Source organism: Bos javanicus, chromosome 7, assembly GCF_032452875.1.
Source record: "Bos javanicus breed banteng chromosome 7, ARS-OSU_banteng_1.0, whole genome shotgun sequence".
Lineage (NCBI taxonomy): Eukaryota > Metazoa > Chordata > Mammalia > Artiodactyla > Bovidae > Bos > Bos javanicus.
The window spans coordinates 43,939,438-44,077,414 of NC_083874.1; the positions used below are offsets into that span (position 1 = coordinate 43,939,438).

General features: G+C 38.7%; 4 protein-coding genes across 6 annotated transcripts; 2 read left to right on the plus strand and 2 right to left on the minus strand.

The window, feature by feature from the left end:
- Nucleotides 1-13,779: 13,779 nt before the first annotated feature.
- GDF9 (growth differentiation factor 9) lies at nucleotides 13,780-22,983 on the minus strand. Its single transcript, XM_061423480.1, has 2 exons — nucleotides 20,651-22,983; nucleotides 13,780-19,526 (listed from the first exon to the last, which is right to left on the minus strand). Exons 1-2 carry the CDS (start codon nucleotides 21,045-21,047, stop codon nucleotides 18,562-18,564), a joined length of 1,362 nt encoding a protein of 453 aa, XP_061279464.1. The 5' UTR covers nucleotides 21,048-22,983; the 3' UTR covers nucleotides 13,780-18,561.
- Nucleotides 22,984-23,020: 37 nt separating this feature from the next.
- Nucleotides 23,021-24,272, plus strand: LOC133251253 (cytochrome b-c1 complex subunit 8). The gene is made up of 3 exons (XM_061423478.1): nucleotides 23,021-23,120; nucleotides 23,276-23,443; nucleotides 24,076-24,272. The coding sequence occupies exons 2-3, from the start codon at nucleotides 23,290-23,292 to the stop codon at nucleotides 24,168-24,170; spliced, it is 249 nt and encodes an 82-aa protein (XP_061279462.1). The 5' UTR covers nucleotides 23,021-23,120; nucleotides 23,276-23,289; the 3' UTR covers nucleotides 24,171-24,272.
- A 4,761-nt stretch (nucleotides 24,273-29,033) lies between these two features.
- On the plus strand, nucleotides 29,034-30,051 carry LEAP2 (liver enriched antimicrobial peptide 2). The gene is made up of 3 exons (XM_061423479.1): nucleotides 29,034-29,182; nucleotides 29,405-29,544; nucleotides 29,866-30,051. The coding sequence occupies exons 1-3, from the start codon at nucleotides 29,126-29,128 to the stop codon at nucleotides 29,900-29,902; spliced, it is 234 nt and encodes a 77-aa protein (XP_061279463.1). The 5' UTR covers nucleotides 29,034-29,125; the 3' UTR covers nucleotides 29,903-30,051.
- Nucleotides 30,052-31,188: 1,137 nt separating this feature from the next.
- On the minus strand, nucleotides 31,189-116,022 carry AFF4 (ALF transcription elongation factor 4). 3 transcript variants are annotated; one of them, XM_061423476.1, is made up of 22 exons: nucleotides 115,932-116,021; nucleotides 87,356-87,447; nucleotides 86,523-86,649; nucleotides 82,576-83,370; nucleotides 80,974-81,018; nucleotides 76,622-76,708; nucleotides 63,459-63,495; nucleotides 61,693-61,741; nucleotides 59,471-59,525; nucleotides 58,977-59,014; nucleotides 58,405-58,567; nucleotides 57,019-57,936; nucleotides 54,009-54,097; nucleotides 53,160-53,400; nucleotides 47,129-47,223; nucleotides 46,478-46,541; nucleotides 46,239-46,375; nucleotides 45,920-45,991; nucleotides 43,885-43,978; nucleotides 43,077-43,120; nucleotides 41,888-42,108; nucleotides 31,189-36,982 (listed from the first exon to the last, which is right to left on the minus strand). In XM_061423476.1, the coding sequence occupies exons 3-22, from the start codon at nucleotides 86,643-86,645 to the stop codon at nucleotides 36,855-36,857; spliced, it is 3,495 nt and encodes a 1,164-aa protein (XP_061279460.1). In that variant the 5' UTR covers nucleotides 86,646-86,649; nucleotides 87,356-87,447; nucleotides 115,932-116,021; the 3' UTR covers nucleotides 31,189-36,854. The 3 variants fall into 3 exon arrangements, with proteins under 3 accessions (XP_061279460.1, XP_061279459.1, XP_061279461.1); XM_061423475.1 differs by lacking the exon at nucleotides 87,356-87,447 and having other exon boundaries at nucleotides 115,932-116,022; XM_061423477.1 differs by lacking the exons at nucleotides 76,622-76,708; nucleotides 87,356-87,447 and having other exon boundaries at nucleotides 115,932-116,022.
- Nucleotides 116,023-137,977: the final 21,955 nt, after the last annotated feature.

Sequence of the window (137,977 nt, forward strand, 5' to 3'; positions counted from 1 at the left end):
TGTGGCAAATATTTTCCCAAGTTTGTGTCTTCTGACTTTGTTTGTGGTGGGAGTGAATTTATAACCCATGGTTAAGGTAAAAAAAAAAAACATTTCATTCTTGTAGATAGCAACTACAGAGCTATTTTAATAATTCAGAGACCATCATATATTGGTTCAAATTCACTAAGGCCAGAAATCCTTCAATGAATTATGTTGTCTATTTCTGGAAATCCAACAAAGCATGAATCACTGTTTTTACACAAGTGTCTACTTAAATTGTTAAGTGTTCCCTTAGAGCAAGTTTGTTTGCTTTTTAATTATGCACTGAATTCACCACACTTGTCCAAAGATAGGGCTTTATAGGAAGTCAGCCATAAGAAAAATTCAGGGAGAATGGAGTCCCCCCACCCCTCCATATGAGGGTGTCTGGCAGGAAGGCCTTTGGGTGAGGCTGGTTAGGGACTGGTTGTCCCAGCAATTGAATCAAAGTTTCCTTTCAGATCAGCAGTTCCTGGGAAAGAATGCTGGTCTGTCACATTCCTATTGAGTACGCGTATATCACCTTTTCCCTACAGATGCTGTGTGACTCCTTAGCCTCTGTTTGCTTTGGCCATAATAACTTAGCTTTTGTTAATTCCTCAGCCTGGTTTACAAACCCCAGATCTGGGCCCATTCCATCTTCCTCGTCTGCCCTCACTGTTACCCACACACCCCTGGCCAAGAGAGATTAAAGGAGGTAGCTGGATACAGGCCTCTCTCCTTTTCTACCAGCTCCAATGGACCCAAGACAGATAAGTGGTGGTCACATGAGCTTTTCCACTTTGCTTTGCTGGCCTCCCAGGATCTAGATGAAAAAATGTCTTTTACATGTCATTTTGGTCCCCAAGAATAGAAATTAACTCAAGACTCTGAACCAGACCCCCAGTAGCATCCCTAGGGAAGGCAAAAGCAGGCTCAGGTCCAGAGGTGGCTCTGTGTTCAGGTCCTAATAAAGGGGTGAAATGGTCTACAAAGGCCCCTCTCCTAAAAGTACCTTCTAATTGAGCTAAATCCGCCAAGTCTCTGGTGTCATCAGGAGTCATCTGATAAGCATTTTCAATGAGAGGATGTTCCAACCCTAGAGGTTTGGGCCTCGGGCTTTAGACGGAAGCCTGGGTACAGGATTGGGTCACAGCATGCCACGTGCACATAGAATGGATTCTAGTCGTTAGCTCTGGAAGTAGATAATGCATGTCCTTAACATTCATCAGGAAACTCTTGCTGATCTTAACTGATGTGTCTGGTCAGTTACTCCACATGGAGGAGACTTTGTTCTAAAACCTGCGGGTGTGTATATCTGGCATCCATCATGGTGCATGAGTTTTTGGGACCCTTCCAGGAATGAATGTGACAGCACACACACACACACACAGTTTAGTTGGCAGATTTTTGTACTCCAAGGGAAGGATCAAGAGAAGTTTAAAAAAAGAGGACAACAAAATTCTCCAACATAGCTCCAATAAGTGGAACATTCTCTGAAGCCCTGCCTGGTTTGTGTAGAGATGCAAGTGCCTACACTTATATTTAACTACTTCAGGGTGGGTGACAGCCTAGAAATCAGTTCCGCAGACACCCCAGCCACAAGGTCTTCCCACAAGATCATGCTGCCTGCTAGTCTGCTGCTGTGCTACAACAAACAAAAATAAAATACCACAATTAAAAAAAAAAAAATAAGGAGGACAGAGAGCTATCCTCCAATTCACTGTGTCTTGGGTATACAAAAACCAGCAGTGAGAGAGCAAGCGTGAGTCCACAGCCTGGCAGACCTAAGTGAATGCCAGTCTGACCCTGGAGATATCCCAACCTTCCTGAACAATTCATTCCCTCATCTATAAAATGGATACGACTACATGTTTGCCAGGTAAAGATTAAATGAGATTTCATCAAATCTACTCAGCACGGGCTCACAGGAGGCCATCAGCAAGTGGCGTTAGTTATCATTATTATTCCTTACTTCAGTTTCTCCTGTAGGGAAGACAATCCTAACTAAATCCCAGCGTCAATTTGATCTTTGAGGACTGGTTTATACACCAGAGGTCTCCCATGAGTGTTGCTCCCCTCCTAAGCTTTGCTTACTATTCCCTCAAACAGGGCTGTGGTAGACATCTGAACACTTCCTTCCTAGGGGAACACATATTGTGTAGGTCTTGGGGAGAGAGAGCCCTTTCTTCCATTTTGAAAGACAGCTTGCCACAGTGCAAACCTTGAGACCTGGGCTTGACCAGTGTGATGCTCCTGCCAGGGACTGGGACTCTCATGTGGGTGTCATGGAGATGTAGGGACAGGTGAGAAACCACTAGGAGTTGGACGGTGTGATGTGGTGGTGGTCCTAACCTGTCTCCTGCTCTTGCTGTCCAGCCTCCTTTAGCTCCTGTCTACTTTCATTGCCTGGTCTCCTGCCTTTTAGTCAAGTCTGTGAGCCACAAGTCCTCCTTCCGATGCATTCCTTTTTGGAGTTGTAGGAGCTGGCTGCTGCTGCCTGAATTGAGGAAATTTTGGAAATAAAGGTAAGACATCTTTTAATACTGGGATGCCAATGTTAGGCTGGAGGAAAATCTGGCCAGATTTGGGTGTTCAGAGTTATTCTATCCCTGGAAGAAGCAACCACTAGGCGAGAAGTGAGAAAGCTCTCCCACAGCTGCCCTGGGGCTAAGGGGATGTGGTCCATGCCCTTTGATGTGGCTGGAGATCCTCTAACAAGGCTTAAACAAGCTCAAAACTAGCAACTCAGGAAACAGGATAAAGCAGCACAGGAGAAATACAAGGCAGGCAAGTTCCTGGTTCAAAGTGATAAACATTTGCTATGAAATTGAAAACAAGATTTCCCTTGATAAACATAAAATCAAAGACAAGAAAGTTTGGAGATTGGTTCCTTTTTCCTATTCTTGCACTAAAGAGGGTGGCCCAGATTCTACCTGTTCTTTGTTTGTTTTTTTTTAGCATGGACCAAAAGACTAAGCAAATGTCAGGCCAAGGTGGGCCTGCCTGGAGACCTAGAAGCATAGGCTTCCATCCCATAGCTGCCCCGCTCCCCACAGAGAGTTGGGCACATGCTGAAGTTTCTTTTTTTCTTCCCTCTCCTACTAGAAAATGTCCTTAGGAAGGACCCATCGTGATGCGGAGTTGTACAACCCCTGAGCCAAGAACCGCCTCCTCAGGGAAACATCCTTGCTATCTCTAGGGAGAGTTCATTGTTCCCTGCTGCACCTAACATTACATTGTAGAATATACACACCTTCTCATTTACTTGTATGTCTGTCCCATAAGACAGATTGTGAACTCTTGAAGGAAAGGAAGTACCAGGCTGAGCCTGGAAGTACTAGGCTCAGAACTATCATCAGTGATTGTTGAATGAATGCAAGTGAGAGACCCAGGTGAACAGCTGGGTCATTCCTCCATTTTCTGAATTCACAGCTGGGAGAAGGCAATGGCAACCCACTCCAGTACTCTTGCCTGGAAAATCCCATGGACGGAGAAGCCTGGTAGGCTGCAGTCCATGGGGTCGTGAAGAGTCAGATACTACTTCACTTTCACTTTTCACTTTCATGCATTGGAGAAGGAAATGGCAACCCACTCCAGTGTTCTTGCCTGGAGAATCCCAGGGACAGGGGAGCCTGGTGGGTTGCTGTATATGGGGTCGCACAGAGTCAGACATGACTGAAGCGACTTAGCGGCAGCAGCAGCAACATCCTCCGGATGGTGACCTTGGTCCCCAGGACTTAGCGATTAGCCTGTGTGTACACACTTTAAAGTTTACCTACAATTCTTGTTTCACTTTCTCCTGTTGGTGGTTTTAACAAAAAGATGTCATTTAATATACTGTAAGGAGCTATGTTCTTTTCAGAGTACACTGCTTCTGTCACTCACGTGGGAACAGCAGGTAGAGGTCTGGAAGCTGCTGCTATGGATGGAACCAAGGATTTCTGAGTTCATTTGGGTTTTCCAATCCTCTGCAATGGTTCTTAGAAGTAGATTAATATCTTTTTTAGTGATGGCAATAGGTCCTAGTTCACATACAGTCTATGAACAATGGTTCTTTTTGAAAAATGCAGCAAGTGCCTGAAAAGGCACTTTGCTTTAAAAGTAAACCCAAACTGCAACCTGCTGGTCTTCTTGGAACAGTGAGTGCTTTATCTAAATTAGATTTACCTTAGCATGCTTAACAGCTTACAATTCAACAATAAAAAGACAAAGAATCCAATTTTTTAGTGGGCAAAGGATTCAAAAAGACATATCTCCCATGAAGATATACAAATAGCCAATAAGCACATGAACAGATGCTCAACATCAAATGCAAATCAAAACCACAAGGTACCACTTTACATCCATGGGAATGGCTATAATCAAAAAGACAGACATTAAGTATTGGCAAGGATGTAGATAAGTCAGAATCTTCCTGCACTGCTGTTGGGAATGTAAAATGGTACAGCTGCTTTGGAAACAATTTGTTAGTTCATCAAACAATTAAACATAGTTACCATATGAGCCAGAAATTCCACTCAGTATATCAGTTCAGTTCAGTTCAGTCACTAAGTCGTGACTGACTCTGCGACCCCATGAACTGCAGCACGCCAGGCCTCCCTGTCCATCACCAATTTCCGGAGCCCACCCAAACCCACGTCCATTGTGTCGGTGATGCCATCCAACCATTTCATCCTCTGTTGTCCCCTTCTCCTCCGGCCCTCAATCTTTCCCAGCATCAGGGTCTTTTCCAATGAGTCAATTCTTTGCATCAGGTGGCCAAAATATTGCAGTTTCAGCTTCAAAATCAGTCCCTCCAATGAACACCCAGGACTGATCTCCTTTAGGATGGACTGGTTTGATCTCCTTGCAGTCCAAGGGACTCTCAAGAGTCTTCTCCAACACCACAGTTCAAAAGCATCAGTTCTTCAGGGCTCAGCTTTCTTTATAGTCTAACTCTCACATCTATACATGACTACTGGAAAAACCATAGCCTTGACTAGACGGATCTTTGCCAAGAGAATTTAAAACATATGTTGCATGCAAAAACACATATCTGAACATGTAGCTGTTTATAGCAGCATTATTCATAATAGCCAGTAGCTAGAAACAACCCAAATGGTCATCAATAGAGGAATGGATAAACAAAATGCTGTATATCTATAACATGGCATAGTATTTAGCCATAAAAAGAGATTAAGTACTGATGCTTGTTACAAAAATCATAAACCTTGAAAACATTCTGCTAAGAAGAAGAAACCATACAAAAGACCACGTATTGTATGATTCTACTTAAATGAAATGTCTAGAAGAGGCAAATCCATAGAGACAGAAAACAGATTGGTGACTGCTAGAGGCTAGAACGTGTGGGCACAGGGAGTATTATTTGGTATGAACTTCTGTTTTGGAACTATGGAAATGTTCTGAATTAGAGATCAGTGATAGTTGCGCCACCTTGTGAGTATACTAAAAATCACTAAAGTGTATGATGTGAAGTGGTATGTGAATTTTATGGTATGTGAACTTTTCTCTCTGTATGTGTATGTATTACAGATGCACACATATATTCGTAGAGTTAACAATAGTTGCTGACATTGGTCCATTCTTGCCCAAGATCTTCATACATAAGCAACAAATGGTCTCTAAGGGCTATAATTACTCTGATATTTTAAGTGTGTGTCTAAACCCAAAAAGAAAACTCATGTATTCTTGCACTAATTTACCCACTGTCTCAGAGCACCATCTGCCCACAGACCTAAAAGCATGCATACCAGGAGATCTCAGGTTTATCTGTGGGCCACAAATCTCAATATTCACATGCATGGAGGTCACATGACTTTTAAGTTACTATTGAGGGGACTTCCCCGGTGGTCCAGTGGTTAAGAATCTGCCTGGCAATGCTGGGGATGCCAGTTTGATGCCTGGGTAGGAAACTAAGATTCTACATGCCACAGAGCAACTGAGTCTGTGTGCCACAACTTGAGACTCTGTGTGCCACAGTGAAAGATCCCACATACTGCAACTAAGAACTGATGCAGTTAAGTAAATGAGTAAACAATAATAAAATTTTTAAAAATTAAACTATTGAGGATGAATTAAAGTCTACTAATTATTAAAATAAGTCTTTAGCAGTAATACAAAAGGAGTCTGATCAAGAGTATATAGCCTAGTGCTGTGTGTTAGTCACTCAGTCGTGTCTGACTCTTTGTGACCCCACAGACTGTAGCCCGCCAGGCTTCTCTATTCATGGAATTCTCCAGGCAAGAATACTGGAGTGGATTGCCATTCCCTTCTCCAGAGGAACTTCTCAACTCAGGGATTGAACCCTGGTCTCCTGCCTCACAGGCAGATTCTTTACCATTTGAGCTACAGAGAAGTCTAGTGCTACCTGTTAACAAATGTTGTCTGACTTGAATTATAATCAGAATACTTAAATTATTGTCAGGACTTATTAAGTGAAGGCATACTCCAATCCTGACACTGCATGTGTATCTGTATGGTAGTTGTCAGCCTTACACGTGCAGTTTTATCAAAGAAAGAGAACTTTGGCAGAATTAGGTCCAAGGTCTTTATGGTGGACAGAGTTCTATCAGTTCCTCTCATTTGCATGGGGCAGATAATTAGACTGCCCCTGAGAACTATACTCCAAAGGCAGCTACAGAAAATTAATGCAAAGCTTCACATGTGTAAAGAGAGGGGCAATGTGTGCCTCTCTCATCAAACTGTCGTCACTGTTCTCACCAGTGAGAGCTGTGACTTCATTTTTACCAACAGTGATTCTACAAGGCTTGGGCAGTTCCATAGTGGGAAAGAAGCACATTCGAGTGTCATTATTCAGAAGAGCTGGCAGGAGGGGGCTGTATCAGATTAAGTGATAAATATATTATTGTCCTTTAGTATTGAGGGGACTGATTCCAGGACCCCCTGTGGATATAAAAATCCACATTGCTCAAGTCCCTTATATCAAGCAGAGTAGTGTAGTCAGCCCTCCCTACCTGCAGTTTGCACACCCTGAGGTTGGTAGAAGCCAGGTGCAGAACCCAGTCCATACTGAGGGCCAATTGTTTAATATGTGCACTTTATAAGTGTCAGGAACCCTACCTTGGCAGGGGGGCAATATCAAGATGGAGATTGGAGTGAAATCACATGAGGAAGAGATTGTGGTACTAAAGTTATTTTCAGATCACAAAGGGAATTTGCAATAGACTTTCTTACTCATTTTCTCTAAGCAGAGGCTTGTACAAGGACTTCACATGCTGCTTAAAGATCTACCCTTTTGATTTGAAGAGCTGAGGACACAAACTTGTTTCTAGTTCCTCCCACTGACATTCAGTTCAGTTCAGTTGCTCAGTCGTGTCTGACTCTTTGAGACCCCATGAACCACAGCACGCCAGGCCTCCCTGTCCATTACCAACTCCTGGAGTTTACCCAAACTCATGTCCATTGAGTCGGTGATGCCATCCAACCATCTCATCCTCTGTCGTCCCCTTCTCCTCCTGCCTTCAATCTTTCCCAACATTGGTCTTTTCAAATGAGTCAGTTCTTTGCATTAGGTGGCCAAAATATTGGAGTTTCAGCTTCAACATCAGTCCTTCCAATGAAGACATGGGGCTGATTTCCTTTAGGATGGACTGGTTGGATCTCCTTGCAGTCCAAGGGACTCTCAAGAGTCTTCACCAACACCACAGTTCAAAAGCATCAATTCTCCAGTGCTCAGCTTTCTTTATAGTCCAACTCTCACATCCATACATGACTACCAGAAAAATCATAGCCTTGACTAGACGGACCTTTGTTGACAAAATAATGTCTCTGCTTTTGAATAGGCTATCTAGGTTGGTCATAACTTTCCTTTCAAAGAGTAAGCGTCTTTTAATTTCATGGCTGCAATCACCATCTGCAGTAATTTTGGAGCCCCCAAAAATAAAGTCTGACACTGTTTCCACTGTTTCCCCATCTATTTCCCATGAAGTGATGGGACCGGATGCCATGATCTTTGTTTTCTGAATGTTGAGCTTTAAGCCAACTTTTTCACTCTTCTCTTTCATTTTCATCAAGAGGCTCTTTAGTTCTTCTTCACTTTCTGCCATAAGGGTGGTGTCATCTGCATATCTGAGGTTATTGATATTTCTCCCGGCAATCTTGATTCCAGCTTGTGCTTCCTCCAGCCCAGCGTTTCTCATGATATACTCTGCATATAAGTTAAATAAGCAGGGTGACAATATACAGCCTTCACATACTCTTTTTTCTATTTGGAACCAGTCTGTTGTTCCATGTCCAGTTCTAACTGTTGCTTCCTGATCTGCATACAAATTTCTCAAGAGGCAGGTCAGGTGGTCTGGTATTCCAATCTCTTTCAGAATTTTTCCACAGTTTTTTGTGATCCACACAGTCAAAGGCTTTGGCATAGTCAATAAAGCAGAGTTCCAGTTTTTCTGGAACTCTCTTGCTTTTCGATGATCCAGTGAATGGATGGATGGCAATTTGATCTCTGGTTCCTCTGCCTTTTTTTTTTTTTTAAATTATAAGTGATTATTAAATATACCCAAAAGGCAAAGATCAGGTGAGGAGAGCACAGCAAATGTGTGAACAAAGTTTTGGACTGAAAATTGTCTAGAAGAGTGAACAGAGCTAATTAAAAAGGAAATCTAAACCTGTGGGGAGTGGGGATGTCAATGAGAAGCTACGTGAGACACTGAACAGAATCCTGGGAACCTCAGGAAATGATGCCACATGCCATGGAAGGCAGCAGTACCAGCTACAACTAAGTGGATATTGCCCAAATCTGTAGATGGAACAGTTGGACCCATTCCAAGCAGAGAGAGGACTATTCCTTAGCCAACTCAGCAGGATACTAGGAGTTGACTTTATGTAAGCGAAAGTCGCTCAGTTGTGTCTGACTCTTTGCGACCCCATGGACTATGCAGTCCATGGAATTCTCTAGGTCAGAATATTGAAGTGGGTAGCCTTTCCTCTCTCCAGGGGATCTTCCCAACCCAGGGATCAAACCCAGGTCTCCTGCATTGCAGGTGTACTGTTTACCATGTGAGCCACAAAGGAAGCCCAAGAATACTGGAGTGGGTAGCCTATCCCTTCTCCAGGGGATCTTCCTGACCCAGGAATCAAACTGGGGTCTCCTGCATTGCAGGTGGATCCTTTACCAACTGAGTTATGAGGGAAGCCCTGACTTTATGTAAGAGTTGAATCAAAACAGTTCCAGACAGAAGAGTTAAAACAAAGAGGCGTTGTGGAGGTTGGAGGAAGAGATGCAGTCAGTATTGTAATAAAAAGGGATTAGGTAAAAATTTACAGTCCTTTGCATTGCTTGGCTCTAAGACTACCAGCAGCTAAGGATACATTTTTGACCCATCTTCCTCCCACCAGAAGGATGGATAATTTTTTTGCACAAAAACTTAAACAGAGGAGCCTCAAACTAAAGAGCACACAAATTAACACATCTCACCCTCCCATGCAGAGCTTCCAACAGCTTTATAGAGCCTTATATTTACAAATGGAAAAAAGACATTTGAGAAAAGCCTCCAATGTGAAAAGCAAAACCCGAACAAACAGAAACAAAACTCAAGAATAATGCAAGAAGAAAACAAACAGAACAATGAAAAAATTATAATTAAGAGGCAGCTCACATGGATGGGAATATGGAGCCAAGGAATAGGATAAGTTTTACCTCTTCATTTCACCATAAGAACCTAAGTTTCTTCTCTTAGTAGAAGACTGCCATCCTACAAGCTCAGAGAGATAGGCCAAGTAACAAATGGAGGTCACAAAAGTAAATCCCAAGTTTCTTCATGTCTTTGCATGCCCATCTCCACTGCCATATTCCAAGTCAGCATCATTTCTCACCTGGACCATGACAATAGCCCCCTAAAACCCAAAGTTCTCCCTGCTTCAGACTCATCTCTGTCAAACAACTCTACATAGAATACTGATACGATCTTTAAAAAACAATGAATTTAACCCTTTCAGGCCCCCAATTGGAGAAGGCAATGGCACCCCACTCCAGTACTCTTGCCTGGAAAATCCCATGGATGGAGGAGCCTGGTAGGCTGTTGTCCATGGGGTCGCTAAGAGTCGGACACGACTGAGCAACTTCCCTTTCACTTTTCACTTTCATGCATTAGAGAAGGAAATGGCAACCCGCTCCAGTGTTCTTGCCTGGAGAATCCCAGGGACGGGGTAGCCTGGTGGGCTTCCGTCTGTGGGGTTGCACAGAGTCAGACATGATTGAAGCGATTTAGCAGCAGCAGCAGCAGCAGGCCCCCAATTAAACACTCTCAAGGGCTTCCTATTGAACCAGACATGTAAGTCCAATCCCCAAGCACTGGTCAACAAGGTCTTGTATCATCTGGTCTGTCTGCTTCTTCAGTCTCATCTCCCACTCCACTTGCCTTCTACCCATTCTTCCTCCTTTCCCACTTCCCAATCACATCTAGTTCTTTCTGTTCTTGGAACATAAGTTTCTTCTCACATCCATTTGTTCTGCCTAGAAGTTCCTATATATCTCTACTTGTATTGTTTAATTGTTTATTGTCTGTCTCTTTCCCATATAATAGACACTCTATGCAATCAAGTGCCACGATTGTCTTGTTTACCACTCATATCAGCATCTGGAAGAGTCCCTTACATGTAGGGTGTGCCCAGTAAATATTTATTGAGTAAGTAAAATTGTAGTTTAAAAGTCTCCAAGTTTCTCAGACTTGTGGACACAGTGGGGGAAGAAGGTGGGACAAATTGAGAGAGTATCACTGACATACGTACACTACCATGTGTAAAATATAGCTAGTGGGAAGCAGCCATATATCACAGGGAATTCAGCTCAGTACTCTATGATGACCTAGATGGGTGGGATGGGGTGGAAGGGGGGCTCAAGAGGGAGAGAATATATGCTTACTTATAGCTGATTTCCTGGTGGCTCAGATGGTAAAAAATCTGCTTGCAGTGCAGGAGACTTGGGTTCGATCCCTGGTCTGGGAAGACACCCTGGGGAAGGGAACAGCTACCCACTCCAGTATCCTGGCCTGGAGAATTCCATGGACTATATAGCCCGTGGGATCAGCAAAGAGTCATACATGACTGAGTGACTTTCACTTTCAGGGAAGATCTCTCATGCCGCAGAGCAACTAAGCCCGAGTAATTGTGCTATAGTGCCTGGGAGCCAAAACTGCTGGGCCCACAAGCTGCAACTATTGAAGCCCAGTGCCCTAGAGATCGTGCTCCACAACGGGAGAAGCCACCACAATGAGACACATGCACACCACAACAAGGGAGTAGCCCCTGCTCACTGAAAGTAGAGAAAAGCCTGCACAGCAATGAAGATCCAGTATGCTGCTGCTAAGTCGCTTCAGTCGTGTCTGACTCTGCGACCCCATAGACGGCAGCCCATCAGGCTCCCTCGTCCCTGGGATTCTCCAGGCAAGAACACTGGAGTGGTTGCCATTTCCTTCTCCAATGCATGAAAGTGAGAAGTAAAAGTGAAGTCGCTCAGTCGTGTCCGACTCTTCGAGACCCCATGGACTGCAGCCTACCAGCCTCATCCGTCCATGGGATTTTCCAGGCAAGAGTGCTGGAGTGGGGTGCCATTGCCTTCTCTGAAGATCCAGTATAAGCAAAGATAAATAAAATTTTTTAAAAACTCCCTAGATAGTGGGTATAGAAGTATAGAAGAACATACCTCACAGGATAATAAAGGCCACATATGACAAACCCACAGCTATTGATAACATTCTCAACAATGCAAATTAAAACCATATTGAGGTATCATCTCATATCTGTCAGAATGGCTAGCATCCAAAAGAACATAAATGAGAAATGTTGGTGAGGATATAGAGAAAAGAGAACTCTCATACACCGTTGGTGGGAATGTAAACTGGTGCAGCTACTGTTGAAAAGAGTATGAAGTTTTACAAAAACACTAAACATAAAACTACCATGCTAGTCAGTTCAGTCATGTCCGACTGCTTGTGACCCTATGGACAGTAGCCCGCCAGGCTCCTCTGTCCATGGTACTCTCCAGGCTAGAATACTGGAGTGGGTTACTATGCCCTCCTCCAGGAGATCTTCCCAGCCCAGGGATGGAACTGACATCTCCTGTGGCTCCTGCATTGTAGGTAGATTCTTCACTGCTGAACAACTGGGGAAGCCCCAAACTACCACGTGACCCAGTTATTCTGCTCCTGGGTATATATCTATATCTATATATATATATATATCAGATAGATATATATATATCTATCTGATATATATATATATATATATCAGAAACAAAAGTACTAATTTGAAACAATAAATGCGCCCCAATGTTCTTACCAGCATTATTTATAGTTGCCGAAATATGGAAAGAAACTAAGTGTCCATCAACAGATGAGTAAAGAAAGTGTGGGTATGCTGTTTCAAAGGTAGAGGCGAAATGGTCTAAGATGAAAACATACTGAACCATTAATTCCACCCAGAGATAAAAACTATATTGATTTTAGGGTCAACATTTCCCTTGACCCAAATGTATTCCTTCACAGAACATTCTGTAGTGATGAATGCTCACTGATGGAACTTAGGGGAATAAAGGATGTCTCCTTTTCTGGTAGGTGAAGCTGAGGACATCAAACTGTTCTTAAGCACAGCATCCAGCCCATAGTCAGTGTTCAATAAATATTTATTCAATGAGCTAATTATTTCTGAGAATACTGAAACGACATCCAGGCACAGGCTGTGAACTCTTAACACTGCCAGTCATAGCACTTCAATGTGGAAAGACACCAGCACGAAACACAGTTCTACAGATGACTCTGAACTGTTCACAAGGTACTTATTCTTAATGAGATGTCCAAAATGTACAGTTGACTCTTATCCACATTTATCTAATTATTCATTTCTTCCAAACAAGTTGTATTACATAGTAGGGTAAGAGAAAGTAATACTGTCAGGCCATCTACAAAATCCTGTTCTTTAAATGAATATTGAAATAGTCCTAGTCTTACTAACAAATCAAGACCCTTTCTAAAAATTGTATAATATATATAGGGTTTGGGAAGCACAACTCCATCTGGAAGTAATTAACCACATAAAGCGGACATACTTGGCTTGTCATTTCTGGTTAAGGATGAAGTGTCTCAATCTCCTGGTTGTGTTTATTTTTCCTTCTTCAGTTCAGTTCAGTCGCTCAGTCGTGTCCGACTCTTTGCAACTCCATGAATCACAGCACGCCAGGCCTCCCAGTTCATCGCCAACTCCCGGAGTTCACTCAGACTCATGTCCATCGAGTCAGTGATGCCATCCAGCCATCTCATCCTCTGTCGTCCCCTTCTCCTCCTGCCCCCAATCCCTCCCAGCATCAGAGTCTTTTCCAATGAGTCAGCTCTTCGCATGAGGTGGCCAAAGTACTGGAGTTTCAGCTTTAGCATCATTTCTTCCAAAGAACACCCAGAACTGATTTCCTTTAGAATGGACTGGTTGGATCTCTTTGAAGTCCAAGGGACTCTCAAGAGTCTTCTCCAACACCACAGTGCAAAAGCATCAATTCTTCGGTGCTCAGCCTTCTTCACAGTCCAACTCTCACATCTATACATGACCACAGGAAAAACCATAGCCTTGACTAGATGGACCTTTGTTGGCAAAGTAATGTCTCTGCTTTTGAATATGCTATCTAGGTTGGTCATAACTTTCCTTCCAAGGAGTAAGCATCTTTTAATTTCATGGCTGCCATCACCATCTGCAGTGATTTTGGAGCCCCCCAAAATAAAGTCTGACACTGTTTCCACTGTTTCCCCATCGATTTCCCATGAAGTGATGGGACCAGATGCCATGATCTTTGTTTTCTGAATGTTGAGCTTTAAGCCAACTTTTTCACTCTCCTCTTTCACTTTCATCAAGAGGCTTTTTAGTCCCTCTTCACTTTCTGCCATAAGGGTGGTGTCATCTGCATATCTGAGGTTATTGATATTTCTCCCAGCAATCTTGATTCCAGCTTGTGCTTCTTCCAGCCCAGCGTTTCTCATGATGTACTCTGCATATAAGTTAAATAAGCAGGGTGACAATATACAGCCTTGACGAACTCCTTTTCCTATTTGGAACCAGTCTGTTGTTCCATGTCCAGTTCTAACTTTTGCTTCCTGACCTGCAAACAGGTTTCTCAAGAGGCAGGTCAGGTGGTCTGGTATTCCCATCTCTTTGAGAATTTTCCACAGTTTATTGTGATCCACACAGTCAAAGGCTTTGGCATAGTCAATAAAGCAGAAATAGATGTTTTTCTGGAACTCTCTTGCTTTTTCCATGATCCAGCGGATGTTGGATCAAGCAGATTTTTCCTTCTTAGAGAACAATTAATGTATAAAACAGCATACTTTTCTATTCTATCAATCATTCAGCCAATCGTTATACCTAAGAAATATTTGGGGGGATTTACATCCTCTAAATATTTTAAAGAATATTTTAAATGTTTTAATTTCACTTCAATTATCATTTTATAAGTTATAATCCCTCCAAAGTTACAAATTAAAATTGCCTACTTAAATTTTGATATAAACCAGGTTCTTTTGCCTGAGCATTATTCTTTTGTCACTTAAATAACCATGAGTACATCCTTTACCTCACGAAAGAGTAACTAATTTTTCCCACAGATTGGCTAAATTGAGTTCTGAACCAACTTGAGCAGCTGCTACCCTTGAAGCTGATTAGCAAAACAAAGTATTCAACCTAACAGAGGAGTTGATTTAAACTAATAAAGACAGGAAATTCGGAGCTGAAGGTGAACCCAGCTCCTGACATGGCCCATTGTTTCTTGGCACACTAAGGCACTCATCACATTAAGTGACCTCGTATCTCATCTGGACTAAATACCAAAGCTGAATGCATCTATTTAAGGCAGATGTAGCCTCATCCTCGAATTTCCAGATCTAAATCACTGTTGTCCTTTCTCATTTATTTTCTAAATTGGCAGCTTTTATAAGAGTAACTGAAGAAAAACAGGTTTCATATGGAGGAGGCAGCTGGGAGACTAGTATATCCTCCTCAGTTGTGTAGAAGAGAATCTTTGAAGTTTAAATTTAGTAAACATAAACCCTGAATATTAACGATGTCCTATGAAAAAGACTAAATTTACAAATAAAGCCTAAGGGGATGGGAGGAAGCCAAGCTCACAGATCTTCAAGCTACAGTTACTCAGTTATAGCATCAAAACACTACTCGAAAGTGTTTTAAGTCAGACAATTTTAGAACTTACCTATATAGATGAACTATTTATCTACTCCTAATTTTGGCATTGACTCTAATACTTAACTTCCATCAAACTCCCCCACCATTTTCAAAACCTTCCGCTTGCAGACCAAATTCCATACTCAGCCACAGAACTAAACCATGATTTAAAAAAAAAAAAAACCCAAAACAAACAATAAAGCAAAACAATTCCCATCTTTAAGGAAATAAACGCCAGTTTAGGGCGATTGGGGAGCTATAAGGGATCCTTAAAGTGGATAGATCTCATGTGATCCATTTGAAAATAGCCATACTTAGGGAGATTTTTTTTCTTTCTTTCCTCTAAGTTACTTTATCATAAGAATACAGGATTTAGTACATTGTCTTGTTTGTTTTTTAGTAGCTAAGTTGTGTCCAACTCTTTTGCAACCCTGTGGACTGTAGCCCACCAAAGCTGTCCAGGGGATTTCCCAGGCAAGAATACTGGAGTGGGTTGCCATTTCCTTCTCCAGGGGATCTTCCCAATTCAGGGATTAAACCTGGGTCTGCTGCATTGGCAGGTGGGTTCTTTACGGCTGTGCCACCAGAGAAGCCCTATAGTACATACAGCAAACAAAATGTGTGTTAATTGACTGTTCATGATATCGGTAAGGCTTCTGGTCAACAGTTTGTTAGTAGTTAAATTTTGTGGAGAATCATAAGTTACATGTGAATTTATTTTTTTGGCCTCGCCGTATGTGAGATCTTTAGTTCCCTGATCAAGGATGAACCTGCAGTGGGAGTCTTAACCACTAGAATCCCAGGGAAGTTCCTACATTTGGATTTTGACTATGCATGGGGTCAGCGCCTCTAACCCTTGTGTTGTTTAAGGGTAAACTATATTTTGATAAATAATCTTAAAGAGGTTATGATTTTCAGAGATTTGTAAGACAAAGTTTTCAATTTCCCAAAGAATTGAGCTGCTGCCTAAATGATATCAAAGGGCCAATCTGCCCATCAAACTATGTTTAATTTGCTTCTTTATACAGAAAGAAAGTTTCCAACTAAAATGGAAATACGATGATTTCTATGTTCTAGAACTTCAGGGTTCAGTGCATTATGCCTTCAAAAAGTCTGCACAAAAAGTTGAACACAAAAGCATTTAACAGGGACCTCTTTTGGAGCATATAATTCAACTCCAAACCATTCCACCTTAGGGGCAAAAAGCTTCCAATATTACTCTTGTCAACCCTGGAATATCAATCCCCAGCTTCCACTGCACACTGTTTGGGCTCAGGCAATTCTCCCGGCTCCCTTTAGCATATTAAGGAAGATTTAATAAGCTCAGTTGTACCCTGTCACCATCACTTGTGGCCTGACCATTCCAAATATTTTTTAATCCTAAGAATAACAGAATGACAAAACACCATTTCTTTCTTACACCTGCAGCCTCATTTACCCAAGAATAATGACTCCAAGTTATACAACAAGATGGCAAAGTTATTGGAAACTGGGCCACCTGAAACTTTTGTTTTTAGTCCCATTTTTCAGAAAAAAAGAAAAGAAAAAAAGGGATTTTTGAGGGAAAAAAATCATGAGGAGATAAGAGCATTTATGACAGTGTGTGTGCGTTTATAAAGTGTATGCAAGATAACACCAGGAAACAACTCAAGAATAAATATTTCATTCCCAATATCATAAAAAATACTTAGAAATAAATTTAACAATATAAAGTTCAAAACGTATTTGAAAACTACAAAAAATTTTTTTTATTTTTTAAAATTTACTTATTTTAATTGGAGGCTAATTACTTTACAATATTGTAGTGGTTTAAGTGAAAGTTGCTCAGTTGTGTCTGACTCTTTGTGACCCCATGGACAACACAGTCCATGAAATTCTCCAGGCCAGAATACTGGAGTGGGTAGCCTTTCCCTTCTCCAGGGGATCTTCCCAACCTAGGAATCGAACCCACGTCTCCCGCATTGCAGGCAGATTCTTTACCAGCTGAAGATCTAAATAAATGGATCCACCACACCATGGATTGGAAGTCTTGATGTTAAGATGGCAATACACCCCAAACTAATCTACAGATTTCAACACAATCTCTATCAAAATCCCAGCTGACTTCCTTAGACACTAGGCACCAAGCAAAGATCATTTACAAGAATGAGAAGTACTTGCATCTTGGAGGTACTTTTGATTTGTAGATGAGGGTTTTACAAACTCGGAAACAGAAATCACTGCTCAACCCTGGATTCCCCGTCTCCAGGTCTCTTTCAAGGTAAATTTACTGAAAACCCACATAAAAGCCCTCATATACAAACAAGGCCTGGTCTGTAATATAACCTAGTCACTGCCAGCTTAATTTAGTGCTAACAGTGCTAAATTCACCTGGAAAAAACCTGCAGGGGTGGAGTGATGGGAGCTGAGGGAAAGCAGCAAAACCAAACTAAGAAAAAAAAATGCTTCTTGACTGCCTTCCAAAGGTTCAGAGTTTTAAATATACAGAGGAGAAAATACATTTAAAAATCTTAAACTCTGCAATTTCTTGGGAAAATTTGCAAGGCTGTTTCCTTTAAATAAAGCCATCTAAGGCACACAGTTAGTACCAATTACTAACCCAACAGAAATGGGTTATAGTGTATGTTGTTTAGTTGCTAAGTCGTGCCTGACTCTTTTGTGACCCCATGGACTATATAGCCTGCCAGGTTTCCCCGTCCGTTTCTTGGTTTGCCAGGCAAGAACACTGGATGGGTTGCCATCTCCTTCTCCAGTGCTACATCTACTGCATTGGCAGGCAGATTCTTTACCACTGAGCCACCAGGGAAGCCCAATATATCGTATACTCTCTAGTCTAATTTAGGTAGAGAGTTAGTCTCTCTAACTCTGAAAAAGGGATAGTAAGTTAAGTTGAGTAAAGACTAGCTTTTAGACACACTCCCTCTCCCTCTCAAATGACCATTTAAAAGCAAATCTTTAATTAAAACCGCACACAGAAAATTTATGCCACTCACAGGAATTTATTCCTCCATTAAATAAGACTATGAATTGTCTAGAACTGCAATTCCACCCAAGATTTATGCTAATTGTTTTTTAATTTTCTTACATCAAAAAGAAGACTCCTATAAAAAGAAAAAAGAATTACTTGGGAAAAAATTTAAAGTTCTCCAAAAGAAATACATTTCATTTAAACATTTGGCCATAAGGAAGGCAGCTGTTATCCCTTTACATTGATAGATGCCACAGAATACGCTAATCTATACAGGCTCCTCCTTACACAACACACACTGTAGTACAGTTAGAGATTTGACACATGAAACTTCCTCCCAAAGGCATAGACAGGTGCACGGCATTTACACTGGCCAGGACACTCACGGTTTTACTTGACAGGAGTCTGTGTTAACGACAGGTACACTTAGTGGCTATCATATCTTCATATTCTTTATAAGCAATTGAGCCATCAGGCTCGATGGCCAAAACACTCAAAGGACTATACTTGGCAGGTACACAGGATGGTCTTGGCACTGAGGAGTCAAGTTTCTCATGGATGATGTTCATCACCATGGTGTGAACTGGAGAGCCATACCGATGTCCGACCGCCCTGGGACAGTCCCCTTTACAGTATCGAGGGTTGTATTTGTGTGGGGCCACAATCCAGTTGTCCCACTTCAGTTGACTAAAGCTAAGTCTAAAGTCATGGAGCTCACATTCATTCTGGGGAAAAAGAAACTGTTTGAAGTATTCACTCAGATTGAATGAAGCTGGAACCAGAGGCTTCTTCAATTCAGAGCTGACACTCTCCTGGTCTCTCCGGTGACGGGACAATCTTACACCCTCAGCAGCTTCTTCTCCCATGGGACAGGCAGACAGCCCTCTCTTCTGGTCAGGATCCTGTGAAGGCTTCCTTTTAGGGTGGAGGGAATGCCACCTGTGAAAAGCCTGAGCACTTGTGTCGTTCAGATATAGAAGCAGTGAGGGCGCTAAGAGAAGAGTCATGTTAAACAGGCTGTCCCGTGCTGAAGGATGCTGCAGCTGGTCTTTCACACATGTAAAATTTACAGACATGTGAATATTCCTCTTGTGGGAGGCCACCAGAGGCTCAAGAGGAGCTGTCACATCAATCTCAATCCATTTGTATTTCTTTCTAAATTCAAACTGTGAGTTAAAGGTAAATGAGTATGGAGCTCTAGGGAGAGTCTTGCTAGAAAACTCTGGCTCTTTTATCACCAGGTTGCATATACATTTAACAGGAAAGGGAAAAGAAATGGAGTTGTTGAAAGTATATAGCAAGACTGACTTGAATAAATGTTCCACAACAGTAACACGATCCAGGTTAAACAGCAGATCCACTGATGGAAGGGTTCCTGAGAAGAAAAACAATCCAACAGTAATGCCATATATAACAGGAAGTCAAATCAAGGAATCAGTACCTCAGAATGTACTTCTGTCCCTTTTTTCCCCACTTTCTGAAGCCTTAAACGTCAGGGTGGGATAGGAGTTATAAAGAAAAAGCAAGTTATCTGTACCATATCTAAGTCTCAGCACTTACTGCTGGATCACCAGAAATTCAGAATAGCTTTGGTGGTGAATTAAAAGAGAGAATCATTATATGTTGAAGTTTTAGAATCTTAATAACTTGCTCCAAACAAAGAGAAAGCTAAAAAGGAAAGCAGTATTTTTCTCTTGGAAAGTCTTTAAGAGGAAAACTATCAAAAGACACTTGCCAGGCTTGTTAAGAAAACATTCTAAGTTCTTACCGGCAGAATCAATAAAGAAAAAGTACTTGTCTAAGTTAATTTGGAACACTTGAGACTGACAACAAATGGAAGCTCTAAACCCACTGTAACAAAACAGGACATCAAGGAAGGAGAAAGGGTTTAAGATAGCCACAAATGACCTGCTGGGTTAGAAGGGTTTTCTGTAAGTCATGAACTAATGAATATAATTTTTTTTTCTTTTTAAAATAGCACTGCTCCCATCTCTCTCATACACACAAGATTGTTGACTAACACATTGTCCTTGTATGGATCTACTGTTCCACATAAGGACTTAAGCTTTCCTCTCACAGAAAGTAACAAATGTGGGGAAAACATCCTGTTTATTAAAGCACACCAACAGCTGAAAGAGGTACTGTAGGTTCATGTCCAGGCCAACATTGGTAGACTAGAAAGAATATGCAACAAAGTCAAAATACCTTTTTTCCAGTCCTGATTTTGTGACCCTGGACAAGATGCTAACCTCCAGCAGCACTCTACCCAGGCTTTAGTCCCATTAAATCTCTTCTAGCAAGAGATTTAGCCTACATCAACCCATGAGGGCATTAGGAAAAAACATTAAGATCAAGTACGAGGTTTGTTTGGATTTGGATATTGAGTACCAAGCAAAGTAAAATGAAAGTCAAGGAGCAAGGGCCAACTCCTTTATGTAACTGAAATGCAAAAGATCTTTCTTCTTCCCTCCACCCATTAACCAATCTGCTCCCACACACCTGCTGCCTGGTCCCCAGGAGCCTGCTTGTGCTGAGCACAGGGGGTGAAGAGCCGAACAGTGTTGTAGAGGTGGCTTCTGTTGGATTTAGGGGTCCCCTCCTTGGTAGCATATGCTTTATAGAGCCTCTTCATGTAGCTCAAAGCTCTGTCATCTGGCTGAAGCCTGGGGGGTTCCCTGTGCCCATCATACAGAACATTTAAGAGAGGGGAAAGGAGACCAGGTCTGTGTCTCCCATCTAGATGCTTCAGCAAGGACCAAGTCTCAGCCTCAGATTCCAACGCAGTCCTAGCTACAATCTGAGCCTCTCCCCTAGAAGGCTGAGAATCAAGGCTAATAGGAAAACAGAGCCAGGCAAAGCAGCAAAACCAAAGGAAGAATTTGTTGGGAAGCGCCATGGCTTGGAAGAATTAGCAAGGAACACATTTCCCCATACCAGTCTTCTTCCTAAAAACCAGGAAGAGCCTTGGTTGGTCTCTTAAATAAACTTTAGGTGTGTGGGTGGGCTAGGTTCACTTCTGTAATCAGACCTTAAGGATGCTTAGCTGAGGATAATTTTTATCAGCTGACAACACCCTATTCATCCAGTTTGTCCTAATTAGATACAGATTTACTTGGTCATATAGTTTTCCTTTTCCTTTCCCCTGCATTTATTTAAAATCTCTTAAGTTAATGGACTAGCTATGTAGCTGAAAGGCTAAGAGAAAGTGAGGAGTGATTAAAAAAAAAAAAAAAAAGCCGCCCATTTCTTGAGAGAGATTAAGATTCTTAAAATGTTCCCTAGGTGCTTGCTGAAACTTCCAAGGCATGTGGAAAAGCTAATGATTCATCATGATATCCAGATCTGTTTGTATGCAACTTATGGTATTGGGTTTACTCTTCTCCCTGCATCTGTACCACCTCTCCTACTTTCAGGTGCTTAGAATATTTGTTTACTGCATGTTGATTTGGAGGGTGAGAGAAATTCACAACTGGAATTGAGATTCCAGAGAGCAGAGAACTGTTATTTTGCCTACTTCTCTCAGCTTTGTAAGGATATGTACTTGGAATACTGCAATATGCTTTAAAAAGGAGGACATCACATTTAATCTTGACTCATTTTAAAGTATATCTTGATGCCTTTATTTGGGTCTGCACATTCATCTATGCATACTTTAATTGAAAGGTTTAAAGACGTTTTCAGGTGCTAGAAAATAAATGAAAGGTTTGCTTTTTATTAATCACTCAAATGGTGGGAGTATTTGCTAGGTATTTTTATTCTTACCTGTGTAAGTATTTATGTTCTTGCCTCTGAGCTAAGATCAGGTTAGAGATTATGTTTCAGATAAATGAGACATGGGTGCACTAAGAAGAGCTGAATATACTCACCGTGTAAGATACAGAACCAGTCTGTGCAGTACCTAGGCTGATAAAACCGAGGTATACTGGTAAATTTTAAGTTCATTGTCTGCCAAACCTCCCTGGCTCGGATCTGGCAAGGAGGGTTATAAAACACACCCAAACTGCTGAATGAGAACTTAGTCCTAGATTACACATGGCCAGCAATTCCATGAAAAAAAACATTTACAGACACGTTGCATCAAGTGGAAAAGTCAGTCAGCTGTACAGGACAGCAGTATCCTTAAGTAGAAAGCACTTTCCGAAAATGCCATCGCCTCACACGCGACGCTCCTGACTTCCTCCTGGGCAGTGGAGTAAACAGTGGGCAACGCGGCATTCGGCCCCAGGCACTCTGTCAGGGCGAAGCCGGCTGCGATGGAGGTTGCCTCTTCCCTCCTACAATCACTAACAGCTGCTCATCATTTGTTGGACTATTACCTGAGGACTCTTGTGGCTAAATGGAAACATTTTAGCCAATAAAATGGAAACATTTTTATTATCTCTTGGGAAAGTCTACACCCTGCCAGTGGATTCTAATCCGGTGGCTGACAAGAGAAGTCTCAGATCCGTGTCCCTGATTCGGGTCCTGCGGTCGCTGAGGGCCTGACCATAGCCGATTCCAGTTCCAGCTTACTGGACATGACAGTACAAAAACTCGCGTTGACTGCCAGGCGGCGGCCTCAAAGACGCTTTCCACCGCGCCAGGACACCCGACCCTAGGGCAGCTCCCGAGGTTGACAGGCCCCTCGCTCTTGTACTCTTAGTCCGTCCGGTTTCGGCCGCTTCCTGAAGCTCCGAGGAAAGCCGGGAACCGAGGAGAAGATTGAGGGGATCCGGTGGGGGGCGCCCCGGGACCCCAGAGCCCGCCCAGAGGCGCTTGGCCCCACCCCAGAGCAGGCACCGCCCACTTCACGTCACGCGGCGGGGGCACGTCTCTTCGGCACTGGGGGCTATGGCGCCGTCACCTGGAGGCAGTCGGCAACTAGTTCTCCCGGAAGTGACCTCACCGCCTCCTGGCGCGGCGTCCGATCCTACCGGAAGTGGTGGACGGAAGCCGGAGGGTCCTGTGGTGTGGCGGCGAGGTGACCTCGGTGTGTGAGTGGGCCGCATCGCGCGGTCTCGGGGACCCCTGGAGGGTGGGGTTGCGTTCTGGGTTGGGGGGATGAGGAGCTCCGCGGAAGGACTCGGGTTGACGGCGGCAAGTCCCGGGCTTGAGCCCAACGCTTGTCCTCTCTCCGTCTTGCAGAGGCTGCGGTGACCATGGGCCGCCAGTTTGGGCATCTGACACGGGTGCGGCATGTGATCACCTACAGCTTGTCGCCCTTCGAGCAGCGCGCCTTCCCGCACTACTTCAGCAAGGGCATCCCCAACGTTCTGCGCCGAACTCGGGCGTGCATCCTTCGCGTCGCGCCGCGTGAGTGCCCTGGCCGGGCGGAGAGGCTAGACTCCCATCCACAGAGGGTATTGCGGGTCCCCTCAGTGAGCACTCTGCAGCTCGCCATAAACACGCTTTCTCTTTCAGTAGTCCTGAATGCCGTTGAACTGGTCATGTCCTCCGCATCTTACAGATAAAGGAGTTGGGTCACAGAGAAATGACTGGCTCAAGGTCACTTGTGTGATTCCAGTGTCTCCCTCTGAGGTCACCTTTACCCACTTCTTTCCTAGCAGTGAACTGTTTTGTGTTAAAGGTGCAGCAGATTGTGATGATAGTTGCACATTTTGACTTTGCTAAAACCCACAGAAGTGTACATTTCAAAATGGTTGAATGATGAAGTTTATGCTATGTGAATTTGACCTCAGTTTTTAAAGCATTTAAAAATGTGCAACAGGGGAGCGATAGGGAAGATTTGGTCACATTTTCCTGGATAAACCCCTTTCTTTTACACAGCTTAAAAATGGGTTTGTAGCATAAGCTTTTTGATCATCTGGTTTAAGAGTGATTTCTTAAGAACTAGAGACAGGAAAGCAGAATATAAGGTGAATCAGAAAACAGGACTGGGATCCATGTGTCTTGTATGTGCTCACTGCTTCCTCTCATTTTTATAGCGTTCGTAGCGTTTTATCTTGTCTACACATGGGGAACGCAGGAGTTTGAGAAATCGAAGAGGAAGAATCCAGCTGCCTATGAAAATGACAAATAAGCAACTCATCTGGATAATGGTTCCTTGTCTCTGAAAGACCCTTCTCTGGGAGAGGAGTGTATATTGTAGTGTCTTGAAGACACAATAAACTTATGGGCTTCACTGTTGTGATTTTGTGTGTTGTGTAAGCAGAGTCCTTGGATGTGACTGCCAGTTTTCAAGTTCATAAACTCCCCTCCCCAGCATGATTGCTGAACCATTTTGGCTAGTCTGAGTTTGGGAAGGAGTGTGGCTCACCCCTTGTTCTGTAATCTACAAGACTGTAGCTGCAACTGAACAGTTGTGGGTGGCATCAACTGTAGGGAATGTTAACTCCCTGCCCACTGCTTCCATATTGACAATAAAATCTAGTAATTACTGTGTCAGGTATTGTTAGCCCTTTATGCAAATAATGTCTTTTAAACCTCACAGCTACCTTTGGTGGTTTTTTCCTTCACAAGTAGCTTTGAAGTATCACCATTACACTCATTCTGCAGGTGACACAGGCAGACAGGTTAAGTAATTTGCCCCAAATTATACAACTAGTGAATGGTAGAATCTGGCACTGAAGTTTCTGTTCTTAAAGCTATGCTCTTCTACATGATAGCTATCAAAGGAAGAGATGAGGTGACTCCTTTGCCTCTAGAACTGAGGTCAGCAAACTGGCTACGTTTGTACCAGGTTGCTGAAAGTGCTTTTTAGCCATGTATGACCCATAAAACCTAAAATATTTACTCTGACCCTTTATGGAAAATGTTCACCCCTGTCTTAGAGCCTTTGAATTATCTTTCTAGTGGAAAAATTACCCTTTTCCCTTCACCTAGGAGATGGTGGGGGTAGGTGTTGGCAGTTTATGCTTCTGGTTCCCTACTCCATTTCTAGAAACTTCCTCTCTTCTAAGGAGCTGTCCTGGTCCAGAGCAGCAGTTCCACAGGGTAGGTCAGCTTCTGGCTCAGGCTGTGTCTTTCCTTCTTATTCTATTATTCCTGCCTTTCATGAACCAAAACTACCTCAAAAATCTATAAGGTATCAGGAGATTGCATTGATTGTGAGCCAGGATAAGGAGGTACAGCTGAGACTAATAGACCTGGGGCCCATATCCTTTTAACTTGCTTCCCTAATGTGTGGTAAAGGCAAGAAACCCTCATTCTTGAGCTATGAACTGCTTACCCATATAACAGGTATATTAAAACAAAGCCACAGGGCTGAAGTAACTGAAATGTAAGAGTCTGGTGAGGTAGCGCAGGCCTGACAGAAGTGTGTGATGAAAACCAGCCTCACCAAACTAATTTTCCTGTTTGGCTTCTTGTCCAAGTTTATTCCCAGGGCTCACTGCCTGATATGCAACATATTTGGGTCATAGTCTCCTTTGAGAATCTGATGAAAGCTGTGAACTTAAGGTGTAAATACACCCATTCTTAATCTTGCATAGTCTGAACAGGTTCATGGGCCAGGGAGGATCGACTACTTCCTTGACAGGCCATTGATCTCTGTTTCTTTTTTCCCTCCAGTTTTAGCCCCAAGCTTCCTAGGTGGCATGGCCACCCTTGTCCCATCTTTGCTTCATTTTAGACTTCTATTTCTGGTTCTTTTGAGTGCTTTGGAGATTCCAGCCCCAAATCAAACAACCCTTTCTTAGCCTAGACTAGGTACTGAGCCTTTTGGTCTGAAATCTTTTATCCCAGTAGTGCTCTACTGAGAAGACTGTCCTAGAAGTCTTTCCATGCACTCAGCTTCTACTTCCAGATAAAATTGTTAAGCACTGCTTTAAGCCTGTCCCTCACTAAAGGACCTCCCTCTCTGTGTTTGGTGACTCAGAGTTCTGTGTAGTAGGGTCCTGGAGGGTGGGGGTAGTGGTAGTAGTGAGTGGTGTGGAGTATGAATTACAGCTCAGTACACCTGTACATGACTGGGATCTGGGATCATTTTATGGACTATTCTATCTGTAGAAATTCATAAAGAAACTGAAAATGGGTAGTCTCTTAAGAGGGACCACTGTTGTGGGCCTCTATAGAGGATCCACTTGGAACCACCAGCCCAGGTGTGGCTCCTTCACCTGCTGCTGGGGCACAATCACTTTTTCATTTAGCCCTCCTTTTCCCCAGCAATGCTCCTGCTCCCAGAAAGGCATTTATCTCTGGTCTGCATAATGCTGTGAAGGGGACACTTCCATCAGCCAACACGTTGCCAGAGATGCAGGCCCAGAAGTCAATGCCAGTTCTAGCCAGCAACTGAGCAAATATACTCTATTTGTTGAAGTTTTACCCGGAAAAGTTTTTCCATTTCAGTCTTTCATTTTTCATTAGGCATGTCCTACTTAGGGACAGCAAAAAATTTCCAATTACTGTCAAGCCCTTCATGATCTTCCCTCCACCTGGAATGTGTTTCAAACAGCTGTTCATGTAGCTACCCGTTCGGTCTCACATTTCATCCTAGGCACTTAACTTCAGAAACAGAAAATCCCTCGGAGTTGTATTCAGAGTTACCAAGCTGTAAGCTATCAACCGTGTGTGTCTCTTTCTTCTTGTAAATTAATCATTTGAAAACCCACATGTCAGTGCCTGGGAGGCCTCACAGAGGTGCTCCCATCCATCTCATTGACACAAGAGACTAAAGCCCAAAGAGGGGCAGGGCTGGCTTCTGGTCAGCTAACCTATGTAGGTCCCTGGCTTCTGCTTTCCAGCCAAGCATTTCTTCTTATGGCTGCTTAGACCTTTCTGCTGGAGAAAGGAACATGCACTCTTATGTTGATTCATTCAGCAAAATACTTGATTGTACAGAGCCCCTGCACTTTTAAAATGTTTATGTTTTAATTTCAGGAATAGGCCTTCACAGCTACTCAAGGGATGTGGGATGGCCATGCCCACATCTGGACAATTCTGTCACTTCAGCTGAATGCTGTCTGGATGCCACTTTGCTTTTAATAAAGTTTGACTTTAAATAAAACAACTACCGGGTTAGTGTAGACACATATTGAAATACTCTCCCTCACAGTGATTCCTCCATGGGCAGTAACTAATGGATCTTTTCTTTTGGGAGGAGGGATAGCATACAAGATAGAGGCTTGGGCCACAAAGGCTTCTGCAGTGTTGTCACACCCATGATGATGAATAGCCAGTCCTTTATTCCCCCTACAAAGAGGGGCCCCAAAGCCCCAGGCCTTTCCCTTGGCTGTGGTATTGGCTTTGTAAGTTAACAGGCTACTTTGATTTTGCCTTAAGTACAGGATGGCAGAAATGGAGGACTGGGAGAAAGCGTCCATCTTGGGAATAAGCCCTTTCCACATCCCACTTGGCACATCACTGTAGGCTTGTTAAGGGGAGGTTGGCCCTCAGCCCACAGACCCAACTGGCTCTAGGCTATCACGTTGTTCAGGCTTTTGCTTATTTCATCAGATTTCTGTTCTTACCCAATGTTCACTAGGTCACCTCACAGCCTCTTCTCCATCCCACAGAAGTTCCTAGTTAAGCCCCTACTTGAGGTCATTCTGTATCGAAGCTCAGAAGTAAAGGGAAGGAACAGCTAATTAGTCTCAAACTTGCAGGATTGGTTCGGTGAGTTTGGCATAGGTCTGCTTCTCCATGCTCCTTAAGTGCAAGCGATGGTGTCTGTCTCCAGGCCTGGCCTGGTCCTGAAAGGACTGGGAACAGGCAGATGGATGATCTGTGGTCCTACCCTACCCAACCCCAGCCCTGAGGTCTACCACACTCCCTTTTACTTCCTTGACAAGAGGATTGGTGACTGTCCTGTAGTACCTTCAGCTGTGCCACATCTCCACCACTTTTTCTTGGGGAACAGGCACACCTGCCATATCCAACCTGTGAAGATGAGAAGGGATTAGGGAAGAGGTATCAGCCAAATGTTCAGGGAGACACAAGGCAGAAAATAAAAATCTTGTTGCCTTTCTTGGCTTTTTCTTCCAGATCAAAGGAAGATCTGAAGTCCTATATATCTCCTTTTTCACAGAATTCAAATTCACACCTTTCTCTACAAACTTATTAAAATATCTGTCACTTAATGAGTACCCATAATTACTCATGGTTTAGGGACTTGCAGTGGTTCCTACTTAAGGTGACAGATGTTTTGGGCTTTGGAGAGTTCTCAGCCCTATGCCTGCTTCCCTGAAGTTGATGGATGTGCTCTGTAAAAGGCTCAGTCATGTACTGGCAGGAAAGCTAGTAATTCAAGGTTTGCAATATCTGTCACCACTGTTAAGCTTTCACTGACTTAGGAGGCCCTGCTATTTCCTCAAATTTTAAAGAAGGAAACAAAGTCAACCAATACTTATTTGCCCATGATTGAAACATGTCAGTCCTGATTGCCCTTCTCCTGGGAGATAGCAGGTAGGTCAGACTTTGAATTTTCTGCTGCTGGGTTTCCATTTTCTAGACAAACGATGTGGAACAAATAATTAGGGAGACAGTTAATCTATACAAACAAGGATCTGGGGCACTGTAGGCAAGTCTGGCTGAAGCATCCTCCCACATACATCTTTCCACAGAAGGGAGATAAGGGCCATATCCAATTGCCGGTAACAAAAGACATCAGTGCTTCTTTCCTAAATAAGCTGAAAGGACTCAGCACTGTTTCTAAAGAACTCATTAGGAGAATTCTATTTTGATTAGTGATTTCACTGAGCTATTTTGGAATGAAAATGTGGCTAGGTGCCTGGTCTCCCTCAATGGCTTCACGTGGCTTTTCAAAGGGGAGGAGGTAGTGCTGACTTTTGGTAAAATGGGTGAAAAAGTCCGAGCCAGCAACACAATCAAAGTCCAGATGAGGGATCAGTAAATACGTGCCTGAGAGGCAGGCCTTGAACACATTCCTCTCTGGTAGACATTAACTTATTAAACTGACCTTGACTGCAAATATAAACTTTGCCCCCATCTTACCTGGCAACCAAAAAAGAGGTGGGTCTGTCTATAAAAAGAAGTGGGTACTGTGCCCAGCCCTTCAGGCTTCTGGATCCTATCAAGATGTGGCACCTCAAACTCTTTGCAGTACTCATGATCTGCCTGTTGCTGTTAGCCCAGGTAAGGGCAGGATATGTATGTGGGTGTGTGGGGATGGTAGGGGTGGAGGGGGAACTGTAGGCAGAACTTGAGAGCCAGACTCAGTCCTGAGGAATGGACCCCTCTGCTCTGAGTCTACAGCATCTGGGGGTGAGGGTGGGTGGGGTGATGATCATTATTCTAAGATAAATAGTAAGGTTTCAACTCTTCTACACCTGAGGTGGCTATGTCTTCGCCCTACAGGTAGATGGCTCTCCAATACCAGAACAGAGTTCAGCAAAGAGAAGGCCGAGGAGAATGACCCCATTTTGGAGAGCGGTTTCCCTCAGGCCCATTGGAGCCTCCTGTCGGGATGATTCTGAATGTATCACGAGGCTATGCAGGTACTCCACAAACCTGTGAGCAGGGCTGGCTGGACCCAAGAGGCCTGGGAAGCTGGACAGAGGAGAGATCAGCACATACAGACCTAATAATGAAACTGGGGTGGAGGACTGCCTGGGCTAATGATAGGGGCTCCATGGAGGACAGTCCCTCAAAAGTTAAGAGCCAAGAACAGCTCCAAACAGGTACCCTGATAGAGTGATACCTTTCCTTTTTTTGCTCTACTCTGAGACTGGATATCAAGCACAGGAAGGAAATGCAGCAGAGGTGGCTCTGGGGACTGCTAGACCTTTGTCTTAAAAATCACCTTTCTTTTCCCTTAGAAAAAGACGCTGCTCCCTAAGTGTGGCCCAGGAATGATGTACACACCAGGGGAAAAAGAGGACAGCACTTACCTACAACAATGCTCCGTTCTATGGAATATTGATTAACTGCATTTGGCTGGAGACACTTAAGTAAAGCAATCTTGTTTTTAAATGTTTGAAGACAGATATACGCTTTAAATTGGACTCCGTTTCTTCTTATAATGTTGATATGTAGATAAGCATAACTAAACTTGTTAACTTAAAAGAGTTTATTTTTCTATGGATACTATTAAATGTCTCAAACTGAAATTTTGGCAGCCTGGAATTCACACTTTTGAGGGGAAGGATTCATTTTGTATACTACAGAAAACCCAGCATTGCCTAATGATAATGTGTTAACAACTTAATCTGGAAACTGCAGTGAGAGTTAACATTTCTTCAGGTAATAAAAACACAATGGCAGGTTAAAGGCAAAAGTTTAGTAATAGCTAGTGATTAACCTGGAGAAGGCAATGGCACCCCACTCCAGTACTCTTGCCTGGAAAACCCCATGGACGGAGGAGCCTGGAAGGCTGCAGTCCATAGGGTCGCTGATGGTCGGACGCGACTGAGTGGCTTCACTTTCACTTTCATGCACTGGAGAAGGAAATGGCAACCCACTCCAGTGTTCTTGCCTGGAGAATCCCAGGGATGGGGAAGCCTGGTGGGCTGCTGTCTATGGGGTCGGACAGAGTCAGACAAGACTGAAGTGACTTAGCAGCAGCAGTGATTAACCTCAGCAAGTTCATAAACCATGGCCCTGGATCTTAACCCTTCATTGCATGTAAAGAACATATCAGTGAGGTGCAAAGACAGGCAATATTGGTTTGTCTATGAACAGAGAGAACCAGAAGAAAAACCTAGTTAAATGAAACAAAGCCCAAGCCACCAAGAATAACAAGAAGGATGTGTATGAGATTTCTCTTGGAGCAGGGAGAATTATGATCTATGCAGAGGGACCCATGGCCAGCCAGTTCAGATTTTTTTTTTTTTTTTTGCTGTCCTGTGAGTTTATTGTGGTCTGTTTTTACATCATTGTGTGTGTTAGTTGCTCAGCCGTGTCTGACTCTTTGTGACCCCATGGACTGTAGCCCACCACGCTCCTTTGTCCATGGGATTCTCCAGGCAAGAGTACTGGAGTGGGTTGCCATTTCCTTCTCCACAGAATTGCTGTAATCAGAAATTAAGACCTGGACTGGTGGGACCAGACTTTAAAAGAAGAAGATTAGCACAGAACCCTAATATACAAAACAGAAAGTACACAGAAAGGGCAAAGTAAAAGTTGAAAAAGTATAGACAGCACAGTGTTTATAAACTTTAATACAGAAAATCTATTTGATATTTATTAAACTTAGTTTCTCCAGCTATGGTTTGGCATTATACAAAGCATCTTAATGACACAGTAGAGTTAAAAAGATCTTTACAAATTGAAATGTGATACCCTTGTCTCCAAATATTTTAATTGCCATAAATTTGTTTAAAAATACACATTAAACGCATGTTTGACACTCTAAACTTTCTATAATCTCAATACCACAAAATACATATAATATACTATACAGATGTGGAAAAATCTAGTTAGTATATAATACTTTGCTCACCATTAACAGCTTTATTACGTGAAATGCACATACTGACTTAGAAATCCTAGCTTTTGAGCCCCAAAGTACCTCTGAAATTTTAATGTATTGCAACAAATAAAAATCACAGTATATAATTGAAATTTTGGTTGAAAATGTCAGATGCCTAAATATTTTGGATAAAAGAAATGTAAAACAAAGATTTGGATCATGTATAAAACAAAGGCATCCTATCAGACACTAACAGTACCTTTCTGCAGAATCAACAAGGCTTTTATCAGTGGCATTACCTCCCCTCCAAAACCCTCCCCAAATATCAAACCATTATTCACCAAATAATTAAAAAAAAAAAAAAGGATTTTCAATAAATATATAAGTATTTATGTCCTCCATATACAAAATTTCTTAAAACCATTCAAAATGGAGGCTGGATAGAAATTTTCATAACTGTGCTTACCAACCCCACATCTGGTCCTCAAAGGTGATGCCTTTTTAGGCACTGCCACCTGCGCCAGCTCTGTTGGTGAGCCCTGCCCATTCCCACCCCACCTCGACCCCAGTACTGTTGAATGCTCATGTCAATGATCTGCCAGGTGTGTGCATGAAGTTGTAAAATGGGGACACTTCTTGAACAGCAACAATAAACTCAACAGTATGGATAATTATGGCATTGATCTGAAAGGCAGCATTTCCAAATAGATTTTTTCCAGACAGGAACATAGCAGGTAGAAAATTCCAGTGGTAAAAAGCTGTAAAGAAACCCCATGTAAGAGGTCAAAACAGAGTATTTCTAGAATTTCTGGGTGGGAGCTTTTCCCCATGCTCTAAATTAGAGCACCTTTTGGCTGTTTCTTTTTAAGAATGGGAATTTATGCTTAGCTGAGGAATGGTGGGCAAGGAGAGGTCAAAGGCTGACATTCCCCAAAGTCAACTTCATTATATGACGATTACTTGGGTTGCTATTTTCCGTTGCTTAAAGATTGGTTTAGACTTAACTCTAATGCCTTATTCTGTGACCAAATGCCATCAAAAAGAAAAAAAGAAGATATTCTTTCCATTCGCTTTTTGGGAGACTGTAAGTTCTTTTTAATTAACCATATGGTTTGAGTGAACAGAATCTGCATTTGCTTTACCAACTATTAATAACTTACTTCCTATCACTTGTTGGCTTAGTTATAGGGTCTAGGGGTCTAAAATGAATTTCTCTATTAGTGAATATGTGAAAGAAATGCTCACAAACATGAACAATTTGGCCTCTTGTCACTATATATTCTAAGTCATTCAATACTTATCTCTTCTATTTATATTACTGAATAGCAACCTTAGATGTGCAATATTATTATTGGAAAAAATTCTGCCTCTCCAACACATAGATACATGAAATTGAAATGAAATCTGTGTTCCACATAATTAGGGAATGAGTTATAGGAATCTAGATGGATTTGAAATGTTTTGCTTTGCAATCTACTTAGGATTAAAAAACAATCTTCACAATCTGCCTAAAACATCCTTCCCAGTAGATGTTCCTGGGATCCAGAGGCAAACTTCTATAATTCAAAATACATAATGAGGCCCTTTTGTTCAATTAGCAACTGGAAAATTAAAATCCTTCCCACCCTGTATGAGCCCTATAATACTACGGAAGGGCTCAAATATATTTTAAAAGTTAATTTACTACAAATCATAGTAATTAAGCTTTAACAATCTAAAAGGAATACACATTGCACCCTTGAACATTAATATTCAAGGTGTCAACAAGAAAGTGTCTTAGATCAATAAATAATGTGGAAATAGTTGCACTAAGCTAAAATACTAAACACACACATTTCTGACAAACTAATTTCATGTTTTCATACATACATACATATATATAAAGTGTGTATGTGTATATAATTTTAAAATCCAAAGTTGCATACCCTCACACTTAGAAGAGTGCACAGCGTACCTCTCCTCTACACAACTAGGCATCACTGACTGGAGCAACTACAGACTGCTCTGAAACTCCACAGAGTGCTGCTGGCCTCCAGAGCCAGAACGTTCATTTACAACAGGTGTGTTTTGCAGGCTCTTGCTTCACAACACAAGCTTATTCAATAAGGTAATTTCTCAAAGTCATTGTCATTAAATACAAAAATGATGCTGTCTGATCTAGCTGATTAGACCTTTCTTTAATGAAAAGAAACAACGATTAAAAAACAACAAACAACAGCAAACCCAATAAAGCCACAAGTGTGTTGTTCAAAGTGCAACCCAGACATCTGTGCATCCATCAGTGCAAGAGCCCCTCAGAGCACAGGCATGTGTGGGCATGTGCACACATTACTCTAGACAGCTTTTACATTGGAGAATTAAACTAGTGATGGTCAACCTTCTCTACTCTGCAGCAACTACAGTTGTGGATTTATCTGAAGTATTCATTGCTTATAAAATCAGTTAACTACTTGCCCAGAAAAAGGTGGCACTGAGGCAAGAAATGGGCTAAATGCTTCCCGGTCAGGCTGGGCCTAGGCTGGACTGTGGAAACTTGAATCACCTGGAGGGGAGTGTTCCCCACAGCCCAGCCTAGGCTGGGCAATATTATATACCATGTGACAACTTCCTCCACTGTAATCTGTTCGCTGGTTGCCAGTGGTGTGGCTGCTGCCTCCTGGCATACAAGTGTGGTCTTAAGAGCAGAACACAGAACAATTTTTAAAATAGTTGCTATTTTTATAATTAACTATATTAAATACAAGTCTTAGGCTAAGTAAGTTTTAGCTACTTGTCAAAATCAGTTTTAAGTATTTAGAGAACACTGAAGACACCTACTGAGGAAGGAGGAATGGTCGTCTGTAAAGGAGTCCAAAGTATGTGCTGAAACAGATGCAGACAGACAGAACTTCTGAGGAGATGGACACAGAGGAGAGGGAGGGGTGTTTCCACAGACTTTTACACTGAAAATTCAACTGTTTAGAAAAGGAGTTTGATCCATCGCCCATTACCACCTAGTGGGAAAAATCCTCCACAATTAAAAGCTTGAAAAACTTATTTCCCAAGAATTAACACAGTTTTAGAGACAGAATATTTTAGCACAGCACCATAAAACATGCAGGAAATTCTGCTTTAACAAATTATCAGTGTGAAATGTTCCTGCTATCTTTCAGGACTCACAAGAGACTAGAACACACTGGGAACTCAGAAGTGCCCCACTGGCTGCTGTTGCTGAAAGTCTAAAAGCTTTAAGGATACTTTTTCCATTTCCAAGATATCACAGAAAATTAAGGAATCAGAGTCAGAGAAATTAGAGAAGAACAGGGCAAACATTTACTTTGATTAACTGTGGCAAGTTTCTTACTGAATAACCACCATGGATCATAGAGAAGCTGTCTTCTTAAGGAAAACTGTTTCTAAAACACACTAAGATAAAATTAGCAAGATATCAGAGGCAATTTTCTCCAAGGGAAAACTGTTAAATTCAACATAAATTGAGGATCTGAATCTTCAGTGATATGCAAAAAAAACCAACTTGAGGTACAAAACCATTAAGAAGCTCGAGATGAGGCCACAGGACAAGAAAAGTTAACTAGCTTCATAAGTGTAGATTCAGACACAGAGGGGCCACTACACCACTGGGCTTAGAGATTTTCTATCCCTTCTTTCTCATTTCAAACCTTAGCGATCATCTATAAATAACAGGGCAATCCTTTTTTCTGATTGAATGGATTCATTTTTGGAATTGGGAGGACAAACTATTTTTTGAAGCAGCATTACCCAGTAGGTTAGACTAAGTCATGTACCAAAGCATTAGCTTTTCTGAAAGAATTAATCTTTATGTGAGCCTAAAGGACAACTGAAAAGGAAAGAGAATTTAACATTATTACTACAGAAGACCAACCATATGGGTGATCTGCTCCTAGTGTAAAACTTCATCTGTAAACAATCCATAGAGTCTTCATTTAAAGGTAAGATTTAAGGCACACCAGACATGATAGGGGCACTAAAACAAAAGACAGAAGGTATATTTCTCACCTTTAACTCCTATCTGCACCTTATAAGGGAAAGGTACTTTGATATACAACTCTTAACAGAGCTGGCTTATTAAGCTCTACTCCTGCTCCCCTCCCCTTCCCAAGAGAGCTCACATTGAAACAAGTTAGGTACTTTTCTAGTGCGAATTTTCTGATCCCATCAGAAACATACATCATTGATGAAGGCTTTCAAAATACAAAGGTAGTAAACATAAGATAGGTTTAAAAGGTGAAATTCATCATCTCTATATCAGGCATTAGAACCCTAAGTTGTATAGCAAAAAGCACACACACCAAAGCTCCAGGCCATTTTACATCAGTCACTGCATGCTCCTACTGGAGCATCACAGTCTAGTGTGGGAAAATAATTTTTTAATTAAAATTCTGAGGAGAGATTTTACCCTACAAACATCATCAATGAAAGAGATATAGGCAGCAATCCTCAGGAGTTGGATCATCCTTTGTTCAACAGTAACTTATTCTGTTTCAGTTAAGTGTCAAATTATTAGTAGTAACAACAACAACCAAACATATGGTTTAATAAAATCCATAAGGTTCAAGATTGTCCTTTTATGAAACCCTTCACACGATATGCTTCTCCTAGAAAGTTTGCCTGCCCTCTTTTGTAATGCATTAAATGCAAGTTACAGTCACCTTGTGATTGCTATAGTGTTATTAACACATGTTCACAGTTCTTGAAATAATGCATACCAAATCAGAAACATTTCACTTTACATTCACGTAGACTGCCATCTTCTCATATCTAAGTGATTTTCCATGTGTAGAAGAATATCCTTAATATTGTACTAAGTATAAATTCTGCAATAATAAAATTGTACTTAAGATCTGAAGTAATATCAGGTAGTAGGTGTAGAAAGAACATGTCCATATTCTAGATAAACCAACTCTTACTCTTAGAAGAGTTACCACAAAAAGACATTACTTTTAGGTAACAAAGCTCCCAAAGTATATAAATAAAGTCTACATTACATTTACATAAAATATTCAACAGAGTAAATTTATAGGCAGAAATAACTAAGTTTTAAACTAGCCCCAATCTGGGAACTTAAAAAAATTAAAATAAATAGAATTTCAACAAATTAGTAATGAACTGCAACTGAAATTTCAATCTTATTATAGATCATTGAAACCAACTATCAACATGCTGCAGATTTAAAAGTATTTAAATAATTTTTCTTATTGGGAATATTGAAGGGTCAAATGACATGACTTTGGGTTATTAAAAAAAAATGCAGGAACCAGGGAAGAGAAAACCATTCCTCATTCTTAGTGTCAACTAGGTGGTGTGTTATGGCAGTTTTCCTTCGTGACATGACACAGTGTTGTGGAGAAAATCAGAGGCAATGAGATTGTGTTCAGTTCAGGATATCAACTTGGCATCCTGGCGAAGCCAGTGCAGTCCCTGCCGGGTGTAACGAACTAGGTCTGTCATGATGCTTGCATTAAAGATGAGAGGGCCCATTACTTTATCCAGTTCAGCAAAGAATTCTAGAAAACCAAAAACACTCATTAAATGATGCACACTCTTTTCAATCAGTGCTTTAAAGTTTTTAGTCTAGACTGTAAAAAACTATTCATATAAATTATAGTGAAAAACATTTCCTCCTGCACTAAAATGGTAACTGTTCATGCTTTAGAACAAATCATCCCATAGTCAATCAAGTTATATTTTCCTTAAGTCACAAAACATTTTATAAAGACTATATGGTCAGGAATTAAGAGTTATACATATAAACAAAATGTCACCGATGGAAATTGCTACTACAAAGCAAACATGATTAAAATGGAGACCTAATTATACAAGGTATTGACACTATACTATTACTCAAAACATTCTCTGTGAACAGTTTTTGTATAAGAAGCAAGTGGTATGAAAATGCAGGATGTTGTTATCTGCAAGTTTCCCCCATAAGAGCCCCTGTGAAGTTAGATACTTACAGTAGCCTGTGTCCAATCTTTCTGCTGTCATCATGTCATGCAACTTTAATGAACTGAATCTCATGTTTTAAACAGTAGTTTAAAAACGTAAGAGATAGAAATGACATGATTCTTTCTATGTGAACAAAATCAGACAGATGTGTATGTAAGGCAGCGGGTAGAGAGGAGGAAAGAATGACAGTATCCTAACATTTGATCCCAACACCATTCTGGGAGAAAACAGAGGGATGTAGGACTCAGTGAGGACAGTTTTTATATGCACAATGATAATAAAGACCTTAGTATACATATATAAGATAAGAAGTAATCAAACAGTTGAGGAGAAAAAGATTTCCTTTCTAGAACTCCAGCTAATAAATTCCTGATGAATTTTCTATTTCCTAATGGAATAACACATGTAGGTGATAATCATTAATGGATGCTAAAAGCCTTAGTTAAATAGTTTAACATTTTAAAGTGTACATCAAACTGAATCAGGCAAACACCAGATGAATGGTCAAATACTACTAAGACTAAAATAGGAATAACCATTATATAACTCATAGTATCGGAGAAGGCAATGGCACTCCACTCCAGTACTCTTGCCTGGAAAATCCCATGGACGGAGGAGCCTGGTAGGTTACAGTCCATGGGGTTGCTGAGAGTTGGACATGACTCAGTGACTTCACTTTCACTTTTCACTTTCATGCACTGGAGAAGGAAATGGCAACCCACTCCAGTGTTCTTGCCTGGAGAATCCCAGGGATGGTGGAGCCTGGTGGGCTGCCGTCTATGGGGTCGCACAGTCAGAAACAACTGAAGCGACTTAGCAGCAGCAACTTATAGTATGATTTAATAGGAAATATAGAGTTCAGTTCAATTCAGTTCAGTTGCTCAGTTGTGTCCGACTCTTTGTGACCCCATGAATTGCAGCACGCCAGGCTTTCCTGTCCATCACCAACTCCTGGAATTCACCCAAACTCGTGTTCATTGAGTCGGTGATGCCATCCAGCCATTTCATCCTCTGTCGTCCCCTTCTCCTCCTGCCACCAATCCCTCCCAGCATCAGAGTCTTTTCCAATGAGTCAGCTCTTCGCATGAGGTGGCCAAAGTACTGGAGTTTCAGCGTTAGCATCATTCCTTCCAAAGAACACCCAGGACTGATCTCCTTTAGAATGGACTGGTTGGACCCCCTTGCAGTCCAAGGGACTCTCAAAAGAGTCTTCTCCAACACCACAGTTCAAAAGCATCAATTCTTCGGCGCTCAGCCTTCTTCACAGTCCAACTTTCACATCCATACATGACCACTGGAGAAACCATAGCCTTGACTAGACGGACCTTTGTTGGCAAAGTAATGTCTCTGCTTTTGAATATGCTATCTAGGTTGGTCATAACTTTCCTTCCAAGGAGTGAGCGTCTTTTAATTTCATGGCTGCCATCACCATCTGCAGTGATTTTGCAGCCCAGAAGAATAAAGTCTGACACTGTTTCTACTGTTTCCCCATCTATTTCCCATGAAGTGATGGGACCGGATGCCATGGTCTTCATTTTCTGAATGTTGAGCTTTAAGCCAACTTTTTCACTCTCCACTTTCACTTTCATCAAGAGGCTCTTTAGTTCCTCTTCACTTTCTGTCATAAGGGTGGTGTCATCTGCATATCTGAGGTTATTGATATTTCTCCTGGCAATCTTGATTCCAGCTTGTGCCTCTTCCAGCCCAGTGTTTCTCATGATGTACTCTGCATATAAGTTAAATAAGCAGGTTGACAATATATAGCCTTGATGTACTCCTTTTTCTATTTGGAACCAGTCTGTTGTTCCATGTCCAGTTCTAACTGGTTTCTCAAGAGGCAGCTCAGGTGGTCTGGTATTCCCATCTCTTTGAGAATTTTCCATAGTTTATTGTGATCCACACAGTCAAAGGCTTTGGCATAGTCAATAAAGCAGAAATAGAGGTTTTTCTGGAACTCTCTTGCTTTTTCCATGATCCAGCAGATGTTGGCAATTTGATTTCTGGTTCCTCTGCCTTTTCTAAAACCAGCTTGAACATCTGGAAGTTCACGGTTCATGTATTGCTAAAGCCTGGCTTGGAGAATTTTGAGCATTACTTTACTAGCGTGTGAGATGAGTGTAACTGTGTGGTAGTTTGAGCATTCTCTGGCATTTCCTTTCTTTGGGATTGGAATGAAAACTGACCTTGTCCAGTCCTGTGGCCACTGCTGAGTTTTCCAAATTTGCTAGCATATTGAGTGCAGCACTTTCACAGCATCATCTTCCAGGATTTGAAATAGCTCAACTGGAATTCCATCACCTCCACTAGCTTTGTTCGTAGTGATGCTTTCTAAGGCCCACTTTCTTCAGATTCCAGGATGTCTGGCTCTAGGTGAGTGATCAGACCATCGTGATTATCTGGGTCGTGAAGATCTTTTTTGTACAGTTCTTCTGTGTATTCTTGCCACCTCTTCTTAATATCCTCTGCTTCTGTTAGGTCCATACCATTTCTGTCCTTTATCGAGCCCATCTTTGCATGAAATGTTCCCTTGGTATCTCTAATTTTCTTGAAGAGATCTCTAGTCTTTCCCATTCTGTTGTTTTCCTCTATGTCTTTGCATTGGTCGCTGAGGAAGGCTTTCTTATCTTTCCTTGCTATTCTTTGGAACTCTGCATTCAGATGCTTATATCTTTCCTTTTCTCCTTTGCTTTTCACTTCTCTTCTTTTCACAGCTATTTGTAAGGCCTCCCCAGACAGCCAATTTGCTTTTTTGCATTTCTTTTCCATGGGGATGGTCTTGATCCCTGTCTCCTGTACATTGTTACGAACCACCCCACCATCCATAGTTCATCAGGCACTCTATCTATCAGATCTAGTCCCTTAAATCTATTTCTCACTTCCACTGTATAATTATAAGGAATTTGATTTAGGTCATACCTGAATGGTCTAGTAGTTTTCCCTACTTTCTTCAATTCCACCTATGAAAAGTTCTTACCTAAAATAATGAACTTGACTCTAATCAAGTGTCAAGATATAACTATCAGTATAAATGAGGGGGACAGAAGAGCAAGCTAAACAATACCATGAGGAAGTAATCAGCAAAATCCAGAATTTGACGCATTCTATGGTACAGTTTCTCCTTGATATCAATGGCATGCCCCTCCCGCCAAAGAAATAGAAGAATGGAAGATACTTAAGAAATTGATCAATGAATGTTTCGATCCTGTTTGAAATAAACCCAATTGTTTAAAGAAAAAAGGCATATTTCAAACAATAGGAAATCTACGGGGAGATTATATCTTAGAAGACATAAAGGAGTTAGCTTTAAAATATACCAGGGTAAAGAAAAATATGATGGGGAGTGATGAGGAGGGATGGTGGGGGGAAAAGAAAACAAGATTAGCAAAATGTTATATTGCTGAAACTGAAGTTGAGTAAAAGGTACATGGGTTCTCTTCCCTTTAGTCAGTGTTTGAAAATTAGCATAAAATATGTAGGCAGGCAGGCAGGCAAGTAAGAATGTAAACAACAGTGGGGGAAGGAAGAAGGAAAGGGAGGGAGGAATGGAGAGATTAAAGGAAAAATGATGCTAGAAAACTGGCATCAGGGAGAAGAATGTAATGCAGGGATAACTTAAAAATTGCATCTTGTAACCTTTCCTGAGTTGTATTGACAATATTTAAAATTTTAGAAACAAATCAGGTTTTTAAAAACACAACCTTCCTCCCACCATTACCCCTCTTTAGGGATCAGAATTTTTCATTTTCATCTGATACTATAAGCATTATATTTAAATATACTCTGTGACTAAAGTATACTTGCTTGATTGGCTACTTAAAGTTTTCTACAAAGGAGCTGCCTGAACAGATGCTACATACACATATCTGCTCAAAAACATCTACTAAAGTGTTTATCCCGTACTTTTTCAAAGATCTTTAATACTTCCTAATTCGTAGTGTTCTTAGTTTGGGAGATAACGAGGTGCAATGACCTAACATTAAAGAATGCTAGACAGAAGGCTATTCATTTTATAGTCTCTTTTATCACCTAAGTTTCTTCCAATATATCTTTAAAAATCCAGTATGAACATGTTTTCTTATATATTAAATATCTCATATGTATAAGATGTCTGGATATAATCCTTTGCCCATAGCCAAATTTACCTTAACCGTCCCAGGACAGATTATACATTTTATTACTTTTATAGTATAAGCTGCAATTAAATGTGGCTGAACAAAGCCATATTTGTCTTAGACCAAAACTATTTTTTGTTTAGTCTGTGTCACCACTATAGTGCAAGGTATTTTTTTGACAAAACTTAGTACATTTACATGATTGATAAGCCATGGAGATCAGCAAACTGACTGTCATTAACTCTAGACTAGATAATAAACTAAATGTACAAAAGACACTTAATTTAACTATTCCACAAAATCTCTTTTTAACAAGTCCATCCTTCAGAGTCTCTCCAGAGACCTCCTTACCTTTTTGCTCTTTGGAAAGCTGTTCGGCTTGGTCCCAAATTTCAGTGGCATAGAGGAAGTTGGATGTAACCTGAACATAGCTGGCTGCCATGTGGTGAATCCTCTGTGGAATGGTCACTGAAGAACCACTTGCTGAAGCACTACTGGCTCCAGAAGAATAATTTCCTGAATTGCCTGGTGACAGCTTTGGAGAAACAGGGGAAGGCATCCCAACAGCTTTGCTACACACAGAGAAACAGGAAGTTTATTCATATAGAAAATGATGAATGTGAGGAAATTAATGTACGACTGGCTCTTCCTACATGAAAGCTTTTAAAATGTGAAGGTTCTTTTAAACTAAAAGGGAACTGTACTTCCAAAGAAGTACAGCTTCTTTTAAATAAATACTTAGCTCACTAAAGTGTTTATTTTGAGTTATTATTTTATCAAGACTCTTTGGTTTAACCAATGGCAACAGTACAAAAGATGGGAAAGAAGTGAGGAAGTCATATACTTTGATAAGAGCTGTTCCAAGACTTAGAAACTAGATCATCTCACTCTCAGCTCAACACACTTTCCACCTATCTGGGCATATAATTAGGTACTTCCCAATTGTTTTATAGAAAGCTGAGTGGATTAACAACACGAGATTTCATGGTATTTTTCATCCTTTCTGTGGGTGAGTAGGATGGAGGTGATGTGGGAATGGAGGACAAACCATAATCATGCCACTGTTATTAAATTTTGGCAGTGTCCAGACATGAACAAAGATAAGTACAAGGTGATAAAACTCCAACTAGCCACAGAACTCAAGCTGAGAAAGGTTGAGGAGTTGTAAAAAAAAAAAAAAAACAACTCAAGACTTCTTCTCTAATCTTTCTAAGAGCATGTTCAAGATATTTTCAACTTAAAAAAAAAATGATAACGGTAAAGAATCCGCCTGTAACGTGGGAAACCTGGGTTCGATCCCTGGGTTGGGAAGATCCCCTGGAGAAGGGAATGGCTCCCCACTTCAGTATTCTGACCTGGAGAACTCTATGGACAGAGGAGCCTGGCAAGCTATAGTCCATGGGGTCACAAAGAATTGGACATGACTGAGCGACTTTGACTTTCACAAAAAATACCTTTTTTGGAAAGTGGCCAAACCCATTCCACTTTCGCATAAAAATAAACTTGTCACATAAAATTTTACAGAATAAAATTTACCTACCTTCCCAAGCCTGGTGATGGTGCTTGAGAGTTATTGTAAGAATTCTGTGGAGAAAAGAGAATGTACTTAATAATTAAAAAAAAACAAACAAAAAAGTAATTTATGAAGTAATATTTATTTATGATGTAATAAATATATTCAAAAGCATTGGGCCAGTACTGATCTTAAGAAACCAAAATGTGTGTGTGTGTGTGTGTATAAATATGCAACAGAAGGAAGTTATTTAGATAAGAGCTGGGGTGTTCTGGAAGACTGAAAAGTGAGAGACAAAGAATGAGTAACATTCAGATGGATAAAGAAGAGGGGAGAAGGCATAGAGCAAGGCAAGTCATCCTATGTACAAAGACTGCAGACAAGAGAGTGTATATGACCCAGACAATTTACCTGGGGTAAACTTCAGAAAAGAAAGAAGGAGAGTGAGAGAGAGATTGATCTTGAGGGCCTTGTAGGTCAGGATAAGAATCTTTCACTTGACCCTGCAGGCAATGCTAAGCTATTAAAGCATTCCAAGTCATTATCAGGGCTGAATTTTAGGAAGACTTATGTAGGGCTATTACAAAAAAACATTAGGTTTTGTGACAAAATTAGATTATATACATTGAAAGATTACTAACAGCTACTGTATATAGCTACATAGGTTCCACAATCAGATATGTGTTCATTTTAAACCTCAAACTATTTGAAAGTTCCCAAATGGTAGTTCTTCCTCTCCTCTGACAGGAAAAACATGAGGGTACTTCTGAGGTGGGAATAGGAGACTTTACAAATTTTGTGTCCTGGGAAACAGATACTCTTACTATGTACTTACCTTCAGATGCTCTGTCAGTGTCTTTGAATACTTCAGAGCAGTTTCTTTCTTCAGTTTGAAGAGCCTCAGGTACAGCAAAGACTGGCATCGCAGGCTAGCCAACGGAAAAGGACAGCTTATTTACCAGGACAACAGACTCTGGCCGCATCTCAGAAAAGCTTCACATTGCGCCAGAGTACACAAGTGACTCATGTGAGCAGACCATGGCATAAGGTCAATGACACTAACTCTTAGGCAAAACCAAAAGGTGTGATCTTATTAAGGTACACAACCTAGGGAGGGAAAGGAAGAGGAAGAGACCTAGGACTAGTCTCCTATTTGGAGAAGGCAATGGCAACCCACTTCAGTACTCTTGCCTGGAAAATCCCATGGACGGAGGAGCCTGATAGGCTGCAGTCCATGAGGAGGAGCCTAGTAGGCTGCAATCCATGGGGTCTCGAAGAGTTGGACACGACTAAGCGACTTCACTTTCATGCATTGGAGAAGGAAATGGCAACCCACTCCAGTGTTCTTGCCTGGAGAATCCCAGGGATGGGGGAGCCTGGTGGGCTGCCATCTATGGGGCTGCAGAGAGTCAGACACGGCTGAAGTGACTTACCAGCCTCCTATTTGTTGACATTCAAAAATCAAAACCTCACCCCCAGGACACCAACGTGTCATTTATAACATAGGGACTAAAAAATCATTGTGGGGGAATTTCCTGGCAGTCCAGTGGTTAGGATTCAGTGCTTCATCTTTCTCTGTTGTGGTCCGGGTTTAATCCCTGGTCAGGAAACTAAGATCCTATATAAACCGTATGGCACAGCCACCCCTCCCCTCAACACCCCCGCCCCCCTGCCACAAAAAAAACTTCAGAGCATAATTTCTGCATCAAACTAAAAATAATCTAAAACAACAGAACTAGGAACTCACTTGTAAATATTACAACTCTGAAGTAACATATGTAAAACCAACATGGCTTACAAAGGCCCTGCACGGTCATCACTGCCTACCTCTCCAATCACTTTCACTTACTTCTTTCTTCTGGGTCTTTTAGTTTCCTGACACAAGGTTTCCAGTTTCTTTTCACTATCCAGCCCTTGTAAATGTTTCCTCTACCTAAGGACTAAGTATCCCTATAGTTTACCTTTACAGTTATATAAACTTTTCCTTCAAAGTACTTAATTCACGTACTTGTGTGGTTATTTGATTAATTTCTGTCTCTTCACACTATACCCTAGACTCCATGACAAATAGGACTGTGCCAGTTTTTTCCTACAGTTGCTCTCCCAGTTGTTAAACCCAGTACTAGGTAAAGTAAATAACCATGATAAATAAACTCTCTCTCTGGGGATAAGCAAACAAGTCATTTCTTTATTCTGAGCAAGTTAGATGTTTGCTACCTGAGGTAAGGAATGCGTGCGTGCAAAGTCGCTTCAGTCATGTCTAACTCTTTGCAACCCTATAGACTATAGCCCTCGAGATTCCTCTGTTCATGAGATTCTCCAGGCAAAAATATTGGAATAGGTTGCCATGCCCTTCTTTAGGGGATCTTCCCGACCTGGGGATTGAATCCATATCTCCTGAGACTCCTGCACTGCAGGTAGATTCTTTACTGCTGAGCTGCCAGGGAAGCCCCAAAGGTAAGGTATAAGTATATGTAAATTGAGGGAGAGGATACCAAAAGAAGAGCCTGGATTTTTTATAGTGTCCATCTTTACTGAAATACACAATAGAAGCCTCAGTGTACAAAAAAAAAAAAAAAAAAAGTAAACTATAGTCAAATCAAAAAAATAAAAAGCCTAAAAAAGTGATCACTTAATAGAAAGTTCTAATATCATTCTCACTTTACCAAGGCTTTTATTTTGTCAAGAGGGCAATGGAGGAGAGGCTCTCAACAACTAAAAATTTTCACTGGAATTCTGTTGTTTTCTTCTTGACCCATCAAGAATAGATTTATGACTGGGTTATGGAAGGCCGATTCAAGGATAACTTTCAGAAGAACACAGACAGAAACTGCTTTGTCGTCCAGCAGAGGCTAACATACAACACTTACCAAAGCACTGTAAGTCTTTTATCTGCAGCTGTAGCATCTGGTGCCAAGTAATTCTTTAGCTTCATAGTGTATCTGTGAGATAAGAGAAGAAACAAAGGACACAAAATATAATACTTCATCTATTTTATGACCTCCTCAGTCCTCTAAACATTAGAATCAAACTTAAAGACAAAAATACCCACTAGAGTGTCTACTTCTCCTTTTCCAAAGACAATAAAGGATTAAGGATCCTCTTTAGCTATTATTTTATAAATTAGTCCTTTCCAAGAAGGAACAGAGAAATATTATTGCCAATAATGCAGCAAGTTTCCCCACTTACTTGATGAGCTCCACCGTTTCTGAATACATAAGGAATGGGGATTTGGATTCCTGAGCATTTTTCTCTAATGCATTCCCACATTCAATGAAAGATACCACAGCATCAAGATAGTATACAGCTTTCTCAAACCTATCAGACTGAAGAAAGGAGAATAAAGGTAAATGAGAGCCACACTGATGTGCTACGAGAACAAATGAAGATTTAAGTTAATTTGATTAAATATATAAATATTTACATACCAATGCATCTGCATTGTGCTTTAGCTTTTTTGCTTCTTGTAAATAATGGTCTGCTGAATAATTTCTGCAATGTAAATTTTTTATTTTAAGTAAAATGGGAAATATTTTCCTAAGATAATATTAGTGTTATAGCCCTCAGTTTTCATGTCCTCAAGTAAAGAAAATGAGCTATTACTAAACATTTGATTAATTTTTTCCCTGACAAATGTTTCTATTAGGTTAAGAGCATAAATCATTTGAAAGATTGAGAGTAAACAGAACGTAGGTAGGAAAAATAACCTTTATCAAAAGGGAGGGGAAAAAACCCTACGTTACTTACTTATTTGAGACATGAGACAGTCTTTATTTTAAACCTACACTGTTTTACTTAAGAAAGCCTTTAAACAGTAAAGTCAGCAAAGGTGGACCACTGGAAGGTACATTATTCACATTCTCCATGAGAATCATGAAGGTAAATTAAGTTAAAAGGAGCAATACTTGGACTTGAAGGTGCCTTTAAAATTAAAAATCTGAATATTCTGTCACAATATCACAATACAACAATATCACAATACAACCAATTCTTCCGGCCACTGACAGACATTAAAATGAGTTTCTTATACACTGACTAAAATGATTTCTTAAATGCATAAAAAATCTTATTTATCTTACCTGTCATCAAAGGCAAGCTTCGTTCTCCGAGGCTTAGAAGCATCAGGAGTTGGTGCAGATGGAGGACAGTTAGAAGAACTATTTGGAGCTTTTTCCTGACCAGAAAAATAAAAACAAAACTACGTTGAAAATTATGAAATTAAAATTAAACTAGAAGTATTTCTTAGCTCGTGGTTAAAAAGCAAACAAAATTCCATTGTCTGTGGTAGTTAATTCCCTTGTTATAAAAATTTTAAATTTCATAATGTAAATGTCCTTTTTATGGAATGAGCCCATTTTAAATAACCAAGAATATTCTTTATAATATTCAGTTCAGTCAGTCAGTCGTGTCCAACTCTTTGTGACCCCATGAACCACAGCACGCCAGGCCTCCCTGTCCATCATCAACTCCTGGAGTCTACCCAAACCCATGTCCATTGAGCTGGTGATGCCAACCAACCATCTCATCCTCTATCATCCCTTTCTCCCTCCTGCCCTCAATCTTTCCCAGCATCAGGGTCTTTTCAAATGAGTCAGCTCTCCGCATCAGGCGGCCAAAGTATTGGAGTTTCAGCTTCAATATCAGTCCTTCCAATGAACACCCAGGAAAATCCATCTCCTTTAGGATGGACTGGCTGGATCTCCTTGCAGTCCAAGGGACTCTCAAGAGCCTTCTATTAGGGGTCTACTATGTGGGAGGCAATGACACTGACACTTGTAAAAACTTAAGGAATACACAAATCTAGTATCAATATAGCAGTATTACTTCAGACAAAACTTACTGGTAATAACTGGTCAATGAAAACAATTACAATATCTAACATTTACTATGTGCTTACTATTTACTAGGCACTAAGTTAACTAAGTACTTAGTATAATCATTAATCCTTTAACAACCCTATGAAATATGGACTGCTATTCAGTTCAGTTCAGTTCAGTCGCTCAGTTGTGTCCGACTCTTTGCGACCCCATGTATCACAGCACGCCAGGCCTCCCTGTCCATTACCAACTCCCAGAGTTCACTCAGACTCACGTCCATCGAGTCAGTGATGCCATCCAACCATCTCATCCTCTGTCGTCCCCTTCTCCTCCTGCCACCAATCCCTCCCAGCATCAGAGTCTTTTCCAATGAGTCAACTCTTCGCATGAGGTAGCCAAAGTACTAGAGTTTCAGCTTTAGCATCATTCCTTCCAAAGAAATCCCAGGGCTGATCTCCTTCAGAATGGACTGGTTGGATCTCCTTGCAGTCCAAGGGACTCTCAAGAGTCTTCTCCAACACCACACCTCAAAAGCATCAATTCTTCGGCGCTCAGCCTTCTTCACAGTCCAATTCTCACATCCATACATGACCACAGGAAAAACCATAGCCTTGTCTAGACAAACCTTTGTTGGCAAAGTAATGTCTCTGCTTTTGAATATGCTATCTAGGTTGGTCATAACTTTCCTTCCAAGGAGTAAGCGTCTTTTAATTTCATGGCTGCAGTCACCATCTGCAGTGATTTTGGAGCCCACAAAAAATAAAGTCTGACACTGTTTCCACTGTTTCCCCATCTATTTCCCATGAAGTGACGGGACCAGATGACATGATCTTTGTTTTCTGAATGTTGAGCTTTAGGCCAAGTTTTTCACTCTCCACTTTCATTTTCATCAAGAGGCTTTTTAGTTCCTCTTCACTTTCTGCATAAGGGTGGTGTCATCTGCATATCTGAGGTGATTGATATTTCTCCTGGCAATCTTGATTCCAGCTTGTGTTTCTTCCAGTCCAGCATTTCTCATGATGTACTCTGCATATAAGTTAAATAAGCAGGGTGACGATATACAGCCTTGACGTACTCCTTTTCCTATTTGGAACCAGTCTGTTGTTCCATGTCCAGTTCTAACTGTTGCTTTCTGACCTGCATACAAATTTCTCAAGAGGCAGGTCAGGTAGTCTGGTATTCCCATCTCTTTCAGAATTAGGATAGAATAAAAAATAGTCTCAAGGAAGCTGAGCAACTTGCCCAAGTCCAAACAGCTTTTAAGTAGTATTCCTGGAATTTGGGTTTTATGTCAGATCTATCAGATTTCAAAAGCCTAGACACTTTCTTAAATTTTATTCCACCTCCTAACCACATGTCCATTCTGTCTCCTATCAACAGAGACCTTTAACACAAGGGCTATGACCCTGTCCTCCCAACAGCTTCCCCTCCGGTCCTATCTTGAATAAATTGAATACACATTTTTTTCCCATTAAAAAAACCATAAATAAGTAGAATTTCTCCTATGAGTTCATAAATGTCTCAACATTAGAAAACCCAATAATATATATATTTTTATTACTTCTGCTTAAAAGAGACCATGTAACCATTTTTTTTCCTTTTCTTGTAAAAAAGTCCTTTCAAGTTCCACCTATTACAGCTTTCTTCAAGAATGAAAATAAAAGCCCTGAGATTTGAAAAAATACTAAACTCTTTATGGTAAAATCTGCACATTTACCAAATGGCTTCCTGAATACTACTGCAATCTAACATTACTTGGACAGCTTTCCCCCTGTGTTTTATAAACAGATCTATTAAGGTTGGCACAAAAGTAATTGTGGTTCCAGACCATGAATTTTAAATCATTACAACTAGGCTAAACATATCTTTATTAATCAAAATAGGAACCATTACAGTCAATATGTTCTTGCCAATGAGAAATAAGTTAGTCTATTCCTGTAGTGAAAAAATCCATGCTTTGGGATTCCATGAACTCTTGGAAAGCATTTTTTGCATCCTACTGGCTGTGGAAGCAAAAAGTTGTTGAGATGCTTGAAGTGGTAGTTGGTTGGCAAGAGGTAAGGTGAATATAGCAGATGGGGCAAAACTTCGTAGCCCAATTTGTTCAACTTTTGAAGTGTTGGTTGTTCAACGTGCAGTTGGGTGCTGTTGTGGAGAAGAACTGGGCCCTTTCTGTTAACCAATGCTAGCTGCAGGCATTGCAGTTTTTAGTGCATCTCATCAATTTGCTGAGCATACTTCTCAGATGTTAATAGTTTTGCTGGGATTTAGGGAGCTATAGTGGATCAGATGGGCAGCAGACCACTAAACAATGACCATGACTTTTTTTGGGTGCAAGTTTGGCTTTGAGAAGTGCTTTGGAGCTTCTTATCGGGCCAATCACTGCTGCTGGTGGTTGTCGTATAAAATCCACTTTTCATTGCATCTGATTGAGAAATGGTTCTTTGTTGTTGCACAGAAAAAGAGAGGACACTTCAAAATGATGATTTTTTTGATTTTCAGTCAGCTCAAGAGCCACCCACTTATCAAGCTTTTTCTCCTCCATAATTTGCTTCAAACACCAAAAGACTGTAGAATGGTTGACATTGAGTTCTTTGGCAATCTTTTGTGTTGTTGTAAGAGGATCAGCTTCAATGATGGCTCTCAGTCTGTTGTTGTCAACTTCAATGGCTGGCCACTCGCTCATCTTCAAGGTTCTCATCTCCTTCATAAAACTTTTGAACCACCATTGCACTGTATGTTCATTAGCAGTTTCAGGGTCAAATGAATTGTTGATGTTGCGAGTTGTCTCTGCTGCTTTACCACCCATTTTGAACGCAAATAAGAAAATCACTTGAATTTGATTTTTGTCTAACATCATTTCCATAGCATAAAATAAGTTTAAAATGAATAGTAAGTAATAAAAGTCACTAGCAAAAAAACATAAAGTGAGAAGTGTGCATTAAAATAATGTACAACATAATCATATTTATTTACGAATGTATTCCAATAGCAAGTGGCAAATTTCAACAATGCAAAAACCTCAATTATGTTTGCACCAACTTAAATATAAGTGCCTAAGTTTAAATTTATTGAAGGAAAAGTGAAGTTTCTGAAAATAAAGAAAAATTACTGTGTGTGGTAAGAAATGCTCATTAGACTTACTGTGGTTGAGTAAGTTTTTGCAATATATATACATATAGGAAATCATTCTGTTGTATACCTGAAACTAATACAATGTTATATATCAACTTTATCTCAATTAATTAAAAAAACTGGTAGAAAAGGACTAACAAAATATCAGTCAGCATACAGAAGGTGTGAAAATATCATTAATCTAACTGAATTCTACAGGTCGCTGTCTCTAATTCATGTGGAAGACACAGTCTTTTCATTACAAAAATCTACCATATAAGTACGCTGTTTTACAAAGCAACTCAACAAATTTCAAAAGATTACTGCATGCGGATCACTTTCTAGCCCCTTCTACAAGGTAGAAGTACTAATCAAAAGACAACCAGAAAATCTCTGTATGTTTGGAAATTGAGTAACACACTTAAGTATTCTTGAATCAAAAATGGAATCACACAAGAAATTAAAAAACGTTTTGAACTGAGTTATAAAAATATTATATACCAAGTCTTGAAGATGCAGCTAAAGCAGTAATTAGAGGAAAATATATAGTCTAACTGCTTATATTTGAATATTAGAGAAAAAGAGCTTACAATTAATTTTGAAAAACAAGCTTAGTATCCATCTTTAAAAGTTAATAAACAGAACAGCAAAACAAAAAGACATAAGAAAGGAAATCATAAAGAGTATAAGTTAATGATATAGAAAACAAAAATAAACTATAGTGAATAAAGACAAAGAAAGGCTGTTTTTTTGAAAAAAAAACAAGTAAAAGTGATAAGCCTCTGATGAAATTGATGAAAGAAGAGAAAGACGGTACAGAAAACTAAAATTAAAAATAAAAGACAATATAAGAAGCAATATTAAAGATATTAAAAATAAAAGGCTATACTGAACAAAATTTATGCCAACGTATTTCAAAAATTTGGTTATCAGCAAATATCTAGAGAAACAGAAAATAAAAATTATATGTAATTTTGGTTTATCATATTATCTAATTTTATCCAGTAAGTTAAACACTGGATAAAGTGCAAACAAGTGAGACACAAATCCCTGCTTTCAAGAAGCTGACAAGAGTAGAGACATAGACATTGAACTTTACCTATGAGATAACAGAAACCAAATGAGCAGAAGAGCTCACTTAATGAGTGCATTTTAAAAAGAAAGAAAGAAAGAGAGAGAAGAAGTTTAAAAGAAGAAGCATACAGGTCTCAAATCCTACAGTTCAAGGATGGGAAATGGAGAAAGAGCCAGCCAGCAGGTAAACAGAGAACTAGGTCAGGGAAGGAGGCCCACAGAACAGGTTCTTCAAGGACACTATCTAAACTGCTATGGAAGTGGTCCAGCTGGAGAAAAATCCTTTGGTATATCTCAATTTGAGACATTGTTCACAATTTAAATTACCTCAAAATTTAAAAGATTTAATCACCACATTTAATAAGCAGGACTAACTGCCTTTGTCAATTTTTTTCAACTGTTAAACAGTTGCTTATTTTAAGTCACAAATAATAATGCAGTAAATTATATGCTTAAAAATCTAGGTATTTTCTTAATTTTGTCAGGGAGTTTGCTCCTGATCAGATCACTTTAGAAAGCAATGAAAAAACCTGATAAACAAATTCAGGATTAGAGCCTAAGTACCACCTTGAAAAAGCTTCTCTGATCTAGTTATGCACCCACAAACGTTAATATTCCCCTACCTGATGATCATGCTCTAGGGCTAATTCCAGTGCTAGCTCAGCTAAAGAATATTTTTCTTCTTCATGAAGCCAAATGGTTGCTTTAGTACTTAATGTAGTATAACTAGCTTGTAAAATCTAACTAAATACTCCAAAGACAATTTAAAACCATAGACAAGAACCCAATCAGAACAACTGGAGTTATTTACAAATTTGATCATAAACAACTGTTCTTCCATAACCAACTTTTCCAGTTATGGAAAACCAACTTTTCCAATTTCTACCTTAACTAATAATATGTGTGTGTCCAGATGACTTCATTCCTTTCATGGTCTCAGATCATAGCACAAGTTTATTATCAGACTATGACATTTTGAGAGTAAAAATGAACAGATCTGTAAGATTAGTAAGATGTTTACAAAATTTTCAAAGCACAGTTACCTTGGAGAAGTCACATGGCAAGGAGATTTTTTTCAAAAGGCTCAGGTCCCTCAGTGCCTTACCTTGACCTCCTTAGAGCTACTGGAAGTCTTCCCTTCAGTCCTCTTCTGCTTTGATGCGGAGGAACTGTTTTTGCTGCTGGCACTATTTTCCTTGTTGCTGTTATTACTTGACTTTAAGGAAGAAGACTGACTAACAGTCCTCTTCCGAGAGCCATGCTCTGTTTTTGGATCTTTTGAAGGAACAGGCCCAGCAGGAGAAGGCAATAAATCTTTTTCTTTAGAAGCACTCTGTTTAGATGACCTGCCAAACCAAACAAATGCCCTCATTTCTCCACATAGTCATTTAAGAGTGATGGACTTTTCCCATTTGACTTTGCCTGACTTCAAGACAAATTTGTTTTTCCCTGTTTGATTATTAGAACATATGATTTCTATAAAACAAAATAAAACTATAAATTTCAAGAGGGCAGATATCTTCTCCAGTGTTTCCTCCCCATTATGGTTGTATACTCAGTGCCTAAGCCTTGGTCTGCCATACACAAGTATTCAATAAATAGTGACTGAATAAAAGAACAAAAAGAGGAATGGTGAATGAAGATACTAATGCTCAAATGTCTCCTGCAGCTATACCTAAGCTTGCCATCCAGCCTGAAAGTGGTAAAGCTTTACTTTAATTCTTATCCTATGAACACTTCCTATTCTCCTAAAACGAGAGATAAAGTGACTGAATCTTGCTTTTAATCCCAATTAACTAAAAGCAAAACCTCCCACTATTTGGTATATGACTGCGTACAGAAATGTATAACATATACATACTAAATGGAATATTCTAAGAGCATATTAGAAAGTACCCAGCAGCAAATAACACACATAGATCAACACACATGTTAACATGTTTTGCAGACATACTCTTTGTTGCTGGATGGCTTGTGGCCTGCCATATTCTTGTCCTCTGTTTTAGGTTTCTTGCTTTCATTGGCTCGGTTATCATCTTCATTCTGGATGAAAAACAGAGGAAAAAAAGCAGTTAGGTTTTGATTTTTATTCATCTAATTTCAGTTTTCAGTGCTAGTCACCATCAAACAGTTAATCTCTGATATACTTCAGAAAGAAGATAAATGTGAAGTGAAAGAACTCATTTAAACAGTGTTAAATAAATTAGGTTTTTAAGTCTAAGAAGAAGTCTCCTATTTTAGATAAGAAAAGCTGAAATGCTGTAACAGTCTTTTAAATGGCATCTTTTCAGTCTGATGATTTGAGGAGGGGGGATGAGATAATTAAGATACAATTCACATACCATAAAATTCATCTGTGTTGTAAGATTATTTGTCAATATTTTATTTCTTTGTAATGAATGAATATATTCCATTGTATGGGTATACCACATTTTATTTATCCATTCATCATTTGAATTTTTCCTACTTTTCAAGTATAGGTTTTTGTGTGGACAAGTTTTCATTGTTCTTGTGTATATACATAGGAATGAAATTGCTGAGTCATAAGGGAATACTGTCTATTTACTTTTTGAGGAACTGTTAAACTATGTCCCAAAGTGGCTACATTACTTTACATTCCCATAGGCACTGTCGTTCTCCACATCTTCACCAACACTTGTTACTGTCCATCTTTTTGCTTTGAGCCAAGACTAATGATTTTTGAAAAACTTTTTTGCTGAAACAAAAGCTATGGGCCTGTCTATAATTATCAAGCTACTATGCTTGGGGAATTTAAGTTTTCCTATTGATTTAAATATCAGGGCACAAATATTGCAAACATCCTGCCTTACAAAAGAATTTGTTCCCAGACACAAATGATTAAAGTTGGACATGTGAAAACATGAGAAAAAGGAATCCACATCTTTCATTATCTTTGGCTGGTCTCTTTCTCAGTATTATCTGCTTTATCTTCAAGAATAATTTTAACAAAGCAACAAATCTCAAAAACCATCACTGGGAAATACCCTGGTGGTCCAGTGGTTAGGACTCTTTGCTTTCACTGCTGGGGCCTGGGCTCAATCCCTGGTGAGGGAACTAAGATTCTGCAAGTTGTATGGCATTCTGGGGCGGGGGGGTGGGGGGTTGCAAATAATCATCACTAAGTTTCCTGGTGATATACATTTTATAAAATCAAAATTTCATTTACAGGTATTGATATAAAAAAACTTGTGAGGAATATATGCCAATGAAATGTGGGGGAGGTAAGGAGATATGCTTAGTCGCTCAGTTGTGTCCAACTCTTGGCGACCCCACGGGACTGTAGCCCACCAGGCTCCTCTGTCCATGGGATTCTCCAGGCAAGAATACTGGAGTGGGTTGCCATTTCCTTCTCCAACAGAGATATGGAACACTCCTTTTAGAGGAAGGGGATTTTTTTATTACAAGTTAAGTATATTGTAAAATTTTAAACAAGAGTAAAATATACTCAGTATATTATATGTTAAATGTCTGAAAAAGTTTACAAAGATTTGTAATACCTTTTTAAAGATAAAAGAACCATTTTTTTAATTCCATAAGAAACATCTTATTTTTTTAAGGAGCAGAATCTATCATATACAAGCTCTTATTTCATATAATTTCTATGAATTATATAGAATAATATAAAATCCTATAACTAAGTCCACCAATGTGAGGCTGTGGGCTCTAGAATCCAGCAGCCCTAAAGAGTTTACCAGTTGAATAAAGCATCCCTTTACTACAATAATGGAACCTCTTAGCTATAGTACTGAAAGTAGGAAGCTTCAGTTTTCTAGAAATTCAAATTTTAAAAAATCTTCAACTTTTGAAGATGCAAAAAAAAAAGTGTTATTCTCATTTGTCCAGATACATCAGCAACAGCACACAGTACTGTGGTTCCAAGGAAAAAGAGGGAAAACCGCAGGCTCATTTCATTTTAAGAAAACGTTATATTCCTCCTGTCCTCCTACATGAGATTCTCAGGGTCAACTGGGACTGGGATTTTGTTGAGTCCACCTGCTATCCCGTTCACCTGCTCATGTTTTCAATATCTTACAATCGCATTCACACATGTGTATCAAGGGAAATTATACTATTCTGCAATACAAATTAGTAAAATGTACTCTCCTCTAAAGATTTCTCACTAAAGTTGAGAGATCACATTTCTTTCCAAAAAATCTGTCTCTATATGTAAGTTTTTCAGCTCCATTGTATGTCCATTATCTTCCAATCACAGATATCCATGAATTTTCTTATTTCCTGGGTTTAAAAAAAGCTGACCTTAAAAGTATATACCAAGCTTTATCTGTAAATCCAAATTATCTTGGAATTATTTAGGGACGAGAGCTGGTTATGTGCCAGCAGATGTTTTTAATTCTGAACTTGCAGATATGAGTGTCTCAAAAAGCAGAAACGCTGTGGCACAGCTATGTACAATGGATTGGTGAAATCCTTAAGGACATGTTAAAATTGGTGAGTCAATTTACTAGCTGGAATTTGTAATCTAAAACATGTCACTTGGTCTGGATATAAGACAGAAGAAAGTGTTATGAAGTATGACAACCTGGAGAGTACATATCCCAACTAAAGACATTTAAAACCAAAATTTTAAGAATGTTGTAAAGGCCACTTTGCAATCTTTGCTTCGTTCTCACCTCTACACTGGCCAGCACACACTATGAACAGATGCACTGGTTCATTTCTTATCTGAATCAGAAATTCAGATAAGAAATGAACCTTTAATAAAGAATTAGAAACTATAATTCTTTACTAAAGGATACAGGGAGAGGCACGGTGGTCCTCAAGAGACTCTTGTGTCTGTTGCCTCATCAGGGCTTTAGGCTCACCTCTATTTTCCCTCATAGCTATGAATTAACTAGCTAGTTTTTGGCTTAATGAGATTTCCACTGCATTTTAGAGGACGATGTTCACACAACAACAAGAACAATAAAAAACCCATTACAAACCTTATGTTTCCTCTTGCCTTTGTTGGAAACTTTCTCTGAGGCTTGTTTCTGAGCCTCTCTTGTGTGCTTTTCTGGCACATTTTTCTTTTCCCCCTTGGGTGGCTCTGTTTCTTTGTAAGGCTTTCCTGGTATTCTAGTCAAGAGATTCAGGTCAATCTTCACAATAAGTGGATACCTGTCATCAGGCTCACTGAGGGGTGAAAGAAGTTCCTTCTCTTCCATAGGAGAGAACATTCGTTGCCGAAAAAAGCTATCTTCTTCCTCCACTGAGGAGGGTTTAACGGGAGTCCTATTACTCTCAGGGTACTTAGGAGTTTGTGAGGAAGGAGGAAGGCTCTCGCTTTCATCCGAATCTGAGGATGAGGTATCTGTTTCTATAATTTCCCTTGATTTCTGGGAAGATTTACTTGTTGACTTGTATTTCTTTTTCTCTGCTGAAGGTCGAGGGGAAGATTTGGACTCCTTTTTTATATTGGGTTTTCTTGAGCCTTTGGTGGCCGCTTTGTGTCTGCTGGAGGGCATGCTGGTAGCCATGTCTACAGGAGTTTCACTCTCTATCTTCAGGCCTCCACGGGGCTCTTCAGCAGCTGCCTTCTCAGTCTTTTTGGGTTGTTTTTTCCCTACAGTTCTCCTCTGTGCTGTGCTGTCACTCTGGGCAGGAGACTTTTGCCTCCCACGCCCACTTTCTGATCCCTTTTGGACAGTTTTGGAGTCTCGTCCAGGAGTAGCAGAACTTGTTTCTTTAGGACCACCTGGATCTGTGTAGCTATTCCCTGTGCCCTGTTCTCGGCCTTCCTTTTTATAGCCTTGAGATGATGGGATATTACTGTCCACAGAAGAAGCTGGTGATACTTTATGTGGATTTACTTTATTCAGCCAGTTATCAAGTTGCCATTTATTTGTGGGAGGTGGTTCAGGCTGAAAAACAGAGAAAGTATGCTTTTTCAGTACTGAAACTTTCTCCTTTCTTCATAATCTCAAGGAAGAGGAAAAAACACAATGCCTAACACCACAAAAGCATTTGTTTTTCATAGTTCTAACTGAACCAAAGGAAAAGGCTAAAAATAATAATAGCTCTAATCACTTCAAAGAGAACATAAGCTAATTATTATATATATATAGCTTTTAAATATTAAATAGCCCTGTCAGGAATGCATACAGTACATTTAATTCCAGAAAGCAAACAAACAATGTAGAAACCAACAGAGATTTTAAACCACATTTTATCAAGCTACAGTGAATTTATACTATTTAAGACTTCTTTTCACCATAACTAAACAACATGAGTCACCAGGCTGAAACAAAAATAAAGCTCAAAGTAAATACTGGGCATCACCAGGGGCCTTCAGAGTGCCTACAGAAGGGACCCTCTTGGCTCCCTCTCACCTCAGGAGATGCACTCTGGGATGGCTCATTTGCCTCACTGTCACTGGAACTACTTTCACTCTCTGAGTCAGATCCAGAGCTGCTTTCAGATCCACTGTGGCTGCTAGAATCATCCCTGGAGTTATCTGCCCCTTCACTATTATGGTGTGAAGGTTCAGAGTTACTAAAAGAAATAAAAAATATAAATGACCAAAAGATTTTTTTTTTCAGAATGACAACCTGTAAGCATTCAAAGTTGACACTCCACTTTATTTAAAATGTTTACTATTTGTTAAGCTCTTCAAATTCTATGATTCTTAAACTTCATTATAAATGAAATAAATACTTCCTTTTAAAAAGTTTCTGAAATGCAGCATTAGCCACTAGTACTCACCTTTAATAAAAGCTTTACTGGGGTACAAAATACTCTAAAATTCATTTATTTTAAACACACAATTCACAATGATTTTTAGTTAATTTACAGAGTTGTAATAATAATATTTACTTTATAAGGTCAATTACTCTATCACTACACACTGTTATCAGATTGACCCTTCCACTATAAATAAAACAAAAAATAAAAGGATGCCTACCTTCCTGGTGTACTCCTTGGCATTGTCTTATCACAATCCTAAAATTAAAACATGAGAGGAAATCTATAAATGAATAAATAGTACTTTATCTGCTTAATGTGAACAATATGTGAAATCTTAACAGAAAAACTTTCTTCTCTAATATATGCATCAATGGTCACTTAACACTTATGAAATACTGTTTTTACCTGAACAATAACGAATTGCCAGGATAAGATTAAAAGCTGTGTTAATAGTTCTTCTTATCAACAATCTCATGCTTCATGAGGATGTTCTAATATATGCTAAGTAATAAGGAAAAGTCATTTAAAAAAAAAAAAAAGAGAAAAAAGTGGAGGTTTAAAGACAGAGTGGAAAACTGTAATATACCAGTGTCAGAAAAGCAGGAATGAACTTAACTACCTGGATCATAAATGTATTATTCAATTATAATTCTTATAAAATACAATAAAAACAAACACTGTGTGAAACTAGTAAATCCTAAGCAGACACACCTGTTCCCCATCACTGTCTTCACTGCTGCTTAGCTTTAAGTCATCTTTTAACATACTAGAAGGAAAAGACAGAAAGGCTGATTATTTGGGGAATTTCATCATGGCATAGCAGAGCATTAGATATTCTACAATAATTCTAGAAATAATCACCGTGGTAGCCAAATATTTAATTGAAAAATAAAGAAAAGACCCAGTAAGTCTTACTCTGTCTGGTTTGGTTTATATCCAGAGTAAAAAACTGAGAAAGATGAAATTTAACAATTTCAATTTTGGAAGCTCTAACTTTTCCATAAGTAAAATATTCATCTTTGTTTTCTATAAATAAAAGTTACCTGCCACAAACTCCTATACTCACTTCTGTTATCTGTAATTTTTCTCTAATTGCAAATACACAAACTCATTCATTATTAAAACAAATTACCATACTCATACCCAACAGTCCACTAGAGGAATATGACTCTCAAAAAGAAGGAAGATAAAATGAAAGCATCAGCAATTCTCTTTCACTATCCCCAAGGTTTTATGAAGAGATATGTACACTTGGGTAATTGTGAAAACCAGAACACACAAAGTGCTAGTTCGTAAATGCCTTGCTATGAAAGATGAGTGCTCTTTGCAGATGTACAATTTTGGGCAAGAACCTTGGTTATACAAGAGAAATAACCATATATGAATTAAAAATAACTCCAGAGTCCAAATCTTTCTTAATAAAAATTCAAATCAACTGTTTAAAAAACACAAATAAATACTTTAAGTTAACAGTTCCTGGAATTAGTTTTTAAAAGTAAAATTATAGATTTAAATTTTCCTTAAGGCCACAGAATCAAAATCAAAATTAAAAACTGAGTAAGGAATCACAAAACACTCCTTGCCTTTTTATAAGAAAGGAAAAATTAACACAAACCTTAGGGAAAACTAGAAAATGTTTGATTTCTATCACCACTAGTTACATTACCTTTCTTCTCAAAATTTCCTGACAGTCTCCAATCAATGGAAAGGAAATCTTCTTTCACTCCTACTACTACTAATATTGTCCCCTCAAAACTTAATCTGAGTTTCTAAATCTGACCCCAAGTTCAGAGTTTCACATAAATGACCATGTTGATACAAAGTAACCAGATGATTATAGAACTATGAAATCTAAGGATGACCAAATAAGTGGGACAGATAAAAAGGTCTTCTTTTGGTCAAGGTCTCAGTACATCTCTATGACTGATTTCCTATAAAGAAATGTGCTTACTCTGAATTCTCTCAGCCCTTATGATTTAATAATGGCAGGTCAATGAACCTGTTTACACATATGAATATGTCAAAGCTTTTACCATACTGCTTAAGGTACTGGATGCTCTTGTTCCCTCAGAAACCAAAGTAATCTGCACATATATGGTAAGCTCCCATTGGTTTTCTGCACATGAATAAATATAATAAATAGGAATTTACATAATTTGAACTCTTCAACAGTCAGGTGAAATTTCTTGTATTCATGTATTTTCATTCTCACTCAATTCCCACTATGTTCAGCTGAAGAGGCTGAGGTTATCAGTACAGACTGTGGTTATACTGGTTATTCACTTTCTTTAGAATTTTGTTTCAATTACTGAATTAACTTGTGGTCTCAGGAATTCAGTAGTAAGTTCATTCTGTAAGTTGGAATTTATTATCATCCAATATACCACTCTACTACATTTTGATACATATTTCTGGGTCTACCTATAAAATAAAAGTAGGAAAACAACACGGACAGTATGAACTATGCTGCTTTAATATTCTAAATTTTGTGGTCAAATGGAGGGTTTTACTAAGAAGAATCCTGTATTTTTTTTACGTGTTTTTTTGTTTTTTTAAACAAACTAGCATCACAAACACTTCTGAAAGATAAGAAAAAAGTGTAATCATAGAGCAGGGGTATGTAAACTATGGCCCCACAAGCCAAATCTAGGCCTATTTTGTAAAAAGAAAGTTTTAACTGGAACATAACCACACCCATAGTCTCTGGCTGCTTTTATGGTACAACAGCAAAATTGAGTAGTTGAGACAGAAACCATCTGGACCCTAAAGTCTAATAAAATATTTCACTATGTGGTCCTTTACATAAAAGTTTGCCTACCCGTGCCTTAAAAGATTAAACACATATTTCTAAGTGTTCTAGATATCCAGATACTACAAGTTAGATTTTGAGCAAAAAAAAGACAAACATTAAACTTATTAAGCAATAAACTTACGATTTAGACTGGTGTGCATTTGAAGTTTTAGAAGAAGGATTATATCTTTCTGGAGCAAAAAAGAATGCACACATCAGCAACTATAGTATGGCTATTTATATTTTAAAATGTCTATATAACCTCAAAGAAATAAAAACGATGGGATATAATTCTTCATCCATCACATTGGTAACACTTTAATGTACATAATATGAAATATTGGTGGAAACAGGCATGTCACATATTATTGGTAGGACTGTAAATTCATACAATCTTTCTGGAGGGCAATTTGATGATATTATCTTACCAATACTGTAAATGCACATATCCACTGACCTAGCAGTTAAAAGGAAATGAATTTACACTACATCTGGAGGAATACATACACACAAATAAACACTCACACAGTTTATTACAGCATGGTTTGCAACAGCAAAACTGGAAACCAATGCCCATCTACGGGGACTAGATAAATACATTAGGATAGTTTCAACAATATAACACATTTTTGTTTTTAAAAAGAATGAACTAAAGCTTTATACTGATATTAAAAAAAAAAGTGACAGTTAGTTGCTCAGTTGTGTCCGACTCTTCGCGACCCCATGGACTCTAGCCCACCAGGCTCCCCTGTCCATAGGGATTCACCAGGCAAGAATACTGGAGTGGGTTGTCATGCCCTCCTCCAGGGGATCTTCCCAACCCAGATTGGGAAGATCCCAATTGGTTGATTGATTGACCTGGTTGGTTGATTCCCAACCAGGGATCAAATCAACCTGGTTGGTTGATTCCCAACCAGGGATCAAAAACCCAGGTCTCCTGCCTTGCAGGCAGATTCTGTCTGAGCCACCAGGGAAGCCCATACTGATATAAAGACAGTTCTAAAATAAATTAAGTGAAAAACACAGGTAATAAAGAGTAGGTGCAGCTTATGGTCCCATTTGCCAATAGTTAGCTATGGGCAGAGAGAATGGGGGAAGAGGAGTAGAGGTAAGGAGATACTTTTAAAAGATTTTAAGAGAAAATGAATACTTTCTGGCCTACAGGTAGTTATTTACTATGTATCTATAATGCTGGGTCCTTTTTTCCTATCTGTAGCTTTAAGACAGAACAAAGAAATAGTTACATAAGATTTGTTAACCTTAAAAATGGACCTCTGCTTTAAGATCACTAAAGTCAACAAACTAAGGACTAAAAAAGCTCCACATTTTAATCTCTCTAAATAGCTTATTACCAGAGTAAATATATCTGAGAAGTTACTGCTCTTGGAAAAAGAACATTTTTTTTTTTTTTTTTTTTTAGCGAGCTTTATGGTGAAGTCCCAACATTTGCAAGGTTCCTGACCTTACCACTACCAATTCATACAGCCATCAACTCGTGGAACCACAATGAAACTCCCCAAAGCTCTCTTCCCCTCAAGTTCTTCTGAGGCCAAGAGAGTGGAGGTAGACAGGGATTTTGTAGCAGACATCAGACTTTCCTCCCAGCGAAAAAGACCCAGAAAGAATAGAATGGCTCTTGGGGATATGAGGTGGCCATCAAATTGAACTCATGAGCTCTAAACTATTAGTTCAAATACTTAATAAAAATAGCTTATTTTGATACAGAGTGATTTATAATTCTTCATTTTTTAAGCTAAGATTCAGTTCAACCCATTACTAATCATCAGATCATAAATACTGGGATAAGATACACAAAAGAATTATTAAAGAAACATATGATGTGACCACGAGAAATGAATGTGAAATAAACAGCTTAATATAAAAACCAAGAGGAAAAGAAATACTCACTTTGTTCTCCAGGGCCAAAACTGGACTGCTGAGACTCCTGAGAAAAAGAGACATAAAATTATACAGTGACATTAAGACAAAAAGTTTCATTAGAGAAAAATACTTCACATTAAACTACTCAATTCCAACTAATTCAATGGAAGATTCTGTTGAGTTACTAAGAATGCATAAAAGACAAAAGCAAAAACAAAACAAAGACAAACAAAAAAAGAATGCATAAAAGAAAAAAAAAAAAACCAAAAGAATTTAATGATTCCATCTGATCAACTTCACCAATTCAATGGTCAGTAGTAGAGCTTCCCAGAGCTTAATACAGAAAAGTACCAATCTATGTAACAGTCTTTCTTTTATCATTTGTTTTTAGCAGCATCCTTGGCACTCATATCCTAATTTAATTCTTGGTCTTAAGAAAATGTTATTTTTTAAAGAATACTAATAATGATATATTAAAGTGAAAATAGTTATGCAAATTATATATACTCAAAAGATACCCCTATTATGGACTAGTAACCCCTTCACAGTTATTCCCATGTCATTTTACTCCCCCTCCCTGCTCTCAATATCTTATAATTAGCAACCTGAGGAAGAGATTTGCCATACTCATTTTACATACTTCTTTGTAAGCCCTATACTAGCAATGTGTCTGGCACTCAGCAAGCATCAGTAAAAAGAAAGCCAAAATGTCCAGGAAAGAAACTTTTCAAACTCAACTTTCAAGACGAGAACAGCTATTTCACAAGTGCAAGTTGTACATTTTTCTAGGTTAAGTCTGTGGTACACATTGCAGTACACTAAGATCACACAAACATCCCTATTCTCTTCAAAAGCTTACTTAAAAGTATAATCTTCTAAGAATGACAGAATTATCTGTGAAAGAGAAATCCAAACAGTATCAAAGCTAAAATATAGTTTTGCTGTTTAAAAATACTTTAAACCTACATCAACTGTCAACTGATTTTCAACAAGGGTGTGAAGACCATCCAACACAGAGAGAATACTCTTCAACAAAAGATGCTAGGACAAGTGAAGAGTCATACAGAATGAAGTCGGCTCCTTACCACAGACAACCTGGAATAGATCGAAGAGCTAAATCTAAGAGATAAAACTACAAACTCTTAGAAGAAAATGCAGTGCCAAATCTTAATAACCTTGGATTTGGCAAAGGATTCTTATATATGACACCAAAAGCACACGACATGAAAGAAATAGATAAATTGGATTTCATAAAAATTAAGAACTTTTGTGCTTCAAAGGATACCATCAAGAAAGCGAAAAGACAACATACAAACTGGGGAGAAAATATTTGCAAATCATATATCTGATAAGAGACTGGTATCTACAATATATAAAAAGCTGTTATAACTCAATGCTGAAAGTCAAGTAACCCAATGAAAAAACTGGGTAAAGGATCTGACTATACATTTTCCCGAGAAATGTGGCCAGAAAGCATATGAAAAGATGTTTGACTTCATTTGTTATTGGGAGGAAATACAAATCAAATTGACAATGAGATATCATTTCATACCCACTAAGATGACTAGAATCAAAAAGATAGATAACCGTAGTATTGATAAGAATGTGAAGAAACTGAAAGCCTAATGGGAAATACTAAATGGTACATCTAGCTGTTTTGGAAAGCATTCTGGCAGTTCCTCAGATAATTAAACATTAGAGTTACAACATGATCCAGCAATTCTGCCCCAGGTATAACCGAGCGAAATGAAAACATGTCCACACAAAAAATTGTGCCCAAAGGTTTACAGAAGTATTAGTCATAGTAGCCAAAAGCCCAAAACAACCCAAATTTCCATCAGCTGTTGTTGTGTTAGACACTCAGTCATGTCCGACTCTTTGTGACTCTGTAGACTGCAGCCCACCAGGCTCCTCTGTCCCTGGGATTCTTCAGGCAAGAATACTGGAATGGGTTGCCATTTCCTTCTCCAGGGGATCTTCCTGCCCCAGGGATCAAACTTGCACCTCTTGCATCTCCTGCATCACTAGGGAAGCCCTCCATCAGGTGATGAATGTAGAAACAAAATGATATATCTCTAAACAATGGATTATTATTTGACCATAAAAAAGAATGAAGGAACTGATACATGCTACAATGTGGAAGAACCTTGAATATTATGCAAAGAGAAAGAATCCAGTTGCAAGAGATATGCAATATATGATATGATTTCATTTACATGAAATGTCCAGAAAGGGGAAATCAATACAGAGGACATATTGGTTGGGTAGGACTGGGAGGGGAACAGAAGGAAAAAGGTTGATAGCTAAATGGTAGGGAGGTTCCTTTTGAGGTGATAAAAATGTTCTAAACATTAAAAAAAAGTTCTTTTTGGCCATGCCACATGGTTTGTGGGATCTTAGTTCCCAGACCTGGGATTGAATTCGGGCCCTTGTCAGTGAAAATGCAGGGTCCTAAGCATTGGATCACCACAGATTTCCCAAAATGTTTTAAAATTCACTGCTATAATGGCTGCACATATCTATAAACATGCTCAAAACCATTTAACTGTATACTCTGAATGGGTGATTTGCATGATATGTGAATTCTATTTCAACAAAGCTATTCTAAAAAAGTCTTTAAATACATCAGTGACCAAGAGGTCATTCCTGTGAATCTTATTAAAAATGAAAAGAAGGATTTCCCTGGTGGTCCAGTGGCTAGGACTCTGCGCCCCCAATATAGGGGGTCTGGGTTCAATCCCTGGTCAGGGAACTAGATCCTGCATGTCTCAACTATGACCCAGCACAGACAAACAAAACATTTATTTTTTTACATGAAAAGAATTCTCTACCCAGCCTTGAATGACTAATTGTCTTATACTCATTTACCTGGTAAATGGTCTAACAGTTTAATAACCTAAGCTTTTAAGTAGTCTCTTGATTCATTTTTCTCACCTCTGACAATACTCAGTCAGCTAAGTGACCAAAAGCAACTGGAGGGACGTCCCTGGTGGTTCAGTGGTTAAGACTCCATGTTTCCAATGCAGGGGACATGAGTTTCGTCCCTGTTCGGGGAATTAAGATCTTATATGCCACACAGGTGGCCTAAAAAAACACAAAACCTATAAAATAAATAAGCAAATATGACTGGATTCTGTCTAGACCATCTACTTATATGCAACCCCCTCTCCTCTACATCTGTACTGCAAAGACGTAGATTCTCACCTTTCTTCATTTACAATGGTCATCTAATGGATCTTCCTGCAGCCTCTAGTTGACCTTTCTAAAGTCCAAGTCTTAGTATATATCATTAATACTCCCTTATTTTTCACAGAGCGTACAATGGCTCTTCCTTTTTCCTAAAGCTGAAACCCAAACTCCTTGATACACATTCACTCTCATATCTAAGTACTGGAAAAACACAATAAGCAAAAACTGACATGGCCTTTGTCTTCATGGAACTTAATATCAATGAGTATTTTTGCAACTCCTCATGCAAATCAAGATAAAATAGCAACTGTGTTAAGTACAACAAAGGGCAAATGCTTGCACAGTATTATAAAGTAATATAAAAATAACAATTATATTATTATTAGGTGTGTGTGCATGCATGTGTACATGAGAAACAAACATACAGATACACATACACACATACACCCCTGACCAAGAAAATGAGCAAAGGATTTCCTGAGTAGGTACTGCTCAGGAGGAAATTTGAAGGATATGTAGGAAGTAGACTGGGAAAGAATGAGAAACATAAGTGTTCAGGGTAGACAGAAAAGCATGTGTAAAGGCAAGAAAAAATAAGAGCATAGCTAGTATAAAGAACTTCTAGGCAGCCCATGAGAGGAAAAGGTATAGAAGGAAGAGGGTTAAGAAATTAAACTCAGGACCAGAGAGGCTAAATCACATAGCTGATTTTTATAACCATATTAAAGATTTGTGTGTGTGTGTGTGTGTGTGTGTGTGTGTGTGCAGTTTACTACGCTGAAGAATTATCCGAGTACATCTGCATACTGTGATGATTACTTTGGCTATTAAGTAGAGAACAGCTTTGAGAAATCTAGAGTGGAAGTAGATATTTTTGTCAGGAGATGACTTCAGTGGTGCAAATATGAGATGACCACAGCTTAAAGATACTGGTCTCCAAGCTTTTTTGATCATGTACTCCCCACCACTAAGACATTTTTGCATTTGTATCTCCCAAATATGTGTGTGCTCAGTTGCTCCTGACTTTTGTGGCCCATCAAGCTTCTCTGTCCATGGAATTTTCTAGGCAAGAATATTGAAATGGGTTGCCATTTGCATTATTAACTAGTATATATTATGCAAGACCAAAATATTAAAAATTTAAAGGGCTCGGATAAAATAATAGAGTAATTTTTAAATTGTATTTATCAATGGCAACAATGCTTTCCTTACATACACACAAAAGTACAGTCTGACACTAAAACTGGTTTGATAATTGTTCCACTGGGTATCACAAAGATACAGCTAGACAAATGGAAGAGATGCTATACTGACTAAATCATGATACCAAAATTTCAATCTTGCAGATTAATATGCAAAAGTTTCTGTTGAAATTTAGCTAATAAATTTCCAATGGTCACTGACACAAAACAATTTCTCAAGAAAATAAAAGGTTATGGTTTAGTATTTTTAGGAAATGGGTTCAAAACTCACTGAAGTTAGAAAATTCCGTTTCCAAGTCTTTAAAGCTTGCACATATGACAATCATCACAGTTTTTAACAACAATAAAAAATACAGGATTTCCCTGGTGGTTCAGTGGTTAAGAATCCACCTGCCAAGGCAGGTGGCCCAGGTTTGATCCTTTGTCCAGGAAGATTTCACATGCAACGTAAGCCCCTATATCCTAGAGTCTGTGCTCCGCAAAAAGAGAAGCCACAGCAATATAATGAGAAATCCATGCACCACAACTAGAGAAAGTCTGTGTGCAGCAACAAAGACCTAGAGCAGCTATAAATAAATAACAATGGAAATACATAGTGATGACATTATTTTTAAAACACTGCCTTCCTAACTTGAGGCAGTTACTTTTTCATTCATTGTTAGGACATCACTTTTATTCTAAGAAGAGGGTTTAATTTATTATTTTATTTTATTTTTTTTTTGGTTTAATTTATTATTATCATTTTAAATATGCTATGAAAAGATCTGATCTATTTGGGACTTACATGTGAAAGAGAGGGAGGGGAAAGGGAAAAAGGAAGGATGGAGGGAAGGAGAAGAGGGAGGGAGGGACAGAAAGGAAGGGAAAGTGAAAGTGAAGTCATTCAGTCGTGTCCGACTCTTTGCAACCCCATGGACTATAGCCCACCAGAGTCCTCCATCCACGGAATTTTCTAGGCAAGAGTACTGGAGTGGGTTGCCATTTCCTTCTCCAGGGGATCTTCCTGACCCAGGGACTAAACCTGGGTCATTGCAGGTAGATGCTTTACCGTCTGAGCCACCAGGGATGTATCTAAATCACTTTTAAGTGCACCAACTCTTACTGTCATTAAACAAATAATCAGTGACCTTCTGGGTTAATATAAAAAGTATTTGGGAGTGCCACATCGGTTCTCCATGAAGGAAGGGGGAGGAGAAATTATCTATACGTTAAGACTTAACTTTTCTCTGTTATATCTTTCTTTGAGTGGTACACACACAAAAATAGATTTTCAAGTATTTTATAACTGAAGTTACCAGGAGCCTGGTAGCTCAGATGGTAAAGAATATGCTTGCAATGCAGAAGACCCAGGTTTGATCCCTGGGTCGGGAAGATTCCCTGGAGGAGGAAACGGCAACTCACTACAGTATTCTTGCCTGCAGAATTCCATGGACAGAGGAGCCTGCGGGCTACAATCCATGGGGTCTCAAAGAGTCAGACACCACTAAGGGACTAACACACACACACCTAACTGAAAAGAGAGGCAAACAATATCTTAAATTGATACTAGTACTAGAAGCACCTACACTTTCATTCATCTATATAGAGCTAACTTTGTACACTGCATGATTTATTCTAATACTTGATTCTTAAATCTTTAGTTTTGCTTTCTAAGTCTGTTTCAATAGTGTTTCCTGACAAAGGAATGCGTTTTAGTCTGTTTTCTCTGTGCTCTCTTTGTACTGGATTTCAGTCATTTTCTTTGCAATAAAAAGACCAAGTTTTTAAACAAAGGGACAACACTGGGAGAAACAACAGAAGAAGTTTTTAATAAAATTTTATTAGACTTATGTTAAAGGTTGTACTGCTGCTGCTGCTATTAAGTCGCTTCAGTCATGTCCGACTCTGTGCGACCCCATAGACGGCAGCCCACCAGGCTCCCCCGTCCCTGGGATTCTCCAGGCAAGAACACTGGAGTGGGTTGCCATTGCCTTCTCCAATGCATGAAAGTGAAAAGTGAAAGTGAAGTCACTCAGTTGTGTCCTACTCTTCGCGACCCCATGGACTGCAGCCTACCAGGCTCCTCCATCCATGGGATTTTCCAGGCAAGAGTACTGGAGTGGGGTGCCATCGCCTTCTCCAAAAGGTTGTACTGAATACCACATAATTCAAAATGTCACTAACAAATTATGATGCTTTCATCATTTTATCAGTTACTATCTCAAGGTATATGCTATATACACCAAAAGCAAGATAAATGATAAAAATGCATGTCAAATTACTGCTGATAATCTGGATTTTTTCTTATTTTTTCTGCTTATGGCATCTTTGTTTCTACTATGCAGTGGCAGATAAAGAGCTCATATATGGAGAAGGACAATCTCAACTTTGCCATTTACTTGTTTGGTCAGAAAAGGATTTGTGTGTTATTTTCTTTTGATAGTTTCACTGCAGATATGTCTTTTAAGCCATTTGTGCATTGGTGAAGATTAGCTGAATTAAAATCAGTTAACACAATTCATATAATCTTAACAAAGCACACTTAAAACTGTAATATGCCGCAGCTAGGAAGAACAAATGAACAAGAATAACTATCAACTTTTCCATATTGAAAAGACCTAAACTTCTCTTTGGATACCTCACATACCAAACATAAAATGTGATCATAAAATGTGAGGGTTTGATTCCTGTTCAGGGAACTTAAGATCCAGCATGTCCCGTGGTGGGGCCAAAAAAAAAGCAAAACCCTATAAAAGCAACCTAGCCAAAGCAACAATGAGTAAGTAGCTAACTGAGCTGTTTCAGAAAAATAAAAAATCTAAACACAGTTCAGTTCAGTTTGGTCGTGTCCAACTCTTTGTGACCCCATGGACTGTGTAGCAGGCCAGGTTTCCCTGTCCATCACCAACACCTGAAGCTTGATCAAACTGTCCATCAAGTCGGTGATGCCATCCAACCATCTCATCCTCTGTCATCCCCTTCTCCCCCTGGCTTCAATCCTTCCCATATCAGGGTCTTTTCTAATGAGTCTGTTTTTTTCATGAGGTGGCTGAAGTACTGGTGCTTCAGCATCAGTCTTTCCAATGAATATTCAGGACTGATTTCCTTTAGGATGGACTGGTTGGATATCCCTACAGTCCATGGGAATCTCAAGAGTCTTCTCCAATACCACAGTTGAAAAGCATCAATTCTTCAGTGCTCAGCTTTCTTTATGGCCCAACTCTTTGACCCATACATGACTACTGGAAAACCACAGCTTTGACTAGGTGGGCCTTTGTTGGTAAAATAATGTCTCTGCTTTTTAATATGCTGTCTAGGTTGGTCATAGCTTTTCTTCCAAGGAGCAAGCGTCTTTCAATTTCATGGCTGTAGTCACCATCTGCAGTAATTTTGGAACCCAAGAAAATAAAGTCTCTCACCGTTCCCATTGTTTTCATTGTTTACTCAGGTAAACAGAGTTACCTGAGTATATATTAATATATCTAAATTCAGTCAATAAACATTTACCGAATAGCTATTATGTGCCAGAAATTATTCTATTGGTACCATCTAAATGGCTCAGTGGTATATCTACAGCACCAAGAACACTGCCAGGGATTGTTCAAAACATACAGTTGAATATGAGTAAAGGTAGTCAAAAGCTTTAGTTCACTTCAAACTATTACTGGAAAATCTACCAACTTATCCCTAAGCACACTCATTCACTCTGCTTTCCCTCCTGTGAAAAAGAATGACATAATTGTGCTCTGTGTGTGCATGCTCAGGCACTTCAGTTGTGTCCAACTCTTTGTGACCATACGGACACTATATAGCCCACCAGGCTCCTCTGTCCATGGGATGTTCCAGGCAAGAATACTGGAGTTGGTCGCCATGCTGTCCTCCAGGGCATCGTCCTGACTCAGGGACCTCCTGAATTGCAGGTGGATTTTTTCCCTTCTGAGCCAGCTGGGAAGTTCTAATTGCGCTCCAAGGCAAATATTCTCTATGCTATGCTATGTTATGCTAAGTCACTGCGGTCGTGTCCAACTCTGTGTGACCCCATAGACGGCAGCCACCAGGCTCCCCCGTCCCTGGGATTCTCCAGGCAAGAACACTGGAGTGGGTTGCTATTTCCTTCTCCAATGCATGAAAGTGAAAAGTGAAAGCGAAGTCGCTCAGTCATGTCCGACTCTTTGTGACCCCATGGACTGCAGCCTACCAGGCTCCTCCATCCATGGGATTTTCCAGGCAAGAGTACTGGAGTCGGGTGCCACTGCCTTCTCTTGGGCACAAATTTCAATTCCTCTTGTGAAGATTTCCTAAAATTACCTTCTTTCTTTCCCACTTATCGCTTGCTTTTCCTATTTTTAACAAAATCACTTTCATCAGCATATAAATATGATAAAATGCCCCCATCTTATAAAAAGTACTCCCCAGGCAATATCATCATACCTTTTTTTGGCACCACCACATTTCTCTGCTCCCTTCTACACAAAATAAAATCTCCGTTTATATAATCACTGCCTTTAATACCTTTTTAGCCCACTGCAACCTTCTCTTGCCCTCATCTTTGTAACTAAAAATGTCACCAATAAAGAATACATTCTCAAAATTTCCCTGGTGGTCCAGAGGTTCAGAATCCCCCTTGCAAAGCAGTGGACATGGGTTCAATCCCTGGTCAGGGAACTAAGATCCCTCATGCTGCATGGCAACTAAGCCAACTGAGCCCATGTGCTGCAACTACTAGCCCCCCACTCCCACCACAATTAAGAGAGTCCAAGCACTGCATGTTGAAACAAAGGTCCCATGTGCCACAACTAAGACCAGATGCAGTCAAATGAATAAAAATTTAAAAAAGAATACTCTGTCAAATACTATATGATATCACTTACATGTAAATGCTAAAGCATGACACAAATGAACTTATCTGTGAAACAGGAACCAAATCACAGACATAAAGAACAGCATTGTGGTTGCCAAGGGGGAGGGGGCAGGAGAGGGATGGACTGGGAGTTTGGGATTAGCAGATACAAACTATTATAAACAGAATGGATAAACAACAAGGTCCTACTGTATAGCATAGGGAACTATATTCAATATCACATGATAAACCATATGGAAAAGAATATGAAGATGAATGTATATAAAACTGAATCACTTTGAACTGTAGCCCATCAGACTCCTCTGTCCATGAAATTTCCTAGGCAAGAATACCAGAGTAGGTTGCCATTTCCCCCCTGGAAAATCCTCAGATACTTGAAAATAAAACTACATGCTTCTAAATAACCCATGGCTCTAAGAAGAAGTCACAGAAGAAATTAGGGAAATATTTTGCACTGAATGATAATAAAAACACAATATATCACAATTTGTGAGATACATTTTAAAAAAGGGCTTAGAGGGAAACTGATAGTTTTAAACACTTAAAACAAGAAATGTTTATAATCTATGATCTAAGCTTCCAAATTCATAAATCAGAAGAAAAGCAAATAAAACCCAAAATAGGCAGAAAGAAGAAAATAATCACAATAAAAGCAAAAATCAAAGAAATAGAAAACTGAAACAGCTAAAGGATGGTTCTTGGAACCGACAATATAACTGATAAATGACTAGCTAGACAGATCAAGGAAAACAAAAAGAGAAACTACAAATAATCAGTAGCAGGGGAAAGAGAACTTTACTATAGATCTTACAGACATTATAGAATAAGTATAGCTTATTAATGACACTGGGCCAATAAATCTGACTGAAAAGAAAAAAATTACCAAAACTGACATAAGAAATAGAAAATTTGAATAGCTTTATATTTAATAAAGAAATAATAAATTTAATTTGTAATTTTAAATCTTCCAGTCGAGAATACTAGGGGTACAGTTAGCTTCACTGTTGAGTTATATTAAACACACAAGGAAGAATTAATGTTAATATTTCACAAACTATTTCAGAAAATAAAGATGAAGGGAACATTTCCTTGCTCCTTTTAAGAAGGACAGCACTATCCTGATATCAGACCAAAGACATTATTAGAAAAAAAGAAAAAAGAAACCTATCAACTCTGGCATCACTACACCCCCGCCCCCCCAAGGCAAAGGTGAAAAATCTGAACTAATATTTCAAAAAGAAGAATGGCCAATAAGCTCATAAAGAGGTTCAGTGTCATTAGACATCAGGGAAATACAAATTAAAACCAGTATGAGATACTGCTGCTGCTAAGTCACTTCAGTTGTGTCCGACTCTGTGTGACCCCATAGACGGCAGCCCACCAGGCTCCCCTGATCCTGGGATTCTCCAGGCAAGAACACTGGAGTGGGTTGCCATTTCCTTCTCCAAATGAGATACTGCTAATGCCCAATAAAATGGTAGAAACTAAAAAGAATGACAATACCAAATGTAAGATGTTAAACAAATGAAATCAGTCCTGAATACTCATTGGAAGGACTGATGCTGAAGCTGAAACTCCCAACACTTTGGCTACCTGATACAAAGAACTGACTCACTAGAAAAGACTCTGATGATGGGAAAGATTGAAGGTGGGAGGAGAAGGGGATGACAGAGGATGAGATGGTTGGATGGCATCACTGACTCAATGGACATGAGTTTCAGTAAGCTCTGGGAGTTGGGGATGGACAGGGAAGCCTGGTGTGCTGCAGTCCATGGGGTTGCAAAGAGTCAGACATGACTGAGCGACTGAACTGAACTGAAAACAAATGAAACTATTATACAGGACCAGGAAATGGGAGTGGATAAGGTAGGAGTGTGGTACAACCAATTTAGCACGCACTTGATACACAATCCAGAAATTCTACTTTTTTCTGTATGACTCAGTATACCCGTAAGAAAAGACAATACAAGTTCACACAAAGAATTGTTAGTCGATGTTTATAAATACTCAATTCTTAATAGGTCAAATCTAGAAACAACTCAATGTTTATCAACAGGTGAATGAATAAATAAATTTTGGTATTTTTATACAATGGAAATAAAAATAAACTATGAATATAAAGAAAAACATTACTGATACATTCAAGAACATGGAAGAATTCCAAAAGTATATACTGAGCAGAAGAATGCATATATATATGCCAAAAATATATATACATTGTATGGATTACATTTATATGAAATTCAAGAGAAAGCAAAACTTACCTATAGTGACATAGAACAGATAGCAATTGTGCGGGGCCAGTGGTGGGGTGAGGTGGACTGGAAAGGAACTTGAGGGAACTTTGTGGGTTGAAGGAAATGTTCTAATTCTTAATTAACATGGTGCTTATAAAGGTGCATATGTCTATCAAAACTCAGGCTGTATATTATATGTGCATTTTTTATGTGTAAACATAGCTGACTTAAAAAGTAAAAGAGTGGTATGACACACATACATGCAGAGAGTTTTCTCTCTACCTCGTATCACTCACAAAAATAAATGGAGCTAAATATAAACAAAGGAAATAAAACTACAATCACATTAAAAGAAAAATGAGAAGTTATGATCCTGGAGATGGAAAAACCTTCTTTAACAAGACATTAAAGAGTAAAAGCTTTATACAAGAGAAAGATAAATTTATTCATCAAACAAAATCTTTTAGACCATAAAACTTAAATGGGCACTAAGTGGGAGAAACATTTGCAGTATGTGGAACAAATTATTCAAATCTAGAATTCAAACAAAACAACATGAAACAAAAACAGAAATTTTCTTAAAACTCATTAGGCAAAAGGTATAGCCCCAAGGGCAGAAGAAATAGGCCAATTAATCCACATAGACATTAAATGGATGACAAATCTGTAAAGATGATGAACCTCCCCAGCAATCTAGGAAATAGAATACTATTTCCTACTCAAAAGATTGGTGCTTAAAATAATAAATAGCAGTGTGCATGTAAGGAATAAAAGGAAATACAAGTGCAGGTATTGACTAGCACAATTACCACAGAGGAAATTTGAGAGTATATACTAACTATATACTCTCAATATTCAACAATCTTATTTCTTGCTTTTTACACAAAAGAAACTCATATGCACACAAGAAGGCATGAATAAAAGTTATCCACTATAGCAATGTTTATAGAAATGAAAACTTGGCAACAAGATAAATATCAAAGGGAAATGGCTAAATAAATTTAAATTAAGATATAAAATGGATGCAATTAAAAGAACTGAATACCTCTATATGTAATATATTATATATAATAACATGAGAAAGTATCTAAGATCTATTGCTGACTGATTAAAAATACAGAATAATATATCTATACAGAAATTAAATGAGAAAATGTTTATATGTAATGATTCCATTATATGTACATATAAATGCATTTGAAAAGACTTGTAAACGTATGCATGAAGTAGCTCTGGTAAGATGGAGGAGGCAGAATATGGAGAAGGCTATTATTAGGGGTCCTTCTTACATTATTGTCATAAGTATAAATTAATGTTTAAAAAAACAAATCTGTTGATTTTAGATGAGCCTGGAATTATTGTCTGAAGAACCATTACCACAGACTGTAAGTACGGTTGTTGCATCCTCTGGAAACCCTCACCATCTGTGAGGCCAAGAATATCACAATAGTTCACAATAAACAGTGATGACCTCTAGGTCTCTATCACAAGTTGCCTTCAAAGATTTTCCAAGTTTCTCTCAATCTAAGTCAATCTCAATTCTAAGGTCTAGTTTTATTTTCTTCATAGTAATTATCACTATCTGAAGTTACCTATTCATTCACTTATTTGTTATCTATCTCCCACTAAAATGGGAATGGCAAGATAATTCTGAATTCACATGATTTTAGTCAAGCCATTTAGAGTTTTCTTACAGTATAAAGACACATTTTATTTACTTACCTTAGTTGGAAAAGGAAATTTGGAAGGTTCTGTTTTGCATGGTGTATGAATAGCCGTTAGAGGGGGAGGCCATGAGTGCGTCATCTCCTGAAATGTAATTATTACAGTTTGTTTTCAAGCAGGTCAAGGATAAAAATTACACAGCTAAAAACCAGATCTGTATTATAAATGCTGGTTTTGTGACTGCTCCTCCGAAGGTGTACATATTTAATTAATAATATTAATTAAGCACAATGTGCGCAAGGCACTATGGGGTAGGTAACAGGAAGACAGTTTACACTCTGACTTCAAAGAGGTTAGAGTTAAGGTGATAAGGCCTGTGAATAGTTATAGAAATCAGCCTGTAACCAAATACAGGGCACATAGTAAAATGCTATTAAGGAAGAGCTTACTATGGGAGTGGGAAAGGGGGATAACAATAAGAAAAGAAGCCAGCTTTTACTGTGTACCTTTAATGGGCCAGATACTGTGCTATTTTACCTGTTACTCAGCTAGTAGTCATAATGACATTATGAGGTAGATACCATTATTATCCTGACTCTATGTAGGATAAAACTGAAGCACAGAGATAAAGCTATTTACTCAAAGTCATATGCTTAGTTAGTAAAGGACACAGAATTTGATCCTGGGTAGTCTCTCTACAGAGTCCATTCACTGATCCGAAATTTTGGTCAAGTGGAGAAAATCAGAAGAAAGGTATCAAATGCACACATAGAGGAAGACACACAAGTAAGACAACATGTCTGATTTCATTCAATGCCTTCTGTCTAATCATATGCCAAATATGTCCAAGCGGAAGTTTGGATACAATCACAATGTATATGTTAGAGATGCAGGAAACAGAGAGGTATCAGACCCAGAATAAGGAAGAAGTATTTTATCTCTGGCATGTAGTTCAAAGCCAGCCATCAAGTAGATTGAGAAAATACAATGAATTAAAGGTGGTATGACCTTTAGGAATTTATCCTATAGCTATACCCACACAGTTATGTAAAGATACATGTTTAAGGGATTCACTCTAAAAAAATGAAAACAACCTAAACATCAACAACACAGGATTAATTAAATTACCAGACACTCATACAATGGAACACCAAGCAAACAGAAAAATGAGAAAGTTACCTTCTGAAATGACCACTGTTAAATGCCAAATACAAATCAGTGTATGTCCTCATAAATGTTTATTTATGGAAAAATCTCTCAGAGATAGTTAACCTTTGGACAACAGAACGACTGAAGGAAGAAGAGAAAAGAACACTTGATACAGCTTCTACCACTTGAATCTCTTGAAATAGTCACCTGCACTCAGCTTGCTCTTTATCCTCTTACAATGCTTTATGTTTTTAATAGTATTTCACTTTCTGAAGTAATTGTATATAGTTGATTATTTCCTACATTGTGCTTGAAAATGCCAGCTCAAAGGGTGCAACACTAACACTATTATCACCACAATATCCCTGGTGCTTGACACACAGTAGGTCCACAGTAAGTTCTGAATTAATAAATCATTTCTTAAAATAAATATATTACTTTTAGACTAAAAAACCCTTTTTATTTCCTTTAAGTTTATGATGAGGTTCCCAGAAAAAATATGACTACAATTATGAAGAAAACACAAAGGCAATGTGAACCTGCGCTTCCTTCTATGCTGCATATAGGGAGGGAAAAGAAACAGAAACTTACATGCCCCAGGCTTTCATTGTTGGCATTTTACACCTTAAACACCAAAATCCCCTCAATAAAAAATCTATTTAACTCCCTACTGTCAAATGACTGAGCATCTATTACACCCAAGGCCATGTGCCAAGTCATATATATATACATAAAATATATAATAAATGGCTTCCCTAGTGGCTCAGCTGGTAAAGAATCTGCCTGCAGTGCGGGAGACCTGGGTTTGATCCCTGGGTTGGGAAGACCCCCTGGAGAAGGGAAAGGCTACCCACTCCAGTATTCTGGCCTGGAGAATTCCATGGACTATATAGTCCATGGGGTCGCAAAGAGTCGGACATGACTGAGCGACTTTCACTCAATATAATAAATGGTCGGTAGTATCACAGAAATAATTAAATACAAGAAAATCTTAAGATTTCTTTCAGGTATTAACGTGCCATACATTTCTGAGGATTTAAGAGTAAAGATATATGCTCCCTTAGACTTTTTATGTACATGGCAACTGAAAAATGAAAGCAATGAGTCATCATTGTGGTCTGATGACCTGATTCGGGGGGAAGAGGATTTCAGTGGGATTCTAAGAAAAAAACAGAATCTGTATATAACTGAAGAGGAAGGAGAAACACATTCCATGAAAGTTTACAGAGATGAAAGAATACGAAAGGCTATGGCTTAGGGAAATCAGTTTGGGAAAAGTGGTCAATCTGTAGTGAGAGAGGCTGAAACTGGCCTGTACACAGACTAACATTTAAAATGTTAAATTTGCACCCTATTCTTTTTAGGGGCCTTAGAGAGCCTGAAAACTTCTTAGAAGGAAATTATGAAGACAAAGGATTAAAGCAAAGAATATGACAGCAATACAGAAGACAGATGAACAGGGAGACTCCAGACAGAAAGTCAGAGTGAGGACTGTATATTACAATTACTAAAGCTCAAAGTGGCAGAAATGGAAACAAAGGAACAAACATTTTCAAGAAATTTTCAAAGTCTTGCATGTAGTTTTGTGGTTAAAAAAAACATGAGAGAAAAAAGTGAAAGATAATTGGGATTCTACAATTAGCCAGGAAGAACAATGATACTACTAATAGAAGTTAAGTCTGATAAATATGGCTTCAGACATATCTGAAGAGGCAGGGAGAAACTAAAACAGAGACCCACCTAAGAAGCAATCAAGAGACAAAACCCAAAACCCAAAGGAGGCCAAGACAGGAGAGAAAGACTGAATAGCTGTCTTAACAGCTGAAGTCCAAAGGATGGAGGAAATTTTCATCAAAGAAAAAGAAGAGAGGAGCACTGGCTTAAAAAATGAACTCAAGTTTAAGAGATAAGAGAGGACACAAGCTTTCCCAAAGGGCAACTTTGGAATGTTGAGAATGCCAGACAAGAAAAGGTGTGTAGAAAGTAAAAACAACGTAACAGTCAAGGAAGAAAAAAATGGTGTTTCCAGAAGGAAAAAATAAAAATTCTTTAAAACAGCAGCAACAGTAGAGAACTCAAATGAAGCCTCTAATGGCATGGGAGGTAATGACCTTGGAGAAACAAGTTCAGGAGAACGGCGGAGGTAAAAGAGATTTTAGTAGGCTAAAGGAAGGACAGGGAAGCCTGGTGTGCTGCAGTCCATGGGGTCTCAAAGAGTCGAACACAACTTAGTGGCTGAAAAACAACAAAAGAAAAGAAGGAGAAAAATAAGTGGCAGCAGCCAATGCAAGCAGTCTTTCAAAAATATACACAGTGAAGGGGACTTCCCTGGTGGTGCAGTGGATAAGAGTCTGCCTGCCAAAATGCAGGGGACATAGGTTTAATTCTGATCTGAGAAGGTCCCAGATACCTTGCAGCAACTAAGCCCAACTACTGAGCCTACACTCTAGAGCTGCAACTACTGAAGCCCACGCGCCCTAGAACCTGTGCTCTGCAACAAGAGAAGCCCATGCACCAAACCAGAGAGTAGCATCCACTCGCCACAACTACAGAAAGCCTGTGCAAAGCAACAAAGACCCAGCGCTGTCAAAAATAAATAAAAAATTTTAAAAATACATACAGTGAAATACAAGTACAGACACAAAAATTCAGGTGTACACAAAAAGTACAATTAATATGTGACTGATGGTTTTTGTCTATTGAGGCAAAAACAGGTTCTTTTTCTAACAGACATTTTCTTTTCCCAACAGAAGAATGTACTCTTTAGTCATGTGTCAAGTTTAAACATATTCCATTAAACACTCAAAATGTATAGTATTCAGAGAAGACTTTTTACGTATATCTGACCAGTATATACAGATGAACTACAAAGCAAGCTATTTTCAACACAATGGTTTGATAACTACTGAGATTTTTAAGCATTTCAAATTATTAACTGATAAACCTAAGAAGGTATAGTTATATTTGGCTTCTTCCTCTTTTCAAAGCAAACTGTTAAGACCAGAATTTGTTTTTACTTACAAACAAAACCCCCAGCTTTTTGAGGGCAAAGAGTAAACAAACCAAGTAGTTCAGAACTTAAGTATGAATATAAACAGAAAAGAGTCAGTTATTTTTGATGGACACAATCAGGTTATACATGTAATCAGTCTGCTGCAGCTTCAGATACTTTGTGACATACAGGGAGGAGGAGGAGAAGAGGGTAGCAGAGCATCATAATTAAAGAGACAAACTATTTAAAAAAAAAACCAAAAACTTACTTTAAGAATTTCATCCACACAACTCACATCCCCAGAAGCAGATGCCTAAAAAAAGAGGAAAAGAAACACATATTAGGTCTAAAGTCATTTCTTATTAGGTTTTTATCATTTGTTGTATAGATTTAACATTATTAGAAATAAAACTAACATTAAAGATATATTTGGTATCCCACTACTCAAAGCCAGAACACTAATTAGAATCTTTGGACTAATTTCCTTAACTACATAATTTCAAGCACTAAAAAATTTTAATCACTAAACTGTACATAATTGGAAATTAAAAAGAAAGTTTTCCAAGAAATCTTATCTTGTTTATACTTGGATTAGAAATCAACTTTTAAAATGTAGTTTTTTCAGCTGAACAAGATGTCAAAATTTAAGTCGATTTATATACAAAATATACTATGATACTGAGATCATCATTTCACATAAACTAACAAACAGAGTAAAACCAGTATTATTGAAAGATTAGCTGTCTGGAACACAATGGACATTTTATATAATATTTCTTAAATCATGAAAGTTAAGTTTATTCTGAAGCACAAACAACAATTGAGTTATGGTGAAGTCTAGCTCTAAGGATCACATTATAATGTGTAAAGAAAGAACAAATCACCACTTTACTCTTCTCTTGAGAGGAGTAATTAGATGACAAATGCCAGGAACAATGCATTTCCCAAGGCCACAAGAAAGATTTTTAAATGTCCTCAAAACATCATTTTACCTATCCCCCATCCCTTCCTCCACTGTTTTAAGCTATGAGCTGTAATTTTCAGCTACTGATATGGTTTAAAAATTTTATTGCAAAGACTAGATTAAAGGATAAAATTTCAGCTATTTCACAAAGAATGCTCATTATTCTGAATAGAATGTTTTGGTACATAGTTCTAAATACCTTAAATTTCAACCCACCGCTATCCCTGGAGCAGTCGCCGCAAACCTTTAAGTGTACCCAGAGAAAAGGATCATGGCATCCAAATCATAAACATTACCATCTCCATGCAACCAAAAAAGTCTCAACATTTACCACAATGAACCATGGCCACATCTTATTGATGAGTATTGTAATGAGAAGTAATTTTTTTAAAACAAAAGAAACAAAATGTATTATCCCATAAAATCAAAATGAGGAAACCTAAGGTATTGAGAGATCATGTTTTAGTTCTATAACTTAAAAAAACATTTTTTAAATTTATTTATTTTAATTGGAGGCACCAATACAGTATACTAATGCATATGTATATGGAATTTAGAAAGACGGTAATGATAACCCTGTATGTGAGAGAACAAAAGAGACACAGATGTATAGAACAGTCTTTTGGACTCTGTGGGAGAGGGAGAGGGTGGGATGATTTGGGAGAATGGCATAGTTCTAAAACTGACTTGTCATTTTAATATTTGAAAACAATGAATGACCTTTTTTCTACTGCTCAAGAGAAGTGTCTAAGAGCTCTATGGATTCACTTGGGAGTCAATCACAAGTTTTTCCTTAAACTTTTACATTCCTTACTGTTAAGACAAAGACTTCAAGTTCAATCATAATTTTAGGGTGAATTGCTTCATATAGTTACAATATTAAAAAGCTCTACATGTGTGACTTACATCCAATGGTTGGGAAGGTATTTTCAGCTTGGTGAGATGTGCTTTACTGCTGGGCTTCAGTTCAGTCATGCTGTTGCCATGAGACTGGCTGCTGTAGTGTTCAGAGGACAGCTTTGGTTCCATGGACTCCTGTCCATCCATGGGCCGCACATAGGCAGTGGGTTTCTGTAGCATTGAGCTGGACTTTGACATCAATGAAGGTGGGAAAGACTGATTTGAGTGCTGCCCACTTGAAAAAGGTACACGGGAAGGAGAATCCCAGTTTGCATCAGGGTCCCGAGGTGATTTGGAACGCTGATGTTCTTTGCTATGGTGATCATTCCCATGAGACCTGGAATGACTGGAGCTTAATGAAGAAACAGCCTGGGGTTTTCCAGGGCTGGAAGAGCGTGATTTGGAGTGTTCTGATCCATGCTGGCCTTTTTTTCGGCTACTGCTCCCACCACTGCTGTATGAGTCACGGTCATGTCTCTGGCCACTACCATTAGTACCACCACTGGCACCTGCACTGGCCCGCTGGCTACTGTGTCCACTCTGTAAGCCCGAGGACCTTTTCTGAGACTGAGAAGTGCTGGGTGCAGGTCCTACTGGAGTCCATTTGCTACTCTGATGAGAGCTCCCATGTCTCTGTTCAAAGAAATTTGGGTTAGATTTTTCATCTGCTGTCGGCGGTACTGTAGGCTTGGGAATTGCAACAAGCTTTGGTATAGATCTGTCTCCTATGAAATCCTTCATTTCATCGTAGTTTCCAAGCATACTCTGAATACGACTTGACAGCTTATCTTCTTTGCTAGTCTAAAAAAAATAAAATAAAATAAAACTATAAAATTAGCATAACTAGAAATAAAAGATGCTTCCAAACTAACTTCACAAACTTTAAATGGAAAGGGACTTTTCCAAAAGGAGGTCTCATCTCATATGTTAAGGTTAAGATCTCAAAGCAAACTCCAAATACATATTTTTTTATGATGAAAAAGAAAATTCACTGTAAGTGAAAAACCTTCATGTTAAAACAATAATATTCTAGAGGACACTGAGAAATATATATACAATAGACTATAGGAGATCTTTTAAAAATCCAAATTTCACTAATAAATATACTGGAACAGTAGTAAAAAATATTTTGAAGAGCAGGAAAAGTAATTATGCCTTTATGTAATTAAGTTCCATATCAGCAGATTAGCCAATACTCATACTTTTGGCAGTCAAGGAAAACAACATATTCCTTACATTCAATGTTACAGTTAGAAGCAGAAGTAAAAAGGTGAATGAAACAAGCTATATATACTTAATTATCTTTTTTTAATTAATAATTCCTTCTGTTACTGGAACACATCAAGTTAATAAAAGTCAACAACAAATTAAGCATGGAAAATCCAGTGATAAATTTTTAAATTTTGGCTATTAATCGTGACCATCAAGTCCTCCAACTTTTGAAGTCAAAAGTGTATACTCTTGAGTTTCAAAAATTATTTTTGAATAATAAGATCCAAGATGTCTACAAGCTTTAGGACTCTTTTATATTCATATATATGAAAGAAAAAAGTTGACTGATTACATAAAAAGGAAATCAAGACTGAAAAACAAACAGAAGACCCGGAACCACCAGTATTTATTCTGAGGTTGGTATGAATCAGTAAGGACTTTAGATTATATGAAAATCAGTCTAAGAGGTAAATGTATAGCAATTTATTGACAATATCAAGGTCAGAAATCAAACCCTATTCATTGGATATTTACATACTACACACCATACTACAAAATAAAATGGTAGTATGAGTCAAAGAGGGAGAAGGCAATGGCACCCCACTCCAGTACTCTTGCCTGGAAAATCCCATGGACAGAGGAGCCTGGTAGGCTGCAGTCCATGGGGTCACGAAGAGTAGGACACGACTGAGCAACTTCACTTTCCCTTTACACTTTCATGCACTGGAGAAGGAAATGGAGACCCACTCCAGTGTTCTTGCCTGGAGAATCCCAGGGACGGGGGAGCCTGGTGGGCTGCCGTCTATGAGGTCACACAGAGTCGGACACAACTGAAGCGACTTAGCAGTAGCAGCATGAGTCAAAGATTCTGGACCAAACTCCAGTTCTTTTCAAAATGTCTTTAATTCCAAAGTATTGTGTTATAAATGATGTCAGTCTAACTGCCCTTCATTGGACAAATCTTAAAAAGCTCTGAATAAATGGCTACTTATAGATCTCACAAACGGTTTCTACAAACACCAAATGTTGTAAGAGTAAACCCAGGATATGCTGTTAATTTGTGTTTCATGAGAAAAATCTAACACACTTTCAACATCATACTATGAAGCCAACAATGATCACTGGTGCTGTAATACATACTATTATAGCTATTCCACACAATACAAGCCTTTAAATTATAGTAATACTTCCAATGAAAGTGTTAGAAAGTATGAATGTGTTAGTCACTCAATTGTGTCCAACTCTTTGTAACTCCATGGACTGTAGACCGTCAAACTCCTCTGTCCATGGAATTTTCCTGGAGTGGGTACTGGAGTGGGTAGCCATTCCCTTCTCCAGGGGATCTTCCTGACCCAGGGATCAAACCTGCATCTGCTGCACTGCAGGCAGGTTCTTTACCACTAAGCCATCAGGAAGGAGAAGGCAATGGCAACCCAGTCCAGTACTCTTGCCTGGAAAATCCCATGGACGGAGGAGCCTGGTAGGCTGCAGTCCATGGGGTTGCTGAGAGTCGAGCAGTCGAGCACGACTGAGGGACTTCACTTTCACTTTTCACTTTCATGCACTGGAGAAGGAGATGGCACCCCACTCCAGTGTTCTTGCCTGGAGAATCCTGGGGATGGGGGAGCCTGGTGGGCTGCCATCTATGGGGTCGCACAGAGTTGGACATGACTGAAGTGACTTAGCAGCAGCAGCAGCAAGCCATCAGGAAAGCTTACTTCCAATGAAATCCAAAGCCAAATCAAATATAAGAGAAACATTTGTGGCCACTACAGTTACTTTAAAATCATCAGGTTCAGTTTGGGTTGGATCCCTGGGTCTGGAAGATCCCCTGGAGGAAGGCATGGCAACCCACCCCAGTATTCTTGCCAGGAAAATTCTATGGACAGAGGAGCCTAGAGGGCTATAGTCCATAGGGTCACAAAGAATTGGACATTACTGAAGCAACTGAGCATGCACACATGCAAATCAAGTATAACAATGGTTTTTTAAAACAGGCAATTAGTTCAACTTATTGAACACCTCTGACATTATGCTTTCATCTAAATTTGACATTGTTAATTAAGCATTACACATATAAAAAGGAAATCAGAGAATCTAGTATATGATAACAGAAAAAGAACCAGACTGATAATGAAAATACTTTTATTCAAATATACTGAAACTTGATAAACTAGTAAGCAAATGGCAAGAAATAGGGAAAAACAAAAGAATTTATGAAATATTTCTCTTTGACTCATGTTATATCCAAACATCCAAGGAAACAGCAGATGATGTGTATTGATAAAGAAAATTTTAATTTAGTTCAAGGCTCAGAAAGGTAAAATGCCTGCCAACGGCTAGTGGTAGAGTTAGGAATAATGATAGGAATGTTTGAGCTAACCCATACTTAAGGAGTTAGAGGACAGAGATGGGATGGTGGTGGGGTGAATGAAGGGTTGTAAGGATTTTAGGGCACTAGTGATGTTATATTTCTTGATTTGGGTATTAATTATGTGAGGTTGCTCATATGGTGAATGAAAATTCTTTCACCTACAACACTTACTTTGTGTACTTTTCTGTACATATGTTATACAGCGATGAAAAATTTATACCAAAGAAGTACATTCTATTATGAGGAAACGAAAAATGTTAAAGGGCATAACATAGTAACTCTTTCTAATATAAAAACTCAAGTTTAAACATTTTAAAAGCAAAATATGTTACATTATAGGGGAAAAAACATTCAAAGGACAACTTACAACTTTGTATGGCTCAGCAAAGAGAGGAGAGCTAGGTGGGAAGGCGTCGTCGCCCTGCTGAATTTCCTGATTCCGCCTTTCCCGTTCTTTCATACGCAGCACATTCCGGTCTTCACGGTTCATGTTGCTATGAAGAGAAACACAACCTTTACATCACACAAAAAAAGGAAAAATTAAATGTTCTGTACTCATTTTGTCAGTTTAACGCTTCAATCGGATATTCCCTTTTAACTTTCAAGTGATAACAGGCATTAGTACTGAAGCTGGGTTTTGGCAATGGTTATTATCTACTAAATAAGAGGACTTCCCTGGTGGCTCAGACGGTAAAGCATTTGCCTACAATGCGGGAGACCTGGGTTCAATCCCTGGGTCAGGAAGATCTCCTGGAGAAGGAAATGGCAACCCACTCCAGTATTCTGGCCTGGAAAATCCCATGGGCGGAGGAGCCTGGTAGGCTACAGTCCATGGGGTCACAAAGAGTCGGACACGACTGAGCAACTTCATGTTCACGTTGTCTACTAAAAACAGACAGTGTCTTCCCACAACTATCCAGACAGGAAACACTGGCCCAGGATATTAGTTAGGATCCACCCCATTTAAACACTTAGCCTTATCAATTTTTTAAGTTTTCTGCTAGCTAAAAGTCAGCTAAAACTTACGTATTCAGAGGGAAAGTAGTACTTAAACCCATAATTCTTAGTTATTTCCTATAAGCCTTCTGTGGCTTCTTCTTCAGAAATCTAACTATTCTTTGTCATTAGAAGCATACAACCCACTCCTACCTACCACCCCCTCCCCCCAGGGTCCAATGCTTTTCTCTACTTTCCATCTACCTTATCTTGATTTCTTTTTGTCCCAAACACAGCTTCCTTGGTGTCCATCCTTATGGCAGTTTGATCTCAGCTTTGCTGTTGCTCTAGATTCCCTAAAAAACGACATTTCTGCTCTAAATACATTAATATTTCAATTAACACCTCAATAAATGCCAAAACTGAGGCTTTCAGCAGCAGAATCTACAATTAACTTGGGTTAGTAACAGTAGTTGAAATTTTACAGAAAAAGTCTTTTGGGAGAAGGGGTAAATGAGGGTGTCATTTCTATAATCATGACAGTATGCTCTGTTTTCACTAACAAGAAACCAAGGAAAATAGTTTATATCAGAGGGATTTTTGGTTAATAGATAACAATGAAAACTGTTGTCTAATCCTGGGACAAGGGATTATCAGGGACTCTGCAACACACTCTTCCCTGGAAACATTTAATCATCTGTCCTAGTTATGCTTTGTTTTGCTTTGAAAGTTCTGCTGGAGGCCAGACAGAAAGACCAGGTTACACAGTGGAGTATTTCCAGCCTTATGATAAGATTCAGAAATCAAATTAAATGAGAAAATTAAAGTCAATCAAGACTGGTAGAAACTATAATTGTAAAATGAGAATGGACAGCAAAACCAATTCTTGAGGACTTTTATAAGCACAAATAAACATTTAAATATAAAACTTCCTGATTTGCAATTTACTGTCATTCAAATAGAGCAACTTAGTGTTTAAAAATGTGTTCCAGGTATCCAAATGTATATTCAAGTTCCTTCTTTTATGTACAAGTTTCTAATAAACTTAGAAAAGAATATAAACTATTTTGAGGTTATGGGAATAGTGTGTGCTTTCTTTGGTCTCCCATCAGAACCACAAAAAGTATTTGATTCTTTCTTTAATAAACACCATAAAACATCTACACTTTGGTATTCAGAAATTAAAATGAAAGAACATTTATTATCCCCTAGCATACTTGTGCCAACTAATAACTGTGTATCACTATCAAACTTCAAATAGACCTCTAGAGCTATAGTGCCACAACACATGAACTTGTGTCCATATCTGCATTAACTACCAATTTCCTCTAATTTCCTAAGTTTAATTCTTGAAAGCTCAGTGACTTCTCCAGTGATTCGGTGGTTAAGACTCTAACCTTCCACTGCAAGGGGAGCGGGTTCAATCCCTGGTTGGGGAACTAAGATCCCATACAGCAGGGCAACTAACTAAGCCCATGTGCCCCAACTAGAGAAGCTCACCCACCACAACAAGAAGCCTGTGTACAACTAGAGAAAGCCCACTCAACACAATGGAGACCCAGAGCAGTCCCCACCCCCAAATTCTTGAACAATCAGAAAACAACAGACATGCCTTATTTAAATTATGATTTAATTTTATGTATTAAAATTAACAGCACTAACATAATCATGCAAGAAACATGTGAAAGTTTACTGCAAAAATGGATGATTCCCACAATAAAATTCCTCCTATAATTCAATAATAAAAAAACTTTGTTTTCTTAAACAGTAAAAGTCATCACACTGAATATTTTCTCTTTTAACAAAACTGCCAAGAAACTCATGATGAAATTAAATGATTGCTAATAAGAACTAATACCCCAGTTTCAGTTCTTATTCTCTAGGTTTTTTCTGATTTGACTTATTTTCACATCTAATACACTGGTTCTATTTTTTTCCTTCTGTGTCTTTCAATATCAGTATCTCTGCCTAAAATAAAGTTTTCCCCAAAGCAGAATTCCAATAATTCCACTTGAGCTGACCTAAAATTAATATGAAATTCAAATGACTCAATTTGAAGTATATCTCTGTTGTACAGCCAAAACTATATTCCTCCTATATTTGCAACTACTATACTGAAACAGAATTCAGTAAAAAATAACAAACTGCTATATCACAACCATTCTACTAGATAAAATAATTTCTAAAAGAAAATTAGCAAGTAGAAAGAAGGTTCTTCTTCTAAAATTTTTAATTACTTAAGGTAAATTGTTTAAGTACCTATCCAGTACTTAAAGTTGATATACCAATTACAAATTTTTTCTTCTAGTTAATTTATTGAGATATAATACACAGCACTTGAAAAGTTAACAGCATAATGGTTTGATACGTATCATAAAGTCATCATCACAGTAAGTTTAGTGAACATTCATAATCTTATACAGATGCAAAATTAAAGAAATAGAAAAACATAATTTTTGATGAGAACTCAATGACTGATTCTCAACTGTTAAGTAAAACATACAACACTGTTAATTTTATTAAATTGTATTGTCCAGCACCTCCCTAGCACTTATCCTTATAACTGGAAGTTGGTACCTTTTGACTGCCTTCATCCAATTCCCCTGACCCTGATCCCCCATCTCTGGTAACCACAAATCTTAACTCTGCCCTTTCTGAGTTTGTTTCTAAAGTGTAATTTATCTGCAACACTATGTTAGTTCCTGTTATACAACCTGTTTTACCTCTATACATTTATGAATCTAGTAAGATACCTCACCATACAAAGATAATATATAGTTACTGACCATATTCCTCACACTGTACATTTCAAACCTTTGATTCATTTACTTCCTAACTGGAGTTTGTACCTCTTCATCATCCTCACCTGTTTCTTTCCTTCAACCTCAACCCCTCCCCCCAGCAACCATCTGTTTGTTCTCTGTATGAATGTATGTATGTTCTCTGTTTCTGTTTTATTGTGCTTGCTCTTTTTTATTTTTTTTTTAAAGATTTCACATATAAGTGAAATCATGTAGTATTTGTCTTTGTCGGACTTATTTAACTTTTTAGGATAATATCTTCTAAGTCCATCCATATTGTTGCAAATGGAAAGATTTCATTCTTTGTGATGGCTGAGTAATTTTCCATTATACATATTCATATATCACATCTTCTTTATCCATTCATCTACCAATGGAACTCCGGCTGCTTCCATATCCTGGCTATTGCAAATAATCCCACAACTAACATAAGGGTGCATATATCTCAAGTGTTTTTGTTTTCTTTTGTTTGCTGGATCATATGGTAGTTCTGTTTTTATGGATGATATTTCAGATAACATAGCAATGTTAAGTCCCTCAACTGTGATAATTCTATTTCATTATGTAGGAGAAAATCCTTGATTCTTACTTAGGACATATACAACATACAGGCGAAATGTTATGTTTGCTGCTGCTAAGTCGCTTCAGTCGTGTCCGACTCTGCGACCCCAGAGACGAAAGCCCACCAGGCTCCCCCGTCCCTGGGATTCTCCAGGCAAGAACACTGGAGTGGGTTGCCATTTCCTTCTCCAATGTTATGTTTGCCAACTCTCAAATGGTTGGAATCTACACCAAGTATGTATAGATAGTATGTCTATAGAAAGTATCGTATGTGGGGTTGGGGGGAGAGACAAGAGAGAAAGGGATGGATAAAGGAAGGAGGGAAAGACAGAGGTAAAGGAAAGAGTCAGGAAGAGGAGAAGGAAGAGTAGGAGTAGCAGCAGTAACTAAGTGTTAACAGTAAAAATGTTAATCTAGGTGAAGGGTATAGAGATCTGTATTATACTTTTCTTACGTTTGAGATTTAAAAAAAATAAAATATGAAAGGTTAAGAGTGATTAAAATGTTAGAGCATGATGGGTGCTTTCCAACATTTTTCAGTCTTGGGACTACCATCAAACTACTTCTCCTCTAGGGCTTACAGTATTTCTCTCATGACTAAGGTGCACCTCCAAATCCACTCTGATTTCCAGTTCTCCTCAACTCCTGTGTGTCATGATTTATCACATTTCAGAAAAAAATTGCGCTTATTACTTGTAAGAAGGGGACAACATCCACAGGGCAAGCTTCGGTTCAATAAAAGTAAATGAACATCCAAAATTTATCTAAAGCAAAATTTAGTATTATTAAGTGTGCTATTAAGTTAATATGCAACAAGCGTCTATTATATACTTAGTATTGGGGAGAACAAGAATAACCTGCCATACTAGATTAAAACTTATAATCCATTACCATTATCAAAATAGCATGGTAAAGAAATGAACAAATTGATCAGTAAACCAGAGGCAAGAAATAAATCCCAAAACATGTGGGATTTTAATAGTTTAAAAAGCCCAATTCAATAATAAAATGTTTTATTTAATAACAATTAAGAGCCATGTACTTTTCTAAAATGACAGTTATTAAAATGGTGAAGACATTTCAAACTCAGCCAGAATAAAAACAAACCTTTCAGCCCAGTAGCCTCACTTGTGCGACTGTATTCCACAGAATTAAAAGCACAGCTATAGGCTACAAAGATGTTCACTGCAGCACTGTTTTTAGTGGTAAAACAATTTAAAATAATCGAATGTCCGAGAACAAAGAGATGGTTAAATAAACCATGATTTATTAAAGCAAATGAAGTAGATAATTTCCAATTAACCTGGGGAATTTCCATAAATGCTGTTATGTAAGGAAAAGTAGGTGCAACACAAGGTATGCCATATGATTGACAGCCTCATTATTTCTTTAGCTTAAACCTGGAAGCAGAATTGTTAAGTGCTGAGTATATAGAAATACAACTAACTCAACTAATAGGAAAACATGCCCACCACCATTCTCATAAGCTAAACACAAGAAAACTGAAAATCTGAATATCCAGTTTTCATGCATAATATGAAACATGTCTCCTTATTTAGTTAAATCATCTTTCTTATCCCTCAGTAAATATTTTGGCCATTACTGCAAATGTTAATAGGGAATAGTCTTCCACCTATGTATTTTTCAAAAAAGACAAACCTTTAAAGAAATTTTTTTTAGTAAAATATAGTTGTTTACAACACTGTTTTAGTTGCAGGTATACAGGAAAGTGATTTAGTTATAGACATATATATATTTGGATTCCTTTCTATTATAGGTCATTACAAGATACTGACTACAGTTCCCTGTGCTATATAGTAGGTCCTTGCTGGTTATCTATTTTATATACAGTAGTTCGTATATTTTAAACCCAAACTCCTAATTTATCCCTCCCTTCTTTCCCCTCTGGTAACTGTTTTCTATGTCTTTAAATCTATTTCTGTTTTGTAAATAAGTTCTTTGTATATTTTTCTTTTAGATTCCACATATAAGCACTATCATACGACATTTGTCTTTCTCTGATTTACTTTACTTAGTATGATAATCTCGAGGTCCATCCATGTGGCTGCAAATGGCATTATTTCATTATTTTCTATGGCTAAGTAATATACTATTGTCTATATATATCACATCACCTTTATCTGTTCATTTGTTGATGGACACAGGTTGCTTCCATGTCTTGGTGACTGTAAATAGTGTTGCTATGAACAACGGGGTGCATGTATCTCTTTGAATCATAGTTTTCTCCAGATACATGCTCCGGAGTGGGACTGCTGCATCATATAGTAACTCTTATTTTAGGTTTTTAAGGAACCTCCATACTGTTCTCCATAGTGGCTATACCAATTTACATTCCCATAAACAGTGTAAAAAGGTTCCTTTTTCAAAAAAGATAACCTTGATGGGTCTGTTTTTCCAATTACACAAGTAATACTCGCTCTTGGCCCCCAAACTCTAATATGATCACTATAAAGTAGAAAGTAAAGTCACCAATAGTTTTACTTCCCTGATATAAATCATATTCCAAGGAGTCACATAGAGTAAAGGTGAAAATTATTACACTTACAATTCTTACTTCATTTAAGAAGTAATGAACATAGTTCCATAACAATATTCATGAATTTTCATTCTTTTATTGCCTGCATAGTATTCATTTAACCAGAAAGCCCCTGAAGAGGTTGTATCTGGAATTCTGTATGACAAACATTATAATGATTGTACATGGTGTGCACACTATTTTCATTTCAGATAATTTCTCCATGTGAAATTGCTAAGTCAAAGGATATATGCTATACCACTTTAATGTATACCACTAAACTGCTTTTCAAAAAGACTGTTTTAATTGACAGACTACTAATAAGAGTGTGACACTGCCCTTTAACCATGCCGTTTTCAATCCAGGCATTATGAGTCTTTTTTAATTGAATCACCTAAAAAATTAAAAAAAAAAGAATATTCCAATGTTACTTGTTTTATTTATCCAAAAAATACAGGAACCTGTCTGCTACTTCTAGGCACTGTTCGAGAAGCCAGGGAAAAAATAAAGAATGACTCCTAGATGGTCCTTGATCTTGAAAGCTCATAGCTGCATTCTACTCAATTTCTCTGATAGTTAAGACTGTACATCTTTTTCATGACCTGCTTAGCCATTCATATTTCATATTTCTTCCTCTATGAACTGCATATTTATATCTTTTGTCCATTTTCCTATTAAAGTGATAGTCTTGATTACATAACAACCATGCTTTTCCAATCTGTTCTACATTTTAGCTGAGAAATATGAGGTTAGGATTAAACCTTATGCTAAACTGCATCCTACTCTACTGACCACCTCTTCAAGTCTTCTGGCTCCTCCTTCAGGACTACTTCCAAACTCTGCAGGCAGGCCTACACTCTCCTCAATCTAAAATGCAAACCTCACACTGCAGTTTTTGAAAATTTGTCAATACTCTCTCCAAGTCTCTTGATTTCTTTCTGTCTTTTTGACTTTCACCTTGATCCACATTTGTTCAACCTCTCTGGAGTTTTCCATTCTTTATGTCAATGGAGTAACTATAATCAATCTAAATAAATAATTTTAAGTATTTTTAATACAGACTATGTGCCATCTGTATCTTTACTTTTCAGTTCCCTGTAACGAGAGACTAAAAGTGAACTATACTATGGACTACATGGGACTAGGGTACTCAATAAAGGAAAGGGCTGGCTTTTATAGCCCTTTAATAGCTGCTACTCATTGCAGTTATTTAAGTCTTATCCACCCACTACTAGCAGCTATGTCCAAGTGAAACTGTCTTTATAGTGGAACTGGATACTTGATATTTAGCTGTGATTATATAACACACTAGACATATGATTTAGGTAAGTAATCTACATAAATCTCACTTCTGTCCTTTAAAAAACGTCCAAACTAATTGGATGGTAAGAATTAGATGTGAGAACTATTTGTGTACCCGTGAGAACTACATGTGTACCCCATTGTTCATCGAAGCACTGTTTATAATAGCCAGGACATGGAAGCAACCTAGATGTCCATCAGCAGATGAATGGATAAGAAAGCTGTGGTACATATACACAATGTATTTGAATATTTAACACTATACAAGTATTTAATACAGTCCAGTGGTATTTAACATGGTCCAGAGTATTTAACCAGAGAAGGTGATAGCACCCAACTCCAGTATTCTTGCCTGGAAAATCCCATGGATGGAGGAGCCTGGTGGGCTGCAGTCCATGGGGTTGCGAAGAGTCGGACACGACTGAGCGACTTCACTTTCACTTTTCACTTTCATGCATTGGAGAAGGCAATGGCAACCCACTCCAGTGTTCTTGCCTGGAGAATCCCAGGGATAGGGGAGCCTGATGGGCTGCTGTCTATGGGGTCGCACAGAGTCGGACACGACTGAAGTGACTTAGCAGCAGCAGCAGAGTATTTAACACAGTCCAGATTAGGACTTGGCACTCTCACTGCCAAGGCCCCAGGTTTGATCCCTGGTCAGGGAACTAAGATCCTACAAGCCACTTGGTGTGCAGCCCCCCTCCCCCTCCCTCTAAAAAACAGAATAAAGGGTAAAACAAAGAATAAAGAGTGACTGTAAACAGACACAACGTATCTTTTTAGGGTAATGGAAATGTTCAGCAATTAAATTGTGGTGATAGCTGCACACTCATAAACCGATTAAGAATCACTGAATTGTACACTTAAAAACAAGTGAGTTTATGGAATGCAAATTATTCCTCAATAAAGCTGTTTTTGAAAACACAATGAAGAAATCTTTGTCAACTCTTCCTGTATCTTTATGGCATTATTAACAAGTTTCAGACCAGTGTGTTCCTTTAAAGAATTGAGGATCCCAACTTTCTGCCTCAACTGCTCGTTTCCCTATGAGAAACAACTGAGGTCTCACAACATTAAAATAATCTGGTGTTAGAATTGAAAGAGACACGTGTACCCCAATGTTCACTGCAGCACTGTTTATAATAGCCAGGACATGGAAGCAACCTAGATGTCCATCAGCAGATGAATGGATAAGAAAGCTGTGGTACATATACACAATGGAGTATTACTCAGCCATTAAAAAGAATACATTTGAATCAGTTCCAATGAAGTGGATGAAACTGGAGCCTATTATACAGAGTAAAGTAAGCCAGAAAGAAAAACATCAATACAGTATACTAACGCATATATATGGAATTTAGAAAGACGGTAACGATAACCCTGTATGCTATGCTATGCTAAGTCGCTTCAGTCATGTCCGACTTTGTGTGACCCCATAGACGGCAGCCCACCAGGCTCCACCATCCCTTGGATTTCGAGACAGCAAAAGAGACACAGATGTACAGAACAGTCTTTTGGACTCTGTGGGGGGGGGGGGGATGATTTGGGAGAATGACATTGAGACATGTATAATATCATATAAGAAACGAATCTCCAGTCCAGGTTTGATGCACAATACAGGATGCTTGGGGCTGGTGCACTGGGATGACCCAGAGGGATGGTACGGGAAGGGAGGTGGGAGGGGGGGTTCAGGATGGGGAGCACGTGTACCCCCGTGGCGGATTCATGTTGATGTATGGCAAAACCAATACAATATTGTAAAGTAATTATTCTCCAATTAAAATAAAAAAATTTAAATTAAAAAAAAAATAATCTGGTGTTATTCAAGAGATAAAGGATATGAGTAGAACAAATATTAACAGTCTCTCAGGTTTTGATACATTGACTTGAACAACACTGTAATAATTCAACTAGGTCTAACAGGTATAGAACGCTCAACGAAAGCAGAATACACATTCTCCTCCAGTGCACACAGAACATTCTCCGACAGACTGTACATTAGGCCATAAAACAAATCTAAATAAATCTGAAAGGACTGAAATCATACAAAGTATGTTATTGGATCACGATGGGATGAAATCAGAAATCAAGGGCAGAAGGAAAACTGAGAAATTCACAAATGTATGGAAATTATAAACAATATAATCCTAAATAACCAGTTGGTCAAAGAAGGAAGAAGTCCTAAGAAGGAAACTCTGAGATATTAATAAAGCCACAACTCCAAACCAAAACTTATGAGATGCAGCTAAAGCTGTGCTGAAGGAAAATGTGTAATTATAAACACTGATATAAAGCAAAGAGAAAGATTTTAAACGAATCTTAAAAAACTAAAACAATAAATAAATAAAAAACTAAAAAGAATTAAAAGTAAACTAAACCAAATGAAAGCAGGAGGGAGGAAATGAATGAAAATTAGCGTGGAAATAAAATACATAATAGAAAAATAATAGAGAAAATTAGCAAAACCAAAAACTAGTTCTTAAAAAGACCAAGAATGTTGAAAAACCTTTAGTAAACAATGACCAAGAAAAAAGAAAGAGAATTAAAATTACTAAAAGCAAAAATGAAGAGGGGACAATATTACCAACCTTACAGAAATAAAAGATTACAAAGGAATACAATGAAAAACTGTATGCAAACAAAGTAGGTAATCTAAATGGAATGGACAAAATTCCTGAAAAGACACCAGATCACGTAAGTCAAGAAATAACAGGAAGCCAGAAAAGACCCATAACAAGAGGCTGAATTAGCAGTCAAAAAAACTCTTATAAATAAAAGTGCAAAACTGAATGACTTCATTGGTAAATTCTAACGAATGTTTAAAGAATTAACACTGCTGCTGCTGCTAAGTCGCTTCAGTCGTGTCCGTCCGACTCTGTGCGACCCCATAGACGGAAGCCCACCAGGCTCCCTAGTCCCTGGGATTCTCCAGGCAAGAACACTGGAGTGGGTTGTCATTTCCTTCTCCAATGGATGAAAGTGAAAAGTGAAAGGGAAGTCGCTCAGTCATGTCCGACTCTTAGCGACCCCATGGACTACAGCCTACCAGGCTCCTCCATCCATGGGATTTTCCAGGCAAGAGTACTAGAGTGGGGTGCCATTGCCTTCTCCGGAATTAATACCAATCCTTCACAAACTCTTCCCCAAAAAAGGAAGGAGGAAACTACTTCTAATTCATTTTGTAAAGGTAATATTACCCTGATATGAAAACCAGACGAAGACATCGCAAGAAAAAAAATCTACAGATCAGGTTGCTGTACTCGCCCTATGAGATGGCTCACACTCTGTCTGTGGAGTGTGCTTCTCTCTGAATCTGAGTAAATCCATTTCTTACCTAAAAAAAAAAATAAAATTCTACAGATCAATACAAACCTTATATTTACACAAAAAGTCCCCCCCAAAATACTAACAAACCAAATCCAGCAATATTAAAAGGATTATACACCATGACCAACTGAAGAATGCAAGACTGGCTTAACATCCAAAAATCAGTTAAAGTAACACATCCTAACAATAGAATACAGGACAAAAACCAGATGACCATCTCAACGGATGTAGAAAATGCATCTGACAAGTTGTAACATCTCTTCTTGACAAAACCACTCAACAAACTAGGAACAGAAGGAAATTTCCTAAAGCTAACAAGGTATATCTACAAGGAAAATGGAGCTATCATATTTAATAGTGAGAGACTGAATGCTTTCCCCTTAAGATCAAGAAAAGAACAAGACAAGGATGTCCTTTCACCACTTCTAATCCATACTGTAAAGAGGTTCTAGTCAAGTCAATCAGGCAAGAAACAGAAGTAAAAGGCTCTGAACTGGAAAGGAAAAGTAGAATAATGATATTATATGTAGAAAACCATAAAGAATCCACAAAATATCTGTGAGAGCTAATAAATGAGCTCAACAAAGTTGTACGACATAAGATCAATATACAGAAAAAAATGAATTCTACTTCTATAAAGTATAATAAACAAACCAAAAATGAAATTAAGAAAACAATTCCATTTACAGTATCACACACACACACACAAAATACTTAGAAAAAAATTAACAAGAGAACAGCAAAATTCAAACTCTGAAAACTACAAAACATTAAAGAAATTAAAGAAGATCTAAAAAAAATGGGAACAATCTTATTCATGGATTTGAGAATTTATTAAGATGAAGATACTCCTTTAATTGATCCACAGATTCTACAGAGTCCCTATTAATATCCCAGCTGACTTCTTTACAGAAATTGATGAGATGATACTAAAATTCACATGCAAATTCAAGAGTTCCAGAATAGTCAAAACAATCTTGCAAAAGAAGAAAGTTGGAAGACACACACTTCTCAATTTCAAAATTTACTAGAAACCTCAAAAGAGAACCAGGAGTCTGGAAATATATCAATACTTCACATTTGTAACAGATTTTCCACAAAAATGCCAAGACGACTCAATCAAAAAATGGGGAAAGGACTTGAACAAGCTTTTCTCCAAAGAAAATATACAAATAGCCAATAAACACATGAAGTGATCTATAACATCATCAGTCTTTAGGGAAATGGAAATCAAAACTAAGAGATACAACATCACACCTATTAGGATGGCTATTATCAACATTTTAAAATCTTGTTTAAAAAATGCTGGCAAGAATATGAAGAAATTAGAACCCTGAGCAGTGCTGGTGAAAATGTAAAATGGTGCAGCTGCTGTGGCAAAGTTTGTTGCTCATAATATAGAATTACCATATGATCCAGCAATCATACGCTTACATATACAGCCAAAAGAACTGAAAGCAGGGACTCAAAATAGGTATTTGTACACCCCATGTTCATAGCAGCATTATCCACAGAAGTCAAGAGGTGGAAGCAACCCGAGTGCTCACCAACAGATGAATGGACAAACAAAATGTGGTATACACATACAAAGAAATATAATTTAGCCTTAAAAAGGAAAGAAATTCTGACACATGCTACAACATGAATGAAGCTTGAGGATATCAAGGCTAAGTGAAATAAGCCAGTCACTTACATGAGGTATGTAAAAAAGGCAAACTGACAGAAAGCAGAATGGTGGCTGCAAGACACTGGGCATAACGGAATAGGGAATTATCATTCAATGGGTATGGAGCTTCTGTTCAAGATACACTGTAAATGTACATAATGCCACTGAGCTATACATTTAAAATTACTAAATTTCATTATATATATATATATATAAAACCACAATAAGAAAATATAGTAATCATAGTTCAAAAAAGGGTGCATTCCCAGTGAACCAGAAATTCATCACCTATAATTTTTTAAATAAAAACATGTAGTTTTATAACCTTTTAAAATTTAAAACCTCAAAAATGGTTGAATGAGTAAAATGTGACCTTTAAGTTGCCTTTTTCAAATGTTCAGAACTAGTGTCTGGCATGTTACAATGTTTTTTTTTTTTTAAACTAGTGTCTATTATTAATTAAATTATTTACACTTCAAAAGTCAAAAGAGAATTGAGCTAAGATTTCAATTATTTCAGAATCCAGTTTATTACAACTGCTATTAAACTGTAACTTTATGTTAAAGCAAAAAGCCTCATTGGTATAGAAATTCCTCTTGCCTCATTTGACAGGATTTCTCCACCCAAAGAGAGTCTGAAGAGGTCATTTCCTACAAGTAAGGGAAACAGGTTGTACACCTGTGGAGATCAAAGCCAACAATAACAAAACACCAAGTACCTGGGATGGGGAGGGAGATGGAAGGGAGGTTCAAGAGGGAAGGGAAATAGGTATACCTATGGCTGATTCATATTGATGGTTGACAGAAAACAAAATTCTCTAAAGGAATTATCCTTCAATTTAAAAATTAAAACTAAGCTGGGCTTATCTTCCAAGCACACATTAAAAAAAAAAAAAAAAAAATTAGGTACCAAAATAGAATTTTGCATGAAAGGACCTTTCCCCTGAAGAGACTTCTATAGCTTTCAGGTTTAAACTAACTAGTAAAGGGACTTCTCTGGTGTTCCAGTGGTTAGGGCTCTGTGCTTCCAATGTGAGGGGAAGGGTAGATGCCTGACTGGGGAACTAAGATCCCACATGCCATGCCACACGGCCAAAAAATAAAAATAACATAGTAAAAAAAAAAAAAAAAGGAAGGCAAAGACAATTCCATACCATTTTTTCTTTCTTTATTATATCTTTACATATCATCTAACTTTTCATAATAATGTTTCATAAATCATTTTCAACTAGGCCCTCAAAGCTTCCCAGAAATTTTACTATTTTTCTCTGACAAATGCTCTTTCCTATTCCTCACAAGAATTTTCATGGAGCTCTATGACTCTTCCTCCTAACTTCCATTCCACAAATGACCTTGTCTTACTGAACAAAGATTAAAAAGATTAAAGATCAGAGAGAAATCTCATCAATCAACCATCAACTTTCAAACTATCAGCACTGCATCCATTTTCTTCTTTCCTCTGGCTAAAAAAGAAAAAGCATCTATCAAAGAACAATTATGCCCATTTTGCTATCTTCTTCTGGACTTTTATCAGTAATTGACTTTTCTACAGCAACTTCAACTTTTCTCTCTTTAATTAATCCTTTCTATCATCATTCAAACATATTGTTCTTTAAAAAAAAGAAAGTCTTTCCTGATCCTATAGATCTCTCAAGCGACCATTCTACCTCTCCTCTATTCTCCTCCACGGGAAGGACTCTTGGTGATTCTCCATTTTCTCTGCAACCATTTGTTTCATTTAAGTTACCCAAAAGGTATTCGGAGCAATATAGTGAATACCTGGGTTATCAGCTGCCTGGGAAACACAGCATTGCCAATGAATGCTACTGTGTACCCCTCCTGGATCACATCTCCTGTGCTCCCTTCCTGACAGCCACTATTCTGATTTTGGTGTTAATCTTTTTCTCATAAATTTCTTTGTATTTTTACTATATATGTATGAATCCTTAAATAAGACCCTGAATTGTTATGCATATTTTTCAACCTTTAAAAATGGTACACTCTATAAAGACTCTGAGCCTTTTAAATTTTCAACATTATGTTGAAGTTAATCCATCCTGACTCATGTGGCTGTAGTTCATTTATTTCCACTACTGTGTTATACACTCTCCAGATTTGTTTCCTCTTTTTCTGCCATTACAAACAATGGTGTAATGATCATTTTTATACACTTCTCTTTGTACCAATGACTGAGTGAGTTTTTCTGGAACCCATATCTACAAGTGGAATTGCTAGGTTTCAGGCAATGAGCATCTCCTATTTTAACTGATACACACAAACTGCTTTCCAAAATGTATCCAATCACCATGCAACATTCTGTTTCCAACCTTGCAACATTCTGTTTCCAGCTTCCCACATTCCACTCCTTTGCCAAGATCACACTCATTTGCAAGTTGCTAAATTCAACAGACACTCTATCATTTTAGTTGACCTACCATTCCACATACTCAGCCACTAATGGCTCCTTAACATACTTTTGGCCTCTATAATCTCCCAGTTTTCCTAGCATCAGGTTCTTCCGTTCTATCTACCAGACCTCTTAAAAAGTGGTGCTCCTCTGCACTCAGTCGTGGGTCTTATTTAGTCTCTGATTAAGTTTACATTCTTTCCCTACATTCTCATGGCTTAAAATACCAAGTATATGCCTACACTACAAATACCAAGATATGCTCCACATCACACCTTTCTCTTCTGAGATAGAGAACCACAAATTCAGGGACCTGTTTGATCATGTTCTTTGTCTGAGGAATATCAATCTCAGTACATCCAAAACTGATTTCTTGATCTCTTTTCCCTTCACTTCAACAACTCCTGCTCCAGTGATCCTCATTCTACCAACAAACTGCTCTTGCTGAATCCTCCCTTCAACCTCTCTCCACATCCAATCCATAATCATAGCCTCCAAAATATATCTTGTATTTATCAGTTCACTTCCTCCTCTACTGCCACTGTTCAAACAAGCCATCATTTTATCTCTGACTTGGACAAATGCTAGGGCCTTCTAATTGGGACTCCTAGTTTTTTTCTTCTCTCTCTAATCCATATTTTATACAGCAGTCAAAGTGATCTTTTTAAAACACAAATCAGATTATGTCACTCAAACCCTGATTAAAAACTTTTAGTAAGCTTTCCACCTGTAGGATAAACTTTAAGGTACTTAACATTGGCCTGCAAAGCCAGGACTTGACTTTCTCCTGATGTGACTCCTGCCTATCTACCTCATCAGATTCATTTTATATCCTGACACCCTCCCCTCCCAGCTCCCACCAAGGGCTGTTTTCGCGTTTCTTGAACTTGTGGTACTCCTTCCAGCTTAAGGAAATTCATGCAGATAATTCTTCAGAGTACCTGATCACAATTAAGTATAAACTTATTTTGATGTTCATTAGTATTTCCTCTTCCACTAGACAATAATCTGTGAATGTGTTTTCCAGCATCACATACCTGAACATAACCTAGCAGACAACCAAATAAGTAAGCTGAACTTTACAACCTGATTAAAAAGGAGTGATTATCTCATTTATTAGGAGATAATATCTTGAGATCATGATATCCTTTACCTAATACCACAAAATACTATTATTTTGGGACTTTCCTGGTGGTCCAGTGGTTAAGAATCCACCATGCTGTGTAGTGGATGCAGGTTCAATCCCTGGTCAGGTAACTAAGATCACACATGCCTTGGCGCAACTAGGACAGAGCACCGCAACTACTGAGTCCACACGCCACAGCGAGAGCTTGTGCACCGTAACAAAAGATCCTACATGATGCAAAGAAGGCCCTGGGTGCCCCAACTAAGACATGACTGATGCAGCCAAAAAAATAATTTTTTAAAATACTAACATTTCAAAATTGAAACAATTAGTACTTTATATCACACTAAAATCAGACACTATTCTGCAACACATTTTAACTTAGTAGATTCTTAACATTTGCATTTAATGATTTGAGATTGACAAGAACTGAAATATATTTCTTTACTAATGTGTTAAGCTATATATACAACTCTGATACTTTAATGATACTTCCTCACCTTAGAAATCAAACAGTATCACAAGGTTTATTATGTTATTAAGCAGTATCCAATTTCAAACACTATTTGCCAAACTGATTACTGATAAACTGAGTTGCTCTTTTTAAAATATTAGACAATTTAAAATCTTAATTGAAGAGCAGAAATGCTTATTACATACACAAGTATGCTCACACTTAAGTGTAAGCATTAGAATATGAGTATTCATATTATTTGTAGCCAGCTGCCTCTCTTTAGATGTTTCTCTCAGTACTAAAACTAAACGCTCCTGCTTCCCTTAGTAAGTAATCCTGCATGGTTACATGCCCTGAAGCTGTTTTAAAAACATAATGAAATAAAATTATACTTCTTGGGCATTTACTAATACTTGAGAAATGTTTAAACCAAACTTAATTCGTTTGCATTTATCTCAAAAAACTGTGCTACCACTCTAAAAGCATATAAACAAATCAAAATGAGAAGTCCACCTTTATCTTTAAAGATAAACAAATGGGTGGAAAGAATAGTTAAAAGTCAAATTTCAGAAATCTCTTTATAAAGAAGAAAATCTTTTGACTCAGTTTCTTACTTTGAAAGCATACAAATATCTAAAACCTGCAAAGGTATCTTATTGGAAACTTATGTAACATATGAACCAATAATTATCTTTACAACTTTATAAAACAGATCTAATTAAGACATTTTCTACTTAAAAGTCATTAATAACTCTCCTCTCCATGGAAATCTAACAATCATATCTCAGGTTGCAAAGCTGTCCAAAGTCCAATTTCTATCTACTTTTATAAAGACTTCAGTACTTATCTGAGCCCGAAAATAACCTACACATATTCAGATCCAGGTCTCTGCTCAAACTAGTCCCTGTACATATAATGTCCTTCCTTCTCTCCATTTCCAAATACATCCATTTGAAAGTTTATCACACGGCACCCCTCCTCCAAGAAGGTCTCTAAGAATCCTCTGGGAACTAAACTCATTTACTTCCCGAAACATTTCTTTTTATTTCATTTGGCACTAACACTTGCCTGACATTATCGTTATTTTTCTACCTGCTTTCTCTACTCATCTCCATGTTATAAGCTTCTAGACAGAAAGAACTAAAGATATGATTTAACTTCCCCTCTCTCCTCTCTAGCACTTAACGTAATGGCTGGCATACAACAGATATATACTCAAAACACTTGATGAATTTTATAAAGGTAACACTAAAGTCTTACAGCCTCAAGAGTCAAAGAGGCAGCGAGAGTACTCACTGAAAGTTGTGTTTCACATGTCGCCCATCTTTTTTTACCCACATAGTCTCCCATTCCTTAAGACCTGCTTACATTTCACAACAATAAGATAGTAGGTTTTCTTTTTCCCACATTCAATACATTATAAACCCAATAAATCATTACTATTGATACTAAATGAATTCTGTTGTTTTTAAAGCAATTTCTCTAAAAGAAAAAACAAAAGAAACACAAGTATAGAAATGATTAATTTCTATTTTTACTTAAACCCTGTACTCTCAAATGTTCACCAAATATAAGTGCTAGACTATAAACTCTCAGCATCATACTTGGCAAACTGAGATGGTATGAAAACTGTTTCAGTAACAACACTCAGAAAGAAATGATCAGCTCAAAAAGTACTGCAAGACTGCTTTCATTTATAGGACCTGAGGAAGCCAAGAGAAAATAACACGGGTCCAAAAGGCTAAATAAAAGTTTTATTACTTAAAAATGCATCTAGCAAATTAAGCAAAAGTTAAAAAGCATTACATAGCAAAGGTTCTTTAGAATTAACACTAAAAAGGAATTCTTTCTAGTCAATTTCATCTTCACTTGCTTATTTCCAAAGTAAAGTGAAGTCGCTCAGTCGTGTCTGACTCTTTGTGACCCCATGGACTGTAGCCTACCAGGCTCTGAGGAGCCTCTCAGTCCATGGAATTTTCCAGGCAAGAGTACTGGAGTGGGTTGCAAGTGGTAAAAAAGTATCTGAATTTCCTGAAATATATTTTAGTGCTTTGCCTGCGTGCTGTCGAGTCATTCATGTCCGACTCTTTGCGACCTCATGGACTGCAGCCCACCATGCTCCTCTATCCGTGGAGATTCTCCAGGCAAGAATACTAAAGAGGGTTGCCATGCCCTCCTCCAGGGGATCTTCTGGACCCAGGGATCGAACCTGTGTCTCTTACATCTCCTGCATTGGCAGGTGGGTTCTATACTACTAGCGGCACTGGGGGAGAAGGCAGTGGCACCCCACTCCATTACTCTTGCCTGGAAAATCCCATGGATGAAGGAGCCTGGAAGGCTTCAGTCCATGGGGTCGCTGAGGGTCAGACACGACTGAGCGACTTCACTTTCATGCATTGGAGAGGGAGATGGCAACCCACTCCGGTGTTCTTGCCTGGAGAATCCCAGGGATGGGGCATCCTGGTGGGCTGCTGTCTATGGGGTTGCACAGAGTCGGACACGACTGAAATGACTCAGCAGCAGCAGCACTGGGAAGCCCATTTAGTGCCTTAGAATACTTTAAAAAAAAAAAAAAAAAAAGGTGAGAGAAAAATGCTAACATAGAAACTTACATCAGCCCCTATCCTAATTACCCTAAATTCTTGTTAATAACCTTCTATTAAGATGTAAATAAGGCGACTTCACTGGTGGTCAAGTGGTTAAGACCCTGAGCTCCCAAAGCAGGGGGCCTCTGTTCCATCCCTGGTCAGCGAACTACATCCTGCATGCCACAACCAAGCCCACATGCTGCAACGAGGACCTGGTGCAATCAAATAAATTTTTTTAAAATGTAAATAAGAATACTACTTTTAAAGGTAGCTAAGGTCATTTAAGGTTACTTCTCTTAAATCACTGGAATATAAACTTACAAAGTATAAATTAGTTATTTATTATGGTACAAAGAATACTTACTTTGAAAAATCAATTGATAAAGGGATGAGTAAATGTACTTTCAAAATATTTTCTAATTCAGACTTGTAACATATTTAAATAGAATTCAGAAGGAATTCTGAAGGCTTTATAACTCTGATTTTAAAATGTCTCTTTGGTATAAACCAATACTGTATATAAGGTACATTAACATTGTAGTTAACCAGGGCATATGTTGTATCAGACACTGCACTAAGGCTAAGATATAAAAACAAAAGTTAGCCGTCATTTCCTAAGATTTGATTGCAGCTAGATTAACTACAGAAAGGTGGCATGAGGGCAGGAGAAGAGAAGGGAAGAAAGAAAAGGGAGGGAGAAAGGTTAGTTTTGAGCAGAAAGAACATCTTGTCGACCCAAGGAAGAGAGACAGGATCAAGAGTAGTTGGATAATAGGGTTGGGGGGAGTGAAAATGAAAGATAAGACTGGAGAAATACATGGGATCAAACTAGACCTTTGGGTTTGTTTCTGAAATCTGAAAGACATAAAGATATCTTTTCAGAGAAAATTATATCTCTCAGATCTTGAGTGATGACCTTTTAAAAATTACAATGCTAAGAATTTAGTATGAATATAAAATTAGGTATGAACTAATTTTGTTTATAGCTCTATGGAACTGTAACACTTTAAACAACTTTAAAACACTTTAAACACTTTAAAACAACTTTAAATAACACTAATGTGGGATTTCCCTGGTGGTCCAGTGGTTGAACTCCACATTTCCATTTCAGGGGGCACGGTTCTATCCCTGGTTGGGGAACTAGGATCCCACATCCTGCATAACACTATTGTTACAGATTATGCTATTTTACATAAACTAAACCAATGATGTATTCGATCCTGAAAATATGTAGCCTCAGGTTTAGTTTGATATACAGACAGATAGATGGAGAAGGAAATGGCAACCCACTCCAATATGCTTGCCTGGGAAATCTCATGGACAGTGGAGCATTGTGGGCTATAGTCCATGGAGTTGCAGACATAGCAACTAAACAACAATAGATAGACAGATACAGATATACAAGTAGATAGATATATCTATCTATATATATATAGCAACTAAACAACATAGTTTAGATAGATAGAACAATGGAACAATAGATAGATAGATATAGATATACAGGTAGAGATATCTGGTTGCACCACAGAGCTTATGGAATTTTAGTTCCATGACCAGGGACTGAACTCAGGCTCTCATCAATGAGAGCACAGAGTTCTAACCACTGGACAGCCAGGGAATGCCCAGTTTTCTACAGTTTTAAACCATTTGGTTGCACCACAGAGCTTGTGGAATTTTAGTTCCATTACCAGGGACTGAACTCAGGCTCTCATCAATGAGGGCACAGAGTTCTAACCACTGGACAGCTAGGGAATGCCCAGTTTTCTACAGTTTTAAACCATTTCTGTAATTTGACTACAAGAACATAGTGTAGAAAATGCTTATAAACATGTCATACTGCTGCTGAGTCGCTTCAGTCGTGTTCGACTCTGTGCGACCCCATAGACGGCAGCCCACCAGGCTCCACCGTCCCTGGGATTCTCCAGGCAAGAACACTGGAGTGGGTTGCCATTTCCTTCTCCAATGCATGAAAGGGAAAAGTGAAAGTGAAGGCGCTCAGTCATGTCCAACTCTTCACGACCCCATGGACTACAGCCTACCAGGCTCCTCTGTCCATGGGATTTTCCAGGCGAGAGTACTGGAGTGGGGTGCCATTGCCTTCTCCACCATACCAGCTGCTGCTGCTACTGCTGCTAAGTCGCTTCAGTCGTGTCCAACTCTGTGCAACCCCATAGACAGCAGCCTATTAGGCTCTGCCGTCCCTGGGATTCTCCAGGCAAAAACACTGGAGTGGGTTGCCATTTCCTTCTCCATTGCGTGAAAGTGAAAAGTGAAAGTGAAGTCGCTCAGTCACATCCGACTCGTGGCAACCCCATGGACTGCAGCCTACCAGGCTCCTCCATCCATGGGATTTTCTAGGCAAGAGTACTGGAGTGGCTTGCCATTGCCTTCTCCGACCATACCAGCTAGTAGTCCCTAAATATCAATTTTAAAGAGGTCTTACTTGCTAACTCTGGCCATCTTTCTTGCTCATTTGTGGTTTAGTACCTTCATGGCAATCCACTCTAGCATTCTTGAAGGGATAATCCCAGGTACAGAGGAGCCTGGTGGGCTATAGTCTATGGGGTTGCAAAGAATCAGGCACAACTGAGCATGCATGTACCTTAATGAAAACTATGTTAAATGTGTATCTAGAATAACGACTGCTGAAGTTTGAATAAAACACTCATACTGCAAACAAACTGTTTCATATTGATTAATTACAAGATGGGATCTACCAGATACACCTCACAGTGAAAACATAATACTAACTACTAGCCCAGGTTTATATTAACATATACATGATCCAATTTAACTCACCATCTTGCCCTGCCTGAGCATCATTAGTATAATGATGCTTTAAAGCATTAGTTATAATGCTTTATAACTTGGCATAAACACGTTAATAAATAAAATCTAAACTCCCAAGCCATTACTTGGCTATAAATCAGTCCTTTAGAAGTTAACATAAAAATTCACTAATGTACAAGAATCCCCAGTTAGAATACTACAGAAAATGCCACACTACTAAGGAGTTCAAGGAGAAGTGAATTTGCCATTTGAGGGAAAAAAAAATAATCACTCTGGTACAGGATGAAGTAGATTACAAGGTAACAAATGAGAAGACTATTGCAATAACCCAGGTAAGAAATGAAAGCATGGATTAAGACAGTAATGGTAGGAGTGTTGATAATGTAGATAAAGGGTTTGGATTCAAAGATTTTATGGAGGCAGAATCTTGGGGATAGACAGATGTGAGAAGTAAAACAGAGGAATCAAGGACAACCTGCAGGTTTCCAGGAAAAACAATAGTGGTATAATCTCTGAGGAAGAAAAACAGAATTTAGGAGTGAGGAGATTGAGAAGCAGTAGAATTCAACATAATTAACACTTACAGGGACTATCTGATCAGCTTCTAGTCCTAGAAGCTTACTCATACCCAGTTGTTCTCAAAATTCTCTCCCCCATTCACGCAGATATACTAAGAGCAACCATGTTACAACAGAAGCTAGAGTGTAATCTTACCTTCAGGGTACAGTTGACACATAAAGTTTGGATTTTTAACTAAAGCTAGGCCAATGTGCAGACCCCACCTGTTTTATTTAAATATCTATCTATATACGCAAGTGTGTGTGTATAAACACACACGTATACGCACATATACATATATCTACACGTATACATGGGAGAAGGCAATAGCACCCCACTCCAGTACTGTTGCCCGGAAAATCCCCTGGATGGAGGAGCCTGGTGGGCTGCAGTCCATGGGGTTGCTAAGAGTCAGACACGACTGAGTGACTTCACTTTCACTTTCCACTTTCACACATTGGAGAAGGAAATGGCAACCCACTCCAGTGTTCTTGCCTGGAGAATCCCATGGACAGAGAAGCCTGGTAGGCTGCAGTCCATGGGGTCACACAGAGTCAGACACGACTGAAGCAACTTGGCAGCAGCAACACACATATACATACATACAAATAGATACATACACAAACAATCAAACAAAAAATACCCTAAGGGTCATCACAGTAAATAGGACCTTGTAACTAACTGCTCAACCCTAAGGCAATCCTCAGACTAAAATATCCACTAAGGGCCATTTCATCTGCTAAGACAGAAGTTGACAAACTTTTTTAAAGTAAATATTTTTGGCTTTATAGGCATAAAGTTAGGACTACTCAACTCTGCCACTGTAGTAGCAAAAGCCATGAACAAATGGGTGTGCTGTCTGTGCTCCGGTAAAACTTTATTCAGGGACACTGAATTTTGAGCTTCCTATAATTCCCATATACCACAAAATATTCTTCTTTTGATTTTTTTCTCACCATTTAAAAAAATGTAAAAACACTCTTTGCTCTCCGGCCATACAAAAGCAGGCAGCACTGGACCTACCAACCACAACGTGTCAATCCTTGTGCAAAGGCAACAGAACTGCCCTCTCCTAAAATTCTTTCAAATGCCCTCTAAGTATAAGCCTCAACCTAAAACAACAGAAAAGGAAAATCTTTCTAGCGGACAGAACTGAAAATCTTCATTTGGCTCATCAAAGAACTCACTCCACTTGCAAGGAAATAAGTCAACAAATGAAGGCCCATGTAATTTGCTGGTTCTATCATTCACCTTATACTGTACCTGTCCAGCAAGACATGGTGTAAGTTTGGGAACAATGATACCTTCCTTTCCCTTCCCCTCCTAAGAGTTTCAGGGTCTTTTTCCCCTATCACTGTGTATCAGTTATGTTAGGAATGCTTAAATTTAGTATTTAGTCCACAATTTTCAGACCTGTGACAAAGCATATCTAGGTCTGATTAACAAAGAATATCACCTTTAGAATCTGGACTCAGAGAACAATATACCTCTGGATGCAGTAAGTAGATATGATTTGGGTTATTTCCGTAGCAGAGATGAGAGTGTTTGCTGGTATATATAGTGATATTATATTAAAGAAAATATTAAATATATATAAGAAAAGTAGGACTCTGTGTGTACTAAATAGCCATGGAATGAATGAATTAGACAACTGTTTTAGCGTGTCCTTTATTCCTCTTCTCTGCAGGATGCAACCCTGTAACTAAAGCTGTGGTCCAGAGGTGGACACATAATCTAATGAGTCCCTTTATTGAGATCTGAGATTAAGAATCATGTCAGCCTCTCTGATGGCAGAAGATCAAGATTTAAAATTCAAAAGATACTAGTAAGTATTAAAGTTGATCTGCAGCAAAAGAGAACTAACTCAACACACAAATAGCATCTTGTAGAAAAAAAGAGTATCTTCTGAGATACAGAGGATACTCCTGACCTCACATGGAGCCTCTGGATCTAGTTTTTCCTGACTTCCAGCTGTCCTCCTATGGCTTGACTGCCTTCCTGAGAATTCATGGGAATTCCAATAAATTCTTCTTTATGCTTAAGTTAGAAATGTGTCTTTTTCCTGACTAAAACAAGGTACATATTGGACAATCTCAAGAGGGACAGTCAGTTAGATCAAAGAGTTCTAGTGAGTTTAAAACTTAAAGATGGTAGTTACAGCAATAAAAACGGATGAAATCACCTAGAAGAGTGAAAACAGGTCCAGGTGAAAATTCATAACTATCAATATGATCAGCAGAGAATTAAGCATCTGCAAAGAGGCAGCTAGTACTAAGAAAGGCAGGAAAGGGACAGAGTCATAAAAGTCAAGTAAATAAACAGTTATCAAGGAGACAATGGGTAACAATACCAAGTATAGAAAGAGGTAAACGACTAAGCAATGACTATACAATTTGACAACGCAGAAGTTACAGGTGGCCTTGGTAAGAGCAATTTTACTGGCTTGCTAGGATGAGAAGCCAGGCTGAGAGTTCAAGAATACATGGGAAGTACACAACTCTACCTACAAAGTATTCTTCCCATTAAAAAGAAAATTCATGTCTGAACTGGATCAAGCTTCTAGATGTAACTACTAATTTACAGGAAAAACAGTGGACAGAGGAACATATTACATGAAACCACAGGGATGTAATCAGCAAAATCCAGACTATGAGAAATCTCATGGGCAAAGGCTTGGTTTCTTTAACAAACCAACTGCATAGGAATAAAAACAAAAAGACAGTAAGGAACCCATAGAGGAAAAAAGAAAAGAGGGTTGAGATACACATCAATCCAATATGATGTATGAATCTCATTTGGATCCTAATTCAGACAAACTGTTTAAAACAAAAACTCCAGTAAGGGAAATTTGAACAATGACTACAATATGTGATGACATTAAGGAATCACTATTAATTTTTTAAGTAAAATCTTAAATTGGATTAGTGCTTTAATTCTTAGAACCACACAATAATATTGTATAACAGTCTTTATTCTACTAGTGAGTCTTCCCTGACTGTGCTTGAAGTCATCCAACGTGCTACAGTTTCACAGTTAATGCATAACACATAATTATTAAGAGAGATACAGTGATACAAGGACTCAAAGGAGATAGGGCACAATTAGGGTAGGGTGGCGTCAAGTAAAACTTAAGGTAATGGTATTTGCATTGTGCCTTAAATGATGGTGAAATGTAAAGAGGTAGGAATAAAAGAGGAAAAGTGATATTCCAGATGGAAGAAATGACAGCAATTGGAAAGAGGTGGGAAGACCTATTTATGAAGAGCACTGACTGTACTCACCTTTCCATAAAATTGTCCCCACCCTAATGATGACAAAAAGAAAAAGTCAAAGAAGCCGAATAGAAGCCCAGTTCCAGGACAGATCACGACAGTATCTGGGTGGCCAAACCATACTGGCTTTATCTAGAACAATCTATTTATAGAGTCAATTTCTGGGCGTGAGGAGTTAACCACAAGTGTAGGAGTGCTTTTCTTAAACCAAAGAGAAAGGTAGCAAGGTAACAAGTCAAGTTAGCTTTAAGCGGTTTTTAGTCACTGACTATACCTTATTCCATAATAACTGAGACTGGCAAACACCATCCCAGGGATCAAATATAATTGTTTCAACTTAGAGGAAATAAAAAAGGAAGTGGGAAAAGCATAATGAAGACTGGGGGGTTAAAAAGTTGAAAAACCTTTATATTATACATAAAAGTTTTTATAGTAAGATATCTGTAGAATACAGCTTAAACAAAAAATAAAATCTACCATATGATCCAACCGCCACACTCTTGGCCAAAAACTATAATTCAAAATGATACATGCATCTTATGTTTATTGCTCACTATTCACAATAGCCAAGACATGGAAACAACCTAAATGTTCATTGACAGATGAATGGATAAAGAATATGTGGTCCATATATATACAATGGAATACTACTCGGTCATAAAAAAAGAACAAAATAATGCCATTTGCAGCAACATGGAAACAACTAGAGATTATCATTCTAGGTGAAGTCAGAAAGAGAAAGGCAAATAACATAAGATACCACTTATGTGGAATCTAAACTATGGCACAGATGAACCTATCTATAAAACAGAAACAGACTCACAGACATAGAGAACAGACTTGTGGTTGGGGAGAGGGCAACTAGGCTGGGGCATGGACTGGGAGTTTAGGGTTAGTAGATGCAAACTGTTACATACAGAATGGATAAACATTCTGTATGTTTATCCTACTGTAGAGCACAAAGGTCGTACTGTACAGCACAAAGAACTATATTCAATATCCTGGGGTAAACCATAATGGAAAAGAATATAAAAAGATAATGTATATATGTGTATAATTGAGGCACTGCTATACAGTAGAAATTAACACAACATACTTCAATAAAAAAATAAATTTAAAAAACTAATAAAATAAAATAAAATCTAAGTCATCTATTTTTATAATACACACTTCACTTCTGGGTCACTGTCCAGGTGTACCTTCATTTGATACTTTAGGAATACCTCTGATTTTTATGAAAAAAAATTTAAAGAGAAGGCCTCATACATTCCAGACTCCATTCTAAACCAGTAGATGGTCACAAAAGAAACACCTGTTTTCTTTGTTTCTCTCAGGTACATATAAAAATATGACATTTACCTTAACCCTTAAAAACAAAAGATACATAATTTTAGAAGTCTTCGTCTTCTGTCATCTTCTGTAGCTGATAGTTACTTTTTCCCCTTCAAATACTGGTCACTTGCTCATATGATTTTTTTAGGAGTACCCTTTTGTGAAATCTTGGGTTGGATATCCCATTCAAATTCAACCTAATAACTGTGTAAAATATTGGGGAGGACACAAAAATATATAGTCCTTGCTCTAAAGACACAACAGACCTATAAAAAAATCACAATAAAAAGCAGAATGCATCAACTGTCACGAAGAGTTACAACATCTTAAGTGCACAGAGAAGGGAATGTACATCATCTGACAAGCAGAAACTGAATCTAAATGAAAAGATGCTGTCTTTAAGAATTCTTAATTACACAGCTTCAGAGCACTGTAGAATCACATTTACACCTCAAAATGGTAGACTATTTTCCAATGAATACAGCTAAGCTCTTTCTTTAATCAAACAGTAAAGGTTTGGTCATTCACAAACATCCTATCTTGTTCCCACACCTGACACAGAATTTTATTTAAAGCAAAATCTGTCTACTGTTCCTGTAGAGCTAACAAAAACCAAAGTCGTGAGCCTGCAAGCCACCATAAACTGAATGAAACTGCTGGTGTTAAACACACACACACACACACACACACACACACACACACACACAATTTTTTAATTGCTTCAGGTAAGTTAAGGCTAAAAGAGAATTTAAAATAACTTAAGCTTTGTTTGTGTTTGGAGACTGAAAGAGGCAGTGATGAAAAAGTAAAATAAATCTGAGCAATTTAAAGAAGCCAGCTTTGTTAAAAACCAGATGGCCACTTGCCAACACTTCTTCAGGAACATAAGACCAAAGACGATTCTAGGCAAGATTCACTGGCCACAGAGGCTCTTTATTAAACACAAAATCAAGAAAGTTCTCATAAATATTTCAATTTTAGTAAGTTAAAGGACAGTTAAATAAAAGGAGCACTTTACAAAGCTTTGCAGAATCAATACGGAAACAAAGCTCTGTGCTTTTAACATCGGAGCCCTCAAACACAAGCCACATTTTAAACGTCACATTTACAAACCTCCTATTCACAAACAACTATAGCCTAAATTCCGTCAGGAAAAGTACTGGTAACTGGAAAAGGGACCGGCCTTAGTTTAAAATCTCCAACAGGTCAGCAGAAAAGAAATCGCACAATTCTGAATTGCAAGTGTCTGAGAACCCTAAATCGAACTCTTCGTCTTAGGCTGAACTCTATACGCAAGCATTTCACATCTGTACCTTCAACTTCCTATAAATGATATCGTTTGTGAAAGAAAAGACAATAAGGATACTCCTCAAACTCCTATATCCCGTGATCCATCCTCAAAGAGTGGAAGGAACAGCAAAGTGGAAGGAACAAAGCACTGACGTCAATTACGAGATTAACCCCGGGCACAGGCAGCTGGAGGGAAGGCCTACACATCAACACCCAAATACAAGCTATCGGGGTAACTAGCTAGCAGGGCGATTCAGAAGTTATGGGGGGTATTCAAGTATTACACCCCCATATTCCCATTTTTAGTCAATCCCCTTCGCCAGTCGAAGGCGGAAATTTTTTTTCCTTTTTTTTTTTTTTTTCTTTTTTGCGGGGGGGGGGGGGCGGGGGAGGAGGAGGAGGAGGACGTGCGCAGGATCGCGAGAAGGAAAGCGAGAACTAGTTGGGTAATGATAGCCAGAACCTAGGCCTATTCTCTCTTTTAACTAGAAATGACTTGAAATTGAGGAAGGTATTAAAAAGTAACAGATCAGTCGATGATGAATTTCTGAGGGAAGGAACGGATTAAGGGACGAAAGGAGAAACGGTGAAGATGGATTTCTGGGAATTTTTGTTAGGATTGGGTTAGCTTTTTAAATTTTCTTTCTTTCTTTCTTTTTTTTTTTTTTTTTGAGGATCGGGGGTGGAAGGCGAAGATGAGGGAAGAAGCCGAATCGAGCAGCCCTAACTTGGAAGGTCTCTCCGAGCCCCCAGGAGAACCCTGTTCTCCCCTCCCCCCACTGTCTCCCCGCGGCCGGCCCGGCCCTCAGTCAGTCAGTCGGCTGTTCTCACCTCCAGTCCCGGCTCCGCTAGGCCCGAACCATTTCCCGGTTGCGGCAGAGGCGGCGGCGAGCCTGCACCTTCAAGGGACGCGCATTCGAGCCCGCCGGGGGGGGCGGCGACAGGCTGCCAAGGGCGAGGAGCTCCGGGCGGCGGCGGCGGCGGCGGGGGTTCGAGAGGTCTCAAAAAGCGCAGGCGGCGACGTACTTCAAACACCACAGGCGGAGGTCCCGCCCCGCTCCATGACTGTCGGGCCTAGACCCCGACGGCCGGCTGAGGCGACAGGGGCGGGCTGACGAGAACCTGGCTCCGGGCTCCCCCGCCCCGTCCGCTGGCGACGGCGGCTCGACTACCGCAGCCAGGACTGTGACTGACGCAGCGGCCGCGCCACCCATGTGACCAGGGCCGGGCGGGGACCAGAGCGTCACGTGGCGTCGCCGCGCCCCTCCCCGCCACAAAAACGGAGGGCTACGGGGCCTGCTGCGTTGGGGGGTGACGCTGACGGTGGTGACGTGCACGGCCGCCGGATCCGAAGACCCGGGGCAAGCCGGGTACTGGCTCAGGTGGCCTAGGCCAGCGTCCCGAGCCCGGCGGCAGCGTCTGACAGGGCGGGCTGGGCATTGCCCGGCCTGCACACCCCGGCGCGTAGCCGCTAGTGAAGTTCGGAAGGGCGGGGCCGGGCCGAGCCGGATCTACCGGTTCTGGGGCTCAGGAGAGAAGTCTGTCAGCCTAAGGGTGTGGCTGAAGCCCCCAGACCCTCTGTCAGGTGCTGACGTCTAAGCCCGGGGTCAGTTACGAGACCCTCCACAGCTCCGGCCGAAAAGGGAAGTTTGCCGGGAGTTTCTGTGCAGGAGGCCGCCTAGAACCTCGCATGAACTTCCACGAAGCCAAGCCAGCCCTTTTTTCTTCGTCATCTCAACAGCTTCTACCATTAGTACTTTTCTTCAGGACATTCCAAACACTTTCCTTCAGTTGTTAACATCCGTGCCAGTCAGGGCAAGCTATAATTTTATGGAGAGTAAAGTCATAGTTACAGACTCAGTTCAGTTTAGTCACTTAGTCGTGTCCAACTCCTTGCAACCCCACGGACTGCAGCACGCCAGGCTTCCCTGTCCATCACCAACACCCAGAGACTACTCAAACTCATGTCCATCGCCTCGGTGATGCCAGCCAACCATCTCATCCTCTGTCCTCCCCTTCTCCTCCCGCCTTCAGTCTTTCCCAGCATCAGGGTCTTTTCCATTGAGTCAGCTTTTCCAATCAAGTGGCCAAAGTATTGGAGATTCAGCTTCAACATCAGTCCTTCCAATGAGTATTCAGGACTGATTTCCTTTACGATTGACTGCTTGGATCTCCTTGCAGTCCAAGGGATTCTCAAGAGTCTTCTCCAACACCACAGTTCAAAATCATGAATTCTTCCTAGCTCAGCTTTCTTTATAGTCCAACTCTCACATCCATACATGACTACTGGAAAAACCATAGCTTTGACTAGACAGACGTTTGTTGGTAAAGTAATGTCTCTGTTTTTTAATATGCTGTCTGGGTTGGTCATAGCTTGTCTTCCAAGGAGCAAGTGTCTTTTAATTTCATGACTGCAGTCACCAACTTGTGGTGATTTTGGAGCCCCCTCCAAAAAAGTCTCTCACTGTTTCCATTGTTTCCCCATCCATTTCCCATGAAGTGATGGGACCGGATGCCATGACCTTAGTTTTCTGAATGTTGAGTTTTAAGCCAACGTTTTCACTCTCCTCTGAAAGAGCAGTGGCTTTCATCAAGAGTCTCTTTAGTTCTTTGCTTTGTGCCATAAGGGTGGTGTCATCTGCATATCTGAGGTTATTGATATTTCTCCCAGCAATCTTGATTCCAGCTTGTGCTTCATCCAGCCCAGTGTTTCCTCATGATGTACTCTGCATATAAATTAAATAAGCAGGGTGACAATATACAGCCTTGACAAACTCCTGTCCCGATTTGGAACCAGTCTGTTGTTCCATGTCCAGTTCTAACTGTAGCTTCTTGACCTCTATACAGATTTCTCGGGAGGTAGGTAAGGTTGTCTGGTATTCTGTCTCTTTAAGAATTTTCCAGTTTGTTGTTATCCACACAGTCAAAGGCTTTGGCGTAGTCAATAAAGTAAAAGTAGATGTTTTTCTGGAACACTCCTGCTTTTTCTATGATTCAATGGATGTTGGCAATTTGATCTCTGGTTCCTCTGCCTTTTCTAAATCCAGCTTCAGACTAGACAGGATTTTCAAAGTGTCTCATACAATACATAGTTACACCAATATGGTAACTATCCAGAGAAACTACTTTGGGTTCATCATTTGGAAAACACTTTATAACTTCCTGCTTCTTATCTGTTTTCTTTCCACCTAGGGCCATCATGGAAAGCTGGGGTTTTTTTCCTTTCACTTTCTACTAATTTTGAAGGAAGCATTTTAAAGATTTTTAAAAATAAAATTCAAGGATTTTAGGAGCTTTTTGATAAACTATAAAGAATGTGCATATGAAAATGTTTTTATTAGTCCTAAAAGCTGGTCCTAAATTTATTAGGACTAATGAATTTATTAGTCCTAAATTCATCAGCATTATTTTTTCTTCATATAATTCTGAAGTGACGACATATTCTTTAAGGCTAAACTATTTATATAGATTTTGTCTATGTATCTATGTAAATTAGGAAATGTAGTCATGCAAAACCCAAAATGAACTATGATAAAGTAGAGTGAAAAATAATTGGCACCCGCATCTCTGACCTTCAACTATTCCAGTTCTAGAGGCAATCCCTTAACCCTCCCCAAGATGTGTCATAAATATATATTAAAATACATGTACTTTTTATGCAAAAGATAACATACTGTGTATACCGTTAAGTTCTTTTTCTCAGTTAAATATCCTGGATATCTTCTCAGTTCAGTTCAGTTGCTCAGTCGTGTCTGACTCTGTGACCCCATGAATTGCAGTACGAAAGGCCTCCCTGTCCATCACCAACTCCCAGAGTTCACTCAGACTCACGTCCGTTGAGTCAGTGATGCCATCCAGCCATCTCATCCTCTGTCCTCCCCTTCTCCTCCTGCCCCCAATCCCTCCCAGCATCAGAGTCTTTTCCAATGACTCAACTCTTTGCATGAGATGGCCAAAGTACTGGAGTTTGAGCTTTAGCATAATTCCTTCCAAAGAAATCCCAGGGCTGATCTCCTTCAGAATAGACTGGTTGGGTCTCCTTGCAGTCCAAGGGACTCTCAAGAGTCTTCTCCAACACCACAGTTCAAAAGCATCAATTCTTCGGCACTCAGCTTTCTTCACAGTCCAACTCTCACATCCATACATGACCACTGGAAAAACCATAGCCTTGTCTAGATGGACCTTTGTTGCCAAAGTGATGTCTCTGCTTTTTAAAATGCCATCTAGGTTGGCCATAACTTTCCTTCCAAGGAGTAAGCATCTTTTAATTTCATGGCTGCAGTCACCATCTGCAGTGATTTTGGAGCCCCAAAAATAAAGTCTGACACTCTTTCCACTGTTTCCCCATCTATTTGCCATGAAGTGATGGGACCAGATGCCATGATCTTCGTTTTCTGAATGTTGAGCTTTAAGCCAACTTTTCCACTCTCCTCTTTCACTTTCATCAAGAGGCTTTTTAGTTCCTCTTCACTTTCTGCCATAAGGGTGGTGTCATCTGCATATCTGCTGCTGCTGCTGCTAAGTCACTTCAGTTGTGTCCGACTCTGTGCGACCCCATAGATGTCAGCCCACCAGGGTCCCCCGCCCCTGGGATTCTCTAGGCAAGAACACTGGAGTGGGTTGCCATTTCCTTCTCCAATGCATGAAAGTGAAGTCCCTCAGTCGTGTCCGACTCTTAGCAACCACATGGACCGCAGCCTACCAGACTCCTCCATCCATGGGATTTTCCAGGCAAGAGTACTGGAGTGGGGTGCCATTGCCTTCTCCGCTGCATAACTGAGGTCATTGATATTTCTCCTGGCAATCTTATTCCAGCTTGTTCTTCTTCCAGCCCAGCGTTTCTCATGATGTACACTGCAAGTTAAATAAGCAGGGTGACAATATACAGCCTTGATGTATTCCTTTTCCTATTTGGAACCAGTCTGTTGCTCCATGTCCAGTTCTAACTGTTGCTTCCTGACCTGCATATAGGTTTCTCAAGAGGCAGGTCAGGTGGTCTGGTATTCCCATCTCTTTCAGAATTTTTCACAGTTTATTGTGATCCATACAGTCAAAGGCTTTGGCATAGTCAATAAAGCAGAAATAGATGTTTTTCTGGAACTCTCCTGCTTTTTCTATGATCCAGTGGATGTTGGCAATTTGATCTCTGGTTCCTCTGCCTTTTCTAAAATCAGCTTGAACATCTGGAAGTTCACGGTTCACGTACTGCTGAAACCTGGCTTGGAGAATTTTGAGCATTACTTTACTAGCGTGTGAGAGGAGTGCAGTTGTGCGGTAGTTTGACTGCCTCATTCTTCCTAAGGACAGTATACTATTTCATTATATGCAAATATAATAATTTAATCAACCCCTTACAGGTGAACATTAGGTTGCTGCCAAACCATTACTAAATTACAAACTAAACTGCAACTAATAATCTCACAAGATAGATAACTATACCAGTAATTCATTAGACCACAATCTTTAGATGGAAAGGTATTTTCAATTTGAATGAATGCGTGCATGCTCAGTCATTAAGTCATATCTGACTCTTTGGGACCCTGTGGACTGTAGCCCATCAAGCCTCTCTGTCCATGGAATTCTCCAGGCAAGAATATTGGAGTGAGTTGCAATTTTCTCCTCCAGAGAATCTTCACAGTTAAGGGATGGAACCTGAGTCTCCTGAGCCCCTTGCCTTTGGGAGAAGGATTCTTTCACCACTGAGGGACCTGGGAAGTCCCTTCAATTTGAATAGAGATTGTTTAATTGCCTCCATAGAAGTAGTGCCAATTTCATTTTGCCTAGGAAGATTTACAAGTCCATATAGGAAAGGAGTGATGATGAAGAATGACAACAAGAAAGATTATCATTTTACACAATAATTTAAGAAGTATTAAAGCATTGATGATAAAATTTTACAGGAAAATTCCTTTATTTATTTTGGAGTAAATGTTTGGCTAAATTAAAAGATAATATGCTTTTTGTTCCATAAAGTATCATGACAGTTTTTTGATATAAATGAGACCTTACTTAAAAACTAAAAGGGGGGCTAGGGGTGGAAAAAATAAGGGTGGACTTTTCTTTGCCATTTTTATTCAAATAAGGATGCCCTTCCCTTTTAGCAGTGAGAGAAAAAATTCCTAAAATTATTTCTCAACTCATAACATTTTAATCAGATACATCCATTTTAACAAAATGAATTTTCTGTCTTTAACTTCATATTCTAGAGCAATGTAAGTCAACCGCACTGATTGGCATAATAGCAGAAAATACCAACCATAAAACTTTAAGAGAAAAAAATCTCTGAGAAAAATATGACTATTTTATTAACAGGCAATATTTGAACAAAGTATTCAGTATACATTGTTGCAACAGCAATTCTTAGTAGACTTCTGGGGTTTTTTCAGTCAGATTTTTGTAGAGGTGTAATTGACATACAGTGAAAAAACATAAATATAAAACTGAATCCCTTTGCTGAACACAACATTGTAAATCAACTATAGTTCAATAAGAAAGTTGAAAAAATAGAGGCTTCTCCAGTGATCTAGTAGTTAAGAATCTCCCTGCTAATGCAGGGGACATGGGTTTGATCCCTGATGGGGAGGATCCCACATGCCACAGGGTAGCTAAGCTCCTGAGCCATAACTGCTGAGCCCTCACATGTGCCTAGATTCCGGGCTCTCCAAGGAAGAGTAGCCCCTGCTCGCTGCAACTAGAGAAATCCCAACAAAGAGTAGCCCCCACTCTCTACTATTGGAGAAACCCACAGTGCAGCAACAAAGACCCAGTGCAGCTACAAATGAATCAATCAAATATTTTTAAAAATAATAAAATTTATATACAGTAAAATTTATCCTTTTCAATGTTTGATTCTATGAGTTTTAACAAATGTGTGCAGCTATGTGACCACCACCCTAATCAAGATATAGAGCATTTCCTTTATCCCTACCCCTAATCATTTCCTCTTGCTCCTATATAATGAACCCCTCAGTTCAATCCCAGTTCCTGTCAGCCACTGATGTACTTTCTGTCCCTATACATCACCTTTTACAGAATATCACATGAATGGAATCATATAGTAAGTAGCCTTTTAGATCTGGCTTCCTTCACTTAGCATGCCTTTGAGATCTATCTATTGTCATTGCATATCTCAGTAATTTATCCCTCTTTATTGCTAAGTAGTATTCTATTACTATAACACAGACTGTTTAGGCATTCATCAGTTGAAGAGCATTTGGGTGGTTTCTACTTTAATGATTATAAGTAAAATTTATATAAACACCCATGCACTAGATTGCATTCAGTCTTTAAACTGATTTTCTAAAAGGCACTTCTAGATATACGAATTGCTAAGTCATAAATATACCTACATAAATATTGTTCTGCGTTAAGAAACTCAGATAAATTATTCATTACTTATCAAATGTTCTGTTTATTAAACACCTACTTTATACCAAGTACTGTTCTAGGCAATGAATAAAACAGTTGTCAAATGTTGGCATCCCCAAATATATCACCAAAATTATGTGTTGATAAGTCAAAGCTGAGTTTATTGCTTACTAGTAAAAGAGCCTAGTACCTTGAATGGTTTCAGTAGCATTTCCAAGGGGAATTTGGGATATTTATAAGATTTTGAGGTCTGGACTAAGGGGGTTTTTCAGTTTAGGAGGCTTGATTGGGATTGGGTAAGAATCATGATGTAGTAGGTTAGGATTAGCAGACACAGCAAGGCAAAGGTTTTTAAGAGTCTTGAGTGTGTATTAGTTTTTATTGCTGCTTTAACAAATTACCACAAACATTTTAAATCAAGTATACCTCAGTAAAAATAAATAGGGAATTCCTTGGCAGTCCAATGGTTAGGACTCCAAGCTTCCACTTCAAGGGGCCTGGGATTCAATTCCTGGTGGGGTGGGGGTGGGGGGGTGGGGGGTGGGGTAGGGTGGGGACTAAGATTCCACAAGCTGAGTGGCATGGCAAATAAATAAATAAAATTAAGACATCTATTGAAAAGTTGAGTAGTTAAATGTTCATTAAAATGGGACTTTGAGAAATTTCTGAAATGGAAAGTTGCAATTTTTCTGTTCCTGGTTGAATGGTTCTGGAATAGTAGTAATGTTGAAGATGACAATGAAATAATAAAATTATGTCAATGTTGATAGTAATCCATGTGGATATGCTGCTGCTAAGTCGCTTTAGTTGTGTCCAACTCTTGTGACCCCATAGATGGCAGCCCACCAGGCTCCCGGTCCCTGGGATTCTCCAGGCAAGAACACTGGAGTGGGTTGCCATTTCCTTCTCCAATGCATGAAAGCGAAAAGTGAAGTCGCTCAGTCGTGTCCGACTCTTCGCCACCCCATGGACTGCAGCCTACCGGCTCCTCTGCCCATGGGATTTTCCAGGCAAGAGTACCGGAGTGGGTTGCCATTGCTTTTTCCACCATGTGCATATAGATAGTTTCAATTCTGTGTCTTACTTTGGAGCCATTTTCAGCCTGAGTTGGAAAACGTTAACATCTGGCCATGATCAATCCAAATCTTCACTGTCACCTGTGGTATCATGATTTTTGTTGTTCAGTGGCTAAGTCATGACTCTTTAGGACCCCATAGACTGCAGCATGCCAGGTTCCTCTGTCCTCCACTGTCTGCCAGAGTTTGCTCAAATTCCTGTCCATTGAGTCAATGATGCTATCTAACCCTCTCATCCCCTGCCACCCTCTTCTCCTTTTGCTTTCAGTCTTTCCCAGCATCATCATGATTAAGAAGCAAATTTCTGGGGAGTGGTTGTTTCAAATTGCACAAGTACCAGGTTTTCCCATTCTTAATCCTTCTGGGGAATGCTCAGGAAAACTAGAGAACACTTATATTAGTTACTGCATTTGAGGGGTCAGAGAGCTGGAGAACTACTCCTATTGATCACTGTTGAAGGCTTTCTAGCAACTCTGGCCTGTTGCATGTAAGTAGAGCAAACTATAGCAGCCAGAAATGTTTTGGGGGCAAATAAAATCAGGAACATCTGCATAAACTAAAGGTACACTGACATTTCTGAAATAGTGGAGGTGAGGGACATGGGTGGGCACGGACAATCTCTGCTTCAGTGATAATTACTGTACACACTATGTATCAGGCAAATGCTAAACATTTTGAGATGTATTATTTACTTTTTTTACCTTGTCTTCTCTATCTTGTGTGCTACCACCATGCTGAAACCAGTCACCAAGGTAACCATCGATTCCCATACTGTCATATCCAAAAGTTGAATCTTTGTCTTTACCTTTTTGTTTTACACAATGAACCATCTTCTCTTGTTTGAGACACTTTCCTCTCTTGGTTTTTGAGATGCCACACTCTCCAAGATGTCTGAACACTTGATCTTTAGCTCTTTTCTCTCTGTTTCTTTCTGGGATTGGCAATTTTTCTGTAAAGGCCAGATAGTAAATACTTCAGGTTTTACAGGCCAAGTGGCAAAATCAAGGATTTTGTGTAGGTACAAAATAGTAGATTAAAATTTTTTCCATAAATTTTTCATGAAATTCAAAATGTAGTAATTAAGCTTTGTAATTCAAGTAATTATAAAGAATTATTTGTAATGAGAATAATAATTTTTCTTTTGGGGCAGGGGATGAGGATAACATTTCACTTACTTGGAATTCAAAGTTATTATTTCCTATCATCAAATGTGATTTCAGATTTTTTTTTCCCCACTTGTACTTTGCCAGATATTCTTCTGTTAGTGCTTATCTGTAGTAAAATTTCATGTATTTCATTTTCAAAAATATCTTTTCACAGGTAGGTATTGCCAAATACAGATATGTAATATTACTTAAGAATATTAATTACTGAGAATTCCCTGATGGTCCGGTGTTTAGGACTCCGTGCTTTCACTGCTGTAAAGTCCAGAAACTTCCATAGGTACTGCAGTTTGAGCTCAGAAAAGACATATGCTGCAAATTTGTATGGTAATAGACATTTTACTTGTATCTTTGGACAGCACAGGAAGTATATAAAGCAACTTGATATTGTTTGTGATTAAAAAAATTATTGTTGCCGAAATGAATTGACTGTAGTAAAATTTCACATATATACAGTTTGCTTTGTAATTTAGGTTGAACTTGTTAAGAAACATGATTGAATCTTCAATAAAAGCTGATTTCCAAGCCATTTAGTGTTCAACAGTGGCTGAGGGCACTTCTCATTCACAAAAATCCAACTGACAACATTATTTGCAATAGCCAAAATGTGGAAGCAACCCAGATGAATGGATAAGCAAAATGTGGTATATTCATTAACAAAATATTAATCAACCTTAAAAAGGAAGAAAAATTTGCACATGCTACAACATGAATGAACCTTGAGGATATTATGCTAAATGAAATAAGCCAGTCACAAAAAGACAAATACTGTTATGATTCTACTTATAAGAGGTACCAAAAATAGTTAAATTCATAGAGACAGTACTATGTAATTTTCAGTGGCTGGAGTGAAGGGAATGGGGAATTATTGTTTAATGGGTATAGCACTTCAATTTTGCAAGATGAAACAAATTTTGGAAATAGATAGTGGTGATGATTGTGCTTAATGTCACTGAATGGTACACAAAAAATTGGCCAAATATTAAATTTTATGTTATATGTATTTTACCACCATTAAAAAAAGTTTCCATCTCAGTCCAGAGCTCAAATAATCATAATAATACTTTACCATTACTAAGCCATCAAACTGCGATGTGGTATAGCAAGTGAGGATATTCAGGTATATTTCTGAAAAAAAAAAAAAAAGTTCCTGGAACACATGATGGTTAAATCCAGAAGAGGAAATAAAGTTCACTCTTGATGCTGTTAGTAAGACGATACACGATAAATTCAAATATTTACAAGGCTTTAAACACTTTACATTTTCCAAAGCTTTGTAAATCTGTTCAAATAAGTTTTTTCTCCTCCACACATGTTCGTTTGTTGTTGTCTTCGTCACGAAGTCGTTTTTGACTCTTTTGTGCCACTATGGATCGTAGCCTGCCAGGCTCCTCTGTCCATGGGATTTCCCAGACAAGAATACTGGAATGGGTTGCCATTTCCTTTTCCAGGGTATCTTCCCGACCTGGGGATCAAACCCATGTCTCCTGCATTGGCAGGTGAATTCTGTACCACTGAGCCACCAGTACCACCATCAATTTAACGTATCTTATTCAACTCAACTGCAGGTTGTACGGAATTAGGGTTTTCACAACTTCCTTGAAAACATTCTCTTTTGCAGTTGTTCCACACAGACTACTCTTAGAGGTAATTCTTTAGTCACTTCAAACTCAATATTGATTCCTCAGATAAACAACTGACTGATATCAGCGACAACTGTGTACTCATCAAGATTCAAGTACCTATATCTAAATGGAATAGCATTGAAAGTCAAAAAATAAATCCTCATATTTATGGTTGAAAAATTCAACAAGGTTCTAAGACAATTTTCAATGAGCAAACAATAGTCTTTTCAACAAATTGTGCTGGGACAACTGGATATCCATATGTAAAAGAATTATGTTGGATTCCTACCTCATAGCACATACAAAAATCAACTCACAATAATCCAAGCCCTAATTGTAAGAGCTAAACCTATAAAACTCTTAAAAGAGAACAAAGGCATAAAGCTTCAAGATCTGGAATAGCCATGGTTCATTAGATATGATACCAAAAGTACAAGCAACAAAAGAAAAACATGAACTGGACTTCATCAAAATTAAGATGTTTTGTGGTTCAAAAAGACAGCATCAAGAAAGTGAATAGACAGGACTTTCCTGGTGACTCAGTGGTAAAGAATCTGCCTGCCAATGCAGGAGCTGCGAGAGACACGTATTTGATCGCCTGGATCAGGAAGATCCCACATGGTGAGGAACAACTAAGCCCATGCACCACAGCTAGTGAGCCACTGCTCTGGAGTCCATGCTCCACCACTACTGAGCCCATATGCAGCAACTAGTGAAACCCATGTGCCTAGAGTCTGTGCTTTTCAATAAGAGAAATCATTGCAATGAGAAGCCAGTGCACTGCAGCTAAAGAAAGACCTCTTGCAGCAACAAAGACCCAGCCAGCCAATAAATAAATAAGTAAATAGATATTTAAAAAAATAAAAAGAAAGTGAAAAGACAAAAGACAAATACCCAATTTTTAAAATACGCACAGAGGTTCTTTTTTTTCTCTTGCCTTCCTCAAAAGTTTAAACATAATGCTATCATATAACCCAGAGTCCTAAGTATACACCCAAGAAAATTACAAAAAAAAGGTCCTCACAAAACCTTGCACATGAATGTCTACGGTAGCATTATTCATAATAGCCAAAAGATGGAAAACAAATGATACACTGTAAATGAACCTTGAAAACCTTATGCTGACTAAAAGAAGTCAGTCACAAAGGACAATACACGGTGTGGTTCCATTTATATGAAATGTTCATAATATGGAAATCTATAGAGATAGAAAGAAATTAGTGATTACCTATGGCTGGGTGCTTGTTGGGGAATGGGTAATGACTGCTAATGGGTACATGATTTCTTTGGGGAGTAATAAGAATTGATTCTGGTGGGGGTTGTATAACTCTGAATTGTACACTTTCAATGGGTGAATTATATGGTATGTTCATTAAAACTCAAGAAGCTATTAATATTACAAAAAATAAGTCAAGGAAAACCAATTGATACCCCTTTGTTTTTTAATTAACAATTGATATTGCTCTCAATGTCTTTAACTCTGATTAACTGTTCTCACAGAAAGGTTAATACTCTTAAGCAAGTTTATTTGCTCTGAATATATTTCTTTGGCTGCTACTATCAAACATGATTTAATGAACTTGTCATCATTAAATGACTTTTCTCACTTACATAATGCTGCTGCTGCTGCTACTATGTTGCTTCAGTCGTGTCCGACTTTTAGTGACCCCATGGACTGCAGCCTACCAGGCTCCTCTGTCCACCAGATTTTCCAGGCAAGAGTACTGGAGTGGGTTGCCATTGCCTCCTCCACACTTACATAATGAATCACTCAGAAACTTTAGTTGCACCCTCCTTTTCATTTTTAAACATTTTTGGAAGAAATTAATTTGTAATGAGGTGAAAAGTGAAGTCACTCAGTCTCATCCGACTCTTTGTGATCCCATGGACTGTAGCCTACCATGCTCCTCCATCCATGGGATTTTTCCAGGCAAGAGTACTGGAGTGGGTTGCCATTTCCTTCTCCAGAAGATCTTCCCAACCCAGGGATTGAACCTGGGTCTCCTGCATTGTAGTCAGATGCTTTACCATCTGAGCTACCATTGTACATCAAATCCCAAATGTCTTTTAAGTAAAATCTCCAATGTTTTCTGTGATCTAACCTCAGAAGTCACATGCATTTCTGTAATATTCTATTGGTTGCACAAGTCAACCCTATTCAGTATGGGAGGGGACTGTACAAGGACATGAGCACCAGGACTCAGAAGTCATTAAGAGCCATTTCAGAGGCTACCTACCACAATGCCTTGTTAAGAGAAAGGACTCAACAAGAACTGTTGCTATAAAAATGATTCTAATGAAAACATTAGGAAAAGTAGTTAGTACAAATCCACACGTGGTTCATAGTCTCTATACATACCCACATTCTCAAAATAAAATCCAAGTATACTATTAAGGCAAATGAGAATACTAATGATTTTGTTATTATCCACTCTTTCAACAATTATTGGTAGAGTGCCACTGATATACCAGGTAGTATTCTAAACATCTAGGTTCTAGGCAAGCAAGTGCAAGTGAAGTCACTCAGTCGTGTCCGACTCTTTGTGACCCCATGGACTGTAGCCTACCAGGCTCCTCAGTCTGTGGAATTTTCCAGGCAAGGGTACTGGAGTGGGTTGCTATTTCCTTCTCCAGGTTCTAGGCAGTAGTTAACAAATGGTCCTTATTCTCATGGGGCTTCCACTTTTGTGTAAAAGAAAGAGAAGAAAGATACACACACACGTACAATTCTAAACTACTTCCAGCTATAAACATTAAGAGGAAGAAGCAGAGCAAAGGGATAGAATCAGTTCAGGGGCTATTTCCACTAGGTTGGCTAGGAAAAACTTCTCAAAGAAGATGAACTTTGAGAAGAAGCTTGAATGTGATCTTTTAATAAATGTATACTTTAAAACCTATGAGCATGAGGTTTTTAAAATTATTCCATAACAAATTGCTCAAAACTTAGTGGCTTAACACAACAATAACCATTTATTGTCTCTCACAATTTCTATGGGCCAGAAATTCAGGTGTGGCTTTGCTAGGCAGTTCTCGCTTGGGTCTCTTAACAGGCAGTAGTCATATGAACACTTAACTGGGAATGGAGGCTCTCCTTCCCAGGTGGCTCCCTGATGTGCCTGGCAGGTTGCTGCTGACTGTTGTTTGGAGGACTCAGTTCCTCTCCACAGGGGTGAGTATGAAACAAGGCTGCTCATACTGCAGAGACTGGGTCATCCTAAAGTGAATGTTTCAAGAGACAAGGGAGAAACTGTAATGCCTTTTATGACCTCGCATCTGAAGTCACAAATGGTTGCTTATGTATTATTCTACAAACCACAGAGGTTAGCCCGTATGCAGTGTGGGAAGGGACTATACAAGGACATAAACAACAGGGAATAGGATCTTTAAGAATCATTTTGGAAGGGTAGTTACACCAATCCAAACCATAATTTTCCTTCATGTGATTCAAGCAGTTTACATAGAGAAAAAAACTTCATTAATGAACAGTAAAATCTACTTTTAAAATATTGGTTCAATTTCCTTTCCAGTCCTTATTTACATGCATAAGCTGTGTACATTAACACTCACAGAACACTCCACCCAACAATAGCAGAATATACATTCTTTTCAAAGTGCAGAACATTCACTAGGGTGTATTTACTAAGGTAACCCATATCTAGATCATAAATTAAGTCTCAATAAAAGTAGAAGGATTCAAGGCATATAAGGTTTAGTTTTTTTTTTTCCCCTAGGAAATCTGATTATCATTGGCCATATAAGGTTTTGAATATGGTATCTTATTCATTCATGAACACCCATATACCTGGCCTTGGGGCTCCAGGTATATCTGACCATGGCGGAGTTAAGGTAGAAATCAGTAATAGAAACATCTCTGGAAAATCCCTCAATATATAGAAACTGAATAATACACATCTATATAACCCATTGGTCAAAGAAAAATTCCAAAGGAAAAACTAGATAATATTTATCTTTTCAGTTTATAAATTTATAAAAGTATAAAATCATGGTTTTGAAAATATGAGTTCTCTCTGTGGGAAGATTTTTAAATAAAAATTCAATTTCTTTATAAACATACAGGTATTTGGGTCATTTGTTTATTCTTGAGTGAAACTTGTTTGTTTGGGTTCCAATGAATTTTTCTATTTTATTAAATGAGTAAAGTTGTCTTGCTATTTCCTAGTGTATTTTTAATATCTATGGAATCTGTAGTGATAGCATCTCACTCATTTCTGATATTGGTAATTTGTCTCCTCTCTTTTGTCCTGAGCAGTCTGGCTAGAGATTTACTGATTTTTATTAAACTTCTCATAGAATTACTTTTTATTTATTTTATTTATTTATTGGCTGCACCATGGGGCTTATGGGTTCTTATTTCTGTGACCAGGAATTGAATCCAGGCCCTTAGCAGTGAGAGCATGGAGTCCTAACCACTGGACCACCAGGAAATTCCCATAGAACTACCTTTTAGGTTCGTTGACTTTCTCTATTATTTGTTTTCTATTTCACTGATCTCTGCCCTTGATTTTTATTATTTCCTTTCTTCCAGTTGTTTCAGGATTTATTTGTTCTTCTTTTTCTAGTTTATTAAGGTGCAAGCTGAAGTCACTGTTTTGAGACATTTTTCTCTAATATTTAGTGCTATTAATTTCCCCAAAGTATGCAGTCATGGCATCCCACAAATATTTTGCTTCCATCTTTAGTTTGTTAAAAATATTTTGTAATTTTCCTTTTGAGTTCATTTTTGATCTGTGAGTTATATAGAAGTATTGTTATTCAGCTTCCATATGTTGAGGGATTTTCCAAAGATGTTTCTAACACTGATTTCTAGTTTAACTTCACTGTGGTCAGATATACCTTGTACGTACTGTAAACAAAGAACAAAAGAGCATTTTTGCTCACCAACCAATTCTACAGGGAATAACCTGCTGCAGATGCTCACCAACAGCACACTCTGCTTCACACAGAAGAAAGGATGATCTCAGGATGCTCTGTGCTTTGGACAAGCAGGCCCCTTAGATGTATATCTCAGGAAGATTTTTAATGAACTCAGATTCTTGCATCTTCCCACATATAGGAAAGCACTGAAATCATTAACCTGAGATATCTATTCTTTGTGACTAAAGAATACCAAGGAGAGATAAGAAAGCCTACCTCAGTGATCAAGGCTAAGAAATATAGGAAAATAATAGAATGGGAAAGACTAGAGATCTCTTCAAGAAAATTAGAGATACTAAGGGAACATTTCATGCAAAGATGGTGCACATTAAAGGACAGAAATGGTATGGACCTAACAGAAGCAGAAGATATTAAGAAGAGGTGGCAAGAATACACAGAAGAACTGTACAAAAAAGATCTTCATGACCCAGATAACCATTATGGTGTGATCACTCACCTAGAGCCAGACATCCTGGAATGCGAAGTCAAGTGGGCCTTAGGAAGCATCACTACGAACAAGGCTAGTGGAGGTGATGGAATTCCAGTTGAGCTATTTCAAATCCTAAAAGATGATGTCATGAAAGTGCTGCACTCAATATGCCAGCATATTTGGAAAACTCAGCAGTGGCCACAGGACTGGAAAAGGTCAGTTTTCATTCCAATCCCAAAGAAACACAATGCCAAAGAATGTTCAAACTACCACACAATTGCACTCACCTTGCATGCTAGCAAAGTAATGCTCAAAATTCTCCAAGCCAGGCTTCAACAATATGTGATCCGTGAACTTCCAGATGTTCAAGCTGGATTTAGAAAAGGCAGAGGAACCAAAGATCAAATTGCCAACTTCTGCTGGATCATCAAAAAAGCAAGAGTTCCAGAAAAGCATGTACTTCTTCTGCTTTACTGACTATGCCAAAGTCTTTGCCTATGTGGATCACAACAAACTGTGGAAAATTCTTAAAGAGATGGGAATATCAGACCCCCTGACCTGCCTCCTGAGAAATCTGTATGCAGGTCAAGAAGCAACAGTTAGAACTGGACATGGAACAACAGACTGGCTCCAAATCGGGAAAGGAGTATGTCAAGGCTGTATATTGTCAGCCTGCTTATTTAACTTATATGCAGAGTAGTAGTAATAGTGTTAGTTGCTCAGTTGTGTCCGACTCTTTGCGACCCCATGGACTATAGCCTGCAAGTCTCCTCTGTCCATGGGATTTTCCAGGCAAGAATACTGGAGTGGATTACCATTCCCTTCTCCAGAGGATCTTCCCAACCCAGGGATTGAACACAGGTCTCCTTCATTGCAGGCAAACTTTTTACCATTTGAGCTACAGGGAATACCTGATATATATGCAGAGTACATTATTTGAAATGCCGGGTTGGATGAGGCACAACCTGGAATCAAGATTGCTAGGAGAAATATCAATAACTTCAGATAAGCAGATGACACCACCCTTATGGCAGAAAGTGAAGAAGAACAAAAGAGCCCCTTGATGAAAGCCCCTCCTCTTCAGAGGAGAGTGAAAAAGTTAGCTTAAAACTCAACATTCAGAAAACTAAGATAATGGCATCTGGTCTCATCACTCCATGGCAAATAGTTGGGGAAACAATGGAAACAGTGAGAGATTTTATTTTATTGGGCTCCAAAATGACTGCAGATGCTGACTGTAGCCAGGAAATTAAAAGACGCTTGCTCCTTGGAAGAAAAGCTTTGACAAACCTAGACAGCACATTAAAAAGCAGAGACATTGCTTTGCCAACAACGGTCTGTCTAGTCAAAGCTATGGTTTTTCCAGTAGTCCTGTATGGATGAGAGATTTGGACCATAAAGAAGACTGAGCAATGAAGGATTGATGTTTTTTTTTTAACTGTAAAGAGTTAAAATCTGTTAAAGTTAAAGAGTTAAGTCTGTGAACTCTTGCGAGTCCCTTGGAGGGCAAGGAGATCCAGTCAGTCAATCCTAAAGGAAATCAGTCCTGAATATTCATTGGAAGGACTGATGCTGAAGCTGAAACTCCAATACTTTGGCCATCTGATTGGAAAAGCTGACTCATTGGAAAAGACCCTGATGCTGGGAAAGACTGAAGGCAGGAGGAGAAGAGGAGGACAGAGGATGAGATGGTTGGATGGCATCAGCGACTCGATGAACAGGAGTTTGAGTAAGCTCCGGAAGTTGGTGATGGACAGGGAAACCTGGCATGCTGCAGTCCACGGGGTCACAAAGAGTCGGACACAACTGAGCAACTGAACTGAACTGAACAGTAATCTTCTGTTGTTCTTTAGTTGCTAAGTCATGTCTAACTCTTTTGTGACTCCATGGACTGTAGCCCACCAGGCTCCACTCTCCACCGAATTTCCCAGGCAAGAATACTGGGCTGGGTTGCCATTTCCTTCTCCAGGGGATCTTCCCAATCCAAGAATCGAATCCACATCTCCTACACTGACAGGTGGATCCTTTACCACTGAGCCACCAGGGAAGCTCTAGAAATCTTTTACCAAGATATATACCTGATTGCCAAAACTGTCACATATAAACTGGATTTTCTCGCACCTCTTGGGAGCAGTTTACTCAGAACTACTGAGTGACTTCCCTGGGCTTCCTGGTAGCTCAGTTGGTAAAGAATCTGCCTGCAATGTGGGAGATCTGGGTTTGATCCCTGGATTGGGAATATCCCCCGGAGAAGGGAAAGGCTACCCAGTCCAGTATTCTGGCCTGGAGAATTCTATGGACTGTATGGTCCATAGGGTTGCAAAGAGTTGGACACGACTGAGCGGCTTTCACTTTCATTGAGTGACTATCTGCTGGGCTGTAGTCCTTAGTAAGACCCTGAATAAAACTCATAGCTCTAATTCATTTTGCAGTACAGCAGAAATTAATACTACCTTGTACATCAATTATACTCCAATAAAAATGAATTAAAAAATTAAAGCTCTTATATCATGAATTTTTCTATCAGTTGACTTAAATCCTATTACCTTTATTAAGACTTGTTTTACAATCTGGAATATGAGCTACTTAGGTAAATATTCTTGGTGCACTTTCAAAAGAATGTGTATTCTGCTATTGTTGGATAAAGTGTTCTATAAGCTTATTTTGTCAAATTTGTTGGTTGTGTTGTTCAAGTCTTCTATACCCTTAGTTATTTTCTGTCTACTTGTTGTGCCAGTTAACAAGTATGGGTATTGAACTCTCTGACTATAACTGTGGATTTATTTCTCATTTTATTATTTCCATCAGTTTTACTTTACTTATTTTCAAAATCTGCTCTTATGTATAAATGTTTAGGATCATTATGTCCTCCTGATGAATTGACCACATTATCATACTCAATGAGTATGATAACTCATTATCTTTAATAACTTTAATATCTTTAATAACTTTCTTTGATCCTCATAATATTTTTTTTCTGAAATCTACTGGCCTGATATTAATATAGCTTCTCTAGTTTTCTTTTTATTAGGGTTAGCATAGCTATGTGCCTATTTTATTTAAGGTACATTTCTGGTTGGCAGTACTTCTTACTCTTTTATCCAATTCAATAATCCTTAACTTTTAATTGGAGCTTTGATTATTTATGTATAGGGCTTCCCTGGTGGTGCAAAGGATAGGTTTCCACCTGTCAATGAAGGGGACACAAGTTCAATTCCTGGTCTGGGAGCATTCCATGTGCTCCCAGTGCTGTGGAGCAACTGAGCTTGGGTACTACAACCACGGAAGCCCATACCCTGGAGCCAGCAAGTCGCAACTGCCGAAACCTGTGGTCCTAGAGCCTGTGCTCCACAACGAGAGAAACCGATGCAATGAGAAGCCTGTGCACCAAAATTAGAGAAAGACCCAGTGCAGCCAAATATAAATAAATAAATAAACCAGTGTGTGTATGTCAAAAAATATATAGGTTATACGTAATGAGATTATGTATAAAGTGGAAAAAGTGACAGATTTTATTTTCTTGAGCTCCAAAATCACTGTGGAAGATGACTGTAACCATGAAATTAAAAGATGTTTGCTCCTTGGAAGAAAAGCTATGAGAAACCTAGATAGCCTATTAAAAAGAAGAAACATCACTTTGCTGACAAAGGTCTTTATAGTCAAAGCTGTGGTTTTTCCAGTAATCATGTATGGATGTGAGAGTTGGATAATAAAGAAAGCTGGGTACTGAAGAATTGATGCTTTTAAACTGTGGTGTTGGAGAAGACTCTTGAGAGTCCCGTGGACTGCAAGAAGATCCAACCAGTCAATCCTAAAGGAAATCAGTCCTGAACACTCATTGGAAGGACTGATGTTGAAGCTGAATCTCCAATACTCTGGCCACCTGATGCAAAGAAATGACTTAGAGCCTGATGATGTGAAAGATTGAAGGCAGGAGGAGAAAGGGATGACAGAGAATGAGATGGTTGGATGGCATCACCGACTCAGTGGACATGAGTTTGAGCAAACACAGGGAGATAATGAAGGACAGGGAAGCCTGGCAGGCTGTAGTCCATGGGGTCAGAAAGAGTCGCACACGACTTAGTGACTTAACAATGAGATTATAGACATGATTAGGTTTAAATCTGTCATGTTGATATTTATTGTCTATTTGTCCCATTTGTATTTGTTTTCTTTTTCCTCTTTTAAAAATTCCATTTATTTACTTTGTTGGGTTATTAGCTAGAGTGATTTGTTTTGTTATTTGGCTGGTTTATAGGGTTCATAGTATATTTAATTATTTCCTCTAGGACTCTCCCCAAGACAAATGAAAGCATATATCCATACAAAGACCTATACGTGAATGTTCATAGCAGCTTTATTTGTGGTAGCCAAAAACTGGAAACAGTCTAAATATCCATCAATACATGAGTGGATAAACAAATTTGGTATATCCATACAGTAGAATACCACTATTAGTAAAAAGGAATAAACTGTTGATAAACATGACAACGAGAAAGAGGGACTTCTCTGGCAGTCCAGCGGTTAAGACTTTGCCTTCCCATTCAGCGGGTGCTGGTTCCATCCCTGGTCAGGGAGCTAAGATTCCACATACCTCATGGCCAAAAAACAAAAATATAAAACAGAAAGAATATTGTAATAAATTCAATAAAGACTTTAAAATGGTTCACATAAAAAAATATTAAAAGAAGAAAAAACAAGAGTGAGTCCCCAAATAATTATGCTGAAAGAAGGCAGACCAAAAAAGTACATACTATATAATTCTATTTATATACATTCAAAAAATGCGAACTATTCTATAGCTAAGTAAGCTATATTTGTAGTTTTCTGGGGATGAATGGCAGGTAGTGTAAGCAAAGAAGGATGGGTGGGAAGGATGACGAAAGGGCACATGGAAGCTTTGTGGGGCAAGGTTTAATTATCTTGCTTGTGGTTATGATTTCACGTGTATATAGATGTCAAAATCCATCAAATTATATACTTTAAATACGTGAAGATCATTGTAGGTCAGTTGCACCTTATAAAGTTCTAAAAAGAAAATATTGGCAGGAATTTCCTGGCAGTCCAGTGGTTAGGACTCAGCACTTTCACTGCCATAGTTGGGATTTAATCCCTGGTCAGGAATCTGCAAGCCATGTAGCCAAAAAAAAGAAAAAGAAAAAAGAATGAAAGAAAGCAACGAAAAAAGAAAATGGGAAAGTAAGGAAATAAAAAGTGTAAATTATAATCTTGGCACTCAAATATGATAACTATTAGCAATTTGGTCACTATCAAACTCTACAGACAAATTTTCAGACACCCAAGTGGTATCTGAAAATTTTAAAAAACTGTAGTATTCCATTGTGTTAAAAATTATTTTACCTTTCTCTAATTTCTAGGGTCAATTTATATTTGCCAAGGTAGTAGATGCTACTATTGTCATAATTATAATGAAATGAATACTTTTATTACTAATCATCCAAACAGCAGATCTTGAAACCTTTCTGGGTTCACCTCTTTCACCACAAAATCAACGGATCACTGAGTTCTGTAATTTCTACCTTCTCAGTATCTCTCATATTTGTCACCTTCTTTCCACTCTCATCTTTAACGTGTTAAGTTAGTATAACTGTATTAGGCTTGCACAAAAATCACACAACATACGATCTGCTGTAAGGAGGAGTGTTCCCTCTGGCCTTGCAAAGAGTGATGGGGATGAGTCACTGTGTCAAAACTCGGGACCAACGTCACCAAGATTGACCCTCATTTCTCTTCTGAAAAAACTGAAATAATATCTCATTCTTTTATCTTAATGCTAAAGATACTAAAACAATAAATCTAAATGTAAATTAAAGCAATAAGTCTAAAACGTGAAAAAACAATTTTTTCTTGAACATTTATATGTTGTTACAAGCTGATCAATTAATTTAATAACTATGTTTTATATATCTGAATATTAATTACATATCTATATATATGTTTACATGGGTTCAACAACTCTTTCTCAGCCATATACAGCTCCCTTGGAAGGCTTTACCAAACTCTCCCTGTGGTTAAGACTCTAAGCTCTCTAGTGACTTAAGCTTGTACTACTTAACACATGTCTATAAGTTTATTAATAGCCTATTAATCTTCAGAGGACAAAGACAGATACTTAATACTGGCTGTTAAATTTTGCATAAATGAGTGTTTTTTCCTTTGTCCACATACTGATTCTCTTCAAGGCAGCTAACTAGTTAGGGGTGATTTTCTTTGTATAAATATCTAGTTATATTGGCTTACATGTTTAGTGACCCTATGG

Bases quoted from the DNA above. Each gene is read 5' to 3' on its own strand.
- GDF9 (XM_061423480.1), bottom strand. From the start codon at position 21,047: ATGGCGCTTCCCAACAAATTCTTCCTTTGGTTTTGCTGCTTTGCCTGG. The intron at 19,527-20,650 runs GTGTGTGGGAGC...TTTTCTTCTCAG, and splicing joins TCCTGGGGACCAGGCAGCAG to GAACCCTTCCATCAGTGGAT.
- LEAP2 (XM_061423479.1), top strand. From the start codon at position 29,126: ATGTGGCACCTCAAACTCTTTGCAGTACTCATGATCTGCCTGTTGCTG. The intron at 29,183-29,404 runs GTAAGGGCAGGA...TTCGCCCTACAG, and splicing joins GCCTGTTGCTGTTAGCCCAG to GTAGATGGCTCTCCAATACC. The intron at 29,545-29,865 runs GTACTCCACAAA...CTTTTCCCTTAG, and splicing joins TGTATCACGAGGCTATGCAG to AAAAAGACGCTGCTCCCTAA.
- LOC133251253 (XM_061423478.1), top strand. From the start codon at position 23,290: ATGGGCCGCCAGTTTGGGCATCTGACACGGGTGCGGCATGTGATCACC. The intron at 23,444-24,075 runs GTGAGTGCCCTG...TCATTTTTATAG, and splicing joins CATCCTTCGCGTCGCGCCGC to CGTTCGTAGCGTTTTATCTT.
- AFF4 (XM_061423475.1), bottom strand. From the start codon at position 86,645: ATGAACCGTGAAGACCGGAATGTGCTGCGTATGAAAGAACGGGAAAGG. The intron at 76,709-80,973 runs GTAAGTTTTTGG...ATTACATTTCAG, and splicing joins GTGTGGATGAAATTCTTAAA to GAGATGACGCACTCATGGCC. The intron at 46,542-47,128 runs GTAAGATAAATA...TTTACATTGCAG, and splicing joins AAGCTTGCCTTTGATGACAG to AAATTATTCAGCAGACCATT.